Source organism: Nicotiana tabacum, chromosome 6 (assembly GCF_000715075.1).
Source record: "Nicotiana tabacum cultivar K326 chromosome 6, ASM71507v2, whole genome shotgun sequence".
Lineage (NCBI taxonomy): Eukaryota > Viridiplantae > Streptophyta > Magnoliopsida > Solanales > Solanaceae > Nicotiana > Nicotiana tabacum.
This window is the reverse complement of record NC_134085.1, coordinates 157,955,871-158,100,049: the sequence shown is the minus strand read 5'-3', so window position 1 is coordinate 158,100,049 and position 144,179 is coordinate 157,955,871. Positions and strand designations below refer to the sequence as shown.

Genomic DNA, 144,179 nt, shown 5'->3' with positions numbered 1-144,179 from the left:
CGCTTGGGCTTTGTTCCCTTAGAATATTGTGACGTATTCGTTCTGATTTTGGATAGATTCGACGCGCGTGGAGGCCAATTCAAGGGGAAAAGGCGTCGTGAGCTAGAGAATTAGCCAGTTCGAGGTGAGTAATTGATGTAAATGATGTCCTGAGGGTTTGAAACCCCGGAATTTCACATCATAACGCTATATTGAGGTGACTTGCACGCCGGATAACAGGCGTGGGGTAGAGCACCTTTGGGGATTGTGACTTGGTCCGTCCCGAGAGATATTTTACTACATTTTTGGTTGAGACGTATACTTTATTATTGTGAATTGGGCTTGTTGCCATGTTTGGGGCCTTGTGCCGACCTGTAGAACCCTTAGGGGATTTTTGACTGGTTTTCCTCACTTATTTTGTTAAAGAATTTATATCCTCAGTCATGTTTCCAATTGTAGGCTTCTTGCCAATTATTTGAATCCTTCAGGGATTGATATCACTGCTTTCGCATATTTTGCATATAATTTGACCTCAGCTCAATATTTTAAATACTGTTTTGCAAACTCAGCCATCTTTCTAAGATTTGAAAACTTAAATGATATTTCGGGCTGAGAACTACTGTTTTACAAATACCCAAGGGGCTTATGATGATTTCTGGACTGAGCATGGATCGGACTGCACGCCGCAGTAGTGTTATATTGATATTGAGGCCGAGAGCCTGGTTGATTACATTGATATTGAGGCCGAGATCCTGGGTGATTATACTGAGATTGATATGAGGCCGAGGGCCTAGATTTGATGCCACGAGATGGCTTGATATTGCGCTTGGACTGTAGGAGCCCCTCCGGAGTCTGTACATACCCCCAGCGAGCGCCGTCGACGATAAATAAATATGGATGGCTCGGGCTGCACGCCGCAGTGGGTACCAGAGGGTACCGTCATATGCATTGCATTGCACTCATGCATTTATTCTTTATCTGCATTATATGCCATAATAATTATGTGCTCTTATTTTATTGACTAGTTGCTTTGTACTGTTCTGAGCCTGAGGGGCTGATACTGTTCTGAGATACTGAGCCCGAGGGGCAGATTTCTACTTGTTGTTTTGATATTGAGCCCGAGGGACAGATTTCTACTCGTCATTTTACTGCCAAATTACCTGTTTTACCGGTTTAAAAGAAATTTTACATGATGTTTCACTGAATTGTTATTTTAAATGATTTCACTGCTTCTGTATAGAATGTTGTGTGCCTTAACTTGTTTTCTTACCTTCAGTCATTATTTATATTTATTACTCATTGGGTCGGAGTACTCACATTACTCCCTGCACCATGTGTGTAGGTACAAGTATTCCTAAAGCAGAGAGTGAGTTTTTCTGCTGTTCAGTTTCATCGGAGTTATCGAGGTAGTTGCATGGCGTTTGTAGACCCGTTTTCTCCCTTATCTTCTGTCATTTATGATATCTTCAGACTTTGTTCCTAATTCCATACTTTGTAGAATTTTTTAGTAAGCTCTGTAGTAGCTCATGACTTGTGACACCCCGGTTAGGGCTGAGTTGGGTTGGATTTTCTGTATTTTATCTATACTTTCCGCTATTGGATATTATTAAACCATGTTTATACTATAATTGTGTTAATTAATTATCTTAAAAGGATGAATTGGGTTGAATGGCTGGCCTTGTCTTCATGAGAGGCGCCATCACGACCAGGTTCAGGAATTGAGTCGTGACATTTTACATGTGTGTTTTTTCCATCTCTCCGTATATTGGTATAAACAATATAGTTAGGCAGTTTGCACCAATTAATATATCGAGCGAAAAAATAGGTCTAACAAAATATCATTAGAGCTGCTCCATATCTGTATGCTCACTTCTTCGGCTGTGTTGTAGCCACATAATATATTGAATCATTATCTATTATGGGACTTATTTTGATTTGTAGTATCATTGTACAAATATTGGCTCGTTTCTGGAAACATACACTTTTTGGGTAAAGGAAACTAGAATAGTAGCAGTTGAGTTGTCACGACCGGCGTGCGCACCCCCCCATATATATATATATATATATATATATATATATATATATATATATATATATATATATATATATACTAATTATGAAATAACTAGCTCATGATTCCCGACTGGGGCACAATCATTACTAATGTCATCAAGTATTCATGTTGTTGTAGCTATTTGGCATATACCATTATCCTTACACATTCTTGTTGAAAGGTTAGTTTTGCCGGTATTTTTGTTTTTCTTTAGGAGTGGCCTTAGGAATTTCTTCTTTGTTGATTCAATTTGTTTAGTTGGACGTTGTTGGTGCTTTTTTTTCCCTCTCTTTCAAATTTATCCCTATTGATTTCTTTGTTGTATACATCATATTGTTACTAGGTTGGTTGCACATGGTGTATGAGGAATTCAATTTCGATTTCCCTTAATTTTTAGGCATTCCCTTGAGTTCACTCAAAAAGGGTCATGCTTTCACGTAAGAACAAATAGAACAAAAGAGGAGAAAAGTTATTTCAGAAGCTTCCCAGTGTAGTTGCAGGCCATCCATTGAGTTTTCTAATGCATCTTCATTTTGACTAATAACCTCTTTAATGAAAGAAATCAACTAATTAGATACTATCATATTTCCAGATGATTATATGGTATGGCTTACTAGCATTTCCAATACTAAGTACTCCACCCGTCTACGCATTATTGTCTTTGCCTGTGCTAATTGTAGTGTTTCTTGCTTACTGCGAATGTTGAAGATAGAAAGGGAAGATGTTCTCGCAACTTCCTCCAATGATTCTCAAGATGTTATAAGAATGCCGAGAGACTGTGAAGTTTTTGTATGTATACATGATGAATACATGAATATAAATATGCTGATGCATAAGATCTATTATTAACCAAAAAGTGGTCAAAGGCATCTCCCAATTACACATCTATAGTTAAGATGAGTCATCACTATAATTGGTTGCCTCGTCAAAGTTAGTTGAGGTTTTGAACAGATTGTGTTTTATGTTATTTCATGGAAAGAAAATAAAAGAGAGGATCTGACAACTGATAAAATTTTTTAAGTTTAAATACTTCAGTGACTTGTGCACGCTGATGTCCTTTTCTTCGTCTATTTTTTGGAGCTTTTTATGGATTTTCTTCAGATATTGCTTTTAGATATGTTATTTGATTTTCTGAGTTTCAAGGGAGCACTCGATATTAAATTGTCTAAATTCTGAAGTTTTTTGGTTGTTATTATATTTATCTATAGTTCCTTAATACATTTTATGGAAATGAAAAAGGAAACATGAAGAAAATCGTTCTTTCTTATATCCATATATTGCTGCTGTCATGAATCCTCATGCAAAGATTTGTCCAGAAATGGATCAATTTTCTTGCCATCTCTTCAATACTCTATATTTTTGTGTCTCTGTAAGTTTATATGCACACATTTTTTTGGAATCTGGTAACTAAATCATCACGATATCAAAATACAGGAAGATAAAGTGGTTGTTGTTCTGTACGGGGAAGACATAGAAAAGTATGCAGACAAGCTCACCCCGTTTTCCACTTACTTGATATCTACCGCAAAAGTGACGGTTCCTTTACCATACGGTGTACCTACCAACCGTTTTGAATGGGTTATCGACAGATTTACTGTTGTCGAAGAGGTGAAAAATGACAACTTACAAGATCCACCGCTCCCGCCTCCGACGAGGTTGAATACTGTACCTTTTGCATATTTGCACGACCAACAGCGAAATACAGAATTTGGTAACCATTATTTTACGCATAGTACTCGTTCACAATTAAATTTATTTGTATCCTTACATTCTGGAACTGTGCACATTGGTCTAAATTATAAGCCACTTGCAATTTTCATTAAACAGACATAATTGTCGTTGTGGTGAAATGTGGCTCGGTAAAGTATGCTGGCGCTAACAATTCAAATGCCATGAAATCACCGTACTGGATACCAGGTAAGTCTGTTGGCGTTCTATTTACCTTACTACTTTCTCTACATCATAAAACTAAATTTTCCCAGAAAAAAATTTTCTTAGCACAATATTATTAGACACACTAAATTGGTTATAAGAGGAATAGATGATTTGGTTTACAAAGAGGATCAACACAGTAAAATCAAATACATTGTAAATATCCAAATATTAAGAATCCTTGCTTTATGCTTTGAATACCCAAATTCACAGGTGTTGCTTCAATGTTAACGAATACTACATAACCCAAATACAAAAAAAGAATGTTGTAGTTGCATTCCAATAGCCAGAATCGTGACAAACAACATAAATATTAGCAAAAGTTGAGTAATTAGCAACTATGACCAACTTTAAGATTATTAATTTTTTTTTGATTTGGTGACCAATTTTAAGACAAAGAAATTAGTACAAGAAGGACAAGACAATAAGCAGACCGAGATAACCACAAAAACCAACGCTAAAATTGTTTCTTCAAGCTATAAAATGCAACCATAACACTTTAATAAAATGCTTAATACTAAATAATTTAAACACAAAAATCAAAGCTAAAAATTATTTCTTGAAGCTCAAAGAATATAAAGTGTTTACAATTATAACAATTTACAGAAAATACTCAATACCCAATAAACTAAACACAAATCAAAGCTAAAAATTATTTCTTGAAGCTCGCAAGCATACCCAGTGTTTAAAACCAAAATAATCTATAGAAAATACTTAATACCCAATAAGCTAAAGTTGAAATAAAATCATCTGAAGAACATGAAAAGAGAAAAAAATATCATAAGTACATCCAATTACTCATTCCAAACTGGAAAAACCTGTATACGTCATGCTGCATTTATTTACTTAGGCATTCACAATGCCTCATTTATAAAACCCTTCTGCCAACCTTGACTCTTCTGCCCGAACGTTTCACTTAATTCTTTTCGCATTGTTTGATAATGATCTTATCGAATTGTCTCTGTTATTTTTAAATTTACATCCTCTTCTTTATTATTCTTGGTGACATTATTACTATTGTATTTTTTGGGGGGATAGTGTCATTTACTGTCCATTCCTTCTATTGTAGTGTGAGGCCTACTATCCTTACGCTGTGGGAAAACTTTTCCGACGCTGATGGAAGTGACCTAGCTGCACATGTTGCTGAATATCCAATAATTGTAGCAAAACGAATTACCCGAACCAACTATGCTAGTATGGAAAAACTTATGCTTTTTTTTTGGTACTACAAGGGATCTGTTATGAATTCTTTACTAACATAATGTATCATATAGGATTATCATTATCGACAAGGTACAACTCAGTCATACTGATAAATCCACCATATCCTCAAGTTGGGGGACTTCTGAACTGGTATGAAACAAATATTTATGTAACCAAACTTTATACTTCGATCTTTATTTCATGCAAGCTAAACATGGGCGGTAAAACTACATGATCCAGCATGTACATTTCTCTATTGTACCATCGTGTTTCCCTTCTTACCAAAAAAGGGAAATACTTAGCGGGCTATACATTCAAAAAAAATTCTTTCAGTCAATTACAGGTTTAGAGCAATTTGGTATCTATGTATCTTTATTGAAATGCTCTTCAGCTACATTGCATCTCATTTTATAATATAGCTTTATGAGTTTAAAATGCTAATATATGCAAACTTCGTCATTAAAATAATTTACTGAACAACTCTTGAGAATGTGTGACTTTGTCCGTAAATCATTGACCATTTTTGTATGGTATATGTAACATTAGTAAGACTAAGCAGTCCAGTATGGATTGTTATCCCATTGATCATCTATGAAATAGCACTGCACCACGTTGATTGTTATGACAATCGCTCTACAATCTGACAAACAAGGTGATACTGTTGTTCAATTCTAGTGAAATTTCTGCAAAAATTAGCTTATTCTGCTAATAACCAGAATTTCTTATCAGCATTCTTAGAAAATGTCTACACTATATGTTTAAATACCATATATGCTATATGTTGGAGCAGTAGTCAACTGAAAAATTATCTTATTTGCATTACAACTGTGGTCAACTGAATGATGTATTATTTATTTATTTTTTCTGTCAATTTTTCGTGTTACTGGTATAACTGCCGTAATAATTTCTCATTGAATCAACCTATTCCTACTTTTTCCTACGTTTTTTAGCTTGCGACAACCTTTCTGTATCATTTTAAATCTACGTGACATTTTTTGTCATTGAAATTCTCCATACACGTATAGGGTCAGAGTCAACAGACGCACATTGATGAGATACAGTCAGCAAACTGATTCATCACTTGTGCTTGCGCCAGATATTGTACCAATTATTGATATCCCCTCACAATCTCTTGTATGTGTATTTTATGCATGCTAATATGTGTACATATAAAGTACTTTAGTATTTTAACCCCAACTCAATAAATCTGCTTCTATCTCCCTCTTTCGCAGATACAAGTCTTTGAAGTGGAAGGTAAATTATCACTGCCAAATGACAACCAAGATTTTTATGAATTATTGTGTTCACACTGCGGGCAGCAGTACATGACTCATTCACCCAAAATTATTCATTGTGCGAGCTACAAACAATGTGCGAAGTTAACATCCAGGTACAAAGATAGTCAAATAGTTATTCCAGAAAGTTGGAGTTCCTTTTACTTTCAACATCAAACTGACGGACACCCCAAAACCTTGTTGCTGGATTAACCATCACCACTAATTCTGTACTCAAATGAGAATCAACATATAATTCCTTGGTCAATAAATAGTGGAGTAGAAAGAATTATAAATAATTAGAATTTTCATGTACAAATTGGGAGAAAGTTATAGCCGACAACTTCAAACAAAAAAGGTATCTTTTGTCATTGGCATCATGAAAATAAAATAATGTATATCAAAGAGATCAGTTAATTTACTTGATGCTTAAACCATATTCTCTTATATATATACTAGCTTTGGCAGTACATCATGAAATAATATGCTAGATTTGCTATTTCATGTTAAAAAAACTTTATTCCCTTGAAGATTTGTTACACTCCAAAACAAAAAAAAGGAAGAACTGAACAGTTTCATATATCTAAAACATTATTTTTTTGGGTTTATAGAGAGCATTTACATTCTTTTCTAAGAAACCAGGCAAGTCAACTATTGCTAACAACTTTTTCTCCTGTGGGGTACTTAGTGTTAATTGTATTTTTTCTTTTTTGTTGCTATTAGAGCACGCTTTGAGGTTGTCATGACAGAAAACAGTGGATCAGCTGTAGTAACATTAATAGGTGAATTAGGAGAAACATTTCTTGATATGACCGCCGCGGATATCTGTGAAATAATCTCCGTAAAGGTATGTTGTTGATGGCAATTGGAGAAACTTTGTTAAAATTATGATACAGTGAAAGCAAGTGTACTCTTAGTTCTTTCTATTCTGTCTTCCTTGATGTCTGCCTTTGGGTATAAGGTGTCTTTTAATTTCTTATGCATCCCAAGTACTTTATAGGCTAAAAAATAGTATATTACTTTTGACCACCATCTTGATGTGTTAAATTCATGTTTTTCTTTCTTGCAGAAACAACCATTACCTCTTGAACATGTTCGATAACGTCTTACTCATAGACTCTTCAAGATACAACTGCGGAAAGTATTTTCTAGAACTTCTGATATGCGGTTGTTCATTGTGTCCTACTTTCTCAAGGAAGATTTGTTTCAGTTGCCCGCAACAGTTGCCTCTAAAGAAATTGGAGAAAGCAGTAACACTAAATTGGAAAATGTTGCAATAGGGAAACAGTTAGAAAGAGGAGAAAGCAGTCACTCGAATATGCAAGAAGTTATACCTATAGAAGAGCTGAAGAACGAGTTAACTACAGAAGGTATTTCTTCCACTAAGAGGAAACAAACTGAACTGGATAGCCCCCCCAAGAAAAAATGAAGGTTAATAAGCTTTATCTCTACTTTTTCATTACTCCTTTTAACATGCAGAATAAATAACTCAAACAAAATTCAAAGAAAAATAGACATAACAGTGATGAAAGCACCTGGCACAGCTGAGGGAAAATTAGAAGATTTCCTCTTTTGATCATTAACATACTCTTTAAGGAACCATAATGAAATCCCAACAGTTGCTCTACTGGACCACCTACTGTAATTTATCAAATAAGTCGTCTTTAGATTCAATTACAGAGCATGTCACCTCAGCTTATTCTTCCATTGTCTCCGTTACTTAGCATTCTAGTGTTCGTCAAATAAAATAGGCTTAAAGAAAGCTGAAAAGTCTGAGTCTGAAATAGTGTAACTTTTCTTTTCTTTTTTAAAATAATGATATTATCTATTCAGAACTGTGTGAATTTCTCGATTGGTTACCTAGGACAGATTCTTCTGTTTTTTTTTTTCGTGATATGTGGCTTTTGTGTTGTCTTTAGAATCAGAAAATGGTTGTCCAATTAGCTCAATCCTTTTATATTCTTCTCACTAACAGCAAGGGGCATAGTTCTTTTTTCTCCTATTAGAATTCATCGGAATGATATTACCTTTTATGAATCTCTAGCATTTCATTTTGTTGTTAGATCTCTCATAAGTTGTGTATATGTTTTAATGATAGTACTTGACTCTACACTTTCGCTTACCTGCGTGTAAAATTATTATTTTTTCTATAAGATTCTTCCAAGGAAGGCCCTCTTCTGGATAATTTAGAGCACACCATCTTTCAGCAGGTTCCAGTAATATTCCACTGATTATGCATGAAAAAGACTTCGCTAAGCCGCTCAATTAATATAGAGCAATTGCTGCTGCATCCTTTATACTTAACAAGCAGTTGCTTATAAGGCCATTCTAAAAAATCTATATCGCAATTAGGTTCTGAATTTTCTCCTATTACACAATATGTTTTTCAATATAAAATACTGGAATCAAGTAAAATAGGCTTAAAGAAAGCTGAAAAGTCTGAGTCTGAAATAGTGTTACTTTTCTTTTCTTTTTTAAAATAATGATATTATCTATTGAGAACTGTGTGAATTTCTCGATTGGTTACCTAGGACAGATTCTTCTGTTTTCTTTTTTTCGTGATATGTGGCTTTTGTGTTGTCTTTAGAATCAGAAAATAGTTGTCCAATTAGCTCAATCCTTTTATTTTCTTCTCACTAACAACAAGAGACATAGTTCTTTTTTCTCCTATTAGAATTCATCGGAATTATATTACTTTCTATGAATCTCTAGCATTTTATTTTGTTGTTAAAGCTCTCATAAGTTGTGTATATGTTTTAATGATAGTACTTGACTCTACACTTTCGCTTACCTGCATGTAAAATTATTATTTTTCCTATAAGATTCTTCCAAGGAAGGCCCTCTTCTGGATAAATTTAGAGCACACCATCTTTCAGCAGGTTCCAGTAATATTCCACTGATTATGCGTGAAAAAGACTTCGCTAAGCCGCTTAGTTAATATAGAGCAATTGTTGTTGCATCCTTTATACTTAACAAACAGTTGCTTATAAGGCCATTCTAAAAATCTATGTCGCAATTAGGTTATGAATTTTCTCCTATTATACAATATGCTTTTCAATATAAAATACTGGTATACTTCAGTAAAAACATTCTCTAGCATGAGATTCCAATGCTTAAATATTTCTCTTTCGCTCTTACATTTACCCTTTTCTTTGCAGTCTGCGCGTATAGACGTCTTTTGGAACTATGCACATATGTGTTTCAAACCTGCCAGCTTATGTGCTACAGATACCGCAAATACAACCTACTACCTTTTCAATCTCCCTAATTACTTTGTCACATGCCATTATTGACATCCTTTTATTTTCCACTAATGCAGAAAACATGGAAAATGAGCTTCACTATGCGCAACTTACTAGCATGTACATTTACTTTTTGGTTAGCCAGTGAAACATAACGGTCCTGTAACTTATGTAAATAGTGCTTGCTAAAGACTCACCAGTAAATATGATCCTTTTGGCTTGAATTTGTTTTCATCATTTTTATGATATATCCAAGTTTCTAAATAGAAACAGAGTCGTTGTTTGTCCCGCTGGTATAAGAAATAAGAAATTTGCAGTGATAGCAATCAGTTTAATGCAGTTAATTCGTAATAACTTAAAAGAGATTGCAATATTACTACTATGTTAATGATAATATGCGTTGCCAGAAAATGCGATAAATGATACAAATAATACTGCATAAATATTGACTACATATTCATCAATAGTCTTTATACCCAGATCCTTGCTTTTGAAGTTCTTAGATAATAGTTCTACTAACTAAGAAGACATTGTCAGTGGGATTTTCAAATCTGTATTTTACTATAATATAGTAAAGTTATTTATTATTTTCATCAAAAAGATATCAGTTGCTAACTTATGAAATTTGGGCCCGGGCTCAAGGGCAAATCTGATGTTTACTTTTAAGGTTATATTGGACAGTTTATAGAAGTGTTTAGCTATGATAGTTGAATAAATTCTGGATTACGCTCTGTTCTGCTTGGGTTTTCTACCGATATTTCTCGCTTCGCTTCTCCACTGTTCAGCTTTTCGTCTCTGTGCTCGTTTCCTGACAGGTTATTACTTTGTCTGATCCTTAATTTTAAGATTAGACTAGATAACTTGTTGAATTTTTCAGTTGTCTGATGTTTATTAATTACCAGTTACAAAATTTAAAGGGATAAAAACTATCGTGTTAACTGAAGGTGACTTTATGATGAGCAAAGTCAATGAATTACGAAGAAACAAAGATAATAATTGTATTTATATAATTAGAAGAACCCTGTATGGTAGACCGAAACTTATAAAGTAGAGTATAAATAATGTGTTGACCATTTTATTATACTAACGATTGTTGATTTTTGTAGAATTAACTTCTTATTTTGTGAAGCAGCTGTTACCTTTCAATGGATCTTGACACACTGAAGCTGAATCCTCTTGGATTAACATATGCTTTTTCAATTTATGTCTGTGCTCTGGAGCTCTGTGCGAATGTTTGTGTGATTTATGAGCTGAAAAATAGCTTACTGTAGCTCTTTCATACAATCTTTAATGTGCTGACTAAAGTACCCTCTTGCTGATATGCGATCATCAGGCCAGACCCACTTTTCCAATCCAACCACCTTACTTTCTTCTTTCTATTGTCATTAATTGATATAGTGCTGATTTAAGATTATATAAAGCAAAAACCTCAGCTTGCATACTCTTCTTTTAGGCTAATAAATTAAATTTAACCAAGGTTACTCCTTAATTACATTATTTTATTCTCTTGATTTTTTGGGTTCCGCTTTCCTGCTACTTTTTCCTCTCTGCTTGTTTGCTATAGGTTATTATTTTGCGCTTCATATTTCATCTCCTTCTTCATATTTATGTGCCTGAAAAAGTTTCTTTATTAGAAGTACTTATTATCTTTTTCTGATAGAAATATATAAAGGACTACACAACCAAGTTGCTCTGTTTTTCCTCGGTGGATTTAATAACAACAAGAAAATCAGAGTTACTCAAGTCCGGAACTTGTTAATGGGAAAGACTTTTAGTCTTCCCTTGGTATACTTGTTTTTCGATTCTTCGGTCTAAGAAAACAATCTTCCTTTGATCAAATTGTAAACTATTTTACTGTTACAACTATGTTTTAACTTGTTGTAGTCTCATGGGAATTTCTTTCTAAATGAACACTCACACTGCTATATTATTTTTTTCTTATACTTCGGTTCGTAGTAGATAAAGCTTGTTTGGTTCTCAGTAAGGAATTGAAATAATCTTTCGAACGGACTCCATATGCTTCCAAAGGGAACCAATATATAAAACAATCAGGGAAAACTTTTACTGATGTATTAACTGTCTAAACTTATCTTTTCATTAAGACTTACTATTGTTACCTACGTACTTGTCATTTAATATGACACGGATAGCGTGAGAAGGAAAGAGATGACTTTTTCGACGAATTTCTCTCTATATATTTGCATATACTTCTGAACTTGTTGTGTTTTTGTGCGGTTTTGACTTTACCACAAAATATCTTTCAGCAAATGATGATTTATTATTTTTTGTCCTTCTTCTTCTTTTCCACTGCAGAGAGAACATATGGAGTATAGACTAACCATTGATAAGATCACCCCACAAACAAAAGAGTGGACCTCAAAGGTACAACTCATTGAGAAACCTCGGCCAAGGAAAAGTAAAGATGGAAAGACCCGATTCCAGATTGTTGTTGTCCAAAACGAAAATGTAATTTTCTGTGTACCGTGCTACTACTTCTTTTACTGTTTGAAATATAATTGCAATCACCATTATTTTTTAATTTAAACAAAAGAAAGAAACTTATCAGCTTAAGTTATTATATACTTAATTATTTCTTCTGGCGTAGACTATGTTAAAAGGTAAATATTACAAGAGCTCTCTGAAGTCGGATTGTAAGCATTTACCATTCGCTCCTGATTCATATTTTCTTGCCCAGCCTCTTTGAATTAAAAGTTTAGTACCAAACTTTTGTGTTTCTGTTTTGGATTAATTACTTCCTCCCTTTTAACCCTTGGTTTGTCTAAAAGGATATTTTGGCATTAGTTTTTGCTCTTGCCCTGTTCGAAAGTTGCCTTCATTGACATATCATTTTTTTCCAGCTACTAATAGGACTAACCAGCTGTGCTGGATTTTATTCGTTCTAGGAGCTATCAGTTTGGATTTTAGGAAGCCTTTTTGAAAATAATTACTGCATGTGACATCAGAACATTTGAATTTTATGCATGCTTAGCACTTTTTACATGTGTTTCTTTTTCATCTCTCTGTATATTGTTATAAACAATATAGTTAGGCACTTTGCACCAATTAATAGATCGAAAATGTAGATCTAAAGAAATATAATTATAATATCCATATCATTATAGCTATCTTACGTCTGTATGCTCATTTGTTTCATTATGTTATAACTACAAAATATATTGAACAACAATTGTCTTTTCTGGTACTTATTTTGATTTGCAGTATCATTGTACAAATATTGGCTCGGTTCTGAAAACATAAACTTTTTTTATGCAGGAAACTAGAATAGTAGCAGATGAGTATATGTGATTGGCACACATATATATTTTTACAACTGATAAAGTTTTGATGTCAGTTCCAAATCCAAAGAAACACTAATTAAATAAATAACTGTTAATTAAAGAAATAACTGACTCATGATTCTCAATTGGGGCACAATCATTATTAATGTGACCAAATATTCATGTTGTTGTAGCTATTTGGCATATACCATTATCTTTACATATTCTTGATATATTGTGTTGCTACAATGCTCTACAAATAACTTCTCTACAGACTTGTCATGTATTTAATGAGTTTAAGGCAACGAGTACTGCACTTGTTGACTATTTGAATATTTCAATACTCTATATTCATATGTCTCTATAAGTTTAAATCTACATACTTCTGTAGAGGCTGGTAACTAAATCATGACAATATCAAAATATAGGAAGACAAAGTAGCTGTTGTTTTGTACGGAGAAGACATAGAAAAGGATGCACACAAGCTAACTTCGTTTTCCACTTACTTGATATCTACTGCAAAAGTGAGGATTCCTCTACCCTACAGAGTACCTACGAACCATTTTGAATGGGTTATCTATAGATTTACTGTTGTCGAAGAGGTGAAAGATGACAACATACAAGACCCACTGCTCCCACTCTCCGACAAGGTTGAACACTATACCTTTTGCCTATCTGCAGGAGCAACAACAAAATAAGGAATTTGGTAACCATAATTTTACGCGTACTACCCTTTCACAGTTAAAGTTATTTGTATACTTACATTCTGGAACTGTGTACATTCGTCTAAATTATAAGCCACTTACAATGTCCATTAAACAGACATAATTGCTGTTGTGGTGAACTGTGGGTCGATAAAGTATGTTGGCGCTAACAGTAACAAATGTCATGAAATCATCGTAATGGATACCGGGTAAGTAGGCTAGCATTCTATTTATCTTTTTACTTTCACTACAGGTTCCAAAAAAAATTGGGTACAAATATATTGCCAGATACTATATCACGATATCATCTTGCTTGATTACTTTGGTCAGACTCATTTATTGCACCTTCAGTTTGATCCATGCCGCTTACCTTACCGTTTTGCTCAACAAATTTAATCTTTGTATGAATAGAACAAGGCATAAGATCCCCAAAAGGAAACTGTATCAGCTTTCAGACATAATCCAATTTTCTCTTTATCTTGACATTTTGAGCTACGATATTTCAGTGATCACCATGCTTTAGTACAAATTTTTATTTGTACCTTGCCCTAGATAAAATCCAGCATTGCTCATGAGAAAAGAAATGCGAAGAAGTTTGAAATGTGTCTAATACTGCATCTTTTAATGTAAATATTGACTGCTATCATTTGAAACATCTTACTCACGAAGACTTCATTAATCAATGGGAGATCGAAACTCCCCATTTTCTACTGTCCATGTCATTTCTGTAGCTAAGCATGATTCACATATAATATCAGTTAAGAAGTTTTATTACTCATTCCAAAAGATCATCCGTTCAAAAAGATTTATTATTTTCAAATGTGAAGGTACCTCTAATATATTAGATAGACATGTCTCATTTCTCCAAATGATCTCTTACTTCCTCAAAAAATATTAGACAACTTCTTAAGTTCCTATATAGGCAAAAAAATTCTCTTCTCAATCTTTATACCTGGCAATTTACTTGGTAATTTATTTGATAATAAATAAATTGTGAAACTGGTTAAAATGTATTGTCACCTATGTCCCGGTGTGTGAGTGTGTGTGTGTGTGTGGGGGGGGGGTGTGCGTGCGCACGCCAATCAAGTATACTCAACTGCTACTATCCTAGTTTCCTTTACCCAAAAAGTGTATGTTTCCAGATCCGAGCCAATATTTGTAAAATGATACTACAAATCAAAATAAGTCCCATAAGATATAATTATTGTTCAATATATTATGTGGATACAACACAGCCGAAGAAGTGAGCATACAGATATGGAGCAGCTCTAATGATATTTTGTTAGACCTATTTTTTCGCTCGATATATTAATTGGTGCAAACTGCCTAACTATATTTTTTATACCAATATACGAAGAGATGGAAAAAACACACATGTAAAAAGTTCTAAGCATGCTTAAAATTCAAATGTTATGATGACATATGCAGTAATTATCTTCAAAAGGCTTCCTAAAATCCAAACTGGTAGCTCCCATAATGTATAAAATTCAGCAGAACTGGTTAGTAGCAAAAAAAATTATATGTAACTAAAAGAAAATTTCGACCAGGGAAAGTGCAAAAAGTAATGCGAAAATATACTTTTAGATAAACCAAGGGTTAAAAGGGCGGATGTAATTAATCCAAAATAGAAACCCAAAAGTTTGGAATCACATTTATTTATCCAAAGATGCTGGACAAGAAAATATCAAGCAGGAGTGAATGGTAGATCCGTAAAATCTGGCTTCAGAGAGATTTTTCTAATATTTACTTCTTAATATAGTTTACGCCAGGAGAAATAATTAAATGTATGATAACTTAAGCTAATAAGTTTCTTTCTTTTGTCTATATTAAAAAATAATGGTGATTGAAATTATATGTCATATAGTAGAACAAGAAATAGCATGGTAGAGAGAAAATTACATTTTCGTCTTGAACGGCAATCTGGAATCGGGACTTTCCATCTTTACTTTTCCTTGGCCGAGGTTTCTCAATCACTTGTACTTTTGAGATCCACTCTTTTGTTTGTGGAGTGATCTTGTCAATGGTTAGTCTGTACTCCATTTGTTCTATACAATCTGCAGTGGAAAAGAAGAAGAACAAAAATAATAAATCATCATTTACTGAAAGATAAATTATAGATACCGACGGATAATAAAATAGAGGAACTGAGGACGCTATTTGGGTATAAACTACACGTTATGACAATTCGCACACGAATCTGGCACTATGGTAGTCTTACTGCACCAAACACCCACGTTGTGTAAACATTTATGTTTTTAAAAAATATAAGATTATTGCTTGTCTAAAAACTTTCTGGGATCTTCCTACACTGCTAAAATTACATATAGGAATCATTTTCTACCAGGATGTGCGTATGTTTCTTAGCTGTTGTCCCCTGCAGAGAAGTGTCAGTTTTGCGGATATTACCTATTAGTATTAGGAACATGTACCAGACCTGCAGCCAAGTGTCTCTGTATGACCATGTTAGCCAATATTGTAGGTCATTGTTGTTTTGTCTTGGGTCAAAACAATTATGTACAAAGAAGATATCCTCTCTGGTCTGCATCACTTCAATGAATGCATTCTGATTGTTACGCATCAGATTGCGTACCAACAGTATGTTGTATTGACTTCTTCATAGGTTTTTTAGCTAAGACACTATGTGCTCTAGTTGCAATATCCTCATAAAATAGCCTTTTCAATAATTTCATTGTACACAATATTTTCTGTGCAGTGATCGTCATAGCTACCTGGTATAGTGGGTCGAATTAGCACCTTCACAGAGTTCGAACTCTTTGCTCTAGACAAAGCAACATAAAGTTGGTTGTGTGAAAAAATAAGTTCTCGTAAATAAATTCCAACAAAATCCAATGTCTGACCTTGTGCCTTATTTATTGTCATGGCGAAACACAATCTTACAGGAAATTGTGTCCTTTTAAATGGGACAGACATTTTTCGTCTTGGGATGATAGTAAGGGTATTCTTGGGATAAATACATGTGTATTTTTTAAGTCACCCACTGAAATATTGGTACTAATGAAATGTGATTTAAAGTCGTAGCAAGTCAACTGTGTACCATTACATAAACCCTCAGACGGATTTAAATTTCGTAATAATATAATTGGACAGTTCTTTTCCAATGTTAATTTGTATGGCGGCAGACCAGGTGGATTTAAACTATGCAGCAAATCCTCATACTGTGATTGATTAGTAGGTTCAATGGTTTCATCAATGCCAACAAAAGTTTTTGCTTCCTCTAGAAATCGAGCAACAAGCATGTCGTTAATATCATCAACGAAATCATTCTTAGTTGTTAGGATAACACGAGAGCTTGTGCAGGACGAGGAAGAAAAAAATATATGCAAATCTGGATAAGTTATCGCGAAGAGTTTATCCAAAGATTCCTTTTCAGTTGTATAAGGAACGATGAAGGATGCTGGAATTTCAATCTTATTTGTTGAGGTCACTTTTTCTTTTCCATTTCCTACTCTCAATAAATAATTACAAAATGAAGGATCATCTTTTGCTCTCATATTTTCAAATAACCGCAACCTTTCAAGTTCTTCCCAGATATGAGAATATAGTAAACTTTCATTAATGAAATCTTCTTTTTCCCCGTTTCGAACTACTAGAAGTGTTTGTCTGACATCACCTCCAAAAACTACAACCTTTCCACCAAATAGTATCGTTGAATCCATTAAGTCCTTTAAAAGTAAATCAAGCAGTTCGATCATTCTTTTTTTTGCCATTGATACTTCGTCCCATATGATTAATTTGGCATCCTGAATCAAACATGCTAGTGAGCTTTGCTTGCTAATGTTGCATGTGACATTTTCGTCAATATTTTATTGGAATTTTAAAACGTGAATGTGCATTTCGTCCACCAGGAAATATAGAAGCAGCTACACCGGAAGTGGCAGTTGCCAATGCTATATATCCTTTAGATCGTATAGTTTCCAGCAACACACGTTATAAGAAGGTTTTTCCAGTTCATCCCGGACCATCAATAAAGAATGCTCCCGCTTTGTTTGAAAAAATCCTGTTTGTAATTACATTGTACGCTTTGAGTTGATCTTCATTCAACTTTTTGTGTAGTAGTATACCCTCTTCAGTTACAATGATGGTCCTTTCATAGTACACCTCTTTTGCGTCTTTTGCAACTATAGAAGACCTTATTGCTTCTGGAACGAGATGATATTCATTTATGTCACAACCCATATAGTGGAATATATCGTTAATATGGTTTATAACCATGTATCGTATGTCTCTTTTGTGAATATTAGGTGACAAGTTGTAATCCTCCGACATGTGCTCTTCAAATTGCTCCCAAAGTTGTCTCGGGTTAGTCGGATTGCAGTAGACCAATAATATAGCAAATAAGCATCTCAAACTGTATGACATTTGATAACTTGCTGCTTCAGACATGCATTCTGTCAAGCTATAATCACTCTGTAGCAATCCGCGCTTTTCCGCAGATTCCCTAAAGCTACTGCAGCGTTCTCCGTTAACAGTTAGTAAATCCCTATATGATTTTGGTCCTCTAATATTCATTAGTAACATCCTAAGGTAGTATCGCTCTCCTTCTGTTGGATGACATGTTACTACACGGCCAATAGCACGTTGTTTTTTTTCGACGCTTCCACATTTTCTCCATTGCAGACCAAGAAAAATGTTTGGGGAATTCTCGATATAATAGATTGAGTTCTCCAGCGTCTGTGTTTGTTCTATTCATTTCAAAAAATTGTGTTAACATTGTCTGCTTAATCATCGGATTATTTACAAGCGTATCTATGTTTGTGCTGCTTTTAAATGAAACAAATTGTTGTCCTTTAAGGTGAAGTTGAAGAGGGCATACACTCGGGTACATTTCACTGATAGAGAAATCGTAAAACTGCCACATAGCTTTCGGAGGCGAGACCCATCTAGCAGACTGATATTCTTTTATCTCATCTATTACTTCTGTGTTGGTGTCCTTATTGTGTATAGAAAATGCAATCTTATCGTGTCTTTTACATATATACTTATAAAGATACTTAACGACCTTAATATCAGAACATATCTCAACATTCATATGGCAATCAAATTTCCCGAGAAAAAAAGGATTATATGGAACAACCCATGAGTTATCCAAGTGTCGTTCTCTTATTTTTACTACCACTCCTGTATTGCGTCTTCTATAAATTGGATAAGATTCTATTCCTTTTGATGTCTGCTCCGCAAAAATTTTTGGGTATTTGAATTTACAGTAACCTTTTTTCTTCATACAAGAATTTGTTGGGTTTAGATTACCGCACGGACCATGCATCATGTGTTTAAGAACAAGTTAATATAAATCTGGTTCTGCTTTTTCATTAGGTATTTCTGCACTAATAATATTATCGTAGGCCTCTGGAGTAAGTAACTTGTATTCATTGGTTAATATTATAAGAAAATGAGCATGAGGTAAACCTCGCTTTTGGAACTCTACAGTATACATAAAAGTTGCAACTTTCCCAAAGATATTTCATTTTAGTATATCCTTTTTGAATTCTTCTATTTTTGCTCTAAATACTCGACTGATCAAATCAGGCCTGTTATGTGCCTCATCAGTTGAGATTAAATGTTCCTTTATTTCTGTCCAAGAGGGATTACATGTCATTATTATAAATAAATTAGGTTTACCGAAATGCTGCACAAGTGCAATAACATCCATGTACCGTTGACGCATATCTCGGGGCCCTCCAATAACATCAGTTGTTTCTCTATATTAGAAGCATCGCGTTCCCCTAATCGCAAAATGTCAAGAAGTCCTTCTAGCATAGCCATTCTGAACAAATCTTGATTGAATATTGCAAAATCCAACCTTTGTGTTTCAAGTTTAATGTACTCATCAACTGAATACTGCTGAAATATTCTTCCTGTGTGCAATATTTCATCTTCATCGTCGTTTCTCATATGTAGTTTGTAACAGTAATATTCACGGATAGAAACTGTATCCCTTCGTCGCTGTCCTTTTTTTAGAATCTCAGCTTCCATTTCCAAATATCCGTGAAGGGAGGTAACATTTCGTATGCTTGGTACCTCTTCGTGCTGCGCAATTCTTGCGTATGCAGGACAATTTTCTGGGAGCTTTTTAATACCACAATGCCATCCACTTTGTCCTAGTGGAAACAATAGCGGATATTGCAATGCGTTGTAACAGCCATAGTAGTAATTCACTATTTGTGTTCGATCAGTGTGAGGGTAAATTTGAATATGTGGTGCATTAAAGGCTGCGTCGACATTTTCCTCGGTCCATATTGCTGCAATTTCAGATGAAATTGGCAAATTATATACTCTCTGGTCCAAGTCTATGTCACATTTGAGAGCTCTATGGAAATCTCGTAGGTTCGGTATATGGACCAAAGATCTTAAAAACACAAAGTATGGGTTTATTGATAATATATCTATCAATTCCTTCACTACCGATTCATGTACTCTCTCGGAGCATGCCATCCTATGTGCCAGCTCATTGCTATTATCATAGAAATATAATTGTATGTTTCTTGATTTGTCATCTGTAGGGTGCAAATTATTTATCCAATGGTACGTCTTTCCTTGAACTCTAAAGGTGTAAATACCGGAGTTTCTTTTTGCTAAATCTTTGTCATACTTTACACCAAGTGACGTCAATGCAAAACAATTCTTATATGTTCTAATGTATGTTCGAAAATGGTTAACGCCATGTTATTTCCAACATATAAATTACGCAATTTCACAGGCATTTGATGAGAAGTTAAATTTACTGTCCCAGTACAACAGTGGAATGCAGGAGGTTCATATTCAAATCTTTTCGCTGAGCAAAATTTGCAAATTGGAACTCTCTGAAGCGAAACATAGTTTGAACGCAACCGACTGATGTTTGGAGTAAACTTTGTGGTTGTTGTACCATCTGTATATTCGAAATGGATCATTAAAACTAAGGCAAAGCAAAAGCAGTCATGACTGTTAATAGGAGACAAAAAACTGAACAGACCTTTGGGTGTAACTATCTTGGAGACACTGTTATGTAGTTCAGTGGATACAATTGACGTTGAACCTAAAATGAAGGTAGGTGGTCTTTATATGGAACTAAATAGTGGTAGCTATTTTAAAAGCGAGCAAAGAAAGTGATCACGCCCAACTATGCCTTATAAAAAGGACAATGCGGACGTTGCAAATATAACCTGAGTATTCTGCCCAGGGTCGAATCCACAGAGAATTAACCTATCAATCATAATCTTTAGAACTACTAAACTCTTGAGAACCAATTTCCCCAAACGTTTGAATCACAGTTGATGGTGTCTTCAATAACAAAAATTGCAAGTAAATAAACAACTGTAAACTAAGGATGCTAAGGTTGTAAACAATAATGAGAAGACGCTAAGGTAATGACTTCCCCTATTGATGGAATCCCTTCTGTTTATGCTTCATACAAATTTACCAACACACCTCTATCAATCATGAACACTTTTCTTACCGTAAATCTCTCCCGAGTAATCACAGTAATATACTATTGCACTCTCCCGAGATACACTAGCTAGCTTTAATTAACACAGTTCACTTAAGATTGCACCCAAGGCTTCGTTATCCCTAATCCCGCCTTTAAACCCGCAGTTATAGATCCCTCTTATACTTTGGGAGTAGTGTTGTTCAACAATAACCTAAATATGCACTCTCTCCCGAGTTATGCACACTAAATAGGCACAGCTAATTGAGGATCCTGTCAATTAACTACAACATACACAAAGTTGAACAAATAAAGATTGAGACTAGCAATTTGTATTTACATAAACAAGAAGTTCATCCCCAAATAGGTTCCATCAAAACCTTAGACAAATGATTTAGCTACTCATAACTATGGGTAAATAAACTAAAATAATATTCATCATAAAACTTGCAAGAAAAATAAAGAGAAGAAGAAACCAAAATATTTTGGGTGATCTCTCACACTTGTTCTTCTTCCAAAAATACTCTCCAAAACAATACATGCCTCTCTTGGGCGGAGTCTGGTGTGTAAAATAGGGTTTTGGGCTAAAAATCCCGTGTTTTGCACTTTAGTCCCTGAAATTTCCGCCTCCTGCCGCGGTTTTACCGCGGTCGCGGTCAAACCGCGGCCAAACATGGCCTCTGATTCTTCAATTGTCTGCGTCTGCACTGTGCCGCGGTTCTGCCGCGGTCGCGGTGAAACCGCGATTTTTCATCCTGTTCAGCTTGGAATTTGGAAAAACTCAAATCATGAAAGTTATAGCCCTTTGAGTTGTATTTCTAACAATATATTATGTAGCCAAAATGGAATTATGAGTAAAAGGTTATGTGCAGTTTACTAGAAAGTGCGTAATATGCCTCATCGAGTCTTCGTTTGTTCTCAACTATCAAATTTGACCCCCGAACACGATCCCAGATTAATTCCTTGAGCTTTTACTCAGACTTCAAAGCTTCAAATCACTTAAATTCATTCCATAACATCTATATAGCTCGTAATCACACCTACAAGGCATAAAACACATAATTAGTGCAAAACACTAGCGATTAAAGCACAAACTCAACTAAAGTGCAGTAAATTAGAGCGTAATAATCAACTAAAACACGTAATTATAGCCTATCATCAACACCCCATACTTAAACCATTGCTCGTCCTCGAGTAATCAAACTACATTTTATATAGACACGACCTTTTAAAAGCAATTTTCCTAACTCATCACACCAAGAATATTTAAAATAGACTAAGCACAAAAGCGTAACATCTTCACCTCAAGATTTGACTCACAAGTACCACGCATTATTCACAACTCACCCACTTACTCTAATATAGAGGTCACTGACATTACCTTTCCTTCATGAATCAAGTGCCCTTACACAACAAAAAAAAAGTGGTTCCACACAATAAAATTTAAGAACACTTAGGAACTCAAGATAGAAAAAATTCACTCACTCTCAGAAATAAAATTCATATGTCACAAAAGATGCACCATAAGCTTGCCCGTAGTGTACTACTCTACTAATCGAGCTCATTCAATCTAGGATCAATTAGGACTTTATTTGGTTGTAATGTAGGCTACGGGACGGGTAGGATACATTTAGATATAAGAGTGACTACACCTCCCTAAGCACTTTAATACATATAATTTAACATTCAAACCCCATACTTATGTCAAACCAAACTCCACTTTCACATCAATATACATCAACTCTCAAATTATTTAAGCACAATTATATCAAGAGTCACCACTATCAAAGAATTTTTTTTTCTTTTCTTTTTTTTTTCCAATTCAAGTGGCTCTTGCTTTTTCAAATCAGTGCACCTTTCTCCTTATTTCATTGGTTCCACTCAAAAGTCAAACCAGCCACCCCACATTTTAACTTTTTTAGAAAGTTCATAACAATTCAAGTGCTCATGAGAGGTTACAATGGTTCAAATAGATGGTTAATTCAAACAAATGGGTAAGGCTTGTAATTTGGTTGCCAAAGAAACTAGATTACAGGCTCAGAGGGGTTAACTACGATACATAATAATTATGCGGGTAAAATATACATATCTGGATCAACAAATAAACGCCTATATCACTTCCAAGACTGAACAAAACTACTATTTCGCTTTACAAACACACAGGGCAAGTTCTAGACATCAAATGCAATGCACATAATACAACAAACCTCACACACGCATGGCACATAACTCACTCGGGATTGGATTCATCAAGACACTCTAGTCAAAGTAGTTGAGCAAAGTTAAGATAATACAATTTAAGGTACTTCTACAAGAGTCAAAAACTGAGCCTAAGCATCACAACCAAAGTACTCACTATTCTCAAGTAATAACAAAGTCAAGAGATATTGCTTCACTTCAAAACACAACACAATGGCTCCTACTTCTAAAAAAAACTAACTACACCCGGTTCAAATAAAACCCTTGGAAAAAAACCGTGGTTTAAAGAAAAACCAAGGGGGAATTACTACACTACCTAGAAAAGAAGAATAAAATAAAATAAAAAGAAGCTACATGGACTACTTCCCTCAAGAGTACTGTCCAAGTGGTCTATCCTCAAGAAGAATCATGTACCTTTGTTTTTTTTTTGTTTTTTTTAAATCCGACTTTAACCCTCAAGAGACCCGTCGACAAGCGTCCATCTTTGGGCCAAGTCAGTTACTCCTAATGTGAGTACAGTCAACTATACGCAACAACACATATACAATATTACAACATGTTCCATGTCTATGTACACTACAATACAGTATCAAGGCAAGTCTCCCTACTATACACAACAACACATATACAATATTACAACATGTTCCATGTCTATGTACACTACAATACAATATCAAGGTAAGTCTCCCACCCCACACTTAAAATTGTGCATTGTCCCTAATGCACACCATAATAATAAGAGGGTAAAAGAAACTCCCTGGTAGGCCAAAGGCCGAAGCACTAGCAGCTCATGGGGTACTCAGACTTCTCCCAATCTTGGTCCTTCGTGCAGGTACCTCACACTTGGTTCCAATCAATGATTTGTTGTTATATCTTCCAATGGCTTTGTGTTCCATGTTCCTAAAAAAAAATCTACACTACAAGAATAATACAATAATAAATAAAAATAAAATAAAATAGGGTTGCCTCCCAATAAGCGCTTGATTTAAAGTCGCGGCACGACGCAAACATTTTTACCACTTTTCTCGCCACTTGGACGATATGAACTGTGCACCTAGCTTGGAATCAAGCTTGTGACCACGAGCAATAGGGGGTGGTAAGTTGATTATCGAGCCGAGCTTTAAATTCTTCATTTTGCACTTCTTGGCTCTCATGTGAGGAATGTCATTTTGGTTTTTTGTTTCCTCAAATTGTAAAATGTATGGTTGTTGCCTTTCCTCCTCGCAGTACCTCATGGACTCATGTAGTTCAATTTTTATATCACTACACAATTCTAATGTTGAAAAATGCTTGGATTGTGACTTCAAACCTTCATTTTGCAATTTTTCTATTCTGACATCCTCTTCATCCCCTGGACTAGAGTCATTCTCAACCAGATTTTTATTTACACCGGTTGATTCTAAGTTCATGTTTTTCTCGGCATCATTGGTACTCATGGGGTCGGTTGGCGGAGGTTCAATTCTTGACTCTTCAAATTTTAGCTCACATTCTTCCTCATTTTCAAGAATGGTCTCCAACATGAGCATTATTTTCTCATTTTGGGCATTTGAGAGTTCTTGGTTTTGATTAAGTGCCAAGGAATTTTGGAGACTATTTTCCAAAAGCTCCTCCAAGGCACTTTGTTCTTTGCATCCTCCTTCAAGTAAGCACTCCAACATGAGCTTGAACTCTCCTTTTCGGCCATGCTCAACTTCTTCCAATTCGTTAACCCTATCATTTTCATCAAAAACAATAGAATCATCATAGCGGGGGCTTGGGGAAGGGAAGGACCAATCAACACAATCATCCCAATGACCATTTTGAAAACCACACTTATCACGAATACTCCACTCATGGGTTTGAGATTGTGCGCACAATCCACCCCCGGGAAAATTTAAACAATTTTGCCACGAGTGTGGTCCTCCATAATAAAGACAAGGGTCATCACAGTATGAACAACTACCATCCCACCAATTTTTATTATATGATGCCATTTTTCAAAACTAAGAAAATAAACAAGACCCAAACAATAAAAATAGACTAAGGTAAGAAAAATTAATTACACAAATATTCACAAGTTGGGTATAGAGAAACCTGACCATACTAAGAATTTTTGTATTTCTATCAATGGTAATTGATAATTCCGTTAACTCCCCGGCAACGGCGCCAAAAATTTGATCACGCCCAACTATAGCTTATAAAAAGGAGAATGCGGACGTTGCAAATATAACCTGAGTATTCTGCCCAGGGTCGAATCCACAGAGAATTAACCTTATCAATCACAATATTTAGAACTACTAAACTCTTGAGAACCAATTTCCCCAAACGTTTGAATCACAGTTGATGGTGTCTTCAATAACTAAAATTGCAAGTAAATAAACAACTGTAAACTAAGGATGCTAAGGTTGTAAACAATAATGAGAAGACGCTAAGATAATGACTTCCCCTATTGATGGAATCCCTTCTGTTTATGCTTCATACAAATTTTCCAACACACCTCTATCAATCATGAACACTTTTCTTACCGTAAATCTCTCCCGATTAATCACAGTAATATACTATTGCACTCTCCCGAGATACACTAACTAGCTTTAATTAACACAGTTCACTTAAGATTGCACCCAAGGTTTCGTTATCCCTAATCCTGCCTTTAAACCCGCAGTTATAGATCACTCTTATACTTTGGGAGTGGTGTTGTTCAACAATAACCTAAATATGCACTCTCTCCCGAGTTATGCATACTAAATAGGCACAGCTAATTGAGGATCCTGTCAATTAACTACAACATACACAAGTTGAACAAATAAAGATTGAGACTAGCAATTTGTATTTACATAAACAAGAAGTTCATCCCCAAATAGGTTCCATCAAAATCTTAGACAAAGGATTTAGCTACTCATAACTATGGGTAAATAAACTAAAACAATATTCATCATAAAACTTGCAAGAAAAATAAAGAGAAGAAGAAACCAAGATGTTTTGGGTGATCTCTCACACCTGTTCTTCTTTCAAAAATACTCTCCAAAACAATACATGCCTCTCTTGGGCGGAGTCTAGTGTTTAAAATAGGGTTTTGGGCTAAAAAATCCCGTGTTTTACACTTTAATCCCTGAAATTTCCGCTTCCTGCCGCGGTTCTACCGCGGTCACGGTCAAACCACGGCCAAACATGGCCTCTGATTCTTCAATTGTTTGTGTCTGCACTCTGCCGCGGTTCTACAGCGGTCACGGTGAAACCACGGTTTTTCATCCTGTTCAGTTTGGAATTTGGAAAAACTCAAAACATGAAAGTTGTATCCCTTTGAGTTATCTTTCTAACCACATATTATGGAGCCAAAATGGAATTCTTAGTAAAAAGTTATGTGCATTTGGCTAGACAGTGCACAATATGCCTCATCGAGTTTTCGTTTGTTCTCAACTATCAAATTTGACCCCCGAACACGATCCCGGATTAATTCCTTGAGCTTTTACTCAGACTTCAAAGCTTCAAATCACTTAAATTCATTCCATAACATCTATATAGCTCGTAAACACACCTACAAGGCATAAAACACATAATTAGTGCAAAACACTAGCGATTAAAGCGCAAACTCAACTAAAGTGCAGTAAATTAGAGCGTAATAATCAACTAAAACACGTAATTATAGCCTATCATCAACACCCCACACTTAAACCATTGCTCGTCCTCGAGTAATCAATCTACACTTTATATAGAAACGACCTTTTAAAAGCAATTTTCCTAACTCATCACACCAAGAATATTTAAAATAGACTAAGCACAAAAGCGTAACATCTTCACCTCAAGATTTGACTCACAAGTACCACGCATTATTCACAACTCACCCACTTACTCTAATATAGAGGTCACTGACATTACCTTTCCTTCATGAATCAAGTGCCCTTACACAAAAAAAAAAGTGGTTCCACACAATAAAATTTAAGAACACTTAGGAACTCAAGATAGAAAGAATTCACTCACTCTCAGAAATAATATTCATATGTCACAAAAGATGCACCATAAGTTTGCCCGTAGTGTACTACTCCACTAATCGATCTCATTCAATATAGGATCAATTAGGACTTTATTTGGTTGTAATGTAGGCTACGGGATGAGTAGGATACATTTAGATATAAGAGTGACTACACCTCCCTAAGCACTTTAATACATATAATTTAACATTCAAACCACATACTTATGTCAAACCAAACTCCACTTTCACATCAATATACATCAACTCCCAAATTATTTAAGCACAATTATATCAAGAGTCACCACTATCAAAGAATTTCTTTTTTCTTTTCCTTTTTTTTTTCCAATTCAAGTGGCTCTTGCTTTTTCAAATCAGTGCACATTTCTCCTTATTTCATTGGTTCCACTCAAAAACCAAACCAACCACCCCACACTTTAACTTTTTTCGAAAGTTCATGACAATTCAAGTGCTCATGAGAGGTTACAATGGTTCAAATAGATGGTTAATTCAAACAAATGGGTAAGTCTTGTAATGTGGTTGCCAAAGAAACTAGATTACAGGCTCAAAGGGGTTAACTATGATACATAACAATTATGCGGGTAAAATATACATATCTGGCTCAACAAAGAAACGCCTATATCACTTCCAAGACTGAACAAAACTACTATTTCGCTTTGCAAACACACATGGCAAGTTCTAGACATCAAATGCAATGCACATAATACAACAAACCTCACACACGCATGACACATAACTCACTCAGGATTGGATTCAACAAGACACTCTAGTCAAAGCAGTTGAGCAAAGTTAAGATAATACAATTTAAGGTACTTCTACAAGAGTCAAAAACTGAGCCTAAGCGTCACAACCAAAGTACTCACTATTCTCAAGGCATAACAAAGTCAAGAGATATTGCTTCACTTCAAAACACAACACAATGGCTCCTACTCCCAAAAAAAAACTAACTACACCCGATTCAAATAAAACCCTTGGAAAAGAACTGTGGTTTAAAGAAAAATCAAGGGGGAATTACTACACTACCTAGAAAAGAAGAATAAAATAAAATAAAAAGAAGCTACATGGACTACTTCCCTCAAGAGTACTGTCCAAGTGGTCCGTCCTCAAGAAGAGTCCTGTACCTTTTTTATGTTTTTTTTTAAATCCGACTTTGACCCTCAAGAAACCCGTCGACAAGCGTCCGTCGTTGGGCCAAGTCAGTTACTCCTAATGTGAGTACAGTCAACTATACGCAACAACACATATACAATATTACAACATGTTCCATGTCTATGTACACTACAATACAGTATCAAGGCAAGTCTCCCACCCCACACTTAAAATTGTGCATTGTCCCCAATGCACACCATACTAATAAGAGGGTAAAAGAAACTCCCTGGTAGGCCAAAGGCCGAAGCACTAGCAGCTCATGGGGTACTCAGACTTCTCCCAAACTTGGTCCTTCGTGCGGGTACCTCACACTTGGTTTCAACTAATGGTTTGTTGTTACATCCTTCCAATGGCTTTGTGTTCCATGTTCCTAAAAATAAAAATCTACACTACAAGAATAATACAATAATAAATAAAATAAAATAAAATAGGGTTGCCTCCCAATAAGCGCTTGATTTAAAGTCGCGGCACGATGCAAATAATTTTACCACTTTTCTCGCCACTTGGACGATATGAACTGTGCACCTAGCTTGGAATCAAGTTTGTGACCACGAGCGATAGGGGGTGGTAAGTTGATTATCGAGCCGATCCTTAAATTCTTCATTTTGCACTTCTTGGCTCTCATGTGAGGAATGTCATTTTGGTTTTTTGTTTCCTCAAATTGTAAAATGTATGGTTGTTGCTTTTCCTCCTTGCAGTCCCTCACGGACTCATGTAGTTCAAGTTTTATATCACTACACAATTCTAATGTTGAAAAATGCTTGGAATGTGACTTCAAACCTTCATTTTGCAATTTTTCTATTCTGACATCCTCTTCTTCCCCCGGACTAGAGTCATTCTCAACCAGATTTTTATTTACACCGGTTGATTCTAAGTTCATGCTTTTTCTCGGCATCATTGGTACTCATGGGGTCGGTTGGCGGAGGTTCAATTCTTGACTCTTCAAATTTTAGCTCACATTCTTCCTCATTTTCTAGAATGATCTCCAACATGAGCATTATTTTCTCATTTTGGGCATTTGAGAGTTCTTGGATTTGATTAAGTGCCAAGGAATTTTGGAGACTATTTTCCAAAAGCTCCTCCAAGGCATTATGTTCTTTGTTTCCTCCTTCAAGTAAGCACTCCAACATGAGCTTGAACTCTCCCTTTCGGCCATGCTCAACTTCTTCCAATTCGTTAGCCCTATCACTTTCATAAAAAACAATAGAATCATCATAGCGGGGGCTTGGGGAAGGGAAGGAACAATCAACACAATCATCCCAATGACCATTTTGAAAACCACACTTATCACGAATACTCCACTCATGGGTTTGAGATTGTGCGCACAATCCGCCTCCGGGAAAATTTAAACAATTTTGCCACGAGTGTGGTCCTCCACAATAAAGACAAGGGTCATCACAGTATGAACAACTACCATCCCACCAATTTTTATTATATGATGCCATTTTTCAAAACTAAGAAAATAAACAAGACCCAAACAATAAAAATAGACTAAGGTAAGAAAAATTAATTACACAAATATTCACAAGTTGGGTATAGAGAAAACTGACCATACTAAGAATTTTTGTATTTCTATCAATGGTAATTGATAATTCTCCCCGGCAACGGCGCCAAAAATTTGATCACGCCCAACTATGCCTTATAAAAAGGACAATGCGGACGTTGCAAATATAACCTGAGTATTCTGCCCATTGTCGAATCCACAGAGAATTAACCTATCAATCACAATCTTTAGAACTACTAAACTCTTGAGAACCAATTTCCCCAAACGTTTGAATCATACTTGATGGTGTCTTCAATAACTAAAATTGCAAGTAAATAAACAGCTGTAAACTAAGGATGCTAAGGTTGTAAACAATAATGAGAAGACGCTAAGGTAATGACTTCCCCTATTGATGGAATCCTTTATGTTTATGCTTCATACAAATTTCCCAACACACCTCTATCAATCATAAACACTTTTCGTACCGTAAATCTCTCCCGAGTAATCACAGTAATATACTATTGCACTCTCCTGAGATACACTAGCTAGCTTTAATTAACACAGTTCACATAAGATTGCACCCAAGGCTTCGTTATCCCTAATCCCGCCTTTAAACCCTCAGTTATAGATCTCTCTTATACTTTGGGAGTAGTGTTGTTCAACAATAACCTAAATATGCACTCTCTCCCGAGTTATGCACACTAAATAGGCACAGCTAATTGAGAATCCTGTCAATTAACTACAACATACACAAAGTTGAACAAATAAAGATTGAGACTAGCAATTTGTATTTACATAAACAAGAAGTTCATCCCCAAATAGGTTCCATCAAAACCTTAGATAAATGATTTAGCTACTCATAACTATGGGTAAATAAACTAAAATAATATTCATCATAAAACTTGCAAGAAAAATAAAGAGAAGAAGAAACCAAAATGTTTTGGGTGATCTCTCACACTTGTTCTTCTTCCAAAAATACTCTCCAAAACAATACATGCCTCTCTTGGGCGGAGTCTGGTGTTTAAAATAAGGTTTTGGGCTAAAAATCCCGTGTTTTGCACTTTAGTCCCTGAAATTTCCGCCTCCTGCCGCGGTTCTACCGCGGTCGCGGTCAAACCGCGGCCAAACATGGCCTCTGATTCTTCAATTGTCTGCGTCTGCACTGTGCCGCGGTTCTGCCGCGGTCGCGGTGAAACCGCAATTTTTCATCCTGTTCAGCTTGGAATTTGGAAAAACTCAAATCATGAAAGTTGTATCCCTTTGAGTTGTATTTCCAACCATATATTATGGAGCCAAAATGGAATTCTGAGTAAAAGGTTATGTGCAGTTTACTAGACAGTGCGTAATATGCCTCATCGAGTCTTCGTTTGTTCTCAACTATCAAATTTGACCCCCGAACACGATCCCAGATTAATTCCTTGAGCTTTTACTCAGACTTCAAAGCTTCAAATCACTTAAATTCATTCCATAACATCTATATAGCTCGGAATCACACCTACAAGGCATAAAACACATAATTAGTGCAAAACACTAGCGATTAAAGCGCAAACTCAACTAAAGTGCAGTAAATTAGAGTGTAATAATCAACTAAAACACATAATTATAGCCTATCATCAGAAAGCATACTCACCTTTTTAATAAACAGAAAATGGACTTGTTTCATCTCTTTCTTTACCAGCCATTGTTCCAATCAAGGGAAGAGTAGTTATATTCTCAAAAAGCGTATGTCTCTTTGACTCTTGGTATTTTAGTCGACATTGTAGCAATAAATTTTGCTTTTTCTCTACTGCCATCTCTTTGTATTTTTCACGTCGACTGACATTTCTATCTGTCTCTGAGAGGGGACATTTATTTTTTTGTGTATGATCTATCACAGTCGTAGTATTTACTCCTAAATGAAGTTGTGCAAACTGTCACACAACCCTTTAGCAAGATATCAATTTATATTAGCGAGTATGTAGAAGCACAAAAAGGTACCGCACTTTGATATACGTGACACCTGCTGTGACCACCAACAGCAGCTATCGTCAAACAACATTGCAGATAAATACAGTACCACAACTTGTAGAAACAAAAACGAGGCGCAACATTAACGGTTAGTAGTACAACGGGCAGGAGAAATAGAGGATGTGCTAATAAGAGCCTGCGTTTACAAATATATAAAGATAAGATAGTTGGTTACCTGTAAGCACGTCGAGCAACTTTTTTTGTTGGACCAAAATGTAACAGAAGCGTTAGCAATTCTAGAAAGGCAGAAATAAGTTGTAGTCATGGTTAGCATCAACTTCAACACATTGTGCATTCAAAATACTCGCAAAAATATTAAGATGAATGGTAAAGACAAGAAAGAAGATCACTATAGTAAACTCTATTAGCAGACCAAATATGTGGATATGCAGTAAAAAATAGTAATAAAGAAACTAAAACTTGTGAATAGGAAATAACACGAACATCTAAAAATAAAAGAAATTGGGAGTTAAAAAGAAAAGTGGTTGTAACGTAATAAAAAAATAATGGAAACATGTTCTACCTGGGAAGCAAACAAGATGTTATCTGGTTTTATATCACGATGTGCCACTCCCATTTTGTCAGAATAATTAATTGGTAAAACCAATTTCCTTAAAATAACAACAACAGCTTTCTCAGAAAATAGTGAGAAGGGAGTGAAAAGAAAGGAAATAACTGAAATATGCTCTAACAATTTGTTACAAACTATTCATTCATTGTGGGGACACGCACGTACACTCACACCCTCTCGCGCTCATTCATTCTCATTGTCACTCACTCATCTTTACTCCTCAGACACACCACACCAGTCTCATACGCACTCCCGCACACCCTTAGAAAGGCATAAGAACAGCTTTGGCACTTACTGATAAACAAAGCAAAGTAACTGTTGAATCGTATTTATTGGTAGGATGAAGGTTTTCCTCGTGGCAAAGAAATTGAATGTACTATAGAAGCACATAAGAATTTATTTTACATGCTAACACTGGTGGAACTAAAGATGCAAATTCGGTTGTTTTATTCTTTGGCATAAAATTATCAAGTTGTTATTGGTTAAAAAAATATAACAATAGTAATAATATAAAGACATATACTTCATATTTAACGTGCATCAAAACTGCAAAGTAGAGAGTACTATTAATAACTCAACCTTAAAAATTCAAAATCTGCAACAAAAGATCAATGGTAACCATCAATACTGAAATTGAAACAACAAGATTAGGCTAAATAACTGGTTGATATAACATATAAGATTGTTGGAGCCAACTCTGACAGTTCTAGATCTATTTGTGCTTTTACTGATATATCTAATTCGTAAGAAGTACAAAAAAATAAGTTAAGATAGATTAATATTAAGTGAAAGCCTGAATAGGTAACAATAGTAAGCCATAATGAAAACATAAGTTCAGACAGTTGATACATCACTAAAAGTTTCCCCTGATTGTTTTCTCTATTGGTTCCTTGGAAGCATATGGAGTCCGTTCGAAAGATTATTTCAATTCCTTACTGAGAATCAAATAAGCTCTATCTACTACAAACTGAAGCAGGAAAAAAAACTTGATATAGCATTGCGAGTATTCAGTGAATGACAACTCCAATTTATAAAGAAATTCCCACGAAACTACAGCAGGTGCAAACATAACTGTAACAGTAAATAGTTCACAATTTGATCAAGGAAAGACTGTTTTCTCAGACCAAAGAAGACTAAAGTCTTTCCCATTGACCAGTTCCACAACCAAGTGACTTCAACACAGAACAACTTGAGCAACTCTGATTTTCTTATTGTTATTAAATCCACCGAGGGAAAAACATGGCGGCTTGCTTGTGTAGTCCTTCATATATATACTTCTATCAGAAAATGATAGTAAGTACGTCTAATAAAGATACCTTTTCAATTAACTCAGGCACACAAACAGAATATGTTCCATAAAATTTTATTAACTACTACTCCTAAACATTTTATTTCTACTTTAATGTATTAGTTACGGTCTGCCATTCGAGTTCTTTTAATTATATAAATAAGTTATAATATTTGTTTCTTCGTAATCCGTTGATTTTGCTCATCAAACAATCGCCTTCAGTTAGCATGGTAGTTTTTATCCCTTTAACTTTTGCAACTAGTAATTAGTAAACATCAGACAGCTGAAAAATTGAACAAGTTGTGTAATCTAATCTCAAATTTATAGATCAAACAAAGTAATCACTTGTGAGCAAACGAGCACAGATACAAAAAGGTAAACAGTGAAATATGGAGAGAAAACTCAAGCAGAACAACGTCTAATCTAGAATTTATTCAGCGGTCATAGCTAAACAATTCTATAAAGTGTCAAATATAACCCTAAAAGCGATATTTATAAATATAAACATGAATATGAACAATATTTCCGGTATTTATTTACTCATATAACTAATCGAATTTCTATTACTACTGATATTGGTAGAAGTGGTAATGATTGTGATTATCTAACTGTTACAAGTCATTGGATAGATGAGGAGTGGACAATGCAAAAACGCATTATTGCGTATAGAATAATTAATTCACGTCACACAGGTAAGTTTATAGCTAACACTGTTGCAGATATTTGTAGATATTTTTGCTTTAGAGATAAAATAATGGCAATTTCTATGGATAATGCTTCTAGTAACACTAGTGCTATAGGCATACTTACAACAACACTAACTCCTGCATTTAGGAATATATTCCATGTTAGATGTATTTGTCATATTTATCATTTAATTGTCGGTGATGGTATGCGAATTTTAAATTTAGAAATTGAAAAGGTTAGAATGGCTCTTAATTGGCTTTTTTATTCAAACCGTAGAAGTAGACTTGGAGATTATTTTAAAAAATATGATGAATATGGCCTTAGAGAAATAAAGGTTCTTAAAGCTTGCCCGACTAGATGGAATTGTATGTACGAAAGTTTAGTAGTTGCATATGAATATAGAAACCCAATTAATACAACGTTTAATGCTCGGGTAGGTGGTGAGGATGATGATGAAATGCTTACTACTCAAGATTGGACGAATGTTAAAATTCTTATTGATTTTTTAGAACATTTTCAAATTGCTACAAATGCATTTTCTGGGCAATATTATCCTACTATTTCAAACTGTTTAGTTTATATTGCAGTACTATGTGATTTGTTTGTTGAGTTTTCGGAGGGTGGGAAAATTTATCAACTTGCTATAAATGCAATGAAAGAAAAGTTTAAAAAATATTTTTTCCCTATCCCTCCTATTTATGGTGTTGCTGCAATGTTAAATCCTATAATGAAATTAGGAGGTCATCATTTTTGGTACTCAAATATTTGTAAGGCTTTAGATCTTTCAAATGAGGAATTTGCTACACTTGTAGATGCAAAAGCCTCAATTAAAATTAATGCTCAAACAATTTATAATGATTATCAACTTGCCTTAGAGCATGCTAGGCCAAATGTTCCAACCCCTACTTCGTCTAGTTCACAATCGTCTAAAAGAGCTGCGGGCTTAAAAACACTTAAATCCTGGACGGAGTTCAAAAGTTCTCAAGGTGATAATTATGATGAAACTTCACATCTAAATGAGCTTCAAGTTTATTTGTCGCAGGGACTTGAAAAGGAGAATCCGGATGGCACTTTTGATCTTTTGGAATGGTGGAAGGCAAGGGAAAAACATTTTCCGGTTCTTGCAAGGATGGCTCGGGATATTTTATCTATTCAAGCTTCAACTGTTGCATCAGAGAGCGCTTTCAGTCAAGCAAGACTTCAAATAGGTGATCATAGAGCGTCTATGAGGGAGAGCTTGGAAAAATCTGTATTGTTCAGAGATTGGATCCGCTCGGAAAGAAGAAACTTTGGAATTGCAGAATCACAACCGGCGATAGATGAAGCTTATGAATAAATGATGGCGGAACTTGCGGAGGATGCTGCTTCGCCCGGAAGTGGTGATGAACAAGCTTCTTTTCCACCACCACCAACGCAGCCTCCTCCGAACCTTGAAGGATTTATGAGATTTGTTAGAGATACAATATAGATTATGGTGTAACTAGTACTTTGGCACATCTTCTTTTAGTTTTTTCCCTTTTAATGGTGGTATTAGTACCTTGTTGTACTTATTCCATTGGGGGGAGGAAGACTAATAAAGATATGTCATTTTTGGTAATAAAAATTATAAGACATGCCCTTGAATATCTTTTTGCAATATTTTTTGGTCTTTAACTTGCAATTATTTATAAGCTATAATATATATACATAACATACAATATATATTACAAGAAAATATATAAGGTAATATATATACATAACATACAATATATACTACAAGAAAATATATAAGGGAATATATATACATAACATACAATATATATATATATACTACAAAACATTATAAGAAATTATATTTGAAAATATATATACATAACATACTATATATAGTATACTACAAATTATCCCTTTAACTTTGTGCCACGTAACTAAAAGATAGTTTGAGAATATCTGAAGGTTCTGAGGATGAAGGGTCGGGATACACATGTAGTTAATAAATCCGGTTGGGTTTCATCTTCATCCTCATTTTCAAAGATAGTTTCATTAGGATAAAGAGCATTCATAGTTTCATCATCTAAATTTTCACCTGGTGCAACATTATGGCAAAATTGACTATCGGTAAATTGAAAACAGGGGTTACCACTATCAAGAATAATAGGAGTAGCAGGACGTCTACCAGGTCTGGGTCGGGGAGCCGGGGGAAGGGTAGTAGGTTGGCCACTACTTTCACCAGTTTTAGCTTTTCCCTTACCACCAAACATTTTTATCAAAGATGTAATATTAATTACAATTATGCAAACTAAAACACACAAAAATATATTCTTAAAACTTAAGAGTTGAAACGAGTTTACCGAATTGCCGAATTCTTGAAAATTGAAAATCGTTGAAGACTTATACTTCAATTCACCAACATCACAATTTTTCACGAAATTTTCAATAATAAAATAAGCAATTATAGTAGAGAGCTTGAGAGAGATTGATGAATTGGTGAGTAAAAATGAAAGAATGAGGGGGTATTTAACGTTGAGAATTGGAAAAAGTGTAATTATATAAAATTTGGGGTTAAAATAAAGTTTGGGGGCCAAATGGCTATTTTTGAAAGTTCCAAACGGTCACAAGACTCACAACGGCTACTTTTTAAATTTTTGACCGTTGCTATTTTTTTTTAAAAAAATAAAATTAAAAGTAGCCGTTAGGCCCGGTAAGACCGGCCCAGGCCCGCCAGCCGGTCCCGGGCTTAGCGGTCCCGGGCTCATGGGCTATTTTATCATACATGGCCCGCCCCGGGCTTTAAACACCATTAAGGACCGGCCCGCCAGGCCCGTTTAGCCCGTTAGGACCGCGGGCCCGGTCCGGTCCCAGCCCGGCCCACCATACAGCACTATCGCACAACGAATAATTTTCGGCGAATGAGTTCTGTACTGCTACCCGTAGTGTGAACACAGTAACTCATAGAAATCTTGGTCACTAGTCGGCAATGATAATTTACCTTCCACATAAAATAGTTGTATCTGTGAAAGAAGGGGATAGAAGTAGATTAATTTAGTTGGGGTTAAAATAGTAAAGTGCCTTAGATGTATACATATTAGCAAGCAGGAAATACACATACAGGAGGTTGTGACTAAATATTAGCAATTGGTACAATATCATTGTCTTCTGGCGCCAGCACAAGTGACAAAGCAGCCCTCGAAGAATTTTGCTGACTGTATCTCATCAATCTAATGATGGTGAGTATTTCCTGTAAATACTCAGTACAGGGGGAATCTACCGGGTGCAGTCCCGTAGTTCCAATGTAAATGTGCAGGGGGATCTCCCAGAATATCGTTCCGTAGTTCCAAAGTAAACATGCAGGGGGATCTCCTGGGATACCGTCCCGTAGTCCCAAAGTAAAACACGCAGCAACAACGCAAGGAAATACTCAAATAAGCTCAATTTCGTACGAAGTAAAAATAGGTAATTCTAGCCTAACATGCTACACGTAATGCAATTAAGGCAGTTTAAGCAAATAAGCAATTAATTCAACTAAACATGCTTCTTCTAAGCTAACAACAAGCTAAATTTGTAAGTAGTATAAAACAGGAAAAATGGGCACAATTGAAATAAATTAAAGAAATTAGATTTTCAACAATTAGCTCAAGTACGCACTCGTCATCTCACGTACAAGGCATTTCAATTATCAAATATACCAAATCCTAAGGGGAAAGTCCCCCACACAAGGTTAGGCAAGCCACTTACCTCGAACTGGCTCAAAATCAACCTGAGACTACGTTCTTGCCACGAGTACTCGACTCCAAATGGCCCAAATCTATTCAATTCAATTGCATAAACTAAATAACACTTCAAGTAACTGATTCTACAATTAAATTTTAAGCTAATACGTGAAATTAGGTAAAATGACCAAACGTCCCTCAGGCCCACGTCTCGGAATTGCGTAAAATTTATATTTCCAGAAACCTCACACTCTCACGAGCTCGGTCATACCAAAAGTACCAAAATCAGACCTCGATTGGTCCCTCAAATCATCACTCAAAGGTCTCCAATTAGTCAAGCCCTAACCCCCCAATCACCGCTGATTTTCCTTAATTTTTCATGCTTAAATTGATAAAAATCATTTCAATAACGAGTTTAGGAACCAAAGACCTTACCCCAATGAACTCCTCTGAAAATCCCTCTTGAAAAGTGCTCCCCAAGCTTCTTCCCGTTTGAAAGAGATGAAAAATGGCTAAATTTTGCGAAGGCAAGAATTTATATGTTTCCGCCCAGCGATTTCCGCTTCTGCGGCCCTGGGACCACATCTGCAGTCCCGTTTCTGTGGACCAAGGTCGCATCTACGACTTTTCATTTAAAGGCCGTCTTCCGCAACTGCGGTCTCCACTCGCAGATGCGGTACCACTTCTGCGGAAATTCTCCTGCATCTGCGACTTCTCCGCCACTTTTGTGGCTCCGCACCTGCGGGACCCAAACCGCAGGTGCGGTTCTGATAGAAAACCAGCTGCAGCAGCAAACTCCAAACTCCAAAATCCTTTCGTCAACTATCCGAACTCATCCCGAGGCCCCCGTGACCTCAACCAAAGGCACCAACAAGTCACAAACCACTACCCAAACTTGTACCAATCCTTAAAACACCTAAAATAACATCAAAACCTCGAATTAACCATGGATTTAAGCCTAAGAACTTCAAAATTTTCAAAATACGCTTTCAATCAAAAAGTCTATTAAACCTCGTCCGAATGACCTGAAATTTTGCACACACGTCACATTCAACCCTACGGAGCTACTTAAACTTACGTAATTCCATTTCGACCCTCTGATCAAAATCTCACTATCGGACCGGAAACTTCGAAAATTTGACTTTTGGCATTTCAAGCCTAAATTAGCTACGGACCTCCAAAACACAATCTGATCATGCCCCTAAGCCCAAATTCACCCAACGGAGCTAACGGAACTCTCGGATTTCCATTCTGAGGTCGTTTTCATACTGCTTCGACTACGGTCAACTTTCCAACAATTAAGCTTTTATTTAGGGACTAAGTATCCCAAAACTCTCTGAAACTCAAAATCGAACGTCCCGGTAAATTAAAATAGCAGAAATAAATACGGGGGAAGCAGTTAATAGGGGATCAGGGCGTTAATTCTTAAAATGACCGGCCGGGTCGTTACACAACAGGACACTCGTTGGCTAGTAGGGGAAACACAACACACATTTAGCATCATTTAATTATACTCACATGCAAAGAGTGTGAAGGAACATTTCTACAAAAAATAAAATTACAAAGGATGTGTTCTAACCTGTTCTTGAAACAAAAGAAGAGCCGTTAAGAGGAACATTTTGTTCCTGAAACTCAGTTGCAACTGCAGTAGCTCCAAGAGAAGCAACATTCTAAGAAAGACTACTCCTTTTTGACTCTTGTCTTTTTGTTCGTCGTTGTAGTAACAATGCTTCTTTTTCCCGCAAATATTAGTCAGTACGTTTCATGTCGCCTAAGTTTCATCTCAGCTTTCGATTTTGCGAAGCAAACATGTTTGTTTTTTTGTTCAGAACCCATTATTTCTACAAAACTGCAATTATAAAAATTAAAACACACAAATTAAACAGAAATAGTTTGCTGGTAGAGGTCACATCAGAAGCGAATAGCATCAGATTAATAAAAAATACTATTGAAACTCAAATATATTTGACTTTTATTTTCTCAGCACTACATACAAGAAAAATTGTAACATCATCTAATGGTTCCTTAATTGAACCTGTAGATCTTCCCCAGTCATGGAACTACAACAGATATAAATGGAGCAACTTATACAACTCAACTGCAAGAGTTAGATAGCGCAATCCATATATTCACTATGTTTCTTTAAGAGGAAAATGATATTGATTCCCTACATACATGAAGGTTCAACCAGAAAAGATCTTTGTTTATGCCCTTTTGAGCCCAGTTGATATCTTTCACTGTTGTGATAAAACTAACATATTCAAACTATATAACGAAATCTGAAAACACAATCAACAGAAAACTATAATAGAAAAAGAAACAAACGAATATATGTATTGCCCAATTCAAACAAACTCAGCTGTTTGGAGATACCACAACTCCCTAGAATATCCCTTTAATCTTGATCCCTTTAAAAAAATCTACTTAACTCTTAAAAAAAATTGAAATCCTAAAATCGTAACACACAAGTAAGCAATATGCATAACCTCGAACTCAGTTGAATATCATAAAGCATATATTTCTATCAAAACCACCCAAGCAATCAAATTCTGAATAGAGTAAAAGACAAGAGAGTTATATGCAAAGTAACAAACCACTGAAACTAACAAGCTATCCACATTAACAGAAATGTAACTGAATTAAGCATCACATCACGCAGCTTTTATTTGGCACATTTGGTTGATGATCTTTCTGCATCTTGTAGAGTGACCTAAATACCAAATTGTTGGATGATGAAAACCTTAGTAAAAAATCCTTAAACAACAGGCACACTACAACACTCTCTTGCACTTTTGTAAGAACACACACACACTCACTCACTCTCTCTCTCTCCCTCTCTCAAATAGCCACTGTGATTAGATGGACAAGGAAACAGTAAAGAAAAATAAGCAAGTGCTTTTGTACTACTGTGTTGAAATGGAATAAGTTGCTCGCAAAATTGCTTGTGAATCCGATTCCATTAATCTCCACTCTATTAACTTGAGGTTCTATTCTCACCTATTTATTTTGCTCTCTTGTCTTTGTATCAGCTTGCTATATATGCAAATTATAAATCTTTAGTTGAGGTTCCTCTAAAAAATTTAAGTGGGTCAAATCGAATGGTAAAATTGAATTTAAAAAAACATAGTTCTATGGAAAAAGTAGCATTCAAGAAATTTTAGTCAACAAAACACATGCAAAAGAACAACCATTTCCATGGGTATGACTGGTTGGAGGACGGTCAGAATTAAATGAGTACATGTGCTAAAATATTTCCACTTGGGTTTGTTATTATTGTTGTTGTTGAGTTACAACATTAATGGAATTTAGAGTCTCTTACCTTTTCTTACTCCCTACTAAGCTAATAAACAAAGGTTCCCCATGTCATATTTAATTGAATATAGAGAATCAATAAATACTCTTAGGTTCAGGGATTCAAATACTTTTCTCCTTCGCTGGTGCCAAATAGGTTTGCAGGAAAACGGAGAAGAGCAATTAACATACTGATAACTATGTAAGAACTTTCTTTTGCAGTGTCAACCATCAAATAACACTAACTAAAGATATAATCTAGCGTGTTAAGGTTCTCCAAAGAGCCAAATTAGAGAAGCTACTAAAAATAAGTGAAGTCCCTCGATCCAATAAATTACTTAGTCCAACTCCTTAGGTAATCAGGAGAATGAATTGAAAATTCAATTTCTACAACTAAAATCCCAACAGATTCCCATCTGAAAAAATCAAATCTTCCATAAAAATCAGTGATAAAACAGACTTCTGTTTCAGAGCTACCAACAATGAAGTATTTCATAAAAAATCAGAGGTAAAATAGATTTCTCTTTCAAAACTAAAAGCATAAAGAGTGGGTGTTTTACAGGAGTAAATTATTGACAAATTTCCAACGGTAAAACTACCTTGAAACCTAAAAGAGAAAATTGATTCACGAACCCTAGAAGCTCGAAAAGAACGAAGTGGAAACTAACCAATTTAGATGTGGAGAAGAACGAAGCCAGCCGCACAATTTGTTATTTGTCAATTTCAACAAGAAAGAACAAGTTAGAAGAAGAGTAAGCTTTTAGATCCTCTGGCATACAGATTCTGGGTAATGAAGGGAAGGGAGGAATAAGAGCAGAGATATGAGAGAAGAAGTGTTGAATCCGCGAAGAGAGATCAAACGGTGAGTTAACAGTTGTTAAAGTTGGGTTACAAGTGTGGGCTGCAAATAAAAGACATAAGATAGTATTGGCCCTTATTTACAAATAACAGCAAATAGTTCAGTTGAACTATTATCAAATTATTAAATTTATAGATCAAACAAAGTAATCAACTGTGAGCAAACGAGCACATATACTAAAAGGTAAACAGTGAAATATGAAGAGAAAACCCAAGCAGAACAACGTCTAATACAGAATTTATTCAGCGGTCATAGCTAAACAATTTTATAAAGTGTCAAATATAACCCTAAAAGTGAAGATCATATTTTCCAAAAAGAAGGGCATCGAAGTAATCTAACCTGGACAGATAATCTTTAACTCAAAATATATCCGTGATCCCATAAAAATCTGAAGAGATAATGTTTAACCCCCAACGTTTATTGTTGATCCCCATGAAACACAGGTGTTAGCAAACTAAGAAAACAACTGAAACCACCAAAAAACAAGAGGAGCCTGATGTTACACGTTTGAGAAGAGAAAGAGACATGTATCCCTTACTCTCTTCCTTATTAGGTTTGGAATTGAAATTAGGAACTTTTTTAGGCTGCATCTTTAATTCTTTTCTTAAATCTTTTATGCTATTTTTCATGTTTGTTGATTATAATTAAAATTTTAAAAAATATGTTCAGTTTTTTAGGACTGGCAACGGCAACAGTCCACGAGGTCATTATCCAATTGAAGGATTTAGATTTATTCTTGTTTTCGCTATAGGGACTTAGAGTGTAGTCAGTCACACAATTTTATTCTTAATGATATCTGCCATTAGAAAAGCACTTGGAGTAACGAGAGCAGGTGATAGTGATACCACTCAATTTGCAGTTTGCATTTCACTGAGTGGAAGTGTAAAAGCCAGAAAATTATTTATCAACACCCACATATTAATTTGAAGTATCGTTTGTATTAGGATTCTATCCATTATTTTCAGCTTTTATTTTTTGGCTGGAGCTTTGCCAAGAAGTTGTTTGGAGCTGATTATTAGAATATTTAAAAAGAAAAAAATTAATGCTTCATAATCTCTATTTAGCATTTATTTTGCTGTTTCTTTTAGGTTCTGGGATAGAAAGAATTAGAATGCATTTTTATTTCAATTTTAAAGTTTCAAATTTTGTGTCGATCTGAGAAAATCTTTATGATAATTTCCTTTATATATGAGAAGCCCTCTAATCTGCTGTGAATGAAACCATAGTTAATGGAGGTGTAACCTTTTTGTCCTCGAATTCTTGTGAATGAGATGAAAAATTTAAGGAGCTGTTAGAGAATGCATAGAAGATGCATGATACAGGTATCTTTCAAAGTTCATTTTCTTTAATGCAAAGGAAAAGAGAAAGAACTCCTAAAAGAAATAATCCAAACGTGATTGTTGTATTTTGGCTGCAGCTTTGGCTATGTATTGGAGTAATTACATACTTTGTTGTGGTTATGATTTTGGAAGCTACTGTTAAAAGAGATGATAATATGTACAACAGGGAGGCAAAATGAAGAAAAAGCCAAGCAATACTTTATACGTTTGAAGAAACTAACAACATAGCTAAGTAATGGTAGCTCTACTTACCATCAATTAGCAACACAAATAGTGTGACATAAAGTTTTCACTTCTCTGGAATTTACTATTGGTAAACTACAGGTAAGTTAGATTTGTTGTTACGCAAGTTACTCCTTGGTCGAAAAATAAAAATACGCCATGATATATCACATGTAATGACGTTGAGATTGCTTTGTGCAATATTTATGCATCTTGAGCTACTTATCTTGGATGATTCGTTATTATGTCATTCATATGCTTGGTTGAAACAGAGCAGGAGGTAGCACTTGAGGGCTTTGCCGGAGTAGTTCGTATGGAACCTGAGAAGGCTGAGTGGTAAGGGGTTTATTAAGTTAATAAACTCCTTATCAAAAAAAGTATGATAGCTGGTATATTGATCAACTACTTCCCATCTGTGTTTGCTTTATAAAGAAAATTGAGTTTTATCTATAGGATTTATGATGTTGAAAATTGGTGGAGTATTGGATGTTGATGTTTTCTTAGTTAGAAAAATTAGTTTGATGATTTTACACAATTAGATTATAAGGCGATAACATTCTATATAATTAACCCCAATATATTCTTCTTTTTTTTAAATGCCTTAGAACTCTAAACTACTCTCTTATTGTTGTAGTGTGGCTGCGATTATGATCTTAGAGGTACTTCCATAGGTACTCTAACTGTCCTCGGTAATCTCGAACTCCACCTTCTCGATTTTGACGGAGAAAAAACGCAAGCCCTCAGTTAGAGTAAATGGAGATCACAAGCGTCAGGCTTAAGAGGTGGAAAGAGAGTGTTGAAGAAGAATAAGAGGACTGTACGTCCAGCTTTTAAACTCAAGGACACAAGGGGAATTTCTTGCCGATAATTCAGGGGGATGTCCAGTTTTGGTGGCTTAACATGCAATCATATACTATATGTCTATATCTCAGAAGGCATATCTAAGGTTAACTTTCCCATACTTATTACCCATGAATGTGAACATGGAAAATTGTGGTGGTTAATGAAAAGAACCTTTCTTGCTTTAGATCATTGTGAATGACAGACAAGTTAGGTCGTCATAACTTAAAACCCTCTCCTTAGAAATGGAAATTCTGGTTTGTCCGTAATTATGACATCCTATTCATTTGTCTAAACAATAAGTTGCCTTTGTTTTGTTGTGCCATATTGTGATTTCTTATGTGAATGATCTTTTATGATATGATGATAGAGTGGAAGAAATTATGGTGAAGAAATGAAATGGTATACCTTAATTACATTAAAAGGTCTATTTTGTTCCCAAGCGGGTTACAATATAGGACACCCATATTTTATTTCTTCTGTTTATATGTCAAAATTGAATAGTCACCGAATATATGTTCCACGTTAGTACATGCTACCAAGCTCGAAGTTTAGATTGCATCGAAGTCAGCTAATGTTCTAAGAAAAGTATCTAGCAACAAGATTAGCCTTGTGATATCTCAAGAACTGAAAAGTTTAATATTTTTCGTTTTCAGAAAAAAATCAGCTATGTGCAGGTGTTCTATAACAAGGGCTTTGAAAGTTGTAATAGGTGTACAGTCTGTAACATTCACTCTGTCATGTTTTAGGCAAATAATCACGGTGAATGATGTTGATTTTATTTTCTTATTGTATCTAGATGCCAAAAATCATCAAGTTCCTATATGCTGCAAGTGCAGTATTGTTTCTTTTTAGTTGATAGTTGTTAAGTGTGACTTTTTCTACAGCTATTGGTTTGGTATTATGCTTACCTGTTGTGATACTGTTCTATTTTGTGCAATCTATGCATGCTGAGGAAATTTAAGATTAGCTAATAAGGGTCAGATGCAGCATACACAAGTTGAACCTAGTACGCGAAGGATAAATTTATATGTAAAGCATTTAGTTTTTTTTCGTTTTCCAGTTTTTTTAAAGAATAAAATATTTTTGTTTTTTAAAAAAAAAACTGAAAAAAAGAATAATTTTCAAAAACAAAAATATTTTTTGAAAAGGTATTTAGAGCCTATGTAGACAGAGGATGAAGCTTATTATGCACCTGATGGTGGCACAATTCCACGTAACTAAACTCTTGCACCGGCGTTGCATCTTTTAATTTCAACTCTGCTCGAAACCCTAATCCTGTCAATATTTCTACTGTTAGAAGTGTTATTGTGCGATTGGCTTCTTCTTCTCCACATCTGTCTTTTCGAGCGTCTAGGGTTAATTTTTGGCAGATCAACTGGCTTCTTCTTCTCCACATCTGTCTTTTCGAGCTTCTATAGTTAATTTTTGGCAGATCAACTGGCTTCTTCTTCTCCACATCTGTCTTTTCGAGCTTCTAGGGTTAATTTTTGGTTAGTCATTAGAATTGATCTTCCTCTATTTTCCCGATGTCGTTCATACTGTACTATTTGGATTTATGCCCTTGTGGTTACATCATAGCCGTTGACGTAGGTGAGAGTTTGATTTATCCAAATATTTGTATGTCTCCTTTTATTTTGCTCCTTCTGCTCCTCGATTTTTGTTGATTAACAATTCAAAAAATTCTCATTCTTGATAAAAATTCAAGCTTTTCACACTTTCTCTAAATACCCATTAAGAGTTTCAGAATTTTCAAACTAATTGGGATCAAGACTTATTTGCTTAAAACAGTCTTAAGGCTAAGCAGCGTTTTGAAATGGGTGTTTTCGATTTCGGATGCTTCGTTACAATCTCTTAAGGCTTGAGGAAATTCCTAAAGAGTTTCCATATATGTATAGATCTATACATGATTTAACCGTGGCTTAATTTGAATATAAAGAGTTTACTAAGCTAATGTAGTTTAGAACATATAAAAAGTTTAATATACTTCGCTTTAAGATTAAATACGAGAACATATAAAGAGTAATTGAGAAGATATAAATAATATCTTAGTTAAATGACCCCTGTACATATAAATAACTTAATTAGCTATACAAGCCTAATTAAGTTAATTAGGAGTTGATATTTCATCAGCACTAGTAAATAATATCTATACGCACTTTGATATTAGGGATTACACCTAATATTGTGAAGTACATTTTGTGTACTTTTTAAGCGATGTATTATAATACTTCATACATGGCATACATATAGATATTTTTCGCTTTTATAGAAAAATATGTGGTTATAAAAGGGCATACATCTAATATTATGAAGTACTTGTAAAAGTGATATTTTCTATATTACTATATGAACTTGTAGTTGTACACGTTCTTAGCTGTAACTTGTATATGGTGCCTATACTATAACACGAGAACCCTGAAGCTGAGAGCTACTCGGTGCTCGAGGGCAAAATCTAGCAATGTGACCCGTATCACTACAAGTGTAACAAGCCCTCGGTTGCTGAGACTGCTGGCCCTGGCGACATGAATGACCACCCCGAAAACTCTGAAGCAGCAGTGCACTGATAGGAGCAAATGAAGACGCTTTATCTAATGAAGCAGGAAGAAGACTAGGAAAGCAATCGAACAGACAAGGCTCTGTAAGAGAAGAGCTAACTGGAGTACGCCTGGAACGACGAACGAGGAGTATGAGAAGAGAGTTTCGAAGGTCAGATCGGGTTGGCTTGGCTGGTAAAGCTTGTGTTCCAGGTCAATAAAGACTACAAACTAGTACTGCTAACAAGAAGCTAACAAAGCGAGGCTGCTAAAGAAGAGCTTGTTCCGGTTCCGGATACGAGAATAAGAAGAACGGAAGTACAAGAGGACAAGAAGGAGAAGAGGCGAGTACAGTTTCACTTCAGTTTCACTTGCTTGCTAACCTCTTTCCCGGTCAGAGATAGGAAAGAATCCAAAGCTTGCAAAATTGCGTTCTTCGTTCCGTCGTCGATCTTCCAATTTCTTTCGATATGCCGCTCCGCCAGCAAGGAGCGAAAGAACCATGTTTTCTATGGTGATGTCAGAATTTGCACCTATTTGTATCTATTTAGTGATCAGTCCGCTAGTTTCTTTGCTCCCACTCGGTCTTCCTTTTCTATTTTCTTCCAATAGTTTGACCTATCCAGAAAAATTGTCGACCTACGAATGTGGTTTCGATCCTTCCGGTGATGCCAGAAGTGGTTTTGATATAAGATTTTATCTTGTTTCCATTTCATTTATTATTCCTGATCCGGAAGTAACCTTTTCCTTTCCTTGGGCGGTACCTCCCAACAAGATTGATCCGTTTGGATCTTGGTCCATGATGGCCTTTTTATTGATTTTGACGATTGGATCTCTCTATGAATGAAAAGGGGGTGCTTCGGATCGGGAGTAACCACTAGTGAGAGGGCAAAAATTGGGGGGAAGGACAAAGAAAAGAGCGATGCCTACATTAAATCAATTGATTCGTCATGGTAGAGAAGAAAAACGGCGCACGGACCGTACTCGAGCTTTGGATCAATGTCCCCACAAGCAAGGAGTATGCCCGTGTGTTTCAACGAGAACACCGAGAAAACCTAATTCAGCTCCACGTAAGATAGCCAAAGTACAGTTGAGCAATCGACATGATATATTTGCTCACATTCCAGGCGAAGGTCATAATTTGCAGGAACATTCTATGGTCTTAATAAGAGGAGGTAGAGTGAAAGAATCGCCAGGTGTGAAATTCCATTGTATTCGAGGAGTCAAGGATTTGCTGGGTATTCCGGATCGAAGAAGAGGCATATCAAAATATGGTGTGGAAAAACCCAAATCGATATGAATGGAAGATGCCTCTAGAACTCGTTTTTCTCGGTAAGGATAGGTACGAAGTCACTCGACTAAAGGAGAGGGAGAGATTCTTTAACCAGAAAGAATTCGGTTCAGATGTAGGATACCTATCCAGAAGTTTTCGCAACTCAATCATAGATGATGGAATCATCAAAGATTTGACCTTTTCGAACAGTCTCTAACTCACTAGAGGCACGGGAAACAAAGAGAAGATGTGTACGAACGAGAGTTGTTGAAACTAGCATATTGGAATATCAATCGGCCAAAATAAGCATGAGCGGCTACGATATTCTAAGTTTCTTCCTCTTGACCGAATCTGTAACCTTTATTAGCAGATTCATTTTCTGTGCTTTCCCTTATCAAACTAGATGTTACCGAGGAAGCATGCATAGCAAACCCCTCCGGTAAAATAAGAACAGCCCCCACGTTCAACCCCTTTTTTTACCATTAGCAAGAACTTCTTTCAGTTGCATATCATAAGGAATTCGAACAACTGCCTCAAATACAGTATCCAGAAGTACCGCTTGTGGAACCTCAATCTCCACGGGCTTATTAGCTAAATGGCAATTGGCACATACAATACACCCAGTCGCTTTTCGGGGATTTTCATGGCCCTGCTGTGCAAAAGTGGGATATGCACTTGCAATGGATGTCCGAGTGTTGATATATATCATGAGCGATACGGAAATAGACCGAGTAATCTCTTTCTTTAGCCAAGAAAAAGCATTTTTAGTTTGCATGATCCAATCATTGATCGCGAAAATTTCTACAACTGGGTAGGTCACTAGTATAGTTCCCTAGCCACGATTCGGCTATTTGCTGGAATAATTGAGGAGATGCTTTATTCTCAAACTACCAGATATAGAATGTAGATGATCAGATGCACCTGAACCAATGACCCAAAACTCAGAGGTTGAAGATTGGGAGACACAAGTCACGCTACTATCTGTTTGAACTACAGAGGCTATTCCTGAAGATGTCTGTTTACATGCTTTGTACTGAAGAAACTCAATATAATCTGGTAAAGAAACTATCTGGATTGGATTCAATGCATTGGATCCAACGGATTGTGAGTCTAAGACTTCTGATACGAATGTCATTATTCCCATGAGGATGAAGATGAAGCTGCTCAAGCAGACATCACTTCGTCGACATCCCTGCTTCACCGAAAACATATTTGCCATTACTTTTGCATATGGAATTTTTACCTTCGTATGCCACATATGAAATCTTATTACCCTCATTGTTTAAGGTTAGATATAATTATATTTAGTATACTAAATTACTATTTATATACCATAATTTAAAATAGGGATATAATTAATGGGGCATTTATATGAGCCATAATTATAGGACCGTATATTCCCACGTTTCTCTTTCCTTTCAGCTCAACTCCCCTCCCCACGTTTTACCTTTACCCGTAACTCCCCCCCCCCCATGGTTTACCTTTTCCCTTCACTCCCTCACGTTTAGCGTCTGTTTTCTTTTTACAGAATAAAAGCCACCCATGTTCTTCATTATTCTCCATTTAAATTCACCAAATATTGAAGTTATCATTCTACAAAAATCGTTCTCATCTTTAGTTGTAGACATGTGATTTTTGGCCCTCCCCGAAATTTCACCCATTTTTAGCGTAAATATTTAGTTAGGTCTAATATAGTTATTTCAACCAATTTTGATTTCTTTTATTTTATTTTATCACAAAAATGAAAAGTACAAAATTATTTTCCTTTATTTTAGCTAATTGGCATTTTATCTAATTACTTTTAGTTTATCCTACTTCTAATGAAACTGAAAAATACTAATATAGTTTTGATATTCTGTTTCCAAAAAAGATAAAATGAAAAGTTTCAAAAATATTTTTTTTCTTTTAACTCAATTTTAGTGATATTTCAGTTAAAGACTTTTAGTAAATATTAAGTAGTATGTAGATATCCTTGATAAAGTTACTTGTTTATCTTCCAAATATTTTTTAATTTAGATAACTAATATCTTTGTCATGCTATTTTAATTTATCTTTAAAAAAAGAAATAAAAAGAGACAAAATGAATGGAGAAGAAAAGGTTGTCGTAATCTATAACTTTAAACAGTTTTGAAAAGTTTAGTTTAGTAAGTATCTTTTTATCTCCATTTTACTTTTGATATTTAGTTTATTCTTTTCTATTATAAAAAAAAAAGCAACAAAGTTAAAAGATCTTTCTAACTAATTGGTCCCTAATTGCTCACGTCAATTTTGGCTACAATGCATAATTCACTCTTTTAACAAATACACAAAGCACTCACATCTTGGCTTTTTTTTGGTTGGTAGGGGGACCACACTTATTTCTTTGGGCCCAAGAATTCATCCACATTAAGAGAGGGAACCCTAGCAACCTAACACCCAGGCACACCTATCATACAACAGGAGGCGAAATCTCCAAAAACCAGAACGATTCTCGCCGCTTCTTCTCATTCTTCCATCAGCGAAATCCATCACCTCACACAAAATGACCCCTAATCTCCTCTCCAACTTCCAGCACCAAAAACCAGCCCCTGCTCGTCTTCGGCTCACGCACACAACCTCAGACTAGCTCCTAACCAAATCAACCGCGACCTCACCTTCTTCACCTTTCAAAATCGCCGGTGAACACCCTCAACGAACCAGCGACCCCTCCTAGTTCCCTCATCTCCCATTAACACACACACACGCACATTATCGGGAAAAAAAACAAAGGTAGGGATCGGAAAAACAGGACAGAATCTGAGAACGAGAAAAATGAAAATAGTTTGAAATTAGTTCTGGGTTTTCAAGTTTCTTTTGGGTTTAAAATCAAGGTTGTTGTTGGAATTTCAGCTCTTTTTTTATGTTTCTGTTGCTGATATTTCGTTTGTTTGGAAGCCGAACTTCATTCTTCTTCTTCAGGCCCTTGTTTGGTGGTCGTTACTTTGTTGTTTGTTGGTTTTAGTTCAATCCGAGGTTGGTTTGAGGTCGTCATTATTCGTCGAGGTTTTGAATTGCGGTTCGTGGTTTCAAATCGAGTCTAACTACCATTTCGAGTTTGGTCGTAGCAGGTGGGTTCATTTGCTCGTGTAATTGCTGAAATTTCTTATCGATATAAACTCCAATTTGCAGGTCCATCTCGTCCCCTCCTATCTGTTATGCGTGTTGTTAATTTTCATGCGTTATGATAGAATTACATGATAACGGCCTAATATTTCTGGTTGGACATTGAAATTGCTTGAATGCATATGGGTTAACATGAATTGTGGGGATAGGGAAAAATCGAGCTCATTAGTGTTTAATTCACACAGTTCTTCATAATTAGAAATTAATTGAAGAAGCATGTGCTGAATTATTCTTTTTAGTTTTATTTTATTTATTTTTATCACTTACCCGCTAGGAGCATGTTTAGGCCGACCACTTGTGTAGGCAAGCCTTAGGATTTTGTTAGCCTTGAGGCGAGAGGCCGTTCCCTTAGTTAAATTTATCCGGGGAATGCCCCGAAGGATTTGTATATATGTTATTCCGGGGAATGCCCCGAAGAACTTTGTAAATATTCTGGAGGCCTTGACGAGCATTGTAAAGAAATCGTAGAATGGGCTAGTTTAGGATTTTTCTTTTCTTCTCTTTACATTTTTATTTATTAGGAGGGGATGACCTCGAGCCTCTCTCTTGTGTTTATTTTCCTTTTTTGTGTTTATTTTACCTCAATTTGAATATTTTAAAAGCCAACTAGATTGAGTACGCAACCGTACTAGTTACGGGACTTGGGGAGTACCTAACACATTCTCTCTGAATCAAATGAACCCCCTTACCTGAACCTCTGGTGCAGACTTAGTTTTAGAGTTCAAAGTGTTTTAAAAGGAAAAATCATTTTTAAAAAGCGGTGACCTGGCACACTGAAATCAAATGTCAGGTGGCGACTCTGAGTTATTTTCCTTTTAAATACAATTTTTGTCACGTTCTAATTGGAAAACCTTTTTCAAGCTTTGCTAAATCTGTTATTAATTTTAAGAGGGTTAGTGAGGTTTATAAAAAGGGGTGTGACATTAGTCAAGTTGAAGTTAAACCATGAAGAACATCAAATCTCCCAAAAAAATACCTAAATATCTACAGTAGGTGATATCCCCTCTTTCGATTTGGGTGTTTTAACACCAAAATCACCACAAAAACAAGTGAAATCTACACATGCAATGGAACCTACTACTCACAGTTTATCTCCTAGACAAATTCGTGCCGAGATGAGAACAAAGCAAATGCACGATTTAGATGCTGGAGGAAGTGCTACAACTGGCGGCAAACAACTCAAAGAAAGAGGAAAGAGGTATGTGTAGATGACGACTTTGTTGAAGATGTCCCTAAAATTCCAACAGTTAAAAAAACCCAAGTTTTCTCCAGCTTCCTCAAAACAAAAAACGAAGAAACAGTCCAAAAAACTCCCAAAATTGATTCGGAATTTTTTTTTGGTGAAGGTAAATATTTATTATTTTCGTTTCCAGTTTTTTAGTTTTGTTTTGGATGTAAAAATTTATGCTTTAAGTGTTTTGGTAAATTGTAGATTAGTTGTTTTAATTTTGTAGATTATTTGTAGTTGTGATTTTCTACAGTTTATAATTGTAGTTATTTTATAGTCGTTTTGTAGTTATATTGTCGTTAGCTTTTAAATTTTGAAACAGAGTTGTAGTTACTTTTTTCTTCCTGCATTTTTGTAGATAATGTTTATATCTGTAGATGTCTTGTAGTGTTTTGTAGTTATATGTGTGGGTAGGCTGTATTTTTTTGAAGAAGATTTGTATGTATTTTTTCTTCATGATTTGTTTTTAGCTATTTGTGTAGTTATATGTACATAATATGTAGATTAATGCTTCATTTTTATACAGTTTACTAATGTGAAATAATTTATCATTTTGTGTAGAATGAACATTATTTTGCCCCACATAATGTGGATTATGGGGTGCTTCGATTCCACACTTTGTGTGATCCTAGCATTCCTAGCTAGATAAAAGAGTTATTGTCTCCAAATGCTTTAAAGTTTTTTAAAAACACTTGTTTTGGTTACTTACTGTCTCTCCCATCCATTTGCATGCAAAACCAAGCTATTCATCTTCTGATGAAGTATGAACTGTCTAAGTCTAATGAATCATTTTTTTCAGTCCACTTGAAGGGGAAAAATTGAATTTTTTATTGAGAGAGTTTGGTTTAATTACCGGTTTAAATTTTGTGAATCAGTTTACAGACTATGGATATACTTCTAGTTATGTTATCAAGTTAATGAATAGCTATTTTCCTAACAAAAAAAGAGTAGAGAAGTGGTATTTGAAAAACATAGTAACAAATAGATCTTGGATAAACGATGAGGATGCAGTCAAGTTGTGCATTCTTTATCTTTTGGAATTTTTTGTTTGCCCTTATGACAAAAACCATGTGTCTTTTATAGACCACTTTAGGTTCTATTTGGTAGAGTCTGGTAAGTTTGAGTCATACCCATGGGGTATTAAATCGTTCAATCAGGTTATGGAATCCGTTAGGCATCGTCTAAATCCCCGTGTACATTATTATCTCATACGGGGATGCTCATTAGCCTTGCAAGTGTGGCTTTATGAGTGTTGCTCGACCGTCAACACGGAGCTTGCTACGAGGTGTTCTGACTCAATACCTCGCATATTAAGATGGTCAGCTACTAAGGGGCATATTTGGTTAACTACCTTTTAAGAGAAGATGATCAAGCCTGAGTGGATTAAGGTATTTTTTCAGTTTTATATGTTGCTACATTTACCTTCATAATATCTACAATTAGTCTACATTTTTTGCCTTAGTGGAACTAACTATTTTTTTCATCATTTAGTTCACAAGCGTGACTGAATCTGGAGAAGAGATTGGATTGCTTACTCTGCCAAACAAGATTGAGTATGAAGATGAACAAGGTGCACAATCATCAGAGGTTCCAAATGTTGTTTTTCCAACATTGGAACCCAAACATACAGATTGTCAAGAGGACAAGGAATCTGTGGCTAGGAAGCTCAGGAAGCTAGAAAAGGGAATTGAGCAGGTAATATTATAACTACAACATATTTACATATTTACTACAATTTATCTATATTTCATAACAATTTATGTAGTATACATTGTAGTTAATTGTAGTATAATTCTATAGTCAGCCTTGTTGGGATTGCACACATTGTAGTATAACTGTAGCAATTTGTAGACAATTGTGAAAACAATACTGCCTCGTACATATTTAAACTGATTTGTAATTTATTTAAATAAAATTACCAACTAACTATATTTTTAACTTTTAGGTTGATGGAAAGTTAGAGGATTTTAGGAAGGTTGTATTTGAGGAACTCCATGACCTTCAAGTGTTTATAGATGATTCTGCGAAAAGTGTTTTGAATTTGATAAACAGGAGATATGATGCGGATGAGGCAAAGGTAAGAGTTGACATATATTTATATACCAAAACAAATTATGACATATGAAACAATATACTCAAACTAACATAAAATCTTTAGCTTGCTGGTAGTTCAACCAAAAACAATGACCGACAATAAGGAGTGAACAACCAGCAATTTCAGTTCAATATTGGTGAGCAAGTGCATGCAAGCACAAGCAACACAGGTATCTACAAAATACCTACAAATATATATACTTAGTATAAAATTTTATAGAGCATAGTCTTATTATTCACATTTTATCTACAACTTCCTACATATATCTATAAATTTCAAGGCAGCATTATCTAGTATTATTTACCTTTTTTTAATTATAAATTGAAGCTGCAGTTTGTCCAGAACATGTTCCAGCACATGTTGACTTATATTCAGAATTTCAAGAAGCAGCTGAGGTAGAACAAGCAGGTATAATATCATACTGTCATTCAGAATAAATAATTGTTATTTATACAATTTTACATTCCTGTTAAGTAAGCTATGTTTTATGTAACAGATATTGAAGATATCAATGCACAGTCCCCAATTCATAGAGTGACTGTAGCAGCTCAGATAGAACAAGTCATTGAGAAATAGCTAAATGAAGGTGAAGATGCACAACATGTGGATGAAGTTGTTTCTGAAGGATCAGGCATTGATAAGAAGGGTGTGACATTGGATGACTTTGAGTTGCCAGACAACTTAACACAATTGGTTAAGTATGGCGAGGCCATACCAGATGAAGCAACCCCTATTCATCCGGGGAGAACCAGGCAACTAGGGAAACATGCACGATCACCTTTCATACCTCTATATAGTTCTGAAGGCAGCAACTATATTGGACCTAAATTTTTCTACCTCAAACACCCCTTCACAACTATTATAGGTGAAAATGTAGATTCTGATGTGTTAGATAAGTTCAACAAGTAGTTATACCACCGTAGTCACAAAGTATATAAGAGGTATGAATGCTTAATTTGACACTTTCATTTCAGCATTTTAAAGTTTAAATATGTAATTAATTCTGTGATTTTTTTTTTATTGGACATTTATTTGTTGTTACGGGAGGAAGGCTCCCTTTTCCATAAAAGATAACCAAATCAAGCCTTGGTTAGACCTTGGAGTTGAAAAGGTGGATAAGAAGCACTGGTTTTATTCCCTTTCTCACCCCGGACAAGTCCTCAATGACTCGGTAAGTATCAAAGAATAAATTCACAAGATATATTTTGTCTTCTGTTTTGTATTATAATTGTAGTTATATTGTGATATAAAATATATGTGACCATGCCTTTTATTATAAATTGTAGATATAATGTAGACATTTCTTATAAATGCTGCTCTTATTATTTATAGTGTGATTGTATTTAGGTTGGACCTTGTGTATCATATTTGATGATGAATATATGTAAAAATTGTATATTTGGTAATTTGGACAGAATTGGTATATCTGTATTTCATGATTGTAGTTAATTTGTAGTTAAATTGTAGAGCAAGTCGAAGACTTATAATATTAATTGTAGTTTGAATGTAGATATTATTGAGACCTTATGGTAGTTGTTGTGTTCCATTTGTTGCTGTGTATAACAGCTAAAGTGTAGCTATTTGTTAGATTATTTGAATTCTGGCGTTGTAGTTTAAAGTGTAGCTGCTTTGTTGATAATTGTAGTTACACTGTAGCTTATAGTAGATTTTATTTTATTTTGCAGCACATTGATGTTATTATATATTACCTGAGAAAAAGAGGCAAATATGGCCCCAACAACAACAACACTAGGTTTACAACAACCGATTTCTTGTTCAAGTCAAAGATTGAACAAATCTATGAGAAGTTCTTAAGTTCTCCGCCAGAAAAAAAGTATTCGATTGTTAAACCTGATGATGATGTTGCAGAATATATTCTTGGGTATAGACTTCTTGCTAATGTTGCCTGGGATGAAGTTGACTATGTCATCATGCCCGTGAACATTGTAGAGAATTTCCATTAGTTGTTGGTCGTTTTCGACATAGCGGACAGACAACTTTATGTGTATGATTCCATGGTCTCTTCACACCATCATAATGCTGTTGAATCTTGTGTTGATAAGCTTTCAATCATTATCCCTCTGTATTTGTCTTGCACTGGTTACGGGAAGCGTAAAGACATTGACTTCAAGACCACAAAGGCATACATTGAGAAACCAGTTACAGACCCTCTCAACATACAGTGGATGGTTGCGGAGATTCCACAACAAAAGGAAGGATCACTGTAAAAAAACTATTCTCTCTTTCTATATGTTTAATTATTATTTTTAATAATCATTTGTTAAATAATTAAATTTTTTTGTCTTATGCAGCGATTGTGGTGTATTTGTGGCTGCTTTTGCGGAGTATGTTAGCCTTGGAGATTTGTCAATCCCTTCAGAAGACCTTTCGGATATCGACCAACACCGTAGACGCTATGGAGCTCTCCGCTATGCTACAAAGAAGCAAGAAGATGAGTCAATCAGTGAAAGTGAGGTTACAGGCAGGCTAGCAAGGAGGAAGGGTGCTCCTGCTTTTAATGAGAAGACTAGAGTCCAGAGAAAGAAGAAATAGTGTCCTGTTTTCCTAGTTTAGTTGATGTCAATTTGTAGTTGAAGGAGAATACACTACTTTATGAACAAAATTTTTATTTTTTTATTGCAGCATACCTTTTTGTTTTGTTATTTTATCTTTCATTATTAGTTGTTCACTTGAATATAAATTGGTTGTTTACAGCATTGTATCTTCATTATATTAAACAAGAGTATTTTGATGTTAGAATACAATTTGCCTACAAATAATCTTCACAATATCTACATTTTGGAAACACTTAATGTAGTTATTATAATTTTGTAGTTGTATATGTTCATAATTTTTACGAAATACTTTCAAGTTCTAGGTAATATCTGTATATAACTGTCAGTTGAAGTTAAATTACACAACAAACAGAAGAAATAAATACTCCAATCCTAGAAATATATTATCCATAATTTATCTACAAATCATCTATAAATTATTACCAAGACTACAATTTAACTACATTTAATCTATATTTTACCTACAATCTGGAAACAATTTACATTAAAAGTTACTTTTTTGATATCAGTTGTATTATAGATAATAAAAATTAAAAATTAATTACACTATAAAGACAAATTTAGATGTCTGACACAATACATAAAATCATATTAAACTCACATAAACAAATTGTAGTCTACTTCATAATGATCTTTAAAAACTTAAACGATTACACAAAAAATCTGCTAACTTTAACTCACTAACAGTTAGTTTGAATAAATATTCTAACTACATGATATTTATTTCTTCTTGGGCGCATTCTTGCAAGATCTTTTGTTATGCCCTTCACCTCCACAATTTCCACATGACACCTTGTATTTCTTTGACTTTATTTCATCATATGTTTTATATCTTTCCTTTTGAGGTCTCCCTGACTGCTTTTTATCTCCCGTCAGTGGATTTACTACCTCATCCAAAATATGTTGTGGCACATTCCATTTGCTTTCATCAGGAAGAGGATTTATTGGTATTTCATACGTATGCAAAAGGCTCTCTCTTGTATAATGCGGAGAGCAATAGTTTTCATATGTTTCATTCTTGTGCCTTAATGCTGCCAAAGCATGCGCACATGGAAGTTCTTCAAGTTGGAATTGGTCACAACTATATTTCTTTTTTTCTAGACACACAATGTACCACTTTACACCATCTAACACAGTATGTATATGATCTGTTGAAGCCCTCACCTACAATTGCAGAACAAACAGAAAAAATATTATCTCAATCATAAAAATAAATTATCTACAACCAATCTACAAATCATCTACAAATATTCTGCACCTTATCTACAACCTACAATTATCTACAATTTGACTACAATTTATCTACCATCTGGAAACACTGCATATTAAGTAATTTATTTTTTCTGCACCAAATAAACAGATCTTACCCTAAGCTTCTCAGATAATGTTCTGTTGTTCTCTAATTCTTTGTTGAATTTGGATCCAAGAAATGTGAAAGTACCTTTCGCTTTCAATAACTTCTCGTTGGTCCAACGTTCTAGCAGTGTCCGTATATACTCTAAAAGGTCAAATATCGGCAGCTCTCTTGCATCTTTTGTTGCAGCGTTCAATGACTCTGCAATATTTAATGTCATTGTCCACGTTCTATTCATTGTTGCATGCACTCTTGACCATTTATGATAGCCAATATCATATAGGTAAGATTTTACACGCGGGTCTACCTCTTCAATCTTCGACATCCTTTCATTAAATTCATCCAGAGTGTATGATCGTGCTGTAGCAAAGTACAATTCATATAATTGTAGATGACCCTTCTTGAATTTTGACCTTATATTTGTCCAAATATGCCACATGCAAGAGTAGTGTGTCATGCCCGGATAGACAATTGATGTTGCCTTCAGTATACTCTCATTCCTATCTGAAACAACACACATCTAAGGTCTTTCACTATATGCCTGCTTGAATTACTCAAAGAACCACTTCCAAGATGCGTCATTTTCAGAATCAACCACAGTATATGCCAAGGGCAATATTGTACCTACATTATTAATTTATAAAATATTAATTGGCAGCTTTGAAAATGTATATAAAATATAAATACATAACAACTACAATATATCTTCATAATATAGACAATATATCTACATTTCATGTAATAGCTACAAAATAACTACAAAATTACTACAACGTATCTACATTTTATAGACTGCCTACAAAATAACTACAAATGATTTACACTTTTTACCGGCTGCATCCATGGTGCTTGCTGTCAGTATAATCCCCCTATAGGCTGACTTTAAGAATGTCCCATCAACTATTACTACTGGCCTACAATGTTGCCAACCACTTATTGATGTACAAAGAACAACAAATGCGTATAAGAAGCATTCATCTGCTGTCTTTTTCAATTTAACAACCGAACCAGGATAAGTCTCCTCAAGAATATAAAAATATTTGGGTAATTTGCTGTAGGAGTCAGACGGATTCCCTCTCAAAAACTGTAAAACCTTTTCCTTTGCTCTCTATGCTTGCATGTAGCTTAGGTTCACTCCGTGTTCGAATAACATGTCAGTTTGTATGTCCTTTGGTGTGTAAACAATCTTAGGATCACAATACTTTGGAATGATCATGATACCAACTACAACTGCAGTACGTTTGTGCTGTATGGATATTTCATCCATTAAGGAGCATGTGTGTTATCGGTTGAAACTCCTTATCTTGAACATTACTGAATCATTAATTGACGTTGCCTTGAAGTGCCATTTACAGTTTTCACCAACGCATACAAGCCAGTAGCTACAAAAAAATATAATATTTAATACAGATTAATGTAGATGCAACAAAAGGACTGTTTTAACATAAAGTAACATAAACTACAATTTAACTACAATGTAACTACAATTTACTTACAATGTTTAAAAAACACATATCTTGAGTAAAAAACTGCTTTTAATGATCTTTTCACCAAAAATATCTCCATACCTTCTATGACTAGATCTTTTAACTCTGAACTGGAACTTGTGCATCACAGAAAAGTGCTTCATTGCAGCAGCTATAGTTTGCTTGTCCTGATACACTTGTCCTTCTTCAATAGCAATTTGCGTAGATTATGTTATTATTTCACTTTGATATTCCTCTATAGCTGGAGAGGATGGCATATCAAGTAACTTTAGGGATCCAGATGAATCTGCATCAAAATAAAGATAAACAGTGTCATTATAATTTTGTAGAATCTTTGTAGATAATTTGTAGATATAGTGAAAATTTTGTAGTCATTTATTTTAGGATGTCAGACATTGTAGTTAAATTGTACTATAACTGTTGCAATTTGTAGAAATTTATGAAAACAATACTGCTTCGTGCATAATTAAACTGATTTGTATTTTATTTGACTAGATTTTGTTCTAAACATAGATTGTAATTTTATTTGAAGACAACATTTTGAAATCAACAATTTCTAATCATATATTGTAGTTTATTTTGTCATAGAAATCAGAATATTGTAGCTTGCATTCGCATATACCACAATGGCATCAACTACAAAATCTCTAAATCTGTCATAGTTATCCCAATTCCCATTCAATTGCAGCATGATTGCGATTTTGGACATGATTGCGTGTTGTTGCTGATGTATTATTCTAAATTTTTTCGTTTTTTTGGATTTCTAGATTTAGAGAAAAAAATATGAAGAACAGATATACGATCGCCAATTTGATTTCTGGAAACGACGAAGAACAGAATATTCTACAATTTGAATTCAGTTTGTTGAATCTCGAAGATATGTTCTGCAATTGTTGCGAAATCTCCTTTCCGTTTCAAAACTTGAATTTAATGTAGAATCAATCAATCCCAAGATTCTTTCCTGATTTCTCGCGCGTAATTAGGGGAAGATTTTGCCCTATTAATTTCTAATAAAGGAATGGTATAAAAATTGTAGGAAAAATGTGAATTAGGCGGGTAATTTAGATATTATGCACATATTTGGTAATAAAATTTCATATATGGTATAGGAAGGAAAAAATGTCTTTGCAAATTATTACGCTAAATGCCACCCCACAGTTTAGTAAATAAGGGAACTTCTAAACAATTTTCGAGGCCCAAAACAGCTACACATGTTGCGCAAGCACGTGTGGTAGTTGCTGAATCAGTGGCCCCACCTTAATTTACTGCATTTGATGGTAAATAAGTACATTTGCTGTTTTTTTGAAGAAGGGTGTCATACCAACAGGCCCCACACAAATTTATCATTTCAAAAATCCAGCTCTTCGATTTCAATAGATTTGCCAAAGAGTAAAATTGATCAAAATAAATTTCCATTAAAACAAGAGAAAGGAAATGAATTTCCATTCACTGCTTGCGTTTCACCAAGGTCATAGTCAATTATAGATAGGGGTGTACAAAGGAAACCGACAAACCGCATCAACCCGATAATTCGAGTTAAACCGAGAAAAAAAAATTCGATTATAATTTGGTTTGATTTGGTTTGGTGTTGGAAAAAAAAAACTCGACCATGATTGGTTTAGTTTGGTTTTAACTAAAGAAAATTAACCCGAAACCAAACCAATCCGACATTACATATATAGAAATTTTATATATATTTAATATATAAATATACTTATTGTAATGTAATTTATAAATATTTCTTAAAAGTTTTCATAATTTTATCTTTTAAGATATTATTTCAAGGTTGGACTTAGAACTTTTGAATGTTCCAATAAGTTTTATAGTCATTAATATTAGTAACTTAAATAATGCTAACAAAAACGCAAACCAAAATCAAATCAATACTCATGCTAACAAAGACATTCAATTCAATACTATGAACGACAATGTATTGAATATCTATTTTTGTTTTGTAATAATTCAGATAAAAATGCATAATCTATTTTTATTTTTTATTTAGCGTTTAGTCATGTAATTAATACTCCCTTGTTAGTCTATTTATTTTAGCAAGACTTAGTACTTTTAGATTATATTTAATTCTATTATGTCTTTTTAATTAGCAATGTTTATATTACATAATTTTATTGTCTTTATTGTTGAATATTTTAGGATAATGTCATGACACATCTCATATTTTGTATTATTTTCTTGAAAAATACTTTATATAGTTGTATCTTACTAGGATTAAAGAAATATTTTGAGCATACGTTATATGTTTTGTTATACGAAGATTTTACCGGAAAAAAAATCTGAAAAAATCCTAATAACCCGAAAACCTGAGAAAATCGAGATTGAAAAACCCGAGTTTTATTGGTTTGGTTTGGTCTTTAGATTTAATAACCCGACACAATTGATTTGGTTTGGTAATTGCAAAATCTGAACCAACACGACCTATGTACACCCCTAATTGTAGACATAGAATAGGTCTGTTACTAATTGGTCATGAAGAAATAAAAACTCCAGTTAAATAAAAGAAATAAATATTCTCTTCATATATTTGTTTAAATATAAATTGAATATCAAAATTGATTTTTTCAACTTTTGAATGTTTTTGTAGGATTAGATTTTATTTTAAATAGAAACTCGATTTTATAATTTCTTTAAAAGACATTAACTCTACATAGTTTATGGAACATCAATCTTGGCTTCCTCCAATAGTTAATTTTACTTGAATTACATTGCATTTGACATTTCATATAATATCTACCCTAATAAATTACAATCTAATCCAAATTGTGGGGCCCATGCGCAAGCACGGCAAACATACTCTAGTCAGTTATATAAGAGGTTTAAATACTTTTTAGAAAAGTGGTGATTGTTATAAAATAAAAACAATGCAGTAAAATGTAAACAAGAAGATATAGAGAGAATGGAGAAGTGTTTTCTTCTTTCACTTTGGTGTAATTTTTCATTGCAATTACATGGCATTTTATAGGCATAAAAAGTAAAGATGATGGACATAAAATAGGAAATTTAATCTTTAAGTTATTCACAATATGGTCATCCAATGTAGCATCCAATGTAGTATCCAATGTAGTATCCAATGTAGTATCGAATGTACAAACTATTCATAACACTCCCCCTTGGATGTCCATGTAAGATAATGTGCCTCACTAAAAACTTACAAAAAAAAAATATTGGGATGTATATAGTTATTTATAATATGCATTGCTTGCTGCCTCATTAAAAACCTTACCAGGAAAACCCAGTGAGACAAAACCTTGGTTAAGGAAAAGAGTGCAGCGTGTTGTTACTTCCCCTGATGAAAAATCACTTAATCTCTCGAAGATGACGCATTCCGATCTTATATATCAGCTTTTTAAATATTGAGGTTGGTAATGCCTTAGTGAACAGATCAGCCAAATTATCACTTGAACGAACTTGTTGTACATCTATTTCACCATTCTTCTGAAGATCATGAGTGAAAAAGAATTTCGGTGAAATGTGTTTTGTTCTATCTCCTTTGATATATCCTCCTTTCAATTGAGTTATGCATGCAGCATTGTCTTCATACAATATTGTTGGAATATTCTCTTTCGAAGAAAGACCACATGTTTGCTGAATGTGTTGAGTTATAGATCTTAACCAAACGCATTCTCGACTTGCTTCGTGAATGGCTATTATCTCTGCATGATTTGAAGAAGTAGCAACCATAGTTTGTTTTGTCGAATGTCATGATATGGTTGTACCTCCACTTGTAAATAAATAGCCTGTCTGAGATCGACCTTTGTGTGGATCAGACAAATATCCTGCATCTGCATAACCAATCAATAATGGCTTGGATTCATTTGAATAAAATAAACCCATATCAATGGTCCCTTGAAGGTATCTGAATATATGTTTAATACCATTCTAGTGTCTTTGTGTTGGTGAAGTACTAAATCTTGCCAATAAGCTTATTGAGAAAGCTATATCTGGTCGGGAATTATTGGCAAGATACATTATTGGCCCAATTGCACTAAGATATGGTACTTCGGCACCAAGAAGCTCTTCATCATTTTCATGAGGTCGGAATGGATCTTTCTTTATATCAAGTGATCTCACAACCATCGGGGTACTCAATGGATGTGCTTTATCCATATAGAATCGCTTTAAAATCTTTTCGGTGTATGTCGATTGATGGACAAATATTCCATCTTTCATATACTCAATTTGTAGACCAAGACAAAATTTTGTCTTTCCAAGATCTTTCATTTCAAATTCTTTCTTCAAATAGTCTACTATTTTTGGAAGCTCCCCAGGAGTTCCAATGATATTTAAATCATCAATATACACGGTGATTATAATAAATTCATATCCAGACCTTTTTATAAAGATATAGGGACAAATTGGATCATTCTTGTACCCTTCTTTCAACAGGTATTCACTCAGGCGATTGTACCACATACGTCCTGATTGTTTCAATCCGTATAAAGATTTCTGAAGCTTTATTGAACAAGTTTCTCGAAAAAATTTTATATGCTTCTGGCACTTTAAATCCCTCAGGTACTTTCATAAAAGTTTTGTTGTCTAATGATCCATACAAATAGGTTGTAACAACATCCATTAGATGCATATCAAGTTTTTCTTGTACTGCCATATTTATGAGATACTTGAAGGTGATAGCATCCACTACAGGAGAATATATCTCCATATAATCAATTCCAGGCCTTTGGGAAAACCCTTGTGCCACAAGTCGTGCTTTATATCTAACGACTTCATTTTTATCATTTTGTTTTCGCACAAAAACTCATTTATAACCTACTGGCTTTATGCCTTCAGGTGTTCGAACTATGGGTCCGAAGACTTCACGTTTTCCAAGTGAAGTTAACTCTGCCTGGATAGCGTCTTTCCATTTTGGCCAATCATTTCTCTATCTACATTCATTGACAGATTTTGGTTCAAGATCCTCATCTTGTTGCATTATTTCAACAGCAACATTATAAGCAAAAATGTTATCGATAACAATATTATTTCGGTTCCATCTTTTCCCGGTTGAGACATAACTTATTGATATCTCTTCATTTTCATTATTTTTAGGTATCTGGACCTCCCCTAAGGTCTTATCATTTGTTACGTCTTGGGGCTCTTCTTGAGCCACTACCTCTGTGTTATGTTCACTTTGATCACTTGCTCTTTTTCTTCTTCGAGGATTTTTATCTTTAGAACCGATTGGTCTACCACGTTTCAAGCATGGCTTAGACTCATTTGCTTTAATTAATTGTTCTGTCGGAATATCAACTCGAATTGGAGCATTAGCAGCTGGAATATGTGACTTAGTCACCCTTGGTAGGTTAGTGAATGCATCTGGCAATTGATTTGAAATATTTTGTAAATGAATAATCTTTTGAACCTCTTGTTCATATTGATTTGTTCGAGGATCTAAATGAGACAGTGATAATGCATTCCAATCTATCTTCTTTTTCAGCTGCTTATTTTCTCCCCCCAATGTTGGATATACTGATTCATTAAAATGGCAATCAGAAAATCTTGCCGTAAATAAATCTCCAGCCATCGGCTCTAGATATTTTATAATAGAAGGAGATTCATATCCAACATATATCCCCAACCTTCTTTGAGGACCCATCTTTGTGCGTTGTGGTGGAGCAATTGGAACATATATCGCACAACCAAAGATCCTAAGATGGGAAATATTTGGCTCCTGACCAAAAGCCAATTGCAATGGGGAGACTTTATGATAACTTGTGGGCCTTATCCGCACAAGTGCTGTTGCGTGCAAAATAGCATGACCCCATACTAAAATGGGAAGTTTTGTTCTCATAAGCATTGGTCTAGCAATTAATTGGAGGCATTTGATCAATGATTCTGCTAAACCATTTTGTGTATGAACATGAGCAACCGGATGCTCAATTGTTATCCCAGTTGAAATACAAAAATCATTAAAGGCTTGGGATGTAAACTCACCGGCATTATCAAGACGAATTATCTTAATTGCATAATCTAGAAATTGTGCTCTTAGCTTTATTATTTGAGCCAACAATCTCGCAAATGCCATATTGCGAGTTGATTGTAAGCACACATGTGACCATCTTGTAGATGCATCTACCAAAATCATATAATATTTGAATGGTCCATATGGAGGGTGAATGGGCCCACATATATCACCCTGTATACATTCCAGAAATGCAGGGGATTCCATCCTAACTTTAATATTTGATGGTCTAATAATTAATTTTCCTTGAGAACACACAGCACAAGAGAATTCCTTAAATTGAAGAATCTTTTGATTCTTCATTGCATGTCCATGTGAATTCTCAATTATTTTACGCATCATATTAGAACCAGGATGGCCCAACCGGTTATGCCAAATAATAAAATTATATTGATTAGTAAACTTCTCGTTTACTATGGCATGTGTTTCAATCCTGCTAATACTTGTGTAGTATAAGCCAGAGAAAAGAGCAGGTAACATTTCAAGCACATATTTCTTACCGGACATTATTGTAGTAATATAAAGATATTCAATCTTTTCATCATTTGTAGTCTCAATATGATAGCCATTTTGGCGAATATCTTTGAAACTTAATAAGTTTCTTTGAGATTTACTACAATATAGTGCTTCATCAATAGCCAAATTTGTTCCTCCTGGTAGTAATAAATTGGCTCTTCCAGAACCTTCAATTAATCTTGTACTACCGAATATTGTATTAACATTCGCTTCTTTCATTACCAAATAAGAGAAATATCTCTTATCTTTTAAAATAGTATGTGTTGTAGCACTATCCAGAAGACATATATCATCTTTATTAATCTTGAATCCAACTGAAGACTCGGGAATTTTTATATTCTTCATAAAAAAGACAAATAATACATCATAAGAAATATGAAAGACAAGTAGGAAATAAAACATTAAGAAATACATTAGAAATGTAGAAACTAGCAACACATGATGCATTAGGAAAATACACTAAAGAAAAATAAACTAGTTGCAAACATAAACATAACACCTTTTATAGCTTCATTCCCCAGTAAGATGATTAGTTCTTCAGTCAATATCCTCAAAGAAGTCCCCAACTTCTAAATGAGTAATTGTCACACCTCCTTTTTCGCCCGCGCCGCCCGCGAAGGGGCACGGAAAGGAGTTTTTTCCAATTAAAGGACAATCGAATCGGGATTTATTTATTTATTTCAGAGTCGCCACTTGGGAGATTTATGGTGTCCCAAGTCACCGATTGAATCCCGAATCGAGGAAAATATTCGACTTTCCAAATGAAGTCTGCGAACCAGACATTCTAAGTAAGGAATTCTGTTGACCCGAGGGAAGGTGTTAGGCACCCCCGAATCCCGTGGTTATAGCACGGTCGCTTAAACTGTTGTAATGGCTAGATATCTGATTTTTATACATATTATAATTTATGTGCTTTTATCAACTTTAAACCGCTTCTATTATTATTATTTTTTAGAATTGTAACGTCGTGAAAATGCGTTTCGAACCTTTTTCACAGTATTGTTGTTGTAGCACCACATTTGAAGCGTGAAAAGTAGAAAATATTTTTTCCAATAAGTCCTCATCCGTGATAGTGTTTCCACATAATTTTAATAGAGAACTTACTTTAAAGATAGCAGAATTATACTCACTTACAGTTTTAAAGTCTTGCAACCTTAATGTATCCACTCGTACCGAGCTTTCGGTAATACTGTAAGTTTTAGGTGGTCATACCGATCCTTCAAATTAATCCATAATTCAAGTGGATCTTTTACGGTTAAATATTCAATTTTTAACCCTTCATGTAGATGATGACGAAGGAAAATCATGGCCTTCGCTTTATCCTGATTTGATGCTTCATTTCCTTGTATAATAGTATTTCCAAGACCTTTAGCGTCAATGTGAATTTCAGCATCAAGAACCCATGATAAATTGTTCCTCCCGGTGATGTCAAGTGCCACAAATTCAAGTTTTGATAAATTTGACATAGTGAAAACTATCATAAAAGATGAATAAGTTAGAGAAATAATTATAATAATAAATAATTAATGAAAACAAAACGATTAAGGTAAAAGAAATGAAAATAGAGTTATATCATGTTAACAATCTACTATTTCATTTTATTCTTGCCATAAAATAGAAATTAAATACTTGTTTCATTTCACTTTATATTATTGATATATATGTGTTAATAGAACTGAACGTGACTAACATTATTTATATGTTCCAATAAATATAAAGTAATTAAACTATAAAATTATTGCTTGTCAATTTATTTCTCACAGTTCTTCAAAATGCCTTAAAGATATGTTTTGATCTAGGGAGTCCATGAATATTATAAGTATGACATTAGTGCATAGCTAGTTTGATGACTTTGAGGTCCTCTAAGAGTTGAGCACGGAAGGAAATATTTATTTTATCACTGCAATGTACTTAAACTATTTAAGATGCCCAAGCGCACAAGTAATCTGCAAACAATGAGCATATGATATGTACTGCCATAAATAAAATGATTATAATGATACATACCTTAATAAAATATGGCTCAACTTAGCGGGAGTTAAGAATAAAATTAGAGTTTCGTGCTGATAACGTGTTATAAAATAAAAGCAATGCAGTAAAATGTAAACAAGAAGAGATAGAGAGAATGGAGAAGTGTTTTCTTCTTTCACTTTGGTGTAATTTTTCATTGCAATTACATGGCCTTTTATAGGCATAAAAAGTAAAGATGATGGACATAAAACAGAAAATTTAATCTTTAAGTTATTCACAATATGGGCATCCAATGTAGCATCCAATGTAGTATCCAATGTACAAACTATTCATAACAGTGATAACATTATCATAGTGAAGAGTTTTTGCCAAATACATAAAAAATTAGTTACCTTATTTTGTAAATGTTGTAAATTTCCTATTTATGAGTTTCAAATAATTTATTTCAAAAAATATCCATTCAAAGGCATGAACAAATATTTTTAATAAAAAAGATTACCCTTTTTTTAATTTCATTATAAACTTTTTATTTTTAATAATTATATTTAATATGCTTACTTATGAATATAATCATAAGGGGTGCAAGTGTTTTTTATTTTATAATACAAGGGCGTATCTGAAATTGAATCATATTACAGGATTTTTAGTGTAGTTAACCCTCTAATTGACTATACCATTTTTAAGTATTTTCGATATTAATTTATGACGGATTAAAAATAGAACAACATATATGCTTCATTTTCAATTGACGAGTCCTACTTAAAATGCATAGACTGTATTTTGAGTAGCAATAAAGATATAGTATCTCTAGACTGTAGTATGACAAAGAAAGTAATACTCTAACATGGGAATTTAAAATAAATAAATAAGTAGCATAATTAAGTTATGATAGACTTTTCAACTTAATCAGCAAAGTCAAATAATATAAACTGCGTTTAGCTGTCCACTTTTAAGTTTTCAACGAATTTCAACTATACCCATTAAAAATGTTCTTTTTTCTTAGGTTTTTAGAATTTTGTATATATATATTTTTTTTTATACATTTCATCTTTGCTACCTCATCCACAAAGTTTCCTTTCCGTCTTGTATCTAATGTTGCTGACTTGCTGATCACACATAAAATATGGAAGGAGATTTTTGCGAGTGATTCTTGAGAAAAAGAATCCTTATTTTTCTAGATCTTTTATTTTGTTTGCTCTTGGCTAGTTTTGGTAAGTATGTGATTAATGGCTAGATGTTGATAAGTTTGAAATTATTTTGAATATTTCCGTAAGATTCCCTATATTAAACTACTTGTTGTAAAGAATCGTGACTTTTGCCGGTTGTCCCTTTTTATTTCTCGTGCAGCGTACGCAGAATTTTTTGTAAACGGTGTCACTATTTTAAACGGTGAACAAATAATTAAATCTATTAAAAAAAGAATACGATTTGAAGCATATTAGTAATAAAACACAACTCAGGCATATTACTACAAATTTTCTCGATAAGTTTTTATTTTTTGAAATGCATTCAAAATAAACTCATTAAAATAATTTTTTTACATAAGGCATCAAAAATTCAATTAAGCACTCATCATTCATTTGATTTCGCAAATTATTGTTAATAAATTTTATCGTCCAGAATAAGGAACGGAAAGAAAACAAATAGTCAAACTACTTATGGAAGCAACATTGTTCTTTCATATTCAAATAAATTATGTCGTTGACTCTTGACTCGGCGGTTCAAGGTTTTGTAGGTCTATAACTCAAACCCAGCTGCTGTATCTTACATAAGTAGATTAAGCACAAAAATATTAAAACAAAAATTGATGCCGTGTGCCTTCGATCTCGCGACCTCATTTATAAAACTGAATCACTTGACAACACAGCCTGCTTAGCTCCTTTCGTGAAGATATGTCACTTTATTTTATTTATTTTAATTTTTGTTTTGTCATTTCTATCTTATATAAATATTTACTAAAATTTTCCCACGAAGCGGCATTACGTGACACTGCTTCGCCTAAGGTAGATCCGCCTCTGCTCTTAGACCACATCCTAAAGATTCTTTTTCAGCAAAATGTAAATTTTATAAAAAAAAATTGTTAGACCACAATCTAAAGTTTTGTAAGTTATTAACAACTTTACAGCACAGTCTAATATTATGTGAGGAAACATTAGACTCAAGTTTAACATTGTTCATAAAAGGTAATACCACATGAACTATATTTGCACAACTTTTAGAAATATGTATGAAATCTAAATAATGGCCTAAAAAGGGAACATCTGTGTAAATCAGCCTGACTAGTGAAGATTTTTGTGCATCTCGACTGACCTGTCATGTAAGCTTTAATTGCAAAATGCCCAATTCAAACTCGAGGAATTAACCCAAATAGAAGCCACCTAATATCTTAAACTAAAAATAGTTGTCGGATGTATGTATGTATGTGTATAAATTTATGTATAATATATATATAATCGTATATAATGAATGTATACTGGCTAGAAAAGTAAATATTAAATCTGGCCAGCTATTTCTATAACATTCAAAAGAAACTGGGCCCTCTGAAGGAGCCTCCAGGTGGTAATTCTGTAAATGGGCCTATGGTCCCGCAGGCCCAAACAATCTCTATTATTTTCACAAACTGATCATCAACGCCTTCCTCTCTTTGTAATCTTGCTCTGCTCTAGTGTGCCTAATAATTCCAACTTGTTTGGACCTGATATTCATTAATCTTCACACTTGACGTGGAAATTAGTTGTAGTAGGGGATTTTCTTTGTCATATCACAAGTTTAAATTAGTTTTGTAAAATTTTTAGTTAGTTTTATTATATCTTGACGCCTAATCAATAATTCACACAGCTTTAATTTGGTTCATGATCATTTGATAAGTAAATTTAATTAAAGGGTTAATTACAAGAAACACCCCTATATTATTATGACCCAGTTTCAAAATACCCCATACATTTTGAAATCAAATACTTACACCCTATATATTATGAAAATCCTAAACTCGCGCCCTATATGTAGTGAGAACCGTAACTAAGTATATTAAAGAAAATTATAAAATTTAAGTTTGCTTCAAGACTTATCTTAAATTTACCTATTTAAGTGAAGTTTCATTTGTGTGGGATATTCGTTATATAAGAGGTTTAAATATTTTTAGAAAAATAGTGATAACATTATCACATTTAAGAGTTTCGAAAGATAAAAGTATTTGACAAATACATAAAAATTCTAGTTGTTTTATTATGTAACTTTTGCTAATTTTCTATATAAAGTCAAAGACTATATTTCAAAAATTATTATTTTCTTTTTAAATCAAAGGCATGAACAAAGATTTTCAACAAAAATATTTATCCTCTTTTTAAATTTCATAAAAATAAATCTATATATAAAATTTTATTTTTAATAATTACATTTTAACATGCTTAGTACGAATATAACTCATAAGCTTGTAAGTCTTAGGATCTCTATAGTATAAGGGGTGCAAGTGTTTTATTTTATAATATAAGGCGCGTGTATGAAATTGAATCATATCACAGGGATGTTACGTGTAGTTAACCTTTTAAATAACTATACCATTTTTATGTATTTTCAATATTAATTTATGACCGATTAAAAATAGATCAACATTCTGCTTCATTTTCAATTGACGAGCCTACTTAAAATGTATAGACTGTATTTTGAGTAGCAATAAAGATAATAGTATCACTAGACTGCAGTATATATAATGAAAGCAATAACATGGGAATTTAATAAATAAATAAATAATAAGTAGTATGATTAAGTTATCATAGTCTTTTGTCAACTTAATCAACAAAGTCAAATAATATAACTGCCCCTTTTATGCAGTTAATTAATACTCGCTCCGTTCACTTTTTTACTTGGCAGGTATAGTAAAACTAGATTTTCATTTTTACTTTTCACTTTACGCATATTAAGAAAAGACAAAAGAAATTCATGTTATACCCACAGTATTTATTACTCATTTCAAATCACTTTGTCAAATCCAATAAAACATGCATCAATTAATATGTGTATCATAGTAAATTACACACTTAATTTATTATTTCTTAAGGGCGTGAAAAGTCAAAACGTGTCAAGTAAAAGTAAACGGAGGGAGTATTAGTTTACAAGGGGAGTAGCAAGCCAAACATAGTTGCACTAGCATGACTCTAATGTTGGAATTAAAAGAGAGAAAATATGAGATATGATTAAGTTATGACAGAATTGCCAATTCAACTAGCATTCAAAGTAATACTATAAAGTGCATTACGTACGTTTAAATTTTTCAAAGCTGTCTATCTTATTATATTTTCTGTTTTACAATGACTAGATCAATGTGTTGAATATTTTGGCGCATGCAAATATATATTAGGAATAGCATGGCAAGTTCACGCAGGTTAAAACGTGCCACGTGTCACAAAAATCTCGGCTGTGAGGGAGGATCTTGTTTCTTAAAATTAGTGACAGCCTCTTTGACCTACTCCCACAAAATATTCATAACAATAAAATAATCCTAAGTCTAACCATAATAAAAGCTGTCCTACTAATTCTATTTCACTAGTCAATGATGACCATAAATTTAACCAACCATGCACATGAAATATTACAAATTGAGAGTCGGCTCAATACTCTAGACTTTGCAATCTGTTCCTTAATTAAGTCAATGTTGTAATGTGTACTCATTCTCGTCGGTAGTACACCAGCTTTTAATCTTTTGTCAATTCTACGAAGAAATAATTTTCTAAGCTGCATTGTTATTTGTTACAAACAACGCTACGTGAATGTTTTTCCAATTATAAAATTTTCCCTTAAAAAGTGTTGTATGTTTTCTTTTGAAATACATTTAAGGGGAAAGGTAAAAAAGAATAGGAGAACATAAATAGACTTTGAGATGCTAGAATAGCTGCAGTCTAGTCTTTTCGTCACTTGAATATCCTACGGGGCTACCACTATTGTTAGGGTCCGTTTGGCCATACAAAAATTTTTACTTTTTTTTTTTAAAAAAAATTACTTTTTTCGAAATCAGTAGAGTATTTGTTAATAAAAATTTTAATTTTTTCACTTGAAGATAAGTTTCGGAATTTTTCAAAAATTTAAAAAACTCCGAAAGAAGGTTTTTTAAAATTTTCACTTCAAATTAATCACAAAAATTTAAAAATAACCCAAAATTATATTTATATCTAAACATAACTCTACTTTCAAATACCATTTTTAATTGTATTTTTTTTTCGAAATTTTATAATTTTTATGTCCAAACCCCCGCTTAATAAGTGGCAGCAAAATTCGAATCCTAAACTTATGTCTGCTATTATATCTTTCGAGCGTGTGAAGTATCATTATACTTTCTACTATTTTCGTTATTTTTAACTATAAAATTTGATTATTTCTCTACATATATTTCTAATGTACAAAAGTGTCACGGAATAGTTCAAAGATAATGGAGTGCAGATTTTGACTTTCACCAAAAAGGAAAAAAATAACTGTGATATAGAAGTCCCCTCGTGGGTCCACATATTTTTTCTAGTTTTACTCAAATAGTAGAATCACAAAGGAAGCTAGAGTCGTAAACTTTTCTAATGTCTTTTTGGGCAAAAAATATATTTCTACTACTAAAAAAAAGTTACATAAATAACTAAAATGCAGTTTAATACTGTATTTTGCTTTAACGAAAAATTAGTCGTTAAAGAAAAACGCAGTACAATAACTGCGTTTAAGGAAAATACAGTATTATACTGCGTTTTCCTGTAATAAAATAAAGCCCTTCTTCTTCCCCAAGACAACAACATAAAGTTATCTCCATTAAAAAACATCCCTGCTCCAGTGCTGGTCCCTCCCCCCCAAATTAAAAATTTATTTTTGGGCCCCACCCATCATCTAAAAGGCAAAGAGTGTAGGTCCCGCACACAAGACAAGCTTTGGATTCCTTCATTCGAGTGCAAAAATTCGATTTGAATCAATTTCAAAAAACTTAAATCGAGGTATTTCGATTTTGTTTATGTCGAAACTCGTATAGTACATGCATATTTGTATTGTTGAATATGTTTCCATGTTAATTTGTGTTATGTTTGTGTTTAAATTTGTATTTATTTATACCCGGATTGATTTATTAGCTTTTGGACAAAAAATTGTTAAAATTTGATAAATAATTTTTATTGTTAATGTTATGTTTTTATTTGCTTAAATAATAAATAAATATTATTTATTTAGTTTGTTGTTCATATTTGTATGTTATGTTTGTTGTTTTTATATGTAATAGTGACCTTTTAGCGTAGTAAAATATAGAGTCTTTTAGCGTAGTAAAATATAGAGTCTTTTAGCGTAGTAAAATATAGAGCCTTTAGCGTAGTAAAATATATAGTCTTTTAGCGTAGTAAAATGTAGAGCTTTTTAGCGTAAAGTCTCTGTAGTTTAAGTATGTAGTAACTCCAAACTCTATCCAATTACACTTTACAAAATTAATTATTTAATTTATAAAAATAATCTTACAAAAGTAAAAAATTAATATATGTTGTCAAATTAACTCAAATATCGAGTCTGGAACTCATAGATAATTATTCAGTCCAATTCAATAATTAATTATTTAATTTATTAAATTAAAAAAATTGTAAAAATGCTGAAATTGACACGCATAATAATTAAGGATAACTTGGTGCTACCGAGCGTCAAATATCGAGCTTGGAACTCATACATAATTATTCAGTCCAATTCAATAATTTTTAATTTAATTCCTTAAACTAACAAAATTCCATCGGTAACTGAAATTGACACGCATAATAATTAAGGATAACTTGGTGCTACCGGGCCTCAAATATCGAGCCTGGAACCCATACATAATTATTCAGTCCAATATTAAAAATAATTAATTATTTAATTTATTAAGCTAACAAAATTCTAAAAATGTTGAAATTGACACACATAATAATTAAGGATAGTTTGGTGCTACCGGGCCTCAAATATCAAGCCTGAAACCCATAGATAATTACTCAGTCCAATTTTAAAAATAATTATTTAATTTATTAAACTAACAAAATTCTAAAAATGCTGAAATTGACACGCATAATAATTAAGGATAACTTGGTGCTACCGAGCCTCAGATATTGAGCCTAGAACCCATACATAATTACTTAGTACAATTTTAAAAATAATTATTTAATTCCTTAAACTAACAAAATTCTAAAAATATTAAAATTAACATGCATAATAATTAAGTATAACTTGGTGCTACCAGACCTCAAATATCGAGCCTGGAACCCATACATAATTACTCAGTCCAATTTTAAAAATAATTATTTAATTTATTAAACTAACACACACAATTAATTTTCTTTAAATTATAGTAGACGATATGGACTTTCCGCATGCGCATCCTGGACCAACCGAGGATCAGCTATTAGTGTTGCAGGGCGACCATAGGTCCTCCTTTGTATTGGAGGGACATCTATCGGATCAGCCTCTCCGTGCCAGGAGACCTGACGATTTGTGGGACTTCATGGCGCAGCATCATTTCCATGCCCGCGTAGTCGCGCGCCTACAGTCTACGGGCTTCTATACGATTTTTCGGATTGGGCGGATGCAGCTTGATTGGACTCTCATCATGGCCTTGGTAGAGCGGTAGCGACCGGAGACGTACACTTTTCACTTACCCACTAGAGAGGCCACCATCATGCTGGAGGATGTTCAGGTTTTGTACGGGCTGCGCGTAGATGGACGGGCCGTTGCACTGCCCCGGTACATTAGATCCATGACACGTGGACAGTATTTGGATATGATGGGGCAGTATACTGGTTACAGACCTCAGGGTGATGCTGTATAGAGAGGGAGCAGTCGCGTTGCTTTGTCAGCCATCAGAGATCATATGGCGTTTTTGCACCCAGACATTACCGGCGAGACGGAGGATCTCCATATTGAGCGGTACACGAGGTTGGCGTTGCTCCTGCTTTTCGGGGGTGTCTTATTCCCGAACACTTCGGGAAGTCTAGTGAGTATGCGTTTTCTCCATCATCTGCAACAACTAGATGATTTACCCCTGTACAGCTGGGGTGCTGCTGTTCTCGCATACCTGTATAGGAGCATGTGTCGGGCGAGCATGCTTTGCCAGGTGGACATATGTGGTTTTCTGCCCCTTCTACAGGTGACAACATTTTCGAATACTCTATTCATTACTCCAAATTCTATATAGTCGAAATGACTCATAAATTTTACGTCAACCTTTTATCTTAGGGTTGGGCCTGGCAGCGGATCATGCCATTGCAGCCACCTCTACCACCACTTGTGCCCGGTGAGGCTTATCCGTTTCTCCCTCTAGCTTCTAGGTGGGTTCTCCGGCGTGGGAACTACCGAGGGACCGATGCTCATCATAATCTCCCTCTTGTTAGGGATGTATTAGATATGCTGGTGGTCGGACAGGTAAATATGTACCTACACTTACTTGTTATAAATTGAGTTGTGTTGCGCATACTCACTTTTATGTTATTATTTGGTAGTTCATGTGGACACCATACAGCGACGAGTTGCTAGCTCAGCTGCCCGATTATTGCTTAGTCGACCGACTGCTTTGAAGCACCTCCGTCCTGATGATCTTCTTCGATATGGTTGAGTATCATGCCACAAAGCGTGTGCTTTGCCAGTTTCACCGTCCCCAGCCTATATCGGGGGATCCTGCATGGGTCCCTACACACTATCAGCGGGATGACCGTGTCAGGGTAGATGATATATTTATGGGATGGCTAGAGCCGCAGGTCCATATTTGGAAGCAGCGAGATGACCGTATTCCGCCACCACCTTCATTTACCCAGGAGGCCACTATTCATCTGTATACGTCATGGTACTGCCGTCACACCTGACTGATGATCGGGAACCCCATTCATGTACTTGGCGGCGCTACAGACCATACGCTGGGAGGCACGAGTCACTGGTATGTTTTCGTGGCTTATTAATATCTTATATTTGTGATATAGCGTTATTTTTTAAATATCATAAGTGTTTCACAGGCTATTGGGCATCACCTGGTATACTAGTTGGGACAGGAGATGTAGCAGTATGCCGACAGTGCTGCACTCGTTGAGTATGGCCGGCGGGTGGCAGATCTGGCTCGTCGGACCTTGTTTCAAATGAGAGATAGTGCAAGGTTGGATCACGAGGATCAATATGTAGCGCTAGAGGAATACCATCGAGGTAGGGCTGTCCCACGAGGCAAGGGTAGGACACGAGGGAGGGGTGCCCCACGGGGTCGCGGGGGTCGCGGGGGACGGAGAGATAGTGGTCCCCAACAAGGGGGTGTTGAGGCACCTGTCGACCCACCTGTTGAGGGACATGATGAGGATTTTGGAGATGAGGATCTTGGAGATGATCAGTCGAGTTATATACCTTAGGTAGATGAGCCTTCCAGCAGCATGTCGTCGTACATCCTTCAGCTATCTCTGCCAGCATCGCAGGTCACCCCGTTAGGAGCATTGTCGATCACGGGTACATTTGACGAGGATGTAGACCAGTACTTTGCATACCAATCTACCACAGCTGAGGATCGGCCGACCCGGGACGTGGATGGCGGGCGCAGGTTGAGTTATACCTCGTCCCCGGCAGTTGATGCGGATCTACCACTGGCACAGGTACGTTTGTATTACTTTAAAATTTCAATTTGTTTTCTTTTCCTTAATGAGCTGCCATTAATTAATTTTTAACTTTCTTATGAAGGCTCTGTCCCAGCCCATCTTTGAGGCCACTACATGCTTTGATGAGGACACCTCAGATGCATATACTTAGGAGGCCGACGAGACCACGGTGAGAAAATATTTTTTGACTTAACACGTACAATACAAATATACTTTTTTACATGCTAAGATTAGTACTTGTTTTGTAAATTGTTGATGGCCCGACTGCCTATTCTTCCGATCATGCCAGTTGTGGTGTCGATGCTGCTGCACATCCTTACATAAGGAGGCGGCTTGATGATGATGATCCAGATAGTGTACCCGGACGACAGGGAATGCGACTCAGGCCAGCAGCAGCACTGAAGCACACAGGCTGCGGGACTCATTGATTTACTTATGTTTTTACTTTGTGTAAATAGTGCATTATATAAATAATGGTAACAAACACAAACCTTGCAAACCTAACACAAAAACAAACAGTAGAACTAAGGAAAACACTGGACAAAGGAAACATAAAGATACACTACAACGCTCAACACGTACATGCCATTGTTTAGTCACTACCGCCTAGTATTCTCTGCTTCATCCACTCGAGCTTCTTTTCCAACTTTTTTTATCTTCTTCCGCCACCTTGAGTTTCGCCTTCAACTCTGCAATTTCTTGCTTGAATTGGCGTTCTCTGTCCTACTACCCCATACACACATCATGAAGATGATACAACTTGTCTTTGTAATATTCCTGCTCACATGGTTCATCAATCCATACCTTAAAATTGCATGTAGGTACGTCGGGTTGCCTATAAAACATGTTCATACACGCCCAGTAGCGGCGTCCAGCTTCTTCCCAACAAACGTACATCATGCTTTTGATTCCACAGTCGCACTTTGGGCAATAAAGGGGTTGTTGAGACATTTCTTGAAGAGAAACTTTGGTTTTATGGAAATATTTGCTATAGGTTGTTGTTAAGCGCAGAAAATAACTAGAATGTGCTTGTTATTTATAAGCAAGATTTCACATATAACGTAGTATTATACCAAGCTTTACATACACGTAAAACGTAGTATTATACCACGCTTTGCATATTAAATTTCTTTGAAACGACATTGTTTTATCACATAGTTTTCAGTTTTTTCAGAACGACATAACAACTCAAGAAAGCGTAGTATTATACTGCGCTTTACATATTACATTTTTCTGCAAGGAAACAACTTTTTCACATGCATTTCTAGCTTTTTCCGAATGACAAGACAACTCCATAAAACGTAGTACTATACCACGCTTTAAGTATTAAATTTTTCTGCAAGAAAATAGCTTTTTTCACATGGTTATCATCTTTTTCAGAACAAAATGACAACTCCATAAAACGTAGTACTATACAAACGTAGTCTTATACCACGCTTTGCACATAATTTTTTTTTAAAATTTTTAGATTGGTGTTCTTTAGTAACACCAATACGTTGAATATTTGAACAATTCTATGAAGAAAATAATACATTATGTAGATAATTGCAACAATTCTAGTTTAACGACACAGGTTATTGTGACAGAATTTGAACATCAATTTTATTTAAACATGACAACACAAACACGAAAAATCTAACGATACACATAACAAAAACAAACAGTAGAACTATTGAAAACACTTGACAAGGGAAACATAAAGATACACTAGTACGCTCAACACGTACAAGCCATTGTTTAGTCACGACCGCGTACTATTATTTGCTCCAACCACTGGAGTTGGTCTTCCAACTTTTTTTTCTCTTCTTCTACCTCATTGAGTTTCGCCTTCAACTCATCAATTTCTTGGTTGATTCGGCGCTCACGTATCTCTTGCCTCGTACAGGTAATATGAAGATCATAAATTCTTTCTTTGTAGTACTCCTGGTTACATGGTTCATCCATCCATACCTCAAATTCACATGTAGTCTTGTCAGGTTGCTCGTCCTCCTTGTTCATACATGCACAGTAGCGACGTCCACCATCTGGCCACCATTTGTACAAACTGCATTTTTCTCCGCAATAGCACCTTGGGACATAAACGGGTTGTTCAGACATTTCTTAAAGAGAAACTTTGGTTATTGTTAAGCGCATAACATAAGTAGCATGCACCCGTTATTTATAGTCAATAATTCACACAAAACGTAGTATTATACTGCATTTTAGTTATTGAAGTTAAACGACATGACAACTCAACAAAACGTAGTATTATACCACGCTTTACATATTAAAGTTATTCTGCAACAAAACAAGTTTTTCACATGGTTTTCAGCTTTTTCAGAACGACATGACAACTCAACAAAACGTAGTATTATACCACGCTTTACATATTAAAGTTATTCTGCAATTAAACAGCTTTTTCTTCAGTCATTCCAGCTTTTTGAGAGTGACAATACAATAGATGAAACGTATTATTATACCCCGCTTTACATATTAGATTTATTTTTTAATACATAATTTTTTTTATTCCACATTCTTGGTCTTCTTTACTAACACAAATAAGTTTAATATTTGAACAACCATATCAAAACGTCACGTTAAAAAATAAAATGTAACAAGATTGTGGAACATAATTTTATTTGATATATATTGCAACATACACATATTAAAAAAACCAAAACCAAAACAAAAGACTAGGGGTATCCTTGATAGTTGGGTACATTCGACGAACTTGCACCAGAAGCTGGATTACCACCGCCACGCACACCACCTGAAGGATATTTACGACGGTCGTGTCCTGGCTGCGAGCATATGCCACATTTACGCGCATAAACAGTGTCACCGACATCCATTTGGTTCCGTATACGCATTCTCTTTTTCCCTTGCAGTTTGCGCAAATAGTCCTTGTTACATACCATCTTAAAAGGTTCCAGCGGCCAATAATACTCAGCACCTAATGGCTGCAACTGCCCGCTATACGTGTCTACGTATTCAGCAACACTGTATTGCCTATCAATATAGTTGGTTGCCCCATATCCAACTTGTTGAAAGTACTTCAATGCATGTGCGCACGGCATGTGGTAGATGGTCCATTTCCCATATGAAAAAAACCTTCTGGCTTCATTCACCGTCTGAAGATTATTCCCACGGTGTCCGCAGATAGTGGTCTTAACTTCAAAATACCCCGGTCATTATCGTACTATAGAAACGAATGTCACTGTGCTCGCCTCCTGTACCTTTCAAATCTTCTCATGGGTATTGGCATAAATTGAACACCCTTGTCCATCAATGCTGATGCAGCTCCATACCTTTCAACTAACCTCTCCGCACTCTGTTTGAATGTCATACGGACCATGACAGTTACAGGCAGTCCACGAAAAGACTTCAACAAGCCGTTGAATGACTCCGACACGTTTGTAGTGAGGGCTCCCCATCGTCTGCCGCCATCAGCATGCAATGTCCACATGTGAAGCTCATGTCCCATCAACCAAGTATAGGCTCGTGGATCTATTTGCCGAATCGTTTCCATGCGCCTGGTGAATTTGCATTGCTGGTGCTCAGTTGCAGCCATCCACATTAAGTCATGGAAGGCCTTGTCAGGATATTTCTTTTGGAAATTGGCCTTCAAGTGCCTCACACAGTAACGGTGGTATGCATATGGTTCCTGCCATTCAGGCAAGTGCCGTATAGAACTTAAAATACCACCATGTCGATCGGATATTAGACAAATACCTCAACGTTATTTGACAACGTGCTGCTTCAAGTGGTTCAAAAAAAACTTCCACGTCGCTTCGCTTTCGTTGGCACAAATGGCAAAAACTAGTGGAAATATTTAGCCGTTAACATCAACTGCAACTGCAATCAAAAGCTTAATATCATACTTTCCATAGACATGAGTACCGTCTATGGAAATTATAGGACGACAATGCACAAAACCATCAATTGTTGGTTTAAATGACCAGAACACATAGTTGAAAATATATTCGGGTCTGTCCGGACTACCCTCACGCCTCCATTAAATAATAGTGTCGGGGTTAAAGTGTTGCAGTGCGGCTATGTACCTGGGTAGATTTGAAAAAGACTTATCCCAGTCACCATAAATAAATTCAAAGGCACGTTTGCGATCGAGATATGCCTTTCTTTTGGTTATAGTACAACCATACTCTTGGTGGACGACTATAATACACTCTTTAATCTTGAACCTAATGGACACCTCCAAATATGGAATCAAGATAAGATAAATCAAATCCACATCCAGGTTGAAGTGATTCTCATTGAATGTGTCCATTTCATATCTGTGGGTGCTAATAAATTTACCCACTTTCCACAAACTTGATTTCTTCTTGTTGGCACGCAACATCTAGTGACAACCCATAAAGTCTTTACGGCATACAACTTTGTATACCTCCGTAGTTGACTCACTTACTATCATCTCACGACACTCTCTTATATTGTAGATTTTTACAGCCCTAATTAGGCGAGCTTTGTCGGGGAAATACATGCCCTTTGTCAGAACAGCTGGTCTAGACTCAACCCACATCGCTGACCGAATTTCGTCATCATCCTTTGTGAGGGCATCCACGTTCGGCATACTTGGCAAATTATCAAGGTAGGGAATATTACGCTCATGAAATGGCGAGTGGGACTCGTATACTCTTGGTCTAGCGGGAGGTGGAGGAACATGCTCCCTCGTCAGCTCAGGTTCAACGTTCACTTCCTCCTCCTCATCACCCTCATCATAGAAGGGTGTGTCATCTCCAAACTCATCCGCATTGTTGTCATAATTACTATCATCTTCCTGACTCTGCGCATCTGCCAACTCACGAGTGAATACGTCGTCTATGGGCAACTGTGTGAGGTCAAGAACATCAAGAAGCTCGTTTTCACTTTACAAAAAGAACAAAATGATAAGTTACCCAACTAGATAAATACTTTAGAAATAGATATATCACTTTACTTACAAGTCGTACTGTCTTGACGTTTCATGATGGATATTTTCTTGTTGGTGATGACTCCCGGATGGACCACCATGGTCCAATACTCCAGAACTACACATATTCCAACTAGGGGCGGGGTCATAACTTGTAAAATTCATATCCGGACGGTACCCCTATGAAAAATATGAGTGTTAATACAAATCCAATTCAAACATAAAATAAACATCGCTAAAGCGTAGAAAAATTGAAGTTTACCGGTCGTCTTGTGAATTATATAAAGTCGAAAAAATATTTTGGGGCTGCTCATTCGCCGGTGGTGACAAGTTTAAATAAAGGCAAGCTCTTTCATCGGCAATCTGTCCGGCAAAACTGCTCCAGAATAACCACTCGATGACTGGGGGGTATCCTACTATGCACACCCTCATTATTGGGAACGTCTTCTACCTTGACGTACATTTCCAACAATTTTATTACAATAAATTTCCATGTATTCATCCGGAATTCGCAAAAAATCTCTAGGAGTTTCATCATCTTCGATGTTAAACTCAGAGTAATAAGCAAACTCCTGCGGAGTCACTGAATACGGAAATCTACCGGTTACTTTAAGGTTAACCGAACACTTCCTCTTACTCATTTTTTTACGTAACAACGATACCAATTTATCGTACTCCATTGTAAGCGGCAATTTAACATGACACTGTGGAGGTGAGCTATATCTCACAGAGTTATTCTCCAGCACAACCTCACCCCCCCCAATATAATGAAACCCTTATTTTTGGCTCTTCAGATATTGTAAAAAAATGATGATAAGAAGAAGAGAGAAGTATGAACGGAAGTTTGAAGGAAAGTATTGAATGAATTTTTCATAAAATTCAAACGCCTTTAAATAAGCTTGGGGTGCATAATTTTTTTTATGTAAAACGCAGTACAATATCACGTTTTATGTATTTGAATTATTGGTATGTCAGTTATCTGCAGAACATTTATTGGTGAGCCCAAATTTTATAGTAAAACACAGTATAATACTGCGTTTTTCTTAAACACAGTATTGTACTGCGTTTTCCTTAAACGCAGTATTGTACTGCGTTTTGCATTAAAAAAATATTCCCAACAAGTTCTGCAGAAGTGGGCCCAATATTAATAGGGAAATGCAGTATAATACTGCGTTTTACTTTAACAACTAACTTTCCGTTAAAGTAAAACGCAGTATTATATTGCATTTTAATTATTTATTTAATTTTTTTTGTAGTAGTAGAAATGTATTTTTTGCCAAAAAGGTATTAGAAAAGTTTCGGACTCGAGGAAGCTATAAGTGCAGGGTGCAGTAAGTACATTGATTCATTAAAAGCTTTTCAATTCGCACTTTGCTTTTCAGTTTCTTTTTAATTCTGTTGAATTCTCATTATTACCCTTATTACCACTTTTCCCACCAGCCTACCCCGCGAAAATTTTACTTTTCTCTTTAGCACTTTTTCTTACCCTTTCCCGCTGTTCTTTGCAAACAACACGTACGAAATACTTTAGGTAAAGATAAAACTACAATTACGTGCACTTGTACAAGTATAAAAATAATAAGTGCACCATGTAAGTTTTTAAAATAAAATTATTATTTGATATAGTTAAATGATATATATTTATATCTTATTATCACTTACATTACATATATATTTATATCTTATTATCACTTACATTACAAGAAAAATACGAATATGGGATGGAATTTTGTACATAAGTTTAACGAAATTGTAACTATTTGTAATAAAAATTTGCAATTGTCGATAAGTTTTCTTTTCCATCACAATTTATTTGCATTGATTCTTTCATCAATAGTATTTCTTTTCTAATACAGTGAAACCTCTCTATAACGGCATCATTATATAATATCACTTCACTATAAAAGATTAAAAGACAAGGTTTTTTCGGAATTAAATTTCATATTTTGTTATAATATATGTTTTCTATAACAACAATTTACTATAACAACCAAAAATATCAAGAACAAACGAGGCTGTTATAGAGAGGTTTGACTGTAGCGGTATTTACTCTATCATTTTCATCTTGTTTGAATTTATTTGGCGGAACAAGAAGTTTAATAAAAAAAATGAAATATTTCTCACTCATTTCAAACTAATTTTAGAACTTCTAATATAAAATATATTACTACAACATTTTTATATCGGTAAGAAAATGTTATTAGAAATGAATAAAATTTTTTGAAATTAAAGTATTTTAAATATAAAAAGATTTCTTTTTTAAAAAAACAAATTAAAGAGAAAAAATCTCATAAAGAAATTGTAACACATGAAGACAGATGTACCAAGATCAATAAATTTCTTTCTCATTATCAACCCAATCAATGAGATTTTTTCACGTCCAGTGACTCAACAAAAGTAACAAAGGATATTGTGAATACACGCCGGTGCGAGATGGTACCGCGAAACGACTTGGAAACTTTCCGAGTTTACCTGTCATTACGTTTGTAAAGTGGCGGGCTTTAGGGTGCAAGAAAAAAGTGGCGGGTTATTAGAAAGGTTGGCCCCCGAAAGCCCACTACTTTAAGGGGCCCAGGAAGGACTCTGCTTTTCACCTCTTGTCAGACTCTGACCAACTTTTGGCTCGACTTTCAAGGCCATGCTAGTTGTCTTGTATATTACACGGTCTCCTGTTGCACTCTCGCTCAAAGGCGCGTGTTCCTCACCACGTTACTTTTTATTTTCCTCTTGCTGCCTGAAAGAGTGAAATGCTTTTCCGTTTGTATAATGCCCTTTGTAACATTATAAGTATAGATTATGGGATCATCAATAACAACAACAAAAAAAACTCACTCAAATCTAATAAGTAGGGTATGGGAAAAGTAGTATTTATGCTGATTTTATCCCTATCTTATAAAGTAAAAAGGCTGGGTTAATTTCACTGATGGTCACTCAACTATGTTTCAATTTCACTAAAGTCACTCAACTATTTCTTGTCACTTAAAAGTAACTAAACTTTCACATTATCACTTAAAAGTCATTTTGGCTCAAACTCCTACGATAAATATGACATGGAATAATATTTAATGAGAAAAATCCAAGAATAAATGCAACATAAGTTTAAATGGACCATACCCACTTTACCTCCATTTCTCCCTTAATGTGATTTGACCCATAACCCAAATGAGTTTCAATAGGGGAAAAACACATACCCCTAATAAAATTAGGTTTTGTGATTCTTTTTTGGGGGCTTTTTATCGTACAAAGACAATATTTCTTTTGTCTAAACAATTGCAATAGGTTGTTTGTAAGTGCATGTTTTGTGAAAATAGACTCTTATTAGCCTTATTATTATTCTTGTATGCTTAGATACATTAATATGTTACGTAAGATGAATACAATACTATTTTAATTTCACTAGAAATTTATAAATATGTTATGTGAGTTGGATACTGTAGTATTTTAATTTCAGTAGAGTTATAAAACGACTCGGATGGGGCATACAAACAATATAAGAATTTTTTTAGTATAGAATAATTATAAATGAGCATTATGTAATAGAAAATGCAAGAATTTTGTAGTATAAGATAATCATTTTAAACTAATGTGAAATTTAATAATTTTTTTAATTGAAAGCATTTGGGTTATGGGTCAAATCACATTAAGGAAGAAATAGATCTAAAGTGGATATGATCCATTTAAGCTTATGTGACATTTATTTTTTGGATTTTTCTCATTAAGTGTTATGCCATGTCATATTTATGGTAGGGGTTTGAACCAAAATGACTTTTAAGTGATAATGTGAAAGTTTAGTTACTTTTAAGTGATAAAAAATAGTTGAGTGACTTTAGTGAAATTGAGTGACTATCATTGGAATTAACCCTAGAAAGGCTGTTTCGAAAGATCCTCGCCTTAAGAACAATAAAAATGAAGCAATAGAAAAACAATAGCAATAACGAGGTCATAAGACAACGGAAGCAAGTAACACAACGAGTAATAACAGAGATACAGGGATACGAAACTTTAAGAATAGTGTCAAACTTACTGATAATAATGACACACCGTATAAAAACAAGGAATTAGGATTAGAAAAATACATGACTAATACGATTATTACTGGTAAGACAAGGCGAAACTTTAGATAGCACTGAGAGTTGTGATCAAGATTCATGATTCTAGTAAGAGTTGAGTTGAAAAGAATTAAGCAGTATAATATAAAAATATAAGACGAATCTCATGCTAAATATTGGAGTTATATATAATGTAGCCCCCGTTTGGCCAAACATTTCGGCAAGTTTTGTTTCAATTTTTTTTTGAAAATATTGTTTGTCCATAGATTAGTGATCTGTTTTTGAAAAATTTCTGAAAATATTTTTCAAGTTTTCAAAATCTAGTTTATGGTAGATTTTGGGTGAAAATCAAGTTCCTACTCACAAAACTTCAAATTTTTTTCAAATAAAATGCATATCCAAACATAATTTCAACTTTCAAAAATTATTTTTCAAAACTACTTTAAAAATTATTTTTTCAAGTTTCAATCAATCTATGTCCAAACGTTAGCGTAAATAACTTTTTTAGAAGACATCTTTATCGCAACAGAATGACTTAAGATTTTGAGGTGGTTCTTTAAACGGTTATGGAAATTGACTTGTTTGTAGGGTGCATCCCTTTTAAGAATTCTAAAGAAAGATTGTTCAGTTGATGGATTGATAAAATTAAAGGTAAATGATGAATTTTCTGTTTTGCGTTTTCGAAGGCAAGCCTCGGTTAACAACATGTGAAAGAATTACCACATTCACTCCTTGTTCTTTTCCGTCTTCCCTTTTCCTCCTTTCGACCTTGTTTCTCTCCTCTGTGTTTCTTTACAAAAAGGTAGAAAAAGGAAAAGGTGGCGGCTCCCTAATGTGAGAATATGATCCTTATTTGTCGTAATTGATTACTATTATACTTTCCTTCACCAAACAATTAAACAGGATGGGATGACCAAAGAGGGTTATAAAGGACAGGTGGACAAAGTACGTATACAACATTTTGAAAATTGACTATTCAATTTTGTGAAGAAATTCATGGTTTATTGTGGTTAGATTCTAGGATATGATTTGGATTAGTGTGTGTGTATTTTAACGGGAATGGCAACGAAATAGGAAATATGTTACCTAAATTCGCTATAGAATAGGGAAGGAGATAAATTTGGAATGCCCACTTCCTCCTCCTCCTCCCTCCCTAGAGTCACTAGAGCGGTTAACTACCCTAGCAAATTCTAAGTGCATTTCAAAAAGAATGATAAATTTTTATATTTGGAAATAATTTTATTTTAAACTTTTTATTTTACCGATTTTATCTTTAATGAAAAGTTTTTATAGTCACAAAAATGTCATGGTTCCATAAAATTTTTATCTCTTAAACTTTTAGGACCACATTTTAAAAAAAAATTCTTAAATTTTGTGCCAAGTTAAAATGCTATCATTTATATTAAAACGGAGAAAGCATGACGCTTTTATGAAAAGGAAGAACAAAATGGCATTCAAGGGTACAACTCATAGGTTAACAAAGTGGGACGAGCTTTGTAGAAAGTGGTCAATAGAACCAAAAATAATATGTGAATCTTCTTATTAATCTAGCTATAGACCTTGAAAGAATTACCAAAGGTAAGTCGCAAATACCTAACAAAATAATAAATAATTAAGAAGTATACAAATTTATTGATATATGACAAAAGGATAAAAAATTTATATCATAAATCGTAGGTATATAAAAACATAACCGAGGCTAATTCTAGGGACATGGCGGCTCTAACGTTGTTCCTAGCAAGACTTTTGTCTTAGGCACCCAAATTTTGGAATCCCCATTTTTTCAGAAATAATAGGTTTATAGATGTTAAAAAACTAATATTTAGTACTTTTTATATAAATATAGAGTTTTCTATAACAGTCGACTCAAAGAAAAGAAATTTTTCCAGAGTATAATTGGTAAAATCTTAATTGAAATTAACAATATCTCAAGATAGATTAAATAAGTTAATTATATTATCAATTGAAAAGAAATTATTGAAGAAAATCAATTATAAAAATATTATTGATAATTTTACATTTCGAAAAGATAAAAAAATTAAAATTTAAATAAAATATATATATAACTTTCTTTTAAAAATTTAAGCATTATATCAAACTTTGGCTTGGGTTTAGACCGTACATGTATTTGAGCCACCTATGTAGGAATCTATTAGAGTGACAAAATTACAAACAAAGTTGATCCAACCAAATATCGATATCGTCGAAGTTAACGGATGGGAATGTGAAAAGCACGCACTTGAAACTGTATCCGCAGTTGACGCCGCAACATTACATTATTTTCCCATTTTTCCCGTATGCTAATTCTTTTTCATGTTATGTTACCTCTGTCACCCAACACTGCTTGCTCATCATCACTTTCCTCCCTCCCCTAATACCCTAAACCACTCTCTCTTATTCTCTCTCTTTATTTTCTTTTCTCTGTGCAAAAAAAGCCGCCATGAAAGTACCTGAAAACGATCCCATTGAACCCACTAACCCCATTATTCACTCCAATTCCCAGCTCCTTCAATCTCTTCTCGATTCCATTCCCCACACTCAAAGCTTTAAAGGCAAATGGTCCTTAATCAGAACCAAACTCTCCACACTTCAATCTCACCTCTCTGACCTCTCTACTGCTTCCATTAACGCTTCCAACAATCCTCTTTACAACGACCTCCTTCTCTCTCTCTCCACCACTCTCTCCGACGCGCTTTCTCTCTCCTCCCTTTGCCATTCCGCTAACCCACCTGACGGCAAGCTCAAAACCCAGAATAACATCGACTCAGTCTCCGCTAAACTCGATAACCACGTTAGGGATTTAGAGATTCTGATTAAGAGTGGGGTCCTCCATGAAAACGGTACCGTTTCGTCAACAACAACCTCAAAGCGGGAGAGTATTCGGGCCGAATCGAGGAATCTGATAACTCGGCTTCAGATCGGGACCACTGAGTCGAAGAACTCGGTGTTAGACTCGTTGCTTGGGCTTTTACAAGAAGACGACAAAAATGTTTTAATTGCAGTAGCTCAGGGAATCGTTCCGGTGCTCGTGCGCTTACTCGATTCCAGCTCTTCCCCTGAGATCAAGGAGAAAACAGTCACTGCCATAGCTAAAATCTCCACCGTTGATTCCAGCAAACATGTTTTGATCGCCGAAGGCTTAGGCCTTCTTAACAATCTCCTCAGGGTTCTCGAATCCGGTAGTGTTTTAGGGAAGGAAAATTCATGCGTAGCTTTACAAGCATTGGGCCATACAAAGGAGAACGCAAGGGCAATTGGGTCAAGAGGAGGAATTTCATCTTTATTAGAAATTTGTCAAACGGGAACGCCCAATTCTCAAGCTATGGCAGCTTCCGTGCTTAAAAACTTAGCCATTTTCCCTGAAATTAAAGAGAATTTCATGGAAGAAAACGCGATAATGATCCTTTTAAGGTTATCCACTTCTGGTACAGCATTAGCCCAAGAAAATGCAATTTCGTGTTTGTGTAATTTGATTTCAAGAGACAACAATATGAAACTCTTAGTGGCTAGAGAAGGTGGAATTGAAAGCACAAAAAATTTCTGGGATTCAGCTCCTTCAGTTCAGAGTTTAGAGGCCCCTGTTCTTATGTTAAGAACATTAGCAACGTGCCCATCAGTAGCTGAGGTAATTGTGGACAATGAATTTTTACCTCGGATTGTTGGGGTTTTGAATTGTGGGGTTTTAGGTGTGAGAATTGCTGCAGCTAAAGCAATTTACGATTTGGGATACAGTACAAAAACCCGAAAAGAACTAGGTGAAATCGGGTGTATTTCGCTGTTAGTGAGAATGACAGAAGGTAAGGCTGTTGAAGAGAGAGAAGCAGCAGCAAGAGCATTGACGAATTTAATGGTATATGCTGGAAATAGGAAGATTTTTAGGAAGGAAGAAAGAGGTATTGTGAGTGCAGTTCAGCTATTAGATCCACTGGTACAAAATTTAGACAAAAGGTATCCTGTTTCATTATTGGCTTCGCTTGTGTATTCCAAGAAATGCCGCAAACAAATGGTGGATTCAGGAGCTTGTGTGCATTTGCAGAAGCTAGCTGAAATGGAGATTGAAGGTGCAAAAAAGCTCTTGGATTGTCTTGGTAGAGGTAAATTATGGGGAGTTTTTACCAGACATTGAGCATCAGTAAATCACAAGTGATGCAATTGCAATCAATCTGTATGTATAATAAAGTTGAGTTTTTTTTTTTATCTAAATTAAATTTACGATTTGTAATTTTAAAGGCTTTTCTTTTTTCTTGATTATGTTCATATAGATTGTGGTTATAAGTTAGTGGTAGAAAAAAGTAAATGTTGGTTAGTAGACTAGATGTAATATCTTTGGTTTGTTGACCTAACTTGATAGGTGTTTTCTTGTTTTTCTACCAAAAATCGAATAAATTAAGTGAAGATGTCTTCTCTTTGAGTTCTTGCTTCGTTGTGACATTTATTGAGAATTTTTTCCCTTTATGTGAAGCTGTTGGTGCCATGATATTTCATAGCTCATGTATGATGTAATTATACGTGTATTTTTGAGGAACTCAATATAGGTGATTGGTGTCAGAAAATGATCATATTTTGATTGAATCATGGACCATATGAATTTATTATGATAATCTTTAATCGCCTCGTGAATAAAGCTTTTGGCATGGAGTTTATAATTCAACGGCCTTCAATTGTGGCCCGTACGAATTTATTATGATTAATGATTACCATTGTTCGTCTTGCGAATAAGGGAAACTGCAGCCAAAATTTGCACTACTGCTATGATCCTTGTCCAAAATTGTACTATGCACCCATTTTGTTTATTAAAGTCACTATTGAATTTGCTAGCTGAGTTCAGCAAATTTGACTCTATTGAAAGGTGTTGACCTTGTGTTTCTATTATAAACCCTCTTTTATTTCACTTTTCAATTGGAAAGGTTTTGGCTGGATAGCTTTGGGGAATTGGATATAGAGTTTAATAGGCATTTGGACATAAAAAAATGTGAGATTTGAAAAACTAATAGTAGTTTTTTAAATTAAGTTAAAATAAGCTATTTAGAATTGAAATTGTGTTTGAATATATTTTTCACATAAAAAGATATTGTAGTTTTGTAAAAGGAAAATATTATTACTTGAAAAAGATGTAAAAACTTTAAATTTGAAACTCATAATTCAGAATTATTAGAAACTCATCTTCAAACAGTAAGTTAATTTATGACCAAACAATATTTTGAAGATGAGTTTCGAAAAGGGATATAATATATAAATATCCTTTTGGGGTTGATCCATTTTACCAAATGCACCCTTTTAACTTTGCGGGGTGATCCCCTTTATTTGTTTGAAAGGTAATTAATAGCACATTCCATGACTAGTATGAGTTTCAACTAAAACAGAATATCACATGCACCAACCACATTTTAACATGCGTTTTTTTCAGTAATAATTTTCTTTTTCTTCATTATTTATTTATTTTTTATCTTTTTCTTTCTCTTCTCCCCTGTGAATAAGGGAAATTGCAGCCTTGTCCAAAATTGTACTACTATTCTCCCCATTTTGTTTATTACGGTAAAGTCACTATTGAATTTTCTAGGCGAGTTCATCAATTTTGACTCTATTGAAAGGCGTTAGAAGTTGTGTTTCTATTGGAACCCCTCTTTTATTTTACTTTTCAATTGGAAAGGTTTTATTGGAAATAAAGTTTAGACTCTTGAATTTAACGATTGGGGATTTTTTTCCCCATCATATAAAACTTCAATTATTCATCTTAACAAATCACTGGGATTTGTGAACTACAAAAGACGGGTTTGCTAGTTACACTCAGAATGTAGAAAAACGTGCGATTTAAGAATCCCTTTGTGACTATCATAATTTTTTTCCCACTAAATAAAAGTATTATTAAAGCCTGAGGAGGAAATATCTATAATTTTTGGAAGTTGGAAAATATCCATCAGAGTTAAGAACCAAAGCCAACGCTATCAGTCGCTTCTCTGGTACAGCCTCCTCCATATGTTTTTAAACCACTGCCGCGACCATAAACTATAATAACCACTTGCTTTTGCTGATATATTCAACTTAGGGCAGCTTTACCTAATCGCATTCTTTAATCAATATAGGAATACGGAAATACCAAATCCTAATTGGTTCCAGCCACATAACAAGTCAGCTCGCAAAACTTCCAAGGCTTTGGTGCATATCACGCACTCGATAATCACCGCATACAAAAATTTTGTATTTAAGTAGAGAAAAATAGAGTGATGGGCTCCAAATCCACATGTAATTAGTGTGATTATTCTACTTTTGGAGGAAGTTGGATTATTTTTCGGGTACTATCTAATCGATAAGTGTGACAAAGACAGTTATCTTATAAACTAATATGGATTTGTGTTATGATTGTAACTACGCCTTATAAATGAAAGTCAGCGGAAAATAGACGAAAACAAATGGGATTATTCAAATTGTTGAAATATTTATGAAAATGAGATTCGATGATGTTAGCTTGTGGTTAGAGTGTCTGTTCTGAGGGTAGTTATAAGCTGTGGGCCTCTTCGTCTGAACATAATAACCAAATCCTTCTCCATTTTATTATCGTTAGACTAAGAAAGGAAATTGCTAAGAAGAGAGGGCATCATTGAATTGACCAATACTGTATTTATGTTTTTTCCTTGTCCTCTACTTAACAAATGCTATTATTTTATAGTCCTTTTTTTTTTTACCATTTATTAAGTTTTAACTATTTCAATGTCCTATTTTAGCTTCTTTTTTTCCTTTATTCATTATTCTTTTCCACCACACCATAATCTTTGAAAATCCTATGATCAGTGGTATAATTTTCTTTTGAAAGTAGTGGTATTTGTGACAATGTATGCACCTATCAACTATTTCACTAGGTAATTATTAATTTTACCCTATCAAAAAAATATTCACTAGGTAACTATTGCCTTGCACCAACATAAGTAGAAGCGAAAAGAACAAGAAAGCCAAAACACGATATTGAAAAACTTATGATCAAGGGATCACTGTTATAACTTTTTTGATAACTGTAGTAATTTGCGTGTACTTCAATTATTTTACTAAATATTTGTTTTATCACACTAACAATGTATAATACTTTTGTATACGGTTTAGGCATATGAAAAAAAAAAGATCCATATTTTAGAATTATATATGGACTTATATTATACTCTATTAGTCATAACTTTTCAGTACTCTATATGAATCCCAGTAGTAATGGTGAATGTAGAAGAAAAAAAACAGTTTCTTTTCATAAAATTACTTCTCCCTAGGAATATCAATTAAGTAGGGATAAGGTTTAGGAATGGCAGATGGTGCGGGCACTGCTGGTGCGGGGCGGGTTCTGTTTGGACTCGTGAAATCTAAACTCGCCCCGCCTCGCATAGGATTTAAACCCGCATTCACCCGCCCCGCACTCCACCCGCGTTCACCCGCCCCGCCCCGCACCCGCATTCACCCGCCTCGCCCCGCACCCGCACCCGCATTCAAGCTTTAGATAATTTAGCCTTCTTTTTATAACTAGCAATTCACAAGATATTAAAATAATAAAGTTGTTCTATAGATTATGGGGAAAAACTAAAAACTTTAGACCTAAACAGCAGTTGAACTAATGGAACCAAGAAAATAACATTATGTTGCAGAGGTCAAATTGCATAAATCCCAAGTAAAGAGGTGTATTCAGAAACAAAAAAACAACATTATAAGATGCAGAAAGATGTAATTTTACAAGCTATCATAAGAATTGATGCTACAATAGCCATACATATTTGCAATTGCAATGAAACCACAAGTATTAAAAAGCATGGATTATAGTTGAAGGTTTACTTTTTAAAAGATTATTTCATATCATTGCAGACAAATATGTAATCCAAGCCTCTGCAATCATAAACTAAGGTTAAGCAACATCAAATAAACTTACAGAAATTTTCTTTTTACATTTCAAGCAGCTCAAAATTTTGACTATAATTCAAAGGCAGATGGATATTTTACGAAAGCAAGGAGCAGAATGAAGGAGATGCAGCATCTCAGATGCTGAAGCAATGGCTACAGAATCAGAACTTAATGCCAGTTGAATTAAATCCCCACCCCCGCCACGCCCCGCATTTTTTTAAAAATTTAAAAATTGAACCCGCCCCGCCCCGCAATCGCAAAATCTCAAACTCGCACCGCCCAGCTAACGTTTAAACTCGCACCACCCCGCACCGTTCCATTGCCATCCCTTTAAGGTTATTGATTAAGTTTGTAGTTTAGGTTTGAGGTACTAGCTATACAGTGGCTGGTAGTAGGCCATAATTCTTGATTTGAAAGAGTGGAACCATGTGCATTTAATTTGTCTTATGCATTATCTAAAAACTGATTTTCCTGCTGGTAGTTACCCAAACAAGCAATCTATCTATCTTTCTAAATTTCTTCCTTTTTCTTTCATAATCTTCTTATATCAATACAAACATATGCCAGTAATAAAATTATGTCTGCTGCTTGCCATGGCCAAGAGTGGATATATACAGATTGTGCTGTCCATTAATCTCAATTACTTGCCAGAATACCTATGCTATATTCACGTTGGCACATTTTGCACAATATCTCCATATTTACTGGTTGGAGAATTCTGTAATCTTTGTTCCTTTTTTAATTTGGTTTATTGCCCTTATTATGCAAGCATATTGAGTTGCGGGTATGAATGAAATATATCCTACTTCAAGCCTTTTCTTCTGGGGAATCAACTTGTTACGTGTTGACTTTAATACTTTAGCTTAATTCCAAAGTGAATAAGTCCCCCCTAACATTGATAACTTTTAGACAATTTGTGAATATTTGAGAAAAGATAGCTTTTTAGAGCCTATGCGTGTGAATCTCTCACTAATTATGGAACAAGTCACTTTCAGTTGCTAGTTGGAGTCCCACATTATAAAATTCATAAATAATTAAAATTCTTAAATAACTAAAGAGAGAACTGAGAAGACCTTGTAGGTTGGGTGAAAATTATTATGGAGGCATTCACATGTGTCCGTGGGATTTATAGAACAAAGACAAATGTGGCCGTTTATGCTTTTTCATGCATGTGGACTTTATCGAGGAACATTAACGCTTGTTATGTTTGGTAATAGTTCTATCAATTAGTCCATCAATCCATCAAACTCGATGGGGTCAGGGTCTCATATTATATGTATCATTTGTTTCCTATCTACCCTACTCAAGTCTATTATATTCCAATATTAAATAGTAATAAATAAGATTATTTAAAACCAAAATTCTCTAAGTCTCATCTTATCCGTATGTGAATGTGAATATACATGTAGCTATAAGAGATTTCAAGTATTTCGAAACAAATTTTCTCAAGTGATTTTAGGTTTACCACTTTCCATATTTATTATCATCCTAAATCAACATAATTTTATATCTCTCAATATCGGCATATGGGGGTCTACGTAAAGCATGACCACGCCGTACATAGAGTGATTGTTTAACTTCTCTATATGTGCTAACTTCTCTATAGATTATTCCTTTGTAATCATGATTACTCAATCAGATCTCTGGATCTCCGATCCCATTAATTGCACAATCTCCAAATATTAATTTTATGTCTGGCCATTACGGTTACGGCCTTTGAGCTCTTATAATATTTGCTTAGAATCCTTTACATTTCATGGACTTTAAGGATTGAATTATGACAAAGGCACGAGGCTTTCTCCAATGAAAAACTCCTGGATTTTTTACGTGTAAAATTTCTACTTGGCTGGGTATGACTTTTGTATGAAATTTGGATCTAAATTAATTAACAAAAGACTTAGGACGACTTATAACAATCCTGAAGTTATGAAAGATTATGTTATTAACTTCTTTTTTCTTTTTAGTGTCGGGGACAAAATTATGCGATTAGTACCATTAGCGTCGTTGTTAAATTTAGTGATGATATACACGATAAGACTTTGAGAACATTGTTTGACAAAAAAGCGTTGAACTTTTCGTTAAATTAATTAATGATAAAGCAGATGATGAATGTTAGTTAAATATAATAAATTCTTGATTTAATGTTGAGGGATATCAACCGTACGGATAATGTCTGAGGGTAGTGAATATCAGATATGAGCTTAATGTTTACCAATGAATGCTACAATAATAAGAATATGCAATAAATATAGACAATGACAAAATATAATAAGAGGGAATTTATCCCCCAAATATTGTGTGACTTGGATGATTCTTCCACCTGACAACAATATGGAAGGATGGGAAGCAAAGATGGATAAGGGATCCTCGGATCTAACAAACAGAGTGAATAATATATGTCGAGTCAAGTAGTCAGTGAACAAGACAATAATTGTATATTCTCTTTGTAAGCTATTTACAAAAGTGTTCTTATCATGAAAAGTGAAGATCCCTCTTTGTTCTTTATCTCTTCCTATTTATAAGGGATATTCCTGAGAAACCCTAAAAAGTACAATGTAAGGAATATCCGAGAGAATATTCCTGGTGTCCATTTCTAAGCCTATACTACCGTTACAGTTATAACTCTAGTTGCTTGTCCTCGGCAATGATCCTTCTGAGGAAGACTCCTCGCCATAATGCCGTGGTCGACTCCATCCTTGACATAATTTATCTACAATTACCGAATCGCTAAATTTTGACCAATACAGTTAGTCCCTCTGCTTGTTGAGGTCGTGATCTTGAACGCCCTCGAAAAACAGACCTGATCTGCGTCCGTTTAGGTGAAATTTGGTCGAAGCAGCCAGGGTAAAAAAGAAACGGCATGGCCAGCGAGGCCGCGATTGGTGTGGCTAACGTGGGGTGACGTCACAGCCACACACATTATCATTACGCATCTTCCCGAGGTAGCGTTTGTGCTTCTGTCGTTCAATTTTGGTGCTATTGTCGGTCTACTACTTCGATTTTGGTGCCAACCAGCCTTATAAATAGATGGAGGGGGCTTCATTTTTGAAAATTTTCACCATTTCTCATTTCGCAGGTGCATTGCTCTCCTTTGGCCTTCTTCTTCGATTTCCGCTTTCAATTCCTTGCAGCTTCCTCCTTTTTAATTCCTGACTTCTTACCTAGGCAGTATCTTCTTTAGATTTTGTTGCAAACATTTTGCTACGGAAATATGTCCAACTCCCCTCATATTCATGACAAGGTTTCCGATGCCACTCCATTATCGGTGGCCCTTCCTCCCGGCGGTGAGGAGTTCATAGCTAAAGAGGAGGAAAGCTTCCCTACTACGGAGGAGATAGTTCCTAAGAACCCTTTGGTTAGAAACAATTTTCCAAAGAAACCCGCTCATGCTCAGAAGCTTTCTGAGACAGGACTGCCTCACATAGCTGACCTCTGGTCTAAATATAGCATCCCCCATCATGTCGAAATTGTTCCAGCCGGAAGCGACATCGTAGAGGTTCATCGACCCAGATATTATGCCTTTTACGTCTATCCGTTCTTAATCGGCTATTCTCTCCCTCTCCTCTCGCTAGCGGAGGAAATTTGCTGATTTTACAATGTCTGCCCGGTGTAACTCTCCCCTTATCTGTATAAGGTTTTCCTGATGCTAGCGAAGTATGCAGAGTTGGCCGGCTGTGAGGTCAACCTTCGCCACCTGCTGCATCTATTTTCGCCTAGCTTTTATAGAGGCACTCTAATACACTTGCGACATCATATGACCAGAGGATTGGTGGCCGGGATGGATTATAAGATGAATAGGCAGTTTTGGCATAAGTACTTCTTCATCAAGCCCAAGTGGCGAACCCGACTGGGTTTCCCGAGCAATGGAACTATAATCGTAAGTACCCTATCGTACGCCCATTATTTTCTTTCATTCTTTCATTTTTGCCTCACTCGCGGCGTCTTTGTTTTTCAACTGAGAGGCGTGCACCTTCTCCTGTCTTCGATATTGAAGATTGGGTGGCTCGTGTGTTACCCACACCGTGGGAATTCGTGATTGGGCATCCTTCCACAAGTGTTTTGAACCCAAAATCCCATCCGGTAAGTGTCATTTCTACTTCAGTTGATTGCTGTTTACTATCGCTCTTTAACATGACCTCCCTTTGGTGTTAGGTCGGCGAGTTTCCAAGAAAAAAGCTCTGGTGCCCGCATTCCATCAAGCTATCGTGTCGACTGGGATGTAATTTGCCTTGGCTGAGTCTGCTTGAGGGAGTCGAACTCAAGTTTCACCAATGAGGGATTTCGCCCCTCAAACCGTTGTTGTTTAGGATGAGATCTCTTCCCAGCCCATCTATCACCTTGTGGATGAGCCATCTGATGGTGAGGAGTTACCGTCGAGAAAATGGCGAAGGGTAGAAATCGGGAAGGCCATTTTCGCTGATATCGAACCGGAGAGAGTCATTGCTTTAGAAGCAGCGTCTGCGCGCGCACCAGATGTAGAGACCGTTTTCATGGTGGGTGCCGTTAAGGAGAGGAAACCCTCTGAGGTTGAGGGGGTTCATGATGGCGGAGAGTCTATACGGGCCGCAGAAGGTGGCACATCATCGACGGATGGGGGAAATAGAGCGGTCTTTGCAGGGGACGATAGTTCTAGTTCGGACGTCGACCCTGAGGAGGTACGGGCCTTCCTGGATAGGAATACTCGTGTGGAGATAAGGACCGAGGGTCCTAATAGGCATGTAATCATTCCCGTGGGTTACGACCTTTTGGCCAACTCAGAACAGGCGGTGCCATCCTTTGCTCCCCTGTGCGCGGTTTTTGAAAACACGGCATTACAAGCGATGAGCGATGCGGAGTTGTCGTTGAGTATATATGGCATGGCTCTACGAGTAATTGCTTTTTAACGCTAGGATTTGTTCGCATGTATAGTTTGCTCATATTGAATCCCTTCTTTTCATGTCAGACCCTTATCATGGTAATCGAGCATGACCGGCGGGAGGAGCGGAGGATGACCATCTTTAAGAAGGTGACCTCCAAGAACAAGGAGTACCGTACTAAGCACTGAACTCTAACCGACGTCTTTACCCAGGATGGAAAATTTCAATTGTTTTGTGATAGGCTTAAACAAAGAGATGATGAGTTGACGAAGAAAGATGAGGAGCTAAGGGAGAGGGATGAGGAAGATGTGACGACCCGGCCAGTCGTCTCATGAGTTACCGCTCCATTTCCCCATTTCAGCTTCTTTATGCTTCGTTATCCGTGTTTTTGTGGTATCAGGTTGGGCGGATCGAGTCTAGAATGAGTTTGGTGAAGTTTGAGACTCTTAGTCTCTTTTAAGAAGGCTTAAGTTAGAAAAGTCAACCGGATATTGACTTATGTGTTAGAAGGCTCGGAAGTGAGCTCCGATGGTTCGGTTAGCTTAGGGAGGTGATTTGTGACTTAGGAGCGCGATCGGAATGGGTTTTGGAGTTGTAGAGAAGATTTAGGCTTAAATTGGCGAAGTTGATATTTTGGCGGTTCCAGTTGATAGGTGAGATTTATAGGGGTCGAAATGGAATTACGAGAGTGACAGTAGCTTCGTTGTGTCATTTGGGATGTGTGTGCAAAATTTTAGGTCATTCGAACGAGATTTGATAGACTTTTTGATCGAAAGCATAATCTAAGAGTTCTTGGAGTTCTTAGGCTTGAATCCTATGTTAAATTGGTGATTGATGTTTTTGTGAGCATTCCAAAGTTTTGAACAAGTTTGAACGATATCATGTGATGTGTTGGTACAATTGGTTTGAAGTTTCGGGAGTTCCGGGTAAGTTCCGGGATGTTTTAGGCCGAAAATCATATCTGTAGCAGGTCCAGAAGGGTTGCAGGCCTCGGAACCCACCCGCGCGGTCTACACAAAAAGAAGTGTGGCCATGGTATGTGCTGTGAGCATGTGATTTTTGTTTACACGACAATTACTCCAAAAAAAATCAATAAATAAATAAATAAATGGTTTTGTTGTACAATTTTTATTATGCGAGGCACTTTTGGCAGTTATTTGTGATTGTTTAGTTTTGTCGAATAAAATACAAAAAATACATGTCGCATGTGAGTTTAGGATGTCATTCTACTATTAGGAATTAATCAAACTATAATTTGGTTTTAAAAGGAAAAATCACAAAATATGCATTTCTATTCTATTTTTTGTTGTCGCAGTAATTTATTAAATGTTCTAATTCGTGTGATAACTGTTGTTAAGTGTTAATTAATATTTGGTTAGTTTAATTTTGGGTTTTTTAGGAATTTTCGGTTTAAATTGCAAGAAGGAAATATTGGATTTGGGCCAAAAATCCAAATGAAATCAGGCCCAAACCAATACAAATGACCCAGTCCAAGCCAAGTCTGTTTAGAAACGCCCAAACGACGCCGTATAGGCATCACCCTTTTGAGCCGTTGATTGATTCAGAGGAACGACCCAGATCAGGCCAATCACTTACTCAAACGACGCCGTATAGGGCCGTCTAATCTCAACCGTTAAACCCAATCCCATCCAACGGTCTCAGGCCATTTCCATATGCCCAACCCATTCAAACCTGGACGAGCCCAACCTCCTTTAGTTAGAACGACACCGTTCCTCAGTTAATGAAAGATCCTGGCCTTCGATCTCACTTCATCCAATGGCCAGGATCCAACCAACCACTACGTATATAAACCCCAAACCTTACCCCACGCCCCCATCCGAACACCCCCCTTCATCGTCCCAAACCCAAACCCAAAACCAAACCTCCTAAACCCTAGCTGCCCCTGTGCACTCTCACCGTAAACCCGGCGGCAACAATGCCGGTGACTACCAGAGTAACATCCCTGATGCACCTCACCACCCTGAACATGGATCTGTTATTCCCTTGCCTCGAATCATTCCCCATCGCCTCGAATCTTCGTTTGAAGGTTCGAGCAAAACCCCGATCTACACCAACCCACCTCAGATTCACACCAGCCATTACCCTAGCCTCACTCGTGACAAAACCAAGTTTGGTTTGGTCCGAATCTACCCACAAAACCCAAAACCCCAAATCTGACTGTTCGAACCCTAGAACACAAGGATTTTTGGAATCCGGTTAGATTAAACGGAAGGTTAGGGTCTAATAGACCTTAATCGAAGTGTTCTCGGTCGAGAACACCTCGATTAAGATATGTTCGACCTCAAATGGGCAAATCCAGCTCGGGCCTGGGTCGTCTGTGTTTAAAGCTTTTCAGAGTAAGTTCACTTTTCCTTTTTGTTGTTTGTTTTAGTTTAGTTTAGTTTATCGGCATGGTTAATTAGTTTGTTTGCTTATCTCTGGGATTTTGCTGTCAGTTGTTCTCCATCTCCATAAGACATTTTATTCGGTCGATTGTTATTCTGTTTATGGTTGAATACGTATAGTAATATACATATTTCAATTTGATTAAAATCGTCGAATCGATAATGCGTGTGGTTTCCTTGTGTCGTGCAAAATTGTCAAAGACAGTTGATACCCTATTTTGTGGTCTTTGTTTGATCGACTGTTTGTTCTATGTTATAATTAGTATAGTCGATTCGATATATGTCGTCAATTAGTTCCAGTTTGGAATGATAGTAATTTGACTCGTGTTATCTGTTTTCTGCTGAAGCTTTGTTTGAATCCAATTAAGAATTCAGTATAGCTGTTTTTAGTTTGTTCAGTTTTGAATCAGAAATCATTTAAGGATTGATGTATAGCTGCAGCTTAGTGTAGATTTCAGAATTTTGTTTAATTTGATGGCATGTTTACTCATTTTTTACTTTGGGCAGCATGTGCTTTGTTACCTGTTAAAGAATTAAAGTAGAATGGACAACATGTGCTGTCAGGACATACTCCTGCTGCCCATACTTGTTTAAACTAATGAAAGATAAACCCTTACCATTAGGAAAAAGGGTGCTGTCAGGGGAATCTCATGGGGATACTTTTCTTTTAAGTCCTGAGTGGGAAAACAGAAGGTTCACATGGGAGGGGATCAGTATTTAGTGGACTAACAGTTGGGGAAAAGGGGTCTGGGTATGGCTATAAAAGAGGAAGAGGACAGAACATGAAGGGGGGAGTTTAAAAAGAGAGGAGGACACCCTTGAGAAACTGAGTTTTTTAGCCATAAAAAAAATTCCCTAAAATCTATCTTTTATTTGAGTTTTCAGAACAAAAAGAATCAGAAAAGGAGATAGAGTAGGGACATCAGTTGAAACCTAAAAGAGTTGTTTTTTTTTAAGAGAGTTGACATCCCAATTTGATTTCAATTTGCTGGAACTCCTTCCGAGATCTATTGGTCCAGTTTTGGCATAATTCAAAGTTAATTTGAGTCGTTTGATTGTTGATTTTTGCTTTTGGGTTTACAAATCATTTCGGGTCTTGTTGGAGTGTTGTTTCTCTTTTGGAATTGGTAGTGCTGTTGGTTCGTTACTACTGCTGTTGCTGCTGCCATTTCTCTTGTTGCTGCTGCTGATTCCTCTACCTTCTTCTTCTTCTTTTGCGTTTCAATATCCAGGTACACACTAGAATTTCGCATTGATGTAACAGTTAAAGCATGAAATGAAAGATGCAAAGGAGTTTAATCATTTGCTGCTATAATTACAGCTTTATAAATGTTGTTATATTTTTGTAATTTGTTAGTTTGTAACTCAATAGCGAACACATGAGGTAGCTTGTACTTAATTGAAACCTTAGTTTGTTTACGCTATTTATTTAGTTGTTTTAGTTGACCGCATGACGTAGAGTGCACATGTGTTTAGTAAATTGATAGTTGAATCTCATCTCTATTCTTATTTTAAACACGTAAGGCAGGTTGCTTCCAATTTGGCAAAAGACGCAATTTAGTTCTAAGTCATTTAAACTAACTATATCAAATCGGATTTCGTTAGGCAGTCTATAGAACCATGTTCGAATCCCATTAGTAGCAGTTTCTAGTAGTTAATTCCATTAATCTAGTTTAAATAAGTTAGTTTAAATTCAACTTGAGAAACGTTTGGAGTAAGTTTAGCATTTCATTAATCTTGTATGCAATTTCCTTTATCAAATTAAAAGAATGTTCACCCCGTAAATAATTAATCAGATAATTAACAAGAATCCGGAGTTGGCCAAACATGTAATTCAATTAGTATGTATTTTTCTTTCTTCCATTTCTTAGAGACGGACATAATAGAAAAATGTAGTCATCGTAGGCTTATCCTTTCATAAAATGAGCCGAGCCTCGCCAAATAAAATAATGCAAATTGCGGGGACCTCAATAATTGGTCACAAATAAAATACTTAGAATTTGGGAGGGACTGTTTAGTGAATTTCACTGCCTTCCTCAAAGATAATAACGCGTTAGGCTCTTTAGGCGCGACTTAACTAAATTACATTCTTAAATTCGGGTGCGCATTTATGTGACCCAAATTCAAATCTCAACGGAGTCGAAATGTGTTAACAACCACGGGTGCATTGATTGTGACGTGGTTCGAGATGCATTTTCGCGACGTTGCAATTCTATGAAAAATAAATGATAATAATAAAAGCGGTTTAAACTTAATAAAACACATAAGTCACAAACATGTATTTAAATAAGATATTTAGCCATTATAACAATTTAAGCGACCGTGCTAGAACCACAAGATTCGAGGGTGCCTAACACCTTCTCTCGGGTCAACAGAATTCCTTACTTAGAATTTCTGGTTCGTAGACTTCATTTGGAAAGTCGAAAATTTCCTCGATTTGGGATTCAAGATAAACCGGTGACTTGGGACACCAAAAGCCAAATTAAATAAATAATCCCATTTCGAATATTGTCACTTAAATTGGAAAAACTCCCCTCGCGCATTTTACCCTTCGGGGCGGGCGCGCAAAAAGGAGGTGTGACAGCTCTGGCGACTCCGCTGGGGATTAGAACCCAGAACGTTTGTTCAGGGTTCAGAATTTGAGCTTAGAATAATTGTTATATTTGGCTTTATTATCTGATCTTTATTACATGTTTTGGCATAACGTGCTAAATGTTGTCTTTTACCGCTTTGATATTATCTGAATTGTATATAAACTGTGCCGAAACCCTTCTCTTCTTACCTCCGGGGAGAAGCTCGCTGGTCGAGACTCCCTATTCTGTTAGTGTCAATACCTAAAATAAGAAAGAGGCCGGACAAGTTACAAAGCCGGACGATCTCGCGGGTCCCCGGTACGTAGCCCCTTCCTCGACTCGAGTTGTCCGCTCGGGTACACAGTCTAGAACATACACCCAGGTTATAAACCTAGTATAACAAACCCTCACGCCGGATCCCTAGTAGGAACGCTTATTTGCATCATGTTGCATTTGACATAGGGGACTCAACACAGGGGCTGGGTCCGTCTAGGAAAGGCAACCTGAAATGAAAAGACCATCCTGCTGCATCCCGTTTGTTTTGCGCATTTATTTGCTTCAGTTCTGCATGCTGACCGGTTTCTAAAAAAAACTTAAAAAAAAAGAAAAAAAAAAGAAAATAGCAGCGTAGGGAGATAATTACTTATTTTTTGGAAAAATAAAACCAATGTCCAAGTAGTATCAAAACCTCGCCGGATTTTTTTTTTTTAAAAAAAAAGGAAAAAAATGAAAACAAAATTTGTCTTTTAGTTTGATTTATAAAGAAAACATATAAATTTTTTTTTTCCTTTTAATCACTTTCAAAATCCAAAAAAGGTATTTATTTAAAAGTAAAAAAAAAGAAGGGAAAATTCAAAATTCAAAAAAAAAAAAGTGAAAAGAAGTTTAAATACTTCCTTAAAAAGATTTTTCTTTAGTCTTCATCTCTTTTCAAAAATAAAAAAAAAAGTATAAAAATCCAGAAAAATATTTTTTTCCTTTTCTTTAAAAGATTGTATTCAGAAGGGGTTTAGTTTATTTACTCTATTTTGATCGAGCCCGAACTACGACGGTTTGATTCTCACAGGGTATGAGATACGTAGGCAACCCTCATCGGGTCCAACCTCCTCTTTTCAAAGTAGCCAAAATGTTAGAATTTTAATTTCACCATGAATGAGTCGGGTAATGCCGTTTTGTCAAGGATATCTGAATGTTCCCGAAAGGGACGTCGGAAGACTGACTTTGCACAAACGACCATTATTGGTCATTTTTTTTTCTGACCAAATTGCCCAACAACCTTAGGATCCTCTTCCCCGAGGCTCTGTGAGGCCGTGTTCCCCATGTTGGTTCATTACTAAAAAAGAGAGTCATAAATAAATCAAGTGATTGTTTTTGTCAAAAATAGCCAAATGTTCCCGAAAGGGACGGCGGAAGGCTGATTTTGCATAAAACGGCCACTTTCGGTCATCTTTTAGAGTTTTTGATCGGTTGACCCTCACAGCCTTAAAATCTTCATCCCCGAAGTGCTGAAAGGCCGTGTTCGAAAATCGGATCTTCTTTTTAAAAAAAAAAATATATAGTCAAAATATTTTTGAGTCAAATCATTTTTGCTTAAAGTCACCTTAATAAATGTGCAGGATGAGCACAATGCAAAATGAACACTTTTCGATAATGACTAAAATCCCTGTCAAGTTACGGCTATGGTGGAATGATCTAGGTACTGAAGGGCAAGATGAGGTCAAGAAATATCTGAAAGGTCTCACGGGTTTATTGGAAATCCAACCTCGGGGAGATATCATAAGAGCTTTGGTCACCTACTGGGACCCAGCGCACAATGTTTTCCACTTCTCCGATTTTGAACTCACCCCGACTCTGGAGGAAATGGCTAGGTACATCGAAAATGCTGAACTTCCATTAAGGCAAAAATACCTGGTTGCCCCAAGAGCTATCACGGTACATCGATTTCTAGACTCACTAAAAATACCCAGAACGGTCCATAACCCAGATTTGGTCGCGGGTTTTTGTAATCCATGCTTCATATACGATAGGTATGGTCATGTAGGAGGATTCAATAATCTGACTAACAAGCTATGCAACAAAGGTAGTCGTCAGAAGTGGAATGAGCACAGACGGGTGGATTTCATGATAACATTTTTGGGCCTTCTGGTATTTCCGAGGAAAGACGGAAATATTGATTTGAAAATATCCGGGGTCGTCAGTAATTTGCTCACTCAGAATGATAGTACTCTCGCGCCTATGGTGGTATCTGATATCTTTCGAGCTCTCACAACCTGCAAAGTCGGGGGGAATTTCTTCGAAGGGTGTAACTTGCTGCTACAAATATTGATGACCGAACATCTCTGCCATCGTTCCGAGCTTTTGAACCATGGTTCCTCGAAGAAAACTTGCATAGAAGAGTTTTACACGAGAACCAAAAAGATCAGTCTGCCCAAAAGAGTTATGACGTGGACTTCATTCTTTTAGACTCTCACTGCCAGCCAAATACAATGGACGCTGGGATGGTTGCCTGTTGATGAGGTCATGTATATGCCAGCAACTAGAACTCATTTTCTGCTTATGGGACTTAAGAGCATTCAACCTTATGCGCCCTGCCGAGTCTTGAGACAACTCGGAAGATGCCAGATAGTGCCACACGAGGAATATCTTAGTGCTCAAACAATTGAGATTAGCCCTGATGGGCAATTTCCTGAAGCAAAAATCCGCCAGATTTGGAATGAATGTCAATATTTAAAAGCGGATACTTGTGTGCAGGATCGGGCCAAAAGTGAAATGGCGCCAGGTTACCTTGCGTGGTATAGAAGAGAACTTGAACACGAAAGGCGGCTAAAAGACCCCACATCCTGAATTTCGCTGAATCGTCGCAAAAACAGTGGGATTGGTTGGCAAAAGAAAGAGGCTATCGTGCCAAAATCGGCAAACTGAAGCAACAAGTTGAAGGTCTGAAATATGAGCACAACGTGCAAGTTGCTACCGATTTGGGAGAAAAAAACAGGTTGACCCAGGAAAACGAGATGCTCAGGGCCCAGATCAAACAAATGAGGATAGATGCTGATAACCAGCAAAGGAGCCGGTCAGATGAACGATTGATAAAAGCTTTAAGGATGGAAATTGGGGAATGCCGGAGTGAGTCGGAAAATACCATAGCAGTACTCGAAGCACACTGGGCAAGGAGGACAGAAAAGCGTAACCAGCACCTGCGGCAGTTGGAAAGGGATCTCGAGCGAACCATTGCCAATCTGAAGGAAAAGGTGGGCAGAGCGGTTGAGCAAACCCGAACACTTGGAGTTGAAAATAGACATTGCCACAAGCTCTTAGCCCAGATGGAAGTAGAAATTCAGCAGTGGCAAAATCAAAGCCTCCAGGATTCTCGGGTTATGACAGCCCGTAATGATCAAATAGAGCACCTACTCAAAGAAAAAAGGCAATACAGGGATAAGATTAAGACCATTGCCCATGCCATCATCAGAAGGTGTCTACGATGTGAAAACATGACCAGCATTACCGTTCTCTCGGCAGTGATGATTTATGTCAAACAGACCATGCATGAGCTGGAACAACTTGAAAGGTACCTCACACCTAAGACCGCGGCGAGGCCGAACGATGCCCCGCGGGCGCCAATTCTCGAAACCTTAATGTATTCATAGGTCAAGTCTGTCCGTCTTTTCGCATCAGGGTGTATTAGTCTGTTGAGTCTGTACTATTTTCAAGGCTTGTTATTTTCCCTTTTTTTTCGAAAATGTTAGTTTGTAATAGATTGTTTCAGTAATAGAATGTGTGCTTCTTTTACACTCCTCTTTTTGAACTACGTAATGATCTGATTCATGCGGCATCGTGATACGTAGGCAATCCTCATCGGATCATGTCACATTTTTTAACTACAAATAATGAAAACAATAATAATAGGAAATAATAAATAATAAATAATAAAAAAAAACAAACAAAAAAAACAACAAAAAATGATGATAAATAAAAGGAAAGCCTAAAGAGAAGCCGGAATGACGCATGTCCTTGTTGCAAACATGTAGAAATTCACTTAACTGTATAGGTGCATCACGCCTCAACGTGCGATTACCTATCTGTTATTTGTTTCACGCTAACCGGTTGCTTGCTGTTGAGTCCTCCAGGTTTTTTTAGAAAAGGTGGTTTGGTTTGGTGGAGGTCTGGCCTCACATTCATACTTCACGAGGTCGAAAGGGAGTGTTCAGTTGCCCGTCGTTAAGTCAAGAGGGAGTATTCACACTTACTTCACAAGATCAAAGGGAAGCATAGAGATGTCTTCGGAAATTCCTTTGCCGACAATTCCTGTCTCCGAGGAGAGTTCGATCTCGGCCGTCCTGACGCCCAAGTCAGCAACTGCTGAGGAAAATAGAATCCTACGGTTCCGCATGTTGGAAATGTTGGATGACTGGAATAACGGAAAAGAGCCACCGAGTGTAATCCCTGGGTTCCCTGAGTTGTTCTCCAGGACAAGTGGGACTTCCAGCGTCCCCATAAGCTATCCAACCACCCCATTCGGGTACCCAGCCATTTCAGCCCACTCTGCTGGATCACCCTCTGATTCTTATCCCCGGATGTCACCAACAGATGTAGCTACGAACATATTCACTGCACCTCCCTGTCCAATCGTGCCACAACCCGCTACACACAGGCCGAATTTTGACTCGTCCTCATTCACATTTCAAGCACCATCCTTCTCACTGGAACCAACTCGGTTCACCACCAGCACTCATCCTCAACAACCTCAATACGAGTTTGCACCTGGGCAGGATCAAAACCCCAAAACTGCTGAACAAGATGAGATGGCAAAAAGAATGAGGAGCCTTGAGCAGAGTTTGAAAAACATGCAAGGTTTAAGCGGGCAAAAGAGTGTTTCATATACCGATCTATGCATGTTCCCTCACGTGCACCTACCCGTGGGTTTCAAAACACCAAAGTTTGAAAAGTATGATGGGCACGACGACCCCATTGCTCATCTCAAGAAGTATTGCAAACAATTGAGGGGAGCCGGCGGCAAAGAAGAATTGTTAATGACGTACTTCGGGGAAAGTCTAATAGGAATAGCCTCAGAGTGGTATATGGACCAAGACATATCTCGATGGCATATATGGGATGATCTCGCCAGAGATTTTGTGAGGCAGTTTCAGTATAATATTGACATTGCACCAGACAGAAATTCCCTGTCAAACTTGAAGAAGAAACCCTCGGAAAGTTTCAGAGAATATGCTATTAAATGGCGTGAGCAGGCATCAAGGGTAAAACCTCCCATGGACGAGATATAAATGGTCACTACTTTCCTCCAAGCTCAAGAATCAGACTATTTCCAGAATATGATGTCAGCCATGGGAAAGTCTTTCGCGGAAGCAATCAAGATCGGGGAGATGGTAGAGAATGGTTTGAAAACGGGTAGAATCTTAAGTCAAGCAGCCATAAGGGCAACCTCCCAAGCCGTCCAAAGCGGTTCCGGAGGAATGGTAAGAGGAAAGAAAAAGGAAGAAACGTCCATGGCAGCATCAGAAGCGAGGGAATATCGTAATCCTAGGCCCCGCTTTCCAGAAAGAACCCCACAACATTACTACACCCACCAAAATGTGACTTATGCTCCTCAACCCTACATGGTCATGAATGCCCAGCCCTATGTCCATCCACCACAGCAAGCCAATCGAGGCCAAGCTCCACCTCCTAGAAATCAGCCTCCCTACCGGAACCACTATAATCCATAGCCCCCTCAAAATAACTTCCGCCCTCAGGAACCACTTAGAAGACAGACTTTCACACCCATCGGTGAACCATATTCTACCTTGTTCCCAAAGCTAGTCCAAATGGGTTTCCTGCAGCCAGTCCCTCAGACAAGGCACAATCCGGCATCACCTGCTTACAAAGCCGGTGTTAGGTGCGCTTATCATTCAAGAGAAGAAGGGCACGATACAAATGATTGTTGGGCTTTGAGAAGGGTAGTTGAGAACTTAATAGAGCAAGGGAAGATAATACTAAGGGACGAGGAGGTCCCAAATGTGACCAACAATCCCTTGCCCGCCCACAATAACGGGCCGCTGATTGGAATGATTTGTGAGGACAAAGAATTTGATCCTGCTTTAAAAGCTATAATCGCCATCGTCGATGCAGGGAAAAAGCCTAAAACCACCCCGAAGCTAGAGAAAGGGGAAAAGAGGGCTAGTGCTGTCAAGTTTGAGCCCGAAGAGAAGGTCGAGACAAAGACATTAACGATGGTGCATATGAGGAATGAAGTTCTCTACGTTCCACGAGGTCAAGCAGAGAACCTCAATGATTCGAAGTCAAAAGGGGAAAACCAATGTACGTACCAAAGGGGGCCTATGTGGTCCGGGGGACGATTCAACCACCTCGGCTGAATGAGCCAGTGGTTATCGGACGCGTGCCATAGAAGCCGATGACGGACCCGTCCACAGTACCGTGGAACTATCAAAGAACATTGGTTACGTACAAAGGCAGAGAAGTCACGGGAGAACTTCCGAAGAATACTTTCATCGGAAGATATTCAAACGCTCAAGAGTTAAACAACGCCACATGGAAATGCTTCCCACCAAAGAAGCCTGTAAGCATTGAAGAAGCGGAAGATTTCTTCCAAAAGATGAAAATGCTCGACTACGAGGTAGTGGATCAGTTACGCAAGTGCCCCGAGCAAGTATCTATGCTATCTCTGCTGATGAGGTCGGCCGAACAAAAAAAATCTTGCTCAAAACCTTGAAAGAAGCATATATACCGGCTGAGACCTCAGTCGAACAACTGGAACGAATGACGGAGAGGTTCTTCGCAATTAACCAGGTTTCTTTCAGCAAGAACGACTTACCTCTAGAGGGAGCAGCTCACAACAAAGCCTTACATCTGACAGTTAAATGCGAAGACTACTACGTCAAGCGGGTAATGTTGGATGGAGGTTCAGGTGTTGACATTTGTCCGCTCTCCACGCTGTAGAGAATGGAAATTGGGACTGAAAGAATCCGCCCCGATAATGTCTGTGTAAGGGCTTTTGATGGCGTCAAGAGGGACACCCTGTGGGAAATAGACTTGGTGTTAACTATAGGACCAATGGAGTTTGAAATAACTTTCCAGGTGCTTGATATGGATACGTCTTACAATTTTCTCCTCGGCAGACCTTGGATTCATGCGGCAGGGGCTGTGCCTTCCACTCTTCACTAGATGGTGAAGTTTGAATATGAAGATCAGGAAATTGTGGTCCACGAAGAAGACGAACAGTCTATTTATCGGGACCCATCCATCCCATATCTTGAAGCGAGGGAAGGGAGCGAGCACACGATTTATCAGGATTTCGAAGTTGTGCTAGCAGAGCAGTATGAAGAAGGAAGACCTTGCCCCCAACCTTTCTTGTCCAATGCCTCAATCATGGTGGCTAAAGAAATGATCCGACATGGATTCAGGCCAGGGAAAGGGCTTGGACGAACGTTGCAAGGAATAACGGAACCCATCACCTTGCCTTCCACCAAGAAACTTTTTGGGATAGGTTTTCAACCCACTCCAAAATATAAAGAGTGGGCAAGGAAGAGGAAAAATGAGGGTTGGAAACTGCCTCGGCCATTGCCAGATTTATACGAGACTTTCGTTAGGACGAGATACATCAAAGAAGAAGACAATGAGGTTTTCACGGCCGAAGAGATCGAGGAGATATGTGGGGAAATGAGAGGAATGCTCTACAAAGCTCACATGGTTCAACTGGGAGAAGGCACAAGCACCGCTGAGATGCTATATGTGGGGCCAAACGCCAAGCTTCGAAACTGGGAGGCCACGCTGTTCCCAACTAGATAGGAGTCCGGGTGGACCTGTCCTGCCACCTTCCCTGCATCACGAGTAATCCCCAGGATGTAACTCGGATGTTTTTCCTTCAGTTTCTTGTTTTTGAATTCCTTAAATATAAACCTTGTTATCTTCTAAATTCCTAGAAATAAAAATCAATGTTTCCTCATTTTTCCTTTATTCTGATTTTTTGTTATTTTTCCTTTATCTTTTCTTTCAGTTATAATAATGCGCCTTTAAATAATATGACATGCTTGCGTACTTCACGCCCAGATCACAACGAGCTGTTTAATTGTGAAATAATGAACAAAGAATCGGAATATGACGAAGAAGTGACTTTTAGGGAAATAAATCGAGAATTGGAACACTTTGAGAATAAACCTAAGCCGAATCTGAATGACACCGAACCGGTTAATTTGGGAACTCCTGAAGAAATCTGAGAGACCAAAATAAGCATTCACACGGACGAGAAAACGCGAGATGCAATAATTCAACTCCTTTTTGAATTTAAAGATATGTTTGCTTGGTCATACGATGACATGCCAGGATTAGGTGTTTATCTAGTGGTGCATAAATTGGCAATTCACCCTGATTGTCCTCCAGTTCAGCAAAAGCAGAGAAAGTTCAAAACTGATGTCAGTGACAAGATTTAAGAAGAAATCACCAAGCAGTTGAAAACGGGAGTAATTCGGGTAGTCCAATACACCACGTGGTTGGCGAATGTAGTTCCAGTGCCGAAAAAAGATGGGAAGACTCGGGTATGTGTGGATTATCGAGATTTGAACAGGGCGAGTCCCAAAGACAATTTCCCATTGCCCAACATTCACATCCTTGTTGATAATTGCGCCAAACATGAGATACAATCTTTCGTAGATTGTTATGCCGGGTATCATCAGGTATTGATGGATGAAGAAGACGCCGAGAAGACTGCCTTCACTACACCTTGAGGCACTTACTGTTACCGGGTCATGCCATTCGGTTTGAAGAATGCTGGGGCAACTTACATGAGAGCTATGATTGCCATTTTTCATGACATGATGCATCAAGAAATAGAGGTGTATGTGGACAACGTGATAGTCAAGTCCAGGACTCGGGACAATCATATCCAAGACTTGAGGAAATTCTTCAAGAGACTGAGAAAGTACGACTTGAAGCTGAACCCGACCAAATGCGCCTTCGGAGTCCCGTCGGGAAAGCTTTTGGGTTTCATAGTAAGCAGGAGAGGTATCGAGTTAGATCCAACAAAGATAAAGTCTATCAGAGATCTACCTCCCCCAAGAACGAAGAAAGACGTGATAAGTCTATTGGGCAGGTTAAACTATATCAGTCGATTCATTGCCCAGCTGACTAGCACATGTGAACCCATATTCAAGCTATTGAGGAAGGATGCGGCGATCAAATGGCCGGCTGAGTGTCAAGAAGCCTATGACAAGATCAAATAATATCTTTCAAATCCCCCAGTTTTGGTCCCTCCAGAGCCAGAGAGACCTCTGTTCTTGTATCTGACAGTCTTGGAAAATTCTTTCGGTTGCGTCCTCGGGCAACATGACATAACCGGAAATAAGGAGCAGGCGATCTATTACTTGAGCAAAAAATTCACCGGCTACGAGGCCAAGTACACTTTGCTGGAAAGAACGTGTTGTGCTTTGACGTGGGTTGCTCAAAAATTGAGACATTATCTCCAAGCTCACACTACTTACCTCATAAGTAGGTTGGATCCTTTGAAATACATATTTCAGAAGCCAATGCCTACTGGAAGACTGGCCAAGTGGAAAATCTTGCTTACCGAATTTGACATAATTTATGTCACCCGCACGGCAATGAAAGCCCAGGCGTTAGTAGATCATTTGGCCGAAAACTCGGTTGATGAGGAATACCAACCATTGAGTACTTATTTTCCGGATGAAGAAATAAACACCATATAAGTAGTCTCGGAAAATGCTCATGTTTGGAAGATGCTCTTTGATGGGGCCGTAAACGCTAAAGGTGTAGGAATTGGGGCAATCTTAATCTCACCCTCTGGTCAGCACTATCCTGCTACAGCTAGACTGCGCTTCTTTTGCACAAACAATACAGCTGAATATGAAGCTTGCATCATGGGCATGCATATGGCGATTGATCAGGATGTTGAAGATTTATTGATTATGGGAGATTCTGACCTGATTATCCGGTAAGCCCAAGGTGAATGGGAAACTCGGGATGTCAAGCTTATTCCTTACCGACAGCACGTGGAGGACCTCGGCAAGCGTTTCAAATCAATAGAGTTCAGGTATATCCCGCGGTGTCACAATGAACTAGCAGATGCACTTGCTACCTTACCTTCAATGTTACCCTACCCAGGCAACGCCCACGTTGATCCCTTGGAAATACAAATTAGGGAAAGGCACGGTTACTGTAATGTAATCGAGGCAGGATCGCGTACACAACCATGGTACCATGATATCAGGAGGTTCTTGAAGACACAAGAATACCCCGAACATGCTACTGGAGATCAAAAGAGGACTATCAGGCAGCATGCGAGAGGTTTTTTTTGAGCGGCGAGGTATTGCATAAAAGAACCCCGAACCTCAATTTGTTAAAATGTGTTGACGCCAAGGAGGCGGGAAGAATTATGCATGAAGTACACGCAGGAGTGTGTGGGCCCACATGAACGGGTATATTTTGGCAAAGAAAATCCTTCGAGTTGGTTATTACTGGATGACCATGGAAAAGGACTGTTTTAGCTTCGTTCGAAAGTGTCATCAGTGTCAAGTGCACGGCGATCTGATTCATGCGCCTCCCACATAACTGCATCCCATGTCTGCACCTTGGCCATTTGTTGCTTGGGGCATGGACGTTATTGGTCCGATTGAGCCGAAGGCTTTAAATGGACACAGATTCATATTGGTTGCTATCGACTACTTCACGAAATGGGTAGAAGCTGTCACTCTCAAATCAGTCACTAAGAAGGCTGTGGTGGATTTTGTACATTCAAATCTCATTTGTCATTTCGGTATTCCTGCAACTATCATCACAAATAACGTGACAAACCTGAATAGTCACTTGATAGGGGATATATGCGAACAGTTCAAAATAACGCATAGGAACTCCACTCCTTACCGTCCCAAGGCCAATGGTGCTGTTGAAGCAGCAAACAAGAACATCAAGAAGATTTTGAGGAAGACGATCCATAGTTCCCGACAATGGCATGAACAGTTACCCTTTGCATTGCTGAGATATCGCACTACAGTACGCACTTCAGTAGGGGCAACCCCTTATTTGTTGGTGTATAGGACCGAGGCTGTGATACCAGCGGAGGTAGAAATTCCTTCGCTCCGAACAATTGTCGAAGCAGAAATTGAAGATAGCGAGTGGGTTAAGACTCGATTAGAGCAGTTGACTTTGATTGACGAGAAACGCATGGCTGCGGTTTGTCACGGGCAACTATACCAACAAAGAATGGCCCGTGCTTACAACAAGAAAGTCCGACCCAGGAATTTTGAGGTGGGTCAACTGGTACTGTGGCACATTCTGCCACATCACCAGGAAGCGAAAGGAAAATTTGCTCCTAATTGGAAAGGCCCATACATCATCCGGAAGATATTGCCGAGAGGAGCATTGTATCTGGGTGATATTGAAGGAAACGATCCTGAAACAACAGTGAATGCGGATGCCGTCAAAAGGTACTATGTCTGAGTTTTGCTTCAGTGGTCTTGGCACGTTTGAGATGATGAAGGTTTTATTACCACTACCCCAAACATTACCAACTCTCTCCACAAGCCGTTTGAGCCGGTTACATTTCTTTGGCTACCTTTCACAAAAAAAAAAACAAAAAATCAAAAATCAAAGAAAAAAAAAACAAACATTGATTGAGCCTGAACTACGTCTGACTTGATTCCTAAAGGATACGTAGGCAGCCTCTCTCTGGGGTTCAGTCGCACCAAAATAAAATCCAATTTACCCTGAAATTGAAACCGGGGCACACCAAACAACTTAGAAGTTGTAGTTTCATCTACCATTCTTTTACCAAGCACAAGTCCTTCGGATCAATTGCCAAAGGCAGGGGAAGCCAAGAGATATCATGATTGGAGGCCGGTACATTCAGAATTGAGAGAAATAAAATGAGAGAGTCTTGTCGATGAAAACTTTCGGGCACCGTGAGGCGACGGGAGTAGAAAAAATCAAAAATGAGAGAGCTTGTTTAGTAAAAACTCGCAAAGAGTGCTATCAAGCGACAACCAGAAGAGAAACGAGAGAGGTCGACTAGCGAAAACCCGCAAAGGGCGCTGTCGGCCGAAAGGATGACTCCACCTTAGGAAGTCTTGGCAAAGTTCCACCGGTTTGGAAACATAGATCCGTTTTGGTTCATGAGGAAATGCAAGTTCGTGAAGATCGGGCATCCAGTACAAAAAGCATGTCATGTCGATTCAAAGTCAGCATTGTTTTCCTCAGAAAAGTCTTTTTTGTCCCGAAAGGGACACTTCTCTTTTAAATTTGTTTCTCCGTTCTTTGTTTTACTTTTCTTTGAATCCCTTTCACTTTTAACCCCAAGTTCCAAATATACTGGAAAGAATAGTTGGCAGGACTGGTTTCGCGGAGCTCCGTTTCGTAAGAAGTAAATACCCCGCTTCAGTGGTACGTTTTTCCAATCCTGATTGATCATGATGTTGGTTGCATTCAAAGCAAAGCCACACACACCCACAAAAAAATGACAAATCCCCACAGGGTCTCCCTTTGTACAAATCCCCACAGAGCCTCCCTTTGTAAAAATCCCCCAAAGAGTCTGCCCCAGCTAATCCCCAACGAGTCTGTCTTGTACAAATCCCCACAGAGTCTCCCCAATAAAAATCCCCACTGAGCCTGCCTCGGTAAAAATCCCCAAGCAGAATAGGATGGAAGAACCAAAGCCTTACACGGGCAAATCATCACAAAATCCGGGAATGCGAGTTTGAGCAGTTTTAAAAAGGGTTTCGTCTGTTGAATCCAACCAAAGGCAGAGTTTCTCAACAGGAATAAGGACGGGACAAAGCAATTGGAACAATCAAGGCCATCGAACCAACCACCATTTCCAAACTGACAATTGTTCTTTGTTTGGAAAATTGAAACAGGTGTGATCCAAAGCAACCGTGCATGGAGCAGGTGTCGCCCAAAAAGAAAAGAAATACATGAGTGCAAGAAACAGCTTTGCAATAAGGAATCTACCCAAAAGGGAAGTTTTCCCAAAATTCTCTCCTGCATTTTACTAAACAAAAATAATAATAAAAAAGGAAATAAGAAGAAAAAAAAAACCAAAAGGGGGGGGGGGGGTTAGTTAGAATCCCCAATTTTCTGTTAGCCAGCATTAGGGCTCCAACCCCAGAACTGAGCGTTTTTCTGTTAGCCAGCATTAGGGCTCCAACCCCTGAACTGAGCATTTTGTAGCCAACATTAGGGCTCCAATCCCTGAACTGAGCATTTTTCTGTTAGCCAGCATTAGGGCTCCAACCCCTGAACTGAGCGTTTTTCTGTTAGCCAACATTAGGGCTCCAACCCCTGAACTGAGCATTTTGTAGCCAGCATTAGGGCTCCAATCCCTGAATTGAGAGTTTTTCTGTTAGCCAACATTAGGGCTCCAACCCCTGAACTGAGCATTTTTTCTGCTAGCCAGCATTAGGGCTCCCACCCCTGAACTGAGCATTTTTCTGTTAGCCAGCATTAGGGCTCCAACCCCTGAACTGAACATTTTTCTGTTAGCCAGCATTAGGGCTCCAATTCCTGAATTGAGCATTTTTCTGTTAGCCGACATTAGGGCTCCAATCCATGAGTTGAGCATTTTGTTAGCCAGCACTAGGGCTCCAACCCCTGAACTGAGCATTTTTTCTGTTAGCCAGCATTAGGGCTCCAACCCCTGAACTGAACGTTTTTCTATTAGCCGACATTAGGGCTCCAATCCCTGAGTTGAGCACTTTTCCATTTAACCAGCATTAGGGCTCCAACCCCTGAACTGAGCATTTTTCTGTTAGCCGACATTAGGGATCCAATCCCTGAGTTGAGCATTTTGTAGCCAGCATTAGGGCTCCAATCCCTGAACTGAGCGTTTTTCTGTTAGCCAGCATTAGGGCTCCAACCCCTGAACTGAGCGTTTTTCTGTTAGCCAGCATTAGGGATCCAACCCCTGAACTGAGCATTTTTTCTGTTAGCCAGCATTAGGGCTCCAATCCCTGAACTGAGCATTTTTCTGTTAGCCGACATTAGGGCTCCAATCCCTGAGTTGAGCACTTTTCCATTTAGCCAGCATTAGGGCTCCAATCCCTGAGTTGCGCATTTTTACCTTTTGCGACATTAGGGCTCCAATCCCTGAGTTGCGCTTTTTAGACTAAAGTTGTCCCATCCCCCCATCAAGCCTATAGATTATTATGGCGATTAACTCACGAAATTTTCCTAGTGAAACTGGGGCAGAAAGATTTCGTTCATTTGTTTTGTTTGTCTCAGCAGGTCTGACCTCGAGGCGCATGGATCGAGACGACCTAAGGGATGAGTCTCAATCCAGAATGAAGAAAAGAAGAAAAGAACAAAAAGAAGATGCCCCCAAATATCAGAACAGACAAAGGGTAGGTCGCTCAAAATTTGATCAAATCCCCGAGCTCCGCCAATCCCGTCTCACTCAATACCGCAGAAATAAACAGGCGCCTACAACTTGCAAGCATCAAGATTCGGATCGAAGTCTACAAGCAGAATCAGCTAAAACCCAGGATCAAGTCGCGAGAGAATTATAGATAGGAATCTTGTAACTAGCGGTTGGCAGGCATAAGTAGTTAGTTCAGTTTCAATTTTCCTTTGGTTGTAATAAGGCGGTCAGTAAAGTAGCAAGTGGAAACAACAACAGCAGTAACAACAAGCATCGCAATCCCAGGGTAGTCCCAGCTACCAAAGTTTCCCGAACTGCATTGACCTGATTCCTGTTTAGCCCAGGATATGTAGAAAATCTTTGAAGCAAAGATTCGGTCAAATCTTTCAAAAATGTGCTTCACACGGAATATTCCAATGGGCAAAAATCGCTCATATCCGCTCACTTTATCTTTGCACGAAAACTCTTCGTGTTTTCGGACAAAGAGGGGCAACTGTGAGCACGTGATTTTTGTTTACACGACAATTACTCCAAAAGAAATCATAAAAAAAATAAACAAATGATTTTGTTGTACAATTTTTATTATGCGAGGCACTTTTGGAAGTTATTTGTGATTGTTTAGTTTTGTCGAACAAAATACAAAAAATACATGTCGCATGTGAGTTTAGGATGTTATTCTACTATTAGGAATTAATCAAACTATAATTTGGTTTTAAAAGGAAAAATCACAAAATATGCATTTCTATTCTATTTTTTGTTGTCGTAGTAATTTTATTAAATGTTCTAATTCGTGTGATAACTGTTGTTAAGTGTTAATTAATATTTGGTTAGTTTAATTTTGGTTTTTTTAGGAATTTTCGGTTTAAATAGCAAGAAGGAAATATTGGATTTGGGCCAAAAATCCAAATGAAATCAGGCCCAAACCAATACAAATGACCCAGTCCAAGCCAGGTCTGTTTAGAGACGCCCAAATGACGCTGTATAGGCATCACCCTTTTGAGCCGTTGATTGATTCAGAGGAACGGCCCAGATCAGGCCAATCACTTACTCAAACGACGCCGTATAGGGCCGTCTAATCTCAACCGTTAAACTCAATCCCATCCAACGGCCTCAGGCCATTTCCATATGCCCAACCCGTTCAAACCTGGACCAGCCCAACCTCCTTTAGTTGGAACGACACCGTTCCTCAGTTAATGAAAGATCCTGGCCTTCGATCTCACTTCATCCAATGGCCAGGATCCAACCAACCACTACGTATATAAACCCCAAACCTTACCCTACGCCCCCATCCGAACACCCCCCTTCATCGTCCCAAACCCAAACCCAAAACCAAACCTCCTAAACCCTAGCCGCCCCTGTGCACTCTCACCGTAAACCCGGCGGCAACAACGCCGGTGACCACCAGAGTAACATCCCTGATGCACCTCACCACCCTGAACATGGATCTGTTATTCCCTTGCCTCGAATCATTCCCCATCGCCTCGAATCTTCGTTTGAAGGTTCGAGCAAAACCCCGATCTACACCAACCCACCTCAGATTCACACCAGCCATTACCCTAGCCTCACTCGTGACCAAACCAAGTTTGGTTTGGTCCGAATCTACCCACAAAACCCAAAACCCCAAATCTGACTGTTCGAACCCTAGAACACAAGGATTTTTGGAATCCGGTTAGATTAAACGGAAGGTTAGTGTCTAATAGACCTTAATCGAAGTGTTCTCGGTCGAGAACACCTCGATTAAGATCTGTTCGACCTCAAATGGGCAAATCCAGCTCGGGCCTGGGTCGTCTGTGTTTAAAGCTTTTCAGAGTAAGTTCACTTTTCCTTTTTGTTGTTTGTTTTAGTTTAGTTTAGTTTATCGGCATGGTTAATTAGTGTGTTTGCTTATCTCTGGGATTTTTCTGTCAGTTGTTCTCCATTTCCATAAGACCTTTTATTCGGTCGATTTTTATTCTGTTTATGATTGAATACGTATAGTAATATACATATTTCAATTTGATTAAAATCGTCGAATCGATAATGCCTGTGGTTTCCCTGTGTCGTGTAAAATTGTCAAAGACAGTTGATACCCTATTTTGTATTGTTTGTTTGATCGACTGTTTGTTCTATGTTATGATTAGTATAGTCGATTCGATATATGTTGTCAATTAGTTCCAGTTTGGAATGATAGTAATTTGACTCGTGTTATCTGTTTTCTGCTGAAGCTTTGTTTGAATCCAATTAAGAATTCAGTATAGCTGTTTTTAGTTTGTTCTGTTTTGAATCAGAAATCATTTAAGGATTGATGTATAGCTGCAGCTTAGTGTAGATTTCAATATTTGGTTTAATTTGATGGCATGTTTACTCATTTTTTACTTTGGGCAGCATGTGCTTTGTTAGCTGTTAAAGAATTAAAGTAGAATGGACAGCATGTGCTGTCAGGACATACTCCTGCTGCCCATACTTGTTTAAACGAATGAAAGATAAACCCTTACCATTAGGAAAAAGGGTGCTGTCAGGGGAATCTCATGGGGATACTTTTCTTTTAAGTCCTGAGTGGGAAAATAGAAGGTTCACATGGGAGGGGATCAGTATTTAGTGGACTAACAGTTGGGGGAAAAGGGGTCTGGGTATGGCTATAAAAGAGGAAGAGGACAGAACATGAAGGGGGGAGTTTAAAAAGAGAGGAGGACACCCTTGAGAAACTGAGTTTTTTAGCCATAAAAAAAACCTCCCTAAAATCTATCTTTTGTTTGAGTTTTCAGAACAAAAAGAATCAAAAAAGGAGATAGAGTAGGGACATCAGTTGAAACCTAAAAGAGTTGTTTTTTTAAGAGAGTTGACATCCCAATTTGATTTCAATTTGCTGGAACTCCTTCCGAGATCTATTGGTCCAGTTTTGGCATAATTCAAAGTTAATTTGAGTCGTTTGATTGTTGATTTTTGCTTTTGGGTTTACAAATCATTTCGGGTCTTGTTGGAGTGTTGTTTCTCTTTTGGAATTGGTAGTGCTGTTGGTTCGTTACTACTGCTGTTGCTGCTGCCATTTCTCTTGTTGCTGCTGCTGATTCCTCTACCTTCTTCTTCTTCTTTTGCGTTTCAATATCCAGGTACACACCAGAATTTCGCATTGATGTAACAGTGAAAGCATGAAATGAAAGATGCAAAGGAGTTTAATCATTTGCTGCTGTAATTACAGCTTTATAAATGTTGTTAGATTTGTGTAATTTGTTAGTTTGTAACTCAATAGCGAACACATGAGGTAGCTTGTACTTAATTGAAACCTTAGTTTGTTTACGCTGTTTATTTAGTTGTTTTAGTTGACCGCATGACGTAGAGTGCACATGTGTTTAGTAAATTGATAGTTGAATCTCATCTCTATTCTTATTTTAAACACGTAAGGCAGGTTGCTTCCAATTTGGCAAAAGACGCAATTTAGTTCTAAGTCATTTAAACTAACTATATCAAATCGGATTTCGTTAGGCAGTCTATAGAACCATGTTCGAATCCCATTAGTAGCAGTTTCTAGTAGTTAATTCCATTAATCTAGTTTAAATAAGTTAGTTTAAATTTAACTTGAGAAACGTTTGGAGTAAGTTTAGCATTTCATTAATCTTGTATGCAATTTCCTTTATCAAATTAAAAGCATGTTCACCCATGGAATAAGGCACGAAACAATTCCCGCCCCGTAAATAATTAATCAGATAATTAACAAGAATCCGGAGTTGGCCAAACATGTAATTCAATTAGTATGTATTTTTCTTTCTTCCATTTCTTAGAGACGGACATAATAGAAAAATGTAGTCATCGTAGGCTTATCCTTTCATAAAATGAGACGAGCCTCGCCAAATAAAACAATGCAAATTGCGGGGCCCTCAATAATTGGTCACAAATAAAATACTTAGAATTTGGGAGGGACTGTTTAGTGAATTTCACTGCCTTCCTCAAAGATAATAACGCGTTAGGCTCTTTAGGCGCGACTTAACTAAATTACATTCTTAAATTCGGGTGCGCATTTATGTGACCCAAATTCAAATCTCAACGGAGTCGAAATGTGTTAACCACCACGGGTGCATTGATTGTGACGTGGTTCAAGATGCATTTTCGCGACGTTGCAATTCTATGAAAAATAAATGATAATAATAAAAGCGGTTTAAACTTAATAAAACACATAAGTCACAACATGTATTTAAATCAGATATTTAGCCATTATAATAATTTAAGCGACCGTGCTAGAACCACGGGATTCGAGGGTTCCTAACACCTTCCCTCGGGTCAACAAAATTCCTTACTTAGAATTTCTGGTTCGCAGACTTCATTTGGAAAGTCGAAAATTTCCTCGATTTGGGATTCAAGATAAACCGGTGACTTGGGACACCAAAAGCCAAACCTTTCCCAAGTGGCGACTCTAAATTAAATAAATAATCCCATTTCGAATATTGTCACTTAAATTGGAAAAACTCCCCTCGTGCATTTTACCCTTAGGGGCGGGCGCGCAAAAAGGAGGTGTGACATGTGCTGTGCGGACTGCACAAAAGAAGTGCGGTCGCGGTAGGTGCTGTGCGGACTGCACAAAATGCAGTGTGGCCGCGGTGGAGAACATTTCACTAGTCCTACTTCGGAAGCTCATATCTTTTGATCTACATAGAATATTGAGATGATTCAAAAGTGAAATTGTAGACCTTCATGTCTAGTTTCCAGAAAGGTAAAGATATCGCAATTTGGACATCTGTAGCGAAAGTTATAGCCAAAATACAAAAGCTTGTCAATGTAGAGGAAAGCATGTGTGGCTGCGGTCGTTTTTGTGCGGACCGCACTGGTTTTGTGCGGACTGCGGTCGATTTTGTGCGGTCCGCGGAGGTGGAAATCTGTGGGGTACTCTATAAATACAAGGTTTTGGGTTTTATTTGATATTTTGACCTAGAGAGCTCGGATTTGGCGATTTTTCGAAGGTTTTTCAAGAAATTCATCGGGGTAAATGATTCTAACTCAGATTTGGCTAGAGTACATGAATCTATCATTGAATTCATCATTTAATTCATGATTTGGGAAGAAAATTGTGAAAGCTTTAAAAAATGTAAAATGAATATTTGAAGGACCAAATGATATCGGAATTGAATAATTTTCATATGGTTAGACTCGTAAGAATATAAGGATTCTAGTTTTATGAATTTTGTCAAATTCTAAGATGTGGGCCTGGGGGTCGGGTTTAACCAATTTCTGGAATTTTGTGGTAATTCGATTGTTTTCGCTTGGGCTTTGTTCCCTTAGCATAGTGTGACGTATTCGTTCTAATTTTGGATAGATTCGACGCGCGTGGAGGGTGATTCGAGGGGCAAAAGGCATCGCGAGTTAGAGATTTAGCCGGTTCAAGGTGAGTAATGATTGTAAATCATGCTATGAGGGTTTGAAACCCTGGATCACACATCGTAGTGCTATATTGAGGTGAGGCACACGCTTGATGACGAGCGTGGGGTCGTGCACTATTAGGGATCGTGACTTAGTCTGTCCCGATTGATGTTTTTACCGCGTATTTGACTGAAACTTATTTGCTATCATCATGATTTGGGCTGATTGCCATATTTGGGCTTTGTGCCAACCATTTGAACCCTTTGGGGATTTTTATTACTATTTCTTCAATGTTTTGACTTATTACTTGAACTCAGTCATGTTATTTTCCACTGTTTTACTACTCAGCCATTTTACTCAGTTTTAAGACTTAAATGATAATTTTAAATGATGTTTTGGGCTGAGAAATACTGTTTTACTATTGCCCGAGGGGCTTGTGATAATTTTGGACTGATTTAAGGCCGAGGGTCTAGTTGTGAGGATACACTGGTACTGACATGAGGACGAGGGCCTGAGATACATATATACACCACAAGGTGGCTTGATTGATATGAGGCCAAAGGCCTAGATTTGATGCCACGAGATGACTTGATATTGCGCTTGGGCCGTAAGGGGCCCCTCCCGGAGTCTGCACACCCCTAGTGAGCGTGGGTACCCATTGTGATGTGAGATTGAGCTCGAGGGGCTTAAATTGTTGATGCTGTGCCCGAGGGGCGAACTTCTATGCGTTTACTTTATCATAACTATCTGTCAATTACCTGTTTATTTGTTGTAGAAGTATTTTATTTTGCTTTTCATTGGTTTAGTGCTTACAAATTACCTATTTAATTGCTTCATTATAGAATACCCTGTGTATACGTGTTTTCTTACTTTCAGTCATTATTTATCTTTATTACTCACTGAGTTGGAGTACTCACTTTACTCCCTGCACCCTGTGTGCAGATTCAGGCGTAGCTGGTACCGCTCCTGAGTGTTGATTCCTCCAATTTCAGGCGGTTTTTCGGAGACTACGAGGTAAGTGTTGATATCCACAGCCCCGTGTCTCTACTTATCTATCATTTCTGTTTCCTTTCAAACACTTGTAGTAGTTTATGACTTTAGTATACTAGTATTATGGTTTAGAGATGCTCGTGACTTGTGACACCCCGGTTAGGGCTGTGTCGGGTTGGACTCCGCGCATTGTTATCGATATTTCCGCTATTTAGTATTGTTTAAATCATGTTTAGACTTTTGTTATGTTGATTAACTGCTTTAAAAGTTGAGTTGGGTTGAACTGGCTGGCCTTGTCTTCACGAGAGGCGCCATCACAACCGGGTTCAGGGTTAGGGGTCGTGACAAGTTGGTATCAGAGCCTAGGTAACATAGGTCTCATGAGTCATAAGTAGGTTTAGTAGAGTCTCGCGGATCGGTACGGAGACGTCTGCATTTATCCTCGAGAGGCTGCAGAACCCTTAGGAAAAACTTCATATTCTCGAAATTCTTACGTGCAAACTTTTTGATCAGAGTACTGAACTTATGTTATTCTATTCTCTCACAGATGGTGAGGACACGCGCTATCGAACGGGGTGGATGACCCTTAGTGCCACCAGCTTTGGCCACCAAAGGTTGAGGACGCGGCCGTGGTCGTGGTAGAGGCAGAGCAGCGAGGGCAGCACTTGTAGATCCACCAGCTGCCCCAGCTCAGGATCAGGCTCCAGCAGCACCAGTTCAGACACCAGCTGTGCCCATTGTGATTCCGGGTCTTCAGGAGGCCTTGGCACAGATCTTATCAGTTGCACTGGCTTGGCTCAAGCGGTTTCAGCCACTACAGCCGCAGCTACTTCACAGGCCGGAGGAGGCAATCAGACTCCCGCTGCTCGCACACCTGAGTAGGTAGTGCAGAGAGTTTAGACGCCGGGGGCGCATCCAGCCTAGCCGGTCGCAGCTGCTCAGGACTATGTGGTTCTTGTCATGCCAGAGGATGAGCAGTGTAGATTGGAGAGGTTTGGTAGATTAGCCTCTGACCTTCAGTGACGCAGAGGGCGAGGATGCCTAGGGCTTTTTGGATAAGTGTAAGAGGATGTTTCGTACTGTCGGTATTCTGGAGACCAGCGGGGTCGCTTTTACCACCTATCAGTTTTCAGGAGTTGCTTTTACTTGGTGGGAGGATTTTGAGAGGCGTAGGCTTGTTGGTGCAGCGCCCCTTACTTGACAACAGTTCTCCGTTCTCTTCTTGGAGAAGTATGTACCGCAGTCCCGCAGAGAAGAGCTGCGTAGACAGTTTGGGTGGTTGCGACAGGGGGATATGATTGTGTCACAATATGAGTCAAGGTTTTCTGAGTTGGCTCGTCATGCCATCTGGATGGTTCCGACAGATCGAGAGAGGATCAGGAGGTTTGTTGATGGTCTTACTTATCAGCTCCGTATTCTTATGACCAAAGAGAGAGTGATGAGTGCTACCTTCGGGGAGGTTGTTGATATCGCCTGGGAGATTGAGGCTGTTTGCCGTTAGGAGCGAGAGGAGAGGGAGGCCAAGAGGCCTCGAGGATCGGGCAGTTATAGTGGTGCTCCTTCGAGGGGCCAGTTTCAGCATGGTAGAGGCCGTTCATTCAGGCCTGTTCAGTCCGCCTGCCCCAGTTATCGTGGGGCATATTCAGGTCATGGTCATCATTGATCTCAGCAGTGCCAGTCATCACTCAGCGCCCTTCCATCTCAGAGTTTATCTCGTGCCCTATTGGCTCAGGGTTCTTCTATGCTGAGCGCATCTGCTAGTCACTCCGGTACAAGGAGTTACCTTCAGTTCCCTTTTCCAGCACCTGGGAGTTGTTATGAGTGTGGCGAGATAGGCCACATGTGGAGGCAGTGTCCTCGTCATATTACTAGTTCGTCCCAGCAGAGGGGTCAGTCTTTGGCTTCAGTGCCAGTTTCTTCACCACCACCCGCTTAGCCAGCTAGGGGTGGAGGTCAGTCAACCAGGGGTCGCCCCAGAAGGGGGAGGTCGATCGAGGGGTGGTCAGGCCCCTTTTTATGCACTCCCAAGCAGACCCGATACTATTGCTTCAGATGTTGTTATCCCAGGTATTGTTTCAGTCTGCCACAGAGATGCCTCTGTATTATTTGATCCCAGGTCCACCTTTTCTTATGTGTCATCATATTTTGCTCGTTATTTGGGTACGCACCATGAATTTATTGCTTTACCTGTTTATGTATCTACCCCGGTGGGCGATATTGTTGTTGTAGACCGTGTGTACCAGTCATGTGTGGTGACTATTGGGGGTCTGGAGACCCGAGTGGATCTATTACTATTGAGCATGGTGTATTTTGATGTCATTTTGGGCATGGATTGATTATCTCCGTGTTGTGCTATTCTGGACTGTCGTGCTAAGACAATCACATTGGCTATACCGGGTGTGCCACAGATCGAGTGGCGAGGTGTGACTGATTACGTTCCTAGTAGAGTGATCTCTTTCTTGAGAGCCCATTTATGGTTGGGAAGGGTTGTCTTTCATACCTAGCGTTTGTGAGGGATGTTGGAACTGAGACTCCTAGTATTGATTCTGTTCCAGTTGTGAGGGATTTTCCCGATGTGTTTCCTGCAGACCTACCGGGCATGCCACCGGACAGGGATATTGATTTTGGTATTGACTTAGTTCCAGGAACTCAACCCATTTCTATTCCGCCGTATCGTATGGCACCAACAGAGTTGAAAGAATTGAAGGAGCAACTTCAGGAGCTCATAGATAAGGGGTTCATTCGGCCTAGTGTGTCACCTTGGGGTGCGCCGGTTCTGTTTGTGAAGAAGAAGGATGACACAATGAGAATGTGCATTGATTATAGGAAATTGAACAAGGTAACAATCAAGAACAAGTATCCTTTGCCTCTCATTGATGATTTATTTGACTAGCTTCAAGGAGCGAGTGTGTTCTCCAAGATTGATCTCCGTTCAGGTTATCACCAATTGAAGATCAGGGACTCGGATATTCTTAAGACGGCTTTTAGGACCCGATATGGTCATTATGAATTCTTGGTGATGTCTTTTGGGCTAACCAATGCCCCGGCAACATTCATGCATTTGATGAACAACGTGTTTCGGCCGTATCTCGATTCATTCATCATAGTCTTCATTAATGATATTCTGGTGTATTCGTGTAGTTAGGAGGAGCACGTGAAGCATTTGAGAGTTGTATTGGAGAGATTGAGGGAGGAGAAGCTTTATAAAAAATTCTCCAAGTGTGAGTTTTGGCTCAGTTCAGTGGCTTTCTTGGGGCATGTGGTGTCCAGTGAGGGTATACAAGTTGATCCGAAGAAGATAGAGACGGTTCAGAGTTGGCCCAGACCGTCCTCAGCCACATAGATTTGCAGTTTTCTTGGTTTGGCAGGCTATTATCGCCGGTTTGTTCAGGGATTCTCATCTATCGCATCGCCCTTGACCAAGTTGACTCAGAAAGGTACTACATTTGTATGGTCGGACGAGTGTGAGGAGAGCTTTCAGAAGCTCAAGACAGCTTTGACCACAGCTCTAGTGTTAATTTTGCCATCAGCTTCAGGTTCATATACCGTGTATTGTGATGCCTCGAGAGTTGGGATTGGTTGTGTGTTGATGCAGGAGGGTAGAGTTATAGCTTATGCTTCTTGTCAGTTGAAGCCCTATGAGAAGAACTACCCCATCCATGATTTGGAGTTGGCTGCCATAGTTCACGCATTGAAGATTTAGAGGCATTACCTGTATGGTGTATCTTGTGAGGTGTTCACTGATCATCATAGTCTTCAGCATTTGTTCAAGTAAAAGGATATTAATTTGAGGCAGCGGAGATGGTTGGAGTTGCTTAAGGATTATGATATCACTATATTGTACTATTCGGGAAAGGCCAATGTGGTGGCCGATGCTTTGAGCCGAAATGCAGTGAGTATGGGGAGTTTGGCATGTATTTTAGTTGGGGAAAGACCTCTCACAATTGATGTTCATGCCTTGGCCAATCGGTTTGTGAGATTAGATATTTCAGAGCCTAGTCGGGTATTGACTTGTGTGGTATCTCGGTCTTCCTTATATGATCCCATCAGAGAGCGCTAGTACGATGATCCACATTTGCTAGTCCTTAAGGACAAAGTTCAACATGATGATGCCATAGATGTGACCATCGGTGATGATGGGGTATTAGGATGTAGGGTCGGATTTGCGTCTCCAATGTGGATGGGCTTCGGGAGTTGATTCTAGAGGAGGCCCATAGCTCGCAGTATTCCATTCTTCCGGGTGCCGCGAAGATGTATCAGGATTTGAAGCAGCACTATTGGTGGAGAAGAATGAAGAAAGATATTGTGGGATTTGTAGCTCGGTGTCTCAATTGTTAGCAGGTGAAATATGAGCATCAGAGACCGGGTGGCTTGCTACAATAGATGGATATTCTTGAGTAGAAGTGGGAGAGAATCACTATGGACTTTGTTGTTGGACTTCCACGGACTTTGAGGAAGTTCGATACCATTTGGGTAATTGTGGATCGGTTGACCAAGTCCGCGCACTTCATTCCTGTGTGTACTACCTATTCTTCAGGGCAGTTGGCAGGGATTTATATCCGGGAGATTGTTCATTTGCATGGCGTTCTGGTTTCCATCATTTCATATAGAGGTACTCAGTTTACTTTGCAGTTTTGGAGAGTCGTGCAGAGAGAATTGGGTACTCAAGTTGACTTGAGCACAAATTTTCATCCTCAGACGGACGGGCAATCCGAGCGTACTATTCAGATATTGGAGGACATGTTGCGTGCTTGTGTTATTGATTTCGGAGGGTCATGGGATGAGTTCCTACCGCTTGTAGAGTTTGCTTATTACAACAGCTACCAGTCGAGTATTCAGATGGCTCCATATGAGGCTTTGTATGGGAGGCGGTGCAGATCTCCAGTTGGTTGGTTCGATCCCGGTGAGGTCAAGCTATTGGGGACTGATTTGGTACAGGATGCTTTGGAGAAGGTGAAGGTAATTCAGGAGAGGCTTCGAACATCGCAGTCGAGGTAAAAGAGTTATGTTGATAGGAAGGTTCGAGATGTGTCCTACATGGTTGGCGAGAAGGTTCTATTGAAGGTTTCACCCATGAAGGGTGTTATGAGATTTGGGAAGAAAGGGAAATTGAGTCCTCGGTTCATTGGGCCTTTTGAGGTGCTTCAGAGGATTGGGGAGGTGGCTTATGAGCTTGCTTTGCCACCTATCTTGTCGAGTGTGCATCCGGTATTTCATGTTTCTATGTTCTGAAAGTATATCGGGGATCCGTCTCATGTTTTAGACTTCAGCACGGTTCAATTGGATGATGATTTGACCTTTGATATGGAGCCAATAGCTATTTTGGGTCGTTAGGTTCGAAAGTTGAGGTCAAAGGATATAGCTTCGGTGAAAGTCCAGTGGAGAGGTCGGCTCGTGGAGGAGGCTACCTAGGAGACCGAGCGGGAGATGCGGAGTAGATATCCTCACCTATTCGAGGCTTCAGGTATGTTTCTTGACTCATTCGAGGACGAACGTTTTTTTAAGTTGGGGAGGATGTGATGACCAGCCAGTCATCTCATGAGTTACCGCTCTGTTTCCCTCATTTCAACTTCTTTATGCTTCGTTATCCGTGTTTTTGTGGTATAGGGTTGGGCGGATTGAGTCCGGAATGAGTTTGGTGAAGTTTGAGACACTTAGTCTCTTTTAAGAAGGCTTATGTTGGAAAAGTCAACCAGATGTTGACTTATGTGTTAGAAGGCTCGGAAGTGAGCTCTGATGGTTCGGTTAGCTTCGGTAGGTGATTTGTGACTTAGGAGCGCGACCGGAATGAGTTTTGGAGTTGTAGAGAAGATTTAGGCTTAAATTGGCGAAGTTGATATTTTGGCGGTTCCGGTTGATAGACGAGATTTTGATATAGGGATCGGAATGGAATTCCGAGAGTTACAGTAGCTTCGTTGTGTCATTTGGGATGTGTGTGCAAAATTTTAGTTCATTCGGACGAGATTTGATAGACTTTTTGATCGAAAGCATAATCTAAGAGTTCTTGGAGTTCTTAGGCTTGAATCCTATGTTAAATTGGTGATTGATGTTGTTGTGAGCGTTCTAAAGTTTTGAACAAGTTTGAACGATGTCATGGGATGTGTTGGTACAATTGGTTTGAAGTTCCGGGTAGATTCCAAGTAGGTTCCGGGATGTTTTAGACCGAAAATCATAGCTGTAGCAGGTCCAAAAGGGTTGCAGGCCTTGGAACCCACCCGCGCGGTCCACAAAAAAGAAGTGCGGCCACGGTATATGCTGTGCGGACTGCACAAAATGAAGTGCGGCCGCGGTAGGTGCTGTGCGGACCGCACAAAATGTAGTGCGGCCGCGGTGAGGAACATTTTACTGGTCCTACTTCGGAAGCTCATATCTTTTGATCTACAAGGATTTTTGCATCTACAAGCCCTTCGTGTCTAGTTTCCAGAAAAGTAAAGATATCGCAATTCGGACATCATTAGCGAAAGTTATGGCCAAAATACTAAAGCCTGTCACTGCAGAGGAAAGCCTGTGGGGCCGCGGCCGTTTTTGTGAGGACCGCACTGGTTTTGTGCGGATCGTGGTCGATTTTGTGCGGTCCACGGTGGTGGAAATCTGTGGGGTACTCTATAAATACGAGGTTTTGGGTTTTATTTGATATTTTGACCTAGAGAGCTCGGATTTGGCGATTTTTCTAAGGTTTTTCAAGAAATTCATCGGGGTAAGCGATTCTAACTCAGATTTAGCTAGAGTACATGAATCTATCATTGAATGCATCATTTATTTCATGATTTGGGATGGAATTTGGGAAGAAAATTGTGAAATCTTTCAAAAATATAAAATGAAGATTTGAAGGACCAAATGGTATCGGAATTGGATAATTTTTTTATGGTTAGACTCGTGAGAGTATAAGGATTCTAGTTTTGTGAATTTTGTCAAATTCTGAGATGTGGGCCCGGGGGTTGGGTTTGACCAATTTCTGGAATTTCGTGGTAATTCGATTGTTTTCGCTTGGGCTTTGTTCCCTTAGCATAGTGTGACGTATTCGTTCTGATTTTAGATAGATTCGACGCACGTGGAGCCCGATTTGAGGGGCAAAGGCATCACGAGTTAAAGATTTAGCCAGTTCGAGGTGAGTAATGATTGTAAATGATGCTCTGAGGGTTTGAAACCCCGGATCGCACATCATAGTTCTATATTAAGGTGAGGCACACGCTTGATGACGAGCGTGGGGTCGTGCACTATTAGGGATCGTGACTTAGTCTGTCCCGATTGATGTTTTTACCGCGTATTTGACTGAAACTTATTTGCTATCATCATGATTTGGGCTGATTGCCATATTTGGGCTTTGTGCCAACCATTTGAACCCTTTGGGGATTTTTATTACTATTTCTTCAATGTTTTGACTTATTACTTGAACTCAGTCATGTTATTTTCCACTGTTTTACTACTCAGCCATTTTACTCAGTTTTAAGACTTAAATGATAATTTTAAATGATGTTTTGGGCTGAGAAATACTGTTTTACTATTGCCCGATGGGCTTGTGATAATTTTGGACTGATTAAAGGCCGATGGCCTAGTTGTGAGGATATACTGGTACTGATATGAGGCCGAGGGCCTAAGATACATATATACGCCACGAGGTAGCTTGATTGATATGAGGCCAAGGGCCTAGATTTGATGCCACGAGATGGCTTGATATTGCGCTAGGGCCGTAAGGGGCCCCTCCCGGAGTCTGCACACCCTTAGTGAGCGCGGGTACCCATTGTGATGTGAGATTGAGCCCGAGGGGCAGAAATTGTTGATGTTGTGCCTGAGGGGCGAACTTCTATGTGTTTACTTTATCATAACTATCTGTCAATTACCTGTTTATTTGTTGTACAAGTACTTTATTTTGCTTTTCATTGGTTTACTGCTTACAAATTTCCTATTTAATTGCTTTATTATAGAATACCATGTGTATACGTGTTTTCTTTCTTTCAGTCATTATTTATCTTTATTACTCACTGAGTTGGAGTACTCATTTTACTCCCTACACTCTGTGTGCAGATTCAGGCGTAGCTGGTACCGCTCCTGAGTGCTGATTCTTCCAGTTCTAGGCGGTTTTCCGAAGACTACGAGGTAGCTGTTGACGTCCGCAACCCCGTGTCTCTACTTCTCTATCATTTCTGTTTTCTTTCAAACACTTGTAGTAGTTTATGACTTTAACAGACTAGTATTATGGTTTAGAGATGCTCGTGACTTGTGACACCCCGGTTAGAGCTGTGTCGGGTTGGACTTCCCGCATTGTTATCGATATTTTCGCTATTTATTATTGTTTAAATCATGTTTAGACTATTTTTATGTTGATTAACTGCTTTAAAAGTTGAGTTGGGTTGAATTGGCTGGCATTGTCTTCATGAGAGGCGCCATCACAATTGGGTTCGGGGTTAGGGTCGTGACAGAGCTAATAAGAGCCATCGGTAGGTGTAGTGAGCTTGAGGTAGCTCTAAAGGCCAATGAGGATGAGCTCGAGATGAGCAAGGGGGTGATGGCTGAGAATGTTGACCTTCAAGCACAGGTGGTGTCCTTAACGATCGAACTTGAGTTGAAGGAGGCGAGGGCTGTCGATCTAAGGGGCGAGCTGAGCGCCAAGGTTGGTGAACTGAGTTGCGCCGAGAAAGGCAGAATGGCAGCTACGGCTGAAGCGGCAGCCTTAGAAGATGCCCTCGGTGTTTGTAGGTCTGAGCGGGATAATGAAGTGGAGACATAGGGGCTTAAGGTAGCGAGGTTAGAGGAATGGATCCAGGGTTTGGAGGTAGAGTTGTCTAAGTTGAACGAGCAGGTCGTTGTCTTGAAGGCTGAGGAGGTACGACGACAGTCAAAACTGTCTATGTCTCATTCTTCTACTGATCCCGGTATGCCATGGGAGTTGTACAAGATATGGGTTCACGCCGAGGCTCAACTTGATGTGTATAAGTCTTTGAAGGCCTTCGGTAAAGTTTTCGAAGCAGAACTTGAGGGCGTCTGTGTCAAGGCGCGTGCGGCCCATGAAGCTTGTGGTTATGCCCCCAGTATGCCTAGTGGGGATGAAGATGATGACGTTGCAGATAGGCTATCTTCTTATCCTTGGTATGATGATGAGTACGCCGATGAGGATGATGCAGCGTGAAGGTGTTTGTACTTAGTTTTTGTTTTGTTTTGCTATTTTTGTGAGGGCGTTCTCGAACTCCTCTGTAAAAAGTTGTAATTTGACAATTGAAATAGAATGATTGCCTTTTGCTATGTGTTTGCAGATTCTCGTTCTCATTTTTTGTTTGCTATGCGGTGAAGTCCCCAACTTTTTCGGGTATTTGCATGTAGTGTTCGAGCAGAGTTGAATGTAAGGTATTTCGAACGAGGTCAAATATGAAGTAATTCGAGCGAGGTCAAATATCGAAAAATTCGAGTGAGGTCGAATGTCAAAAAATTAAAGCGAGGTCGAATGTAAAATAATTCGAGCAAGTTGAATGTCGAAAAAATCGAGCGAGGTCGAATGCAAAATAATTTGAGTAAGCCGAATGTCGAAAAATTTGAGCGAGGTCAAATGTAAAGTAATTCGAGCGAGGTCGATTATCAAAAAATTCAAGCGAGGTCAAATGTAAAATAATTCGATCAAGGTCGAAGGTAAGGTGTAAAAAGACTTGGTGGAGAGTAAAGATGCTGCTTTATTTCATTCATTGGAGAATATTATATGTTTTTGTTTGTTTCGTACATATACTGGAGAAGTTCCTGTATACCTAGTCCCTTCATCGTTCGACCTAGAGAAGTAGTCAGCAGGCGGGGCAATAAACTAAACTTGAACTTCGAAACGTCCCCTTCGTTGCCTCATTAAAAACCTCCCCGAGAAAACCTAATTGGGACAAAATTCGGGTGAGGGGAAAAGAGTACGACTTGAGGGGCGTCTATTTTCAGAAGTTGAAGTATTTGAGGTGGGCGACGTTCCAATTATTTTGTAGTAGTTTTCCCTCCATTGTTTCTAGTTGGAATGATCCTTTGTTTGTTGCTGCTCTGATTTTGTATGGCCCATCCCAATTGGTTCCTAGTTTGCCTTCTCTTAAATCTTTGCTTGCCTGTGTTTTGGCCTTGAGTACATAGTCTCCGACGTTGAGTGGTCGTACTTTGGCTTTTTTGTTGTAGTATAGTTTTGCTTGTTGTTTTTGGGCTACCATTCTTATGTAAGCCGTGTTTCTTCGCTCCTCTACTTCGTCGAGGTCTTGTTTCCTGTTCTCGTCATTGCTTGGTCCGATTTCATTGGAGTATCTCATACTGGGTTCCCCGACCTCGATCGGTATCATTGTGTCAGTCCCGTTGACTAATGAATATGGCGTTTATCCGTTTCTTGTTTTTGGCGTGGTGCGGTATGCCTACAGTACTTCCGGTAGTAACTCCGACCATAATCCCTTGGCGTCCTCAAGCTTTTTCTTAAAGATATTCGGTATTGTTTTGTTGGAGGATTCGGCATGGCCATTTCTGGTAGGGTGATATGGTGTGGAGAGTATTCGCTTGATGTGCCATTTTTTGAAAAATTTGGCGGTCTTTCTTCCGTTGAATTGGGGTCCGTTTTCACAACTAATTTCTTTGGGGATACCGAAGTGGCACATGATGTTTCTCCATATGAATGTGATAACTTCCTATTCGTGTATTTGGGTGAATGCACCTGCTTCTACCCACTTGGAGTCAGTTAAAACTAAAAGAAATCATGTGTTACCTTGCTCTGCTGGAAGGGCCCCGGCAATGACCATTACCCATTTGATGAACGACTATGGCGATGTAACCGAGTGGAGGTGCTCGCCTGCTTGATGTATCATAGGAGCGTATTTCTGGCACTGTTCGCACTTTTTGACGTAGTCAGTGGCTTCCTTCATCATTGTGGGCCAATAATACCCTGCTCGAATGAGGCACCTGACGAGGGTTCTATTGCTAGTATGGGCACCGCAGTGGACTTTGTGTACCTCCTCGAGGACCCATCTCGTTTGGTTCGGCCCTAGGTACTTTGCCAAGGGGCCTCCAAATGTTCTTTTGTATAGGTCATGGTTTATGTTGTTGTACCTGACCTGAAAATATGTTATAATATGGCTGCATTAGTCCCAAGTCAAATTTACAGAGTGTACCTCAAGTTGGTCTATTGACGAGTAGAGGAGGGTGACCACATTTTCTTTTGTAATGTTTTTAGTGGCCGCTACTAATTTGGCGAGGCCATCTGCTTCGATGTTTTGTGCTCGAGGTATTTGGTCGAGTCGACATTCAATGAATTCAGGCAGCAGTTTATGAATCACTGCCTGGTACTTTTGTAGCCTCTGCTCTTTGATTTGGAAAGTCCTTGTGACTTGGTTGACAACGAGTTGTGAGTTGCATCTGAGGATGACTCGTCACGCTCCATATTTGAGAGCTAGCTTAAGTCCTGCAATTATGGCCACATACTCGGCCTCATTGTTAGTCATATCGGGGCACCGTATGGATTGGCGGATAACTTCGCCTATCGGGACCTCGAGTACGAGTCCCAGTCCAGATCCTGATGCATTGGATGCACCATCGATGTATAGGATCCATACGGTGGGTAGCCCGAGGGAGGTACAAGAAGTTTCCTACTCGACTTCGGGCATTATTTTGGCACTGAAATTGGCGACGAAGTCGGAAAACACCTGTAATTTTATCGCTGTTCGCGACTGATATGTTATATCGTGCTCGCTCAATTCTGTGGCCCACTTGGCCAATGTCCCCGACAGCTCGGGTTTATGTAGGATGCTTCGTAGGGGGAAAGTCGTCACCACTGATATGCGGTGGCATTGAAAATAGGGTCTAAGCTTTCGTGAACCTATAACTAATGCTAAGGACAATTTTTCGAGGTGAGGGTACCTCATTTCAGTGTCGACAAGGGTTTTATTAATGTAATAGTTTGGATATTGCGTACCTTTATTTTCACAGACTAACACCACGACCTCTGGTACGACCAAGTATGCCAGGAGGCGTTTGCCAGGTTCTGCTTTGGCGAGTAGCGGGGGCGAGGATAAGTATGCCTTTAGTTCTACTAAGGCTTCGATGTATTCTAAATTCCAATGGAGCCCGTTGTCTTTTTTTGAGCACATTAAAGAATTTATGGCACCTGTTAGAGGATCGTGAGATGAACCTTGACAGGGCGGCTATACGGACTGTTAGCTTTTACACCTCTTTCTTGCTAGTTAATACTTCAAGTATTCCCTCAATGGCTTTAATTTGGTTGGTTTGACCTCGATGCCTCTTTTTGATGCTAAAAAGCCGAGGAATTTTCCTGAAGTTATACCGAAGGCGCATTTTTTGGGGTTTAGTTTCATGACGTATTGCCTTAGTATACCGAATGCCTCTTTCAGGTGGTTGATGTGATCTTCTTTCTTTATTGATTTGACCAACATGTCGTCGATGTAAACTTTCATTGTTTTGCCGAGTTGATCCTGGAACATCTTGGTGACCAACCTTTGACAAGTCGCCCCTGCGTTCTTTAACCCTAAATGGCATGACTATGTAACAGTACGTTCCCTGATGGGTGATGAGAGTGGTCTTTTTCTGGTCCTCCTCCTTCATGAGGATTTGGTTGTAACCTGAGTAGGTGTCCAAGAAGCTCAACAACTCGTGTCCCGAAGTTGCGTCAATGAACTGATCGATATGAGGCAACGAAAATGAGTCTTTGGGGCAGACCTTGTTTAGGTCCATGAAATCCACGCACATCCGCCATTTCCCATTTTTCTTTGTCACCATAAGTACATTGGCGACCCATTGGGGGTATTTTGATTCTCGGATGGAACCATTGGTGAGTAGCTTATCCACCTCAACACTGATGACCTCATTGATTGGGGCATTGAATTTTCTTCTTACTTGTCGCACTGGAGGGTATAGTGGATCGATGTTCAACTTGTGTGTGGCAACATCTTTTGGGATACATGGCATATCTGCATAGGAGAAAGTAAACAAATCAGCGTTGCCAATTAAAAATTTATGAAAATTACCTGGTTCTGAGAGTTTATGACCGATGTAAGCCTTTTTTCTGTTATCACTATTATCTAGTTGGACGAGATCGAGGCCTTTTTCTATTGACCCTGCGGATTCCATGATGTCGGGTCCCTGATGACGTCTTTTGGAATGTTGAGTTTGGCCCCCGACTTTGGTAATTGCTATGCTTCTGAGTTTGTTCCTTTTAACTGTTGAGTATATGCACAATCTTGAGCGATGCGATAACATTCTTGGGCTGTGCATTGTTCGCCTCGGATGCTGAATATCCCTAGGGAGTGGGGAACTTGATTACTTGATACAGGCTGGACAGGATGACCCTCATGGCGTGTATCTATGGTCGCCCTATGATAGCGTTGTAAGTTGTGTCCTGGTTCATGACATGGAACGTTATTTCTAGGGTGACGCCCCTGGCCGGAACGGGTAACATTATCTCTTCTGAAGTTCGTTTGACTACATTGTTAAAACCTGTTAGTGTTATGCAATATGGTACTATCTTGTCCTCGAGTCTCATTCGCGTGAGAACTCGAGGGTGGATAATACACGCGCCGCTACCGTTGTCTACCATTATTCTTTTTACATCAGTATTCGAAATACGTAAAGTAATGACAAGAGCATCGAAGTGGGGGAAAGTCAAACTGTGGGTATCTGACTTATCGAAGATGATACTGTCTTCGAGGTCATCATACCGTTCATGGGTGAACGACCGTTTCAGTTTATGCGTGGTGGTAAACTTCACGTGGTTGATTGCTGCGTAATCTCTGTCGCGCCCCCTTTTTTCTCGCGAAATCAGCTTTAGGACATTTGGGAGGACAACTCGTTCCCCTTTGGGAAATGGGTTTGAATTGGAGAGTCGCCACCTAATGATTATAGTATATTAGGGCACTAAGAAGGATTTCGATTTAGAAAACCAGATATTGGGTAAGGGCTAGAAATTATCTCGAGGGGAATATGTTAGGCACCCCTCGAGATCCACTAGTGGAGTTCCCGGCCATTCTACAACTGTGACTTTAAGTGAGAACAACAAATAGACACGTAAGGGTTTCCAATACAAAGAGTGTTTTCACATAATGGTTGCAAGTAGTTGAAGTTGAGAGAAAATAGAGAAAAACTGAAGTTGAAGTAGTTAAAAGAGTTCTGAAAATAAAGGAAACAAGTAAGAAAAAAGAAGGGGGGTCCTAGGTTTACAAATAATATGGACCACATCAATGCAATACCCGGTAATCACTCCTTAGAAGAGGGGTTACACGTGGTATTAGCACACCGGTCATCATATCCATATCTACCCTTTCCCACCCCGTTAAGGTATTAAAGTGCAGAATGGTTTCGTTACTTATTGCATGCTCTTACCCGCCCCATTCCTATCAGTCCCAGAGGTACTTGGGACTACTAATCATAAAAGGGAAGGGGTATGAGGTTTTGCAGTTTTAAAGGACAAAATTCTAAGGCGACAATCAAAACATATATAGCAAGTATTTGGAAAGCATGTAAACAAATACGGCTCAAATAAACCTCCTTAAATCAAAGAAAGCATATAGTTTTAGCATGTCTTACACGTACTGATTAGGGTCTGATTAAACTTAAAAGGTTAAAGTAGGTTGATTTATCACATATTTTCAGATAAGAAGTTCGAATTAGACCTGCCCGCTGGTTGTAATTATCAAAGACTAGCACAGTTATAACTTTTACCCTAAAGCTTGCTTAGGTGTTAGGCGAAACCTATAGGCATGATATCTATTAGTTTCAGAAATAAAGCAGTAAACTGATTACAGGAAGGTTGCCAATTTTTTACCAAGTTCTGCAGATTAAGCTTAAAACGAGCGAGGCGATTCAGATTTGATTGACAGTTCATATAGGCATACTTTCTAGGCGTTGTTAATTTAAAACACTGTTATTGGCATGCAGGAATCCTATAGGCGGGTCATCTATATGCAGTTGATTGTTTAAGCCTATAAACTCATTTGCCTAGTGACAGATACAGGAGCAAAATGCAGGAAGTCATATAGGCATATTATCTATATGATAATGCCGAAGTGCAGAAACCTATAGACATGGTCTCTATGAATGCAGAAGTGCAGAAACCTATAGACATGGTCTCTATGTAATGCAGAAGTTCATAAACCTATAGACATGGTATCTATATGAAATGCAGAATTGCAAAAACTTATAGACATGGCATCTATATGAAATGCAGAAGCGAAAGCTGAAAGCAGGACACGTGAATGCGAAGTATGGTAATCCCCTATGAACATGGTATGTATATGAAATGCAGAAGCGAAAGCTGAAAGCATGATACGTGAATGCAGAAGTATAGTAATCCCCTATGAACATGGTATCTACCCCTTTGCATCCACGATTGACCCTCTCTTTTTCACTAACAGCCCCAATAGTTATTACAAATTATTACAGCCTAGAATGAATAAGAAAAGCAAAATTACATCAGAAAATAAAGTACAACCAAGGGGAGCCTAATTCAGACTCCAGGTATAAATTATGAGATGAACTAACTCTAAAAATCAGGATCCAAAGCCTTTCTCTTATTTGGATGTGTCAGAGTTCACTAAGAGCCTCAAATGGACTCCGGGCAGTGCTCACACCCAAACACATACAGGATTAAGAATATAGTGTAGTGTGGAAGGGCCAGCCCTCAAGTATCCAAGTTTAGAGGGAACTCAAGGTCCCAAGGCAAGGCTTACAGGAGGGGGGCAGAGCTTAGAAGCTAAGAGTAAGTGTAAGTGCAGAGTTTGAAAAGGGGAAAGGGGAAATGATAGAGAAACAAGGACAGGCTAGTGGGCATACCTAGCAATGGGAAGTGCTGGCACACCCCACAAACCTGTTAGAACACATTGTTTTGGGAGTTAGGATCCTCTAAGGGATCAAGTCCAGACATGAACAATAACTTGCATATTGTCATGTCATGAACTACAACTCAAATCACATAGAGGGGAATAGTGGTACAGGGATTCATAGCAGAAACAAGTAAAAGAAATTAACATGCTAATTAAACATTCAACTCTATATAGATAGTAAAATGGACATGGATGTAAAGGCTATAAGTGAACACATTGGGATGATGCTGAAGCTAAAACTAGAACATACCAGTCTCAAAGAAACAAGTGAAATAGTAGTCTTGCAAAGCCAAAGTGCAAACAGGCAGTCAGATTGCTATGATTTTAGAAAAGAATCGTGAGATTGTAAGGGTGAAGTATGAAGTGTAAAAGTGTTGAACTGAAGGTGTGTTAAAGTGCAAAAGGGTCGTGCCCTTTTATAGTGTAGAAAGCAAGCAGAAATAGGTATGAAAATAGTTTGAAAATCAATTACACAAGGTTTCCCCCTAATTAAGGGATTCTTATTTCAAACGGGCAAAACTAATTTAGGAAAGTGATTCATCAAACACTTTTTCAAAGCAGCATAAAAGGGGTAAATACTTAAATGTCTATTTAAGGACAGGGTCTTGACAACACACGGTTTGTGCAAATAAGGAAAGGAAATCAGTTAACAGCCAAGAAAATCAAAAATTGAAGATTTTGTATGAATGAACCAAGTCAGAAAGATGGGAAAGATTTCAACTTAAGGAAAATCAGTATCAATCAATTAGACTTATTAAAAGGAATTCTGAATCAATCACAAGTTGGAAAACCATTCTAAATAAAGATTCCTCATATATAAAAGAATACAAACACGTTAAACATGAAGAAATTTGTCATGCTATTCAAAAGAATCTAGTGTAGGAGAATCAGAATTGTGTGCAAACAAAAGAAGTTCACACTTAGTTCATAGATTCAGAAATTAGTCTAAAAGAGTCAAGGGTTCTCAAACAGAACCCTAGTTTGATCGTATGCCCAAACTCAGAGGAACCCTCCAAATTCTAGGGTTTCTGGCTCGAGTCAAATACAGAGATGAGGAGGCAACAGACTCAGAGATTTCTTTTCAGAATCTCATGAGAAGACAAGTAAATACAATAGAAAATTCAAAGCAAATAGAGTGAAGGAACTAACTTCAAAGCACAAATGAGAGAATAACATGGTAGTAGAAGAAACATGTTTAAGAAAAACCTTTTAGAAGGGACTTAAGTAGGGTTCAATAGAAGAGAAAACAAAGAACTTAAAAACTTAGTAGAAAATACAGTAGAGGAACACAAGGATATCAGAAAAGCATAGCAAAAGAACACATAGGGAAACATAGCAAGATAAACATGTGAGAGCATGGTGTAGAAACACAGTAGAAAAATGAAATATAGAAAGCACAAAAGAACATGTATAGTAGTAGGAAAGTATAAGAAAGCGGTAGAAGCACATGTTTGGTAAAAGGACAGAAACATATGAGCACAGTGGAGAAAAATACACACAAAGAAAGAAAAAGAAAAGTCGGAGAAACATTTTAAACCTTTCAGAAAACCCTAAATCGAAAAAGAAATGGTTTTAAAAAGATAATTTTTTGAAAGAAATATTGGGGAAACCGTTTGGAAACCCAAGTAGAGCACAGATACATGACAGATCTAAGAAAAAATCGGAGAGAACCTCGAGTAATCAGTGTTTCAGAAGAACCCTAGAATGAGAAAGGCTTGGAAAAGGTCCGATCTGAGTCGGATAGGTTAGAACCAGGCTCAAAACACCATTGTGTGCCAGAGCTGGGCCGGAGATGGCCACAGAACCTTGAATCGGCGAAGATCTGAACAGACATCTTCGAGGTTAGACCTCGAACCTTCGAATACCAAGTGTTTAAGAGTAGAGGGAGATGAGTTTAAGCCCTCCATGGCCTGCGAGGCCATGGATTCTGGTGAGATTGAAGTTGAAGATGGTTAGAGAGGCTAGGGTTTCGAGAGAGTTTGAGAGGAGAAGGATTCCAGAGGTGGCTGTTTGAGTGGAATGAGCTAGGGTTAGTGGGTGTGGGTGAATTAAACAGGAAAGGAATGATCGTGGCTGTAGATCAAAATGATCAACGACCTGAATTAAAATAGAAGGTCACGCGAGTTAAATTGTTTGGGTCGGGGGCGGGTTGGATTAAAATTGGATTGGCCCGTTGGGGGTTTGAAATCGGGTCAATTAGGGGGATCAATTTGGGCTATAATTGAAATAAAATGGGGCCAGATTTTAAATAGTCAGTTTTTCCTTTTTCGTTTTATGAAAATAGTAAAACAAGTTCTGAAAATAAATTAAAGGTAATGAGAATTAATAATATATAAATATTAATTTAAAAATATTGGAACCAATTTCATAGTTATTAAATGCTATTAATCTTAAAATTGGCTAAAATTGCAATTATATGCAATTTAGCTTTTAAAATACCAAATAAATTTGTAAAATATGTATAAAAATTACCCTAGATATATTTTGGTATAAATATGAGAATAAAGTAAGTTATTCACCAAAATGATAATTTTGGGAATAATTATCGGTTTTTGTACTGCAAAA

The 144,179-nt window shown here is 37.3% G+C and overlaps 4 protein-coding genes and 2 long non-coding RNA genes across 15 annotated transcripts; 3 read left to right on the top strand and 3 right to left on the bottom strand.

Moving 5' to 3' along the window:
• Positions 1–15,152: 15,152 nt before the first annotated feature.
• Positions 15,153–17,393, bottom strand: LOC142182128 (uncharacterized). Its single transcript, XM_075256096.1, has 3 exons — positions 16,808–17,393; positions 15,565–15,719; positions 15,153–15,161 (listed from the first exon to the last, which is right to left on the bottom strand). The coding sequence occupies exons 1-3, from the start codon at positions 17,391–17,393 to the stop codon at positions 15,153–15,155; spliced, it is 750 nt and encodes a 249-aa protein (XP_075112197.1).
• A 13,267-nt stretch (positions 17,394–30,660) lies between these two features.
• LOC107762139 (uncharacterized) lies at positions 30,661–42,493 on the bottom strand. 2 transcript variants are annotated; one of them, XR_012710861.1, is made up of 5 exons: positions 42,091–42,493; positions 39,711–39,980; positions 38,157–38,226; positions 31,520–32,507; positions 30,661–31,384 (listed from the first exon to the last, which is right to left on the bottom strand). It is a non-coding gene; the product is annotated as an uncharacterized LOC107762139 (long non-coding RNA). The 2 variants fall into 2 exon arrangements; XR_012710860.1 differs by lacking the exon at positions 38,157–38,226.
• A 201-nt stretch (positions 42,494–42,694) lies between these two features.
• On the top strand, positions 42,695–45,023 carry LOC107822956 (uncharacterized). 5 transcript variants are annotated; one of them, XR_012710859.1, is made up of 4 exons: positions 42,695–43,603; positions 43,699–43,945; positions 44,121–44,232; positions 44,478–45,023. It is a non-coding gene; the product is annotated as an uncharacterized LOC107822956 (long non-coding RNA). The 5 variants fall into 5 exon arrangements; XR_012710855.1 differs by having other exon boundaries at positions 44,116–44,232; XR_012710856.1 differs by having other exon boundaries at positions 42,696–43,603; positions 44,121–44,179.
• A 5,818-nt stretch (positions 45,024–50,841) lies between these two features.
• On the top strand, positions 50,842–57,602 carry LOC107774502 (uncharacterized). Of its 5 annotated transcripts, XM_075255689.1 has the most exons (9): positions 50,843–54,250; positions 54,354–54,557; positions 54,808–54,939; positions 55,021–55,126; positions 55,285–55,365; positions 55,454–55,898; positions 56,009–56,128; positions 56,643–57,181; positions 57,270–57,602. In XM_075255689.1, exons 8-9 carry the CDS (start codon positions 56,973–56,975, stop codon positions 57,508–57,510), a joined length of 450 nt encoding a protein of 149 aa, XP_075111790.1. In that variant the 5' UTR covers positions 50,843–54,250; positions 54,354–54,557; positions 54,808–54,939; positions 55,021–55,126; positions 55,285–55,365; positions 55,454–55,898; positions 56,009–56,128; positions 56,643–56,972; the 3' UTR covers positions 57,511–57,602. The 5 variants fall into 5 exon arrangements, with proteins under 5 accessions (XP_075111791.1, XP_075111790.1, XP_075111789.1 ...); XM_075255690.1 differs by having other exon boundaries at positions 50,842–54,250; positions 55,291–55,365; positions 55,454–56,128; XM_075255688.1 differs by having other exon boundaries at positions 55,454–56,128.
• Positions 57,603–58,253: 651 nt separating this feature from the next.
• LOC107774503 (uncharacterized) lies at positions 58,254–81,487 on the bottom strand. The gene is made up of 6 exons (XM_075256095.1): positions 81,235–81,487; positions 60,598–60,660; positions 60,203–60,269; positions 59,719–59,801; positions 58,901–59,391; positions 58,254–58,697 (listed from the first exon to the last, which is right to left on the bottom strand). Exons 1-6 carry the CDS (start codon positions 81,485–81,487, stop codon positions 58,254–58,256), a joined length of 1,401 nt encoding a protein of 466 aa, XP_075112196.1.
• An 8,221-nt stretch (positions 81,488–89,708) lies between these two features.
• Positions 89,709–91,800, top strand: LOC107817905 (uncharacterized). Its single transcript, XM_016643830.2, has one exon. It carries the CDS (start codon positions 89,830–89,832, stop codon positions 91,513–91,515), a length of 1,686 nt encoding a protein of 561 aa, XP_016499316.1. The 5' UTR covers positions 89,709–89,829; the 3' UTR covers positions 91,516–91,800.
• The last annotated feature ends 52,379 nt before the right edge of the window (positions 91,801–144,179 follow it).

What these genes read in the sequence shown, in the direction of transcription:
- LOC142182128 (XM_075256096.1), bottom strand. Translation starts at nt 17,393, where the DNA reads ATGGCAAAAAAAAGAATGATCGAACTGCTTGATTTACTTTTAAAGGAC. An exon ending in GCATAGTTTAAATCCACCTG is followed by an intron (nt 15,720 to 16,807) that starts GTCTGCCGCCAT and finishes TTTCCACTGCAG; the next exon opens with ATTGTATAGAACAAATGGAG.
- LOC107774502 (XM_075255690.1), top strand. Translation starts at nt 56,973, where the DNA reads ATGGTCTCTTCACACCATCATAATGCTGTTGAATCTTGTGTTGATAAG. An exon ending in CAACAAAAGGAAGGATCACT is followed by an intron (nt 57,182 to 57,269) that starts GTAAAAAAACTA and finishes TGTCTTATGCAG; the next exon opens with CGATTGTGGTGTATTTGTGG.
- LOC107774503 (XM_075256095.1), bottom strand. Translation starts at nt 81,487, where the DNA reads ATGCCGTGCGCACATGCATTGAAGTACTTTCAACAAGTTGGATATGGG. An exon ending in CAACGTCAATTAATGATTCA is followed by an intron (nt 59,802 to 60,202) that starts GTAATGTTCAAG and finishes GCAACATTGTAG; the next exon opens with GCCAGTAGTAATAGTTGATG. An exon ending in CATTATCTGAGAAGCTTAGG is followed by an intron (nt 58,698 to 58,900) that starts GTAAGATCTGTT and finishes CTGCAATTGTAG; the next exon opens with GTGAGGGCTTCAACAGATCA.
- LOC107817905 (XM_016643830.2), top strand. Translation starts at nt 89,830, where the DNA reads ATGAAAGTACCTGAAAACGATCCCATTGAACCCACTAACCCCATTATT.